Below are 144,179 nucleotides of genomic sequence, written 5' to 3'. Positions count from 1 at the left end.
ACAACTTGTTCATTGAAATATAGTCCAACAATAAAAAGAAAAAATAAACACAACAACAATATCATACAACAGTTTCTCCCTCTGGTTTGAATTACATTGGTGATATGTTTTTTTACCATCAGAGCAGAGCAGATGAATTGCAGACTTTATAAGACAAATATATAGCTGTACGCCTAACTCTACATGACTTTAAACCGATGTAATAGGTGACATCATATACTATAAACATATCATTGGGAAATATGCAGCTCTTTTTTCTTTCCCCAGTTGGCCAGCAGTTTTTCTTTGTTTCTCTTGTGCGGGGCTTGACACTTGGCAGTGTGAACTTCTAGAGACCACAGGGGGTGACTATATATTAACTATCAGATGTCATAAATTGTCAAGTTTCTCAGACAGTGGTGTAAGGGAGGGCTTTTAGCAAGTATGTGGATGATAAAGGTCACAGATTTAGTGATTCACAAAGAGATGCAGTCTTCAGTGTTACTGATCTGCTTTGTTCAGCAAAGGTGAAACTGTTTGAAAGGTGAATAATGTTTTACAAGCCATCTGTATATGTTTTGGTAACACTTTACAATACATGAAAAATGATGTATTAATATGTAAACTAAACATTACTTTATTATGAATTACTGATGAGTTAATGCGTGCGCTAATCATGAACATGTAAGTCACATGAGTTCATATGTGAAAAACTTCCACCTTGATGACTTGTTAGTTTGTTAATTAATGTATTAATTACCACATTTGTTTATTTAACCATTATGAACTTATGACATTTTAATGAATAATTATATCATGACTTTACTTGGAGGGGCACATCACCATTAACCCATTCTTAACTACTCATGAACTCTGTGTGCACGTCCATCTAGTACGTTTACACCGAATAACAATAGAAAAGTGTTCTGTTAACATCAACATGAACAGGAGTTGATGAGTAGTTAAGGATGAGTTAATGGTGATGTGCCCCTCCAAGTAAAGTCATGATATAATTATACATTAACAGCTCATGAGCTCACGTTGGTTACATTTAGCTTAATGTAAATGTTAATACATTAACAACGTGTACTAACAAGTAATTAAGGTAGCCTTTATTTACACATGAACTCATGTGACTCATGTTGTAGTTAAGGTTAGTTCATGATTAGCGCATACATTAACTCATCATTAGTAATGTTAAGTTTAAATATTAATACATCATAATTCATAGACTGTTATTGTACACTGAAAAAAGTGTTGCATGCAAAACTGTTGCAAACAATTTATTTGTGTTGAATTTAAACAAACAAATTAAATTGAGCAATGCTCAACTTAATTTGTTTGTTTAAATTCAGCCCAAATAAATTGTTTACAACCATTTAACGTAAAAAAATTGAGTAAATCCAAGGAATCATCTTTGAATAATTTTTTTCAGTGTGGTGTGGAAGAAAGTGATTGGATTTTTGGCCTAGATTTGTCAAAGTTCCTGTCTGTGCTTGTAAAAGTGTTAAAGCCTTCAGGAGGAAATTGCCTCTGCTCTCCATTATTGAATAGAACTCAATAATTACTGTAATTACAGATTCAGTGTCTGAACAAAAGATTGCAAGTATTACCTGTTCTACGAACACTGATGAATTAATGTATGCCAAACGCATGTCGATATAATACAGCAGAGGATTCAAGATGCACACTTGAAAGATAAATCTGCCGTTTGGGTCAAACGACGGACTACTGCTTGGGTATCTAAAAAGTAATATAGTGTACGTAATATCTAATACATTTGTGAATTGACTGTGAGAGATGTCACAGATATTTTTTCTGACCTGCAATCTCAGGAACATAATCACTTCATTACATTAGGGGACGCTTACAAGTTATATCAATAGCACAAATGGCCATTGTAGTGACAAACAAAACATACAATCCTAATAGCCCTCCTTTGAAATTTTAATTCTCGTTCAGTTACTTCCAAAAATGCTGTTTAACTGAGAGATTTTTTAACAGTCGCAGGACTGTTATAATAATGAGAATAATAAGAATAAAAATAACTTTTATTCCAGCTAAAAAAAAGGAAATTCTGTGAAAATGCACTTGCTCTGTTAAACATCCCTTTACACACATTTTTCTAATTTTTTAATTTAATTAAATGTATTTATTTGCTGCAACTGCATTCTCTGACATTTACTTTTCAAGTACTTTGTAATTAAAGATTTCAGATGCAAAAACCTCTATCTGGAAGTGCTATCTGGAATTTTCTTCTACAATGAGCATTTTTTCTCAGCCTCTTATATTTCTATTAAATTATTTCACATTAAAGTCAATAAAAGTAACATATTCTTTGCCATAAAAGAGAAATTACCCAGCAAACAATTTTGTGTTTAATAGACGTTTAATAGACATGTAAACAATGACAGCTTGGCTAAAACAAGGCTAAATTTGGCCTGTGAGTGAAAATCTAATAGACATCTAAGAATAGCCCAAAACTAGACTAGTCATCAAATGAACAGATTAGACAAACTTTATATGTGTAGTCATTCATTTCTGTTTATTTGATGACCTAGACTAGTTTTGACCTGTTCTTAGACGTCTATTAGATTTTCACTCACAGGCCAAATTTAGCCTTGTTTTAGCCAAGACGACTGTTTAGACATCTATTAGACATCCAATCTTTTCAAAACATAAAATGCTTGCTGGGGACTGAACCTACACGTGTAAAATGCTTCAAAATGGTAATTTTAGGAGAAAATTTTAGATGGCACTTAGAGGCTTGAAATTTGAACATTTGAATTCAGATTGAAATTAAAAATTTAAGTTTGATTTTGGTAAATGCTGATCATATAATCAAACATGCAAATGTTTGACTACATGAATGGTCACATTAACTTTTTTGTATTTTTCATTAACAATTTCGGATTTAAAAACTTGAAAGTAACGTAACGTAACGTTTGGTCATGCACTCCTGAGAATAAAAGTTGTTAGCATTAACATTAATGGTTCCATCAAGAAAATCCCATTCCACATAATTCTTTAGGTTAAAATGATTGTTCCACTATAAGAAATAAATGGGTTATATAAGGTTATAAAGGTTTATGTTAACTGAAATTTCTAAAATGCTTTTTTCATTGACTTTTGGGTCATTTACTTTTATGAGTTACAAGGCACCTGTCTAAAAGTGACAGTATTATCTGCCATAATTCATTTAAAAAGGACATTTATTTTTAAAGTTTTAGATTTTTTCCTTTAACAGATTACAGCGGAATAACATTTTAAGTGTGTAAAACGAATATCATTTTTGGTTAAAAACACTACTTGTGTCTAAAAACTGTATAACACTGAAACATTGTGCAAGCCATAAAGTTGTAGAGCAACATGGGGTGCATTTGTTTCACTCTCAGTACAGTATATGGTGCCTTTTGTTTTTATTTTCTATAAGTAGTTTCTTGATAAATGTTCTATAAATGTGCTTTAAAAGAACTGGTAGATGTGCATTGAATGTTTTAAATTCGAAACATGCTTTCATTAAGGCTTTTAAGGGCCATATGTGGGGCATGAAAATAAGGAATATACAGTACCACACTGTGAGGCTTGTGGGGCCTCTTAGAAATCTGAACTGGTAGTTTATTGTAAGGGAACACTAGCGAGACTCCAACTGTTGTAAAAGCTGGAGGAATAGTCATTTAACGTGATGAAGGAAGGAAGTTCATCGCTGCAGATTTCTGTTTAGGAGTTTTGTCAAAGAGAAAGAGCCATGCAAACGCAGCTATTAAGGTGTACGCAGTGCAGTTTTTCTCCATGTTATTTTAGAACACCTGGGTCCCCCGAGAGCCCATGGATTTGTGGAGCGTTGCTGTTGGAATTTTTTCAAGCTGTAATTGCATTTGCTTTATCCTTGGGGAGAACTTAAACACAAACAATAGGTGTGATTGGCGCCTGAAGGTGACCTGAGACGTCTTTCTGTTCAGAGAAACTGAGGAAAACCATAAAAACGAGTCTTTCTCTTAAAATGGTGTGGACAGCTGAAGGGACAATATATGTGAGACATCTGGACTCACCCAAGCGTATCTTTGTATTTTCTTGTGGCAGCAAATATGGTTTTGATGATAGTCCACAAAATGTGACAGTTTTAAGTTATTTGTGCTCGTGTTGTAACACCTGGAAGGAATCATTCTGTTGTGCTCAGTAACTTTCTGCTTTTAATTGCCTACAAGTGATTTTTTTTCCAGTTCTAAGCATAATAGCTAATGCAAACATTTAAATTCTATTATCATTTATTTTCTCACCCCCAAGTTTGGTCCAAATTGTAATTGTCTTTCACTGAACACAATAAGATATAAATTTACTTCCTTGCATCGCAGAGAATAGCAACTGGGGCTTTAAATGGAAGTAAAAGTATCACATATGCATCATAAAATCATATAAAAGTGGCCTATTAGACTTGTGTGCTAATGTCCAAGTCTTCTGTAGCTGTATGATAGATGTACAAACTTTCAGTAAAGCACAGACTGTGTAATCAGAGTACCTGGAACTGGATCGCTCTCATTTATGTGCTAAAAAATGATTGCTAAAGGTAGATTGTCCAACTCTTTCATGAGCAAAATTTAAATAATAAACAAGTGCATTATGAATTCATCATCCACACCATCTTTTGGCTTATTCTAAAAATACTAAATGGCTGAAATATATACGTGTCTACATTTTAAACTGTCTGGATGGGTTTCATTGGAAATTGTGTACATTCTTTATGAATATTAGGAAGCTAGAAGTCATAAGTGAGAAATATTGTAAAAACAAAGAAACCCCAAATACAACACAGCATTAAGGAAAGAGTCTGTAAAAACACTGAATCAGCATTGGCTCTGCCTGTGGTAGTGGTAAGAGGAATTTAAATCCAACATTTCTTCTTTCTTATTGGAGTGATGCAGTATATTATTCCACCAATGGATAGCATTAAGTGTAAGTTCATTATATAGCATTGGCTATTTTAGAGAGTCATTTCATTATGGGCTGTTGCTGTGCACAATTTTATTTTTTAAGATCCCAGAAGACACACAACATCATAAGATGTTAATATTAGGTTAGATTTAGGTGGCCAGCATCTAAGGACAACGTTATTTTGACATCCAATAACAACATCAAATGACGTTGATATTTGGTTGATTTTAGGTTATGTTGAAAAGTGACCAAAATTCAACATCAAGCCAACATCTTAACCAGCGTCATATTGGCGTAAAATACTGATAGACGTCCTAGTGGTAACGTCCACTCAATGTCAAGCTGTAACCTCATTAGATGTTGATATTTGGTTATTTTTAGGTTGTGTTAAAAAGTAACGAAAATGCAACATCTGCCTGACATTGGACATCGATGTTGGCCTGACGTTGGGTTCTGTCATCAAGTTGATTACCATTTCCAAACAAAATGTAACGTCCCACGACATTGGGGTACAATGTCAATCTGATGTCATATTGACATCCTGTGCCAGCTGGCATGAATCATTCAAATTATAAACAATGCTTTTGCTGAATAAACCGGTTATCTCCTGGCCCTTTGATTTGATTGCATTTCATTAACAGAAGTTCAGGGTTAACTTAATATAGGGTTAACTGACAATATCAAAATGTGTTTAATTTAAAAAACATCATTGTTTCCAGTACTCAAAACAACTACACAAAACAGTGTGTGATACCAAGAATACCAAGAACTGCAATCATGGTTGCATGGAGCCCAAGCACAACTAAAACAATGTCTTCCCGAGAATGTATGCAATTTGAGTTATTAACTACAAGAGGCATGATGTTGCAGAGTTTACCTAAACATATCAAATGGCACCAATTCTCCCATAAACTCACTGAAGAGCCAGGATGTGCACTGCCTGGCAAAATCGTGTCACCTATTCAAGTTTTAGGAACAACATTAAGCTTATTTTAGCAAAATAAAATATGATCAGGCCTTGATTTTTAATTACTTAATTAGCATAGTAAGGTCTGACTTTGCCTAGACAAAAGTCTTGTCATTTAACAGAAATAATGTACAGAATAGAATATAAAGTCATAGTGCAGTGGAAAAAGAGTTAATATTGTGTATGATTCCCATGAGCTTGGAGGACAGCATTCATACATCTCTTCAATGACTCAAATAACTTATTAATAAAGTCATCTGGAATGGCAAAGAAAACGTTCTTGCAGGAATCCCAGAGTTCATCAAGATTCTTTGGATTCATCTTCAATGCCTCCTCCTTCAAATGACCCCAGATATGCTTAATAATGTTCATCTCTGGTGATTGGGCTGGCCAATCCTGGAGCACCTTGATCTTCTTTGCCTTCAGGAACTTTGAAGTGGAGGCTGAAGTATGACAAGGACTGCTGTCCTGCTGAAGAATTTGCCCTCTCCTGTGGTTTGTAATGCAATGGGCAGCACAAATGTCTTGATACCTCAGGCTGTTGATGTTGCCATCCACTCTGAAGATCTCTTGCGCACCATGCCCCATGCTGAATCTTGATTCAATGTGGGTTGCAATAAGTCTTCAACAGATGATTCATCGGAAAGATCTACTGTACCTTCTGCCACTTATCCAAATGATCAACTAGTTATTATTTGTCGCTCTTACATAGTTGTATGTTGCAATTCAAAATTTTATGAGCAAAATATATAGTTTGATTTCATAAAACGCTACATATATAGACCTCTTTTATTGTGGCATTTTTAGACTTTTATATACCTAGAATATATAGAAAAAAACATATTCTCAGTGCTGTCTGAAATTTTCTGAATATGAAACACACAAGTGCCGTCTAAAATGTTCTTCTAAAATGAGGATTTTACTCAGCCTCTTATGTCCATGTTCAGTTATTTCTCTTTAAATGCAGTGAAAATGAAATATTTTTGCCATTAAAGTAAAATTACTGAACCTACACACAGGAGCCTGAAAAAAATATATCATTTTAGCTTTTGCGCCTCAACTCTTCGTATTACAGCATGTTTTTTTTCTTATTTACTTTTTAAATGCATGTATAAGTTATATGAAGCTCTTTTTTTTTCATTTCAGGATGAAGTTTTTTTAGGCATTATGTAAAACTCGGATGCCTGGAAAAACAAGGCGATTTCTAGGAAACATCCGTTTTGATATTTGGCTTAAACATGTCATGCACATTTACATCTGAACTCAAACTTGAAGTACATTTAAAATGTCATGTGCTGCTTTAGAAATCACATTACACCAGATCACTTCTGCCATTGATCTAATGGTGCAAGCTTTTCATGGAACGTGTCTCAATCCACAATCCTTTAAAAATCAGCTTTATCTGTGATTCTCAGATCTCGACATGAAAACTCAAGTTGTTTGCTCAAAGACTCAAAGCAATGAGCTACATGCTTGATCCCTGATTTATTATGGCTTGAGGACACTGTTCAATAACACATATAATGCTCTTGCCGATGCTTCCTAAGCTCCAAGTGTCCTTATGTTTGCTGCTGTGAATGTCAAAAAGAGCTCTCATTCCGGGTGAGAGACCACACACTGGGTGTCTTGTCGTGCTAACCCCAACAGCCTGATGACCTGTGAACACACAGCTGTTTTTTGCGACTCTTTAGAGTTATTTTTACTATTAAACCACTGAAGAAGAACATGACATGTATGATGAGATGAAAAGAAATTCTATACTGTTATTCTTTTAGCATTTTTCCACTGTATATAATGGTGTAATTATGCGTCTGAAAAATAACTTGAATCAACGCTCATGAGTGAATAAGAAAAATGTGTAAAGAACATGGCAGATTCAAAATGTTCAGTCACAGTTTAAAAGAGACTTGTATGATAGGAAGGTCATCTGTTTTCACATATTCTTCAGATCCTTTTATTTCTTCAACGTATCTAAACGTGAATGAAGTCATTTGTCTCCATGTAATGTAGTTTGTAATTTTAGCACTTTAGCATGATTTTCAGGGAATCTTTACAGTTTTGACTCTGTGCTTTAATGGGAAAGGAAAGGAAAAAAGGAATTATTTCATATGAGTTTGAAATGTCAGGATGACATGACAAAATTATTTGTAGGAAATAACTGATGACATGCTGTTGAATTTTTAAAAAATAATGCATGTCTGAGGTGGGGATTCTATGCATTATTTTGTGATAATTTAAGATCGAAGTCTGTTACTCCACTTATACTTTGGTTACCACACCTAAAGACATTGTTAGCCCAGGTTCATTGATAATACATGCCTCAGCCTACATTTCTTTGAAACATAAAATATGTTGCTTCTGGTACGTTTCGTTGCACGTTTCAAATGACATCCACTAGAAGAAAATGTTTTTGGGAATCTGAAATGCACTACTTAGGGTATGTTTTGTTGAACATTTCAGATACACATCCTTTTTGGACACGTTGATGACAAGGCGGGAATTGTTGTACAGATCACCTAGCAAACCATGGACCTAAACTCTTTCCTAAATCCAACCAATCGCGTTTTTCAAGGCAAATATAAGAGAAAAATGCACTGCAACCACATAAGACACACTCAACAGCATAGTGTATGTAAGTAGTGTCGTCTCAAATGGAACACTAATGTTATTTTACCAAGCGAAAATTCCAACCGTTTCCCTGATGATGTTTGTCGGTTGCCAAATTAGTAATTTAATGTCCAAACTACCAAATAATACCTGCCATTACTACAACCGCGTTCACCATCGGGAGGCGGTATAATCACTCCCGTAGGAGAGTTTCGCTTCCACAATCCAAAAAATAATGTTATAATAACAATAATAATAATAATAATAATAATAATAATAATAATAATTCCTTACATTTATATAAAACTTTTTTGGGCACTCAAAACTTTTTACACATTGGGGGAATCTCCTCATCCACCACCAGTGTGCAGCATCCACCTGGATGACATAACGGCAGCCATATTACGCCAGACTGCACTCCACACCCCAGCTTATTGGTGGAGAGGAGACCGAGTGATGAAGCCAATTATGATATGGGGATGGTTAGGAGGCCATGATGGACAGAGGCCAGTGGGCAAATTTGACCAGGATGCCGGGGTTAAGCTGCTACTCTTTTTCGACAAACATCCTAGAATTTTTTTGACGACCACAGAAAGTCAGGACCTCGGTTTAACATCTCATCCAAAAGATGGCGCCCTTTCGTGGTAGTGATGTATCACAGTGTAGTGATGTGAAACTGTAATGCAGAAAAGAAAAAAAAAATCTGCCTGGTAACTATTTAGCTATTTATCTTATTTAAACGTTATCTCAATTAAAATAATTGCAAACCTTAAAATGTTCATCAGCCTATCAAAATCAAGCTTTCAACAGCCTATAGTATAAATGATAATAAATAACGTTCCTATAGAATTCCTTATCTTTTTTTTTCCAATTAACCAACTAAATAATTGAATGAACCCTGGTTTTTTTAAGCATTTTGCAATGTGGAGATCAGTTGGAGATTACCGTTGAACGCATTTCAAACATAGTCAAACATGGATGTTTCAGAGGGATTATGCATAATGTTTTTTTTTATGTGCTGCATGTGCACTAATGTAAGTTCATGGATGTGTGAAAACGTATGGGTGTGAGAGAGAGAAGGAGAGAGTTTGTTTGACGTGCTGAGGCGTGACTTGTCCTCTATTTAGCACCCTGCAGGATTACTCACATGAGGGATGTGGATGTATAGATGAAAGAAAGAGATGATGGGAAAGAGAGAGAGAGAGAGTGAAGGACAGGGTGCAGTTAAAGGCGGACATCATTTAAAGGTTGGGATGCAGCAGTGACTGTGGCAGAGAACGATATTTCAGTGGTCTTGTGAGGAGAAAAAAAAACACTTTGTAAAAGCGGGAGTAGAAATGGCAGGCTATCACAGCAAGAATGTGACATTTTAAAAGCAGTCGAGATGACATGAAACTGCATACACCTTACTGAGATTTGTAGATATCACTAGCTCATCATACTTCCTCCTTAAACATAGTTTTGTTACAAGTGAACTACATCTCTGCTCCTATTGTGTTTTTAGAAGAGGTATTTAGCTCATTTACAAACCCAAATGTAATTTCCAAACATGTATTGATTTCTTTCTTTAAAATAATCCAGTCCAATGTTTAAAAGGAAAGCTGAATCAAGCGTTTCCTCATTTGTAAGCCACTTTGGACAATAGTGTTCGCTAAATGGCTAAATATAAATGTTTAGCTTCAAAATAGGTTCTTTTGTAATCCATTGAAAAAAATATATAGAGTTTTGGAAAAAAATGGTAAGGTAAAGAGTAATTTAATATTATTCTTTTAGTGACTGGTTTGAAACACTACTATCTTATTAGTGAACTCGAAACATCACATAAATCAAGATCATGATTGATTTCAATAAAGTTTGCCATTAAAATGTTGCTTATGGCTTAATACCTCAAAAAAGGCATGACACAGAGGAAAATCTCAATACTGAGAGATAAAATTATTTATATTTAAAGAAAGTACATTATTTTTTGCCAGTAACTTTCAATTCAGTTCAGTTTAAATGTTCACAATAATTATCGTTCCAAAGCAGTCTCACAAAAGACCATTACAGTCAATTGTTTTTAAAAAGTTAAGGAGTTGTGTAAAGGGTTAACAGTTTATAAACGCAGTTAACCTTCATTTATACAGTATATAGTGTCAGTATGTAATGAAATATGATACCTGTTATATTATTTCTTTCTGACCTAAATGTATTTTACTTGATGCTTAATCAAATCAAGCTTTCATTTGAAACCAATTTAAACTTTTTGGAACCTAATTGCACCAGGGAAGATTTCTGTGCTTAATTCTGATGTGACGCCTCTGTTGGCAGCACAAAATAGAAAATGGAGAAAGAAATTCGACATCATTTTCTAATAAGTAATCACATCATATCACTATTTGTAAATAATATTTTAAAGCATGTAAACAGCTAATCCTACTTGTAAACTTAATATTTTAAAAACACAAAATCTTCTCATCTCGTCACATTTAGTTTGTCAAGTTCCACAAGCCATCAAATTTTCAATTTAAAAGAGCATACTTTGAGGAAAATGGACTTGTAGTTTTTTGTGTTACGTAATAGTTTAACATTTCCTTTTTGAAGCAGTTGTCAAAAATGCATTCTTTGGACACTTCAATCTCACCTTGCTCTTTCAATGTTGAAATGTCAAATTTTTTTTATAAATTTTTTTTTTTGTCAATCATAAACCCCATCCATTTTAATTTGATTGGCCATCTTAATCTTCTAGACATGGGCTTGTCTTGTAGACATTAAGTGTTTTTAACAAAGTTAGAAGTGTTTTTAACAAAGTTAAAGCAAAGTTAGAGCAACATAATATTTTTTAGGGAGGAAATCTTGCCTGATTCTGATCTTAGTCATTAAGGTACACTAAGCAAATTTTGACACCTGATTTTGACAGTTGAAAGCACCAAAAACAAACACCCCCATTGATATCTCTACTATCATTACCAGACACACCCCTTACTGCTGATTGGCTGAAAGTGTGTACTGGTACTCGGTTAGACACTATGATCAAACTTGCTACTCAAAATTGGCTTAGTGTACCTTTAAAGTGTGTGTTTGTGAGCACATGTTTAGTTAAGACATGTAAAGAAAGACATACAAATGAGGTGTGTGTAACGACTGCACACACACTTTCCTGAGTCTGACACTGCCGTATATAGTGTGAAGTTAACTGTGCAGTGCTGACACATTCAGACTGATCTGAGATCTCTTCCTCTGTCTCTCTCATAATAGGTCTTGCATATGGTTTTATAGAATGGAGCTGCTCTGAGATCAGAATGAGAAAGAGCATTCCCAGCAGCTCTCCATAGAGATGCCATGCTATAACCTCAGCGCAGCTCATCTGCCCTGTAAAATAGCCCTTATCCTGCTCTTTGTTCATTCTCCGCCCTCTCATTCAACTGAACAGAGATGCATAGCGGAAAAGAGACAAAGAGCCAGTGAGAGTGAAGACGATCCACAGCTCAGACTGATCACAAAGCCCCCGAGTCCTAAAAGAGACTATCCAGGAAATCGCTTGTCATGCTCACACTGCTAGAAGTCCCACACCCTCACCCAGTCCATTCAGCAGCTCTCCATCTCATATGACTTTCAGAAATTCTAAAATATGAAAATAATAGTTATAATAAAAATATTTATATAAATATTCCATCCCCATACGTTCTAGTTTATATTTGACATTTTATATGTGTAGCATTTTATTAGATATATTAATTGCCTTTTATTATTCTACTAAATATATAATAGTTTTTTAATGTTCAGAAATATTAATACTACTACTACTACTACTAATACTACTACTACTACTACTACAGTTAATAAATAGTAATAATAATTATTATTATTATTAGTAGTAGTAGTAATAGTAGTAGTAAAAGTAGTTAGGGATGCTCTGATCAGGATTTTTGCAACCAATACCAAATACTGATTCTTCGTCATGGTGAATGGCCGATAGACCGAAGTACCCATTCTGATGCTTCAAGCTTTATAATGCATTAAGCACATTTTCCTTCTAAGTATGATACTTAAGTGGATATCTCTTCTTACCTAAGATAATAAATTAAGAATGTTGCGTATAATCGCTTAAACATGTCTCTTATAGTCATTAGTATTTTAGTCATTTTAGTCTTATAGTCATTACTATTATAGTCAATAGTCATTTAGGTGTGAACATGTCATGGCCAGAAGCATATTTACAGAAAATAATAGATAAAACATAAAAAAATGTAAGAACAATGACAAACAATGCAATTTGAAAACATTGCAAATGATGGAAGAAGAATTCAACATGTCTCAATGAAGGAAAAAGTTTGGAGCGCATATTTGATGCATAAGAAGTGCACAATGCACAATGTACTTCTTTACTAAAAGGAAATAGGCCTATTCACCTTATTTTTCATGTACAGTACGAGCAGTCGCAGCCATTTGAATCTTTTTGGCTTGAGACATCCAGTCTCATTCACTTCCATTCATTTTTAGATGTTAAAAACAGCTCGTTATCCTGCTAGATTTTGTTTGCCCTGTTTTCTGTCGTTAATTATTCCTAGTAATTTCTCCCATAGGCAACTGAATTGAAAGTTATAAAACAATCGAAAAACTAGTGCACTTCTGCATTGAAGAATAAGGTCTATATACACTACTTTTTATTGCAGTTAGTATATTACAACATGTTATATTATTAAATATTCATGTTAAAAAAGTTTTATTTATGTAATATTTCCAGCCAGGTTTTAGTGAACTTGCAATATTGTCAAAAACACAGAACATTCACTTTTTATGTTCATTCTAATATTTTGCTCGTTTCCAACTAACACAAACACTTGTGGTTGGTTCATGAGATCGGCCAGATCATCAAGTACCAGTCGAGTCAATAAAATGTGATTATCAGTCGAGACCAGATCTCTGGCCGATCAATCAGAGCATCCCTAGTAGTAGTAGTAGTAGTAGTAGTAATAATATTAACAACAACAACAACAACAATAATGATAATAATAATAACAATAAAAATAATGCTATTTTTGTTTTCTTAATTATAAAAATATTAAAAGTCTATAACCCTCTTTTAACAACATTATTTACATATACTGTAAGTGCATATACAGTATAAAATATGTAACCCTGAAAAACCTTGTTTTGTATGTCGCACAATTGCCAGATACATTGTATACTGTAGGTAAAAATGTTTTTTTTAATGCCAAAAATCATTAGAATATTATGTTAAGATCCTGTTACAAAGAGATATTTTGTCAATTTCCTACTTTGAATATATAAAAGTATAATTTTTGATTTAGTAAAATGCATTTATGGGCTGCATGGTGGCACAGTGGGTAGCACGTTCGCCTCACTGCAAGAAGGTCACTGGTTCGAGCCTCGGCTGGGTCAGTTGGTGTTTCTGTGTGGAGTTTGCATGTTCTCCCCATGTTCGTGTGTTGTACTGGTTTCCTCCAGGTGCTCTGGTTTCCCCACAAGTCCAAAGTCATGCGGTATAGGTGAATTGGGTAAGCTAAATTGAATGGGTGTGTATGGATGTTTCCCAGTGATGGGTTGCAGCTGGAAGGGCATCCGCTGCATAAAACATATGCTGGATAAGTTGGCGGTTCATTCCACTGTGGCAACCCCAGATTATTAACGGGACTAAGCTGATAAGAAAATGAATGAATGAAAATGCATTTAAGCATTTCATTTAGACAACTTTAAAGTCTATTTTCTTATTATTTACTTTTTTTGAACCCTCAGATACCAGATTTTCAAATAGCATTATTTCAACCCAATATTGTTGCATCATAGAAAAGTATACATCAATAAAAAATGTATTTACTCAGATTTCAGGTGATGTATACATCTCAATTTTGCTAAAAAAGAAAAAAGAAAAAACACTTGGCTGGTTTTGTGGTCCAGGGTCATATATAGGGTCAAATAAAAAATAAATAAAAGTACTGCACAAAATCGCAGGTGTAAACTACTTATTTTAGATTGTTATCAACTACAAATGAAACAAATGATTAGTTTCCTAAACTACAGGATTAGTGGAGCGGGTAGCATTCTTGCTTCACCGGATGTCCTAAAGCTTAGTCTTGTCTGTAGCGTGCAGTCAACATGTGTTATTGCGCTCCTAGCTCCGAGAACCAGGGACATAAACCTCTAGGACATCTTAATCTCTGCAGAAATATACCCTGACACACAGTTTTGTGCCTCTACCTGCTTGGTATGAATAAATCATTCTTCCAAACTGGCGGTCTGTCTCTCTCTACTCTTCATTCCCAGCGCTGCCGGAGATATGGCTTTATACTCGGCAGGCCCAGACAAACGCTCATATTGAGCTCAATATTTCCTGAGTCGATAGGGTGAAGAGAAGGACTGCACATCTGTGATAAAAGTGCCACGACATACCTTAACTGATGTATTACCCCATTTATTTGGGAAGGAGAGGCAGGGGACACTGGATAAGAGTGTTGTCTTTTGTCACAACTGGTGAAAGTCAGAGGACGCAGACAGTTTTTCCTCAGTGTTGTACGTGACATATGTTAGAGTGTATGAACATAAAAGCAGACGATGAAATGGAGCAGCAGCTTTCATTTTTTGCACTAATAGTCAGAAAAATACGGGAGTTTGTGTTAGAATCAGGACTGGTTAAAGAATCATGTTTAAAAAAAACAATTTCACATTTGTGTAATTGTTTTCATGGTAGAAATTGCATTGGTTTTAATGTAAACTGTAATGGTCCTTTGGATCTATACTACTATTTTTTGCCTTGTATTGGTGGCATGTTAAAACCAAGAAACAATAATGGAATAAGTCCCAAATTAAATTAGAAACCATTCAAATGTATTGATTATTTCTATTGCTTTGTTTTCAGCAGGGAACATTTGCTTTTAAGTATTTTTTCACCTTCAAACTAAATGTATGGTCTTCAGTTTATCTGTTTATCTAGTTTATAAATTATTATCAAGTTTTTCTTGTCAGTGCACTTTAGCATCATGTCCTGAAATGTTGAAAAATGAGAACAGTAGATAAATAATGGCAGACCTTTTGTGGATTTCAAGAGAGTCTACACAACAGCTGTAAAGGCCCCAATGTACTTTATCCTAGGTTAATTTTTATTTTCCGTTTGAGGGCAAAAAGAAGTTTGAAAAAGTGATGCTAATTTCCAACCTTCCAACAGCCTCGCGCTGCAGTAGGCAGTGTTGTAAATGTGTAATTCACACTGCTTGTGTCTACCTCTAAACATAGCAATGGTAGCGACTGTGAGAGAAAAACAGTTTTAAAAACATCTGGCAAACAGCCTTCTCCAACCTGTTGTATACAGGACCAGAAGTGCCGCTGGTGAGCGTACACTCATAGAAAACATTCATTCATTTTGACTTAGTCTCTTTATTAATCTGGGGTCGCCACAGCGGATTGAACCGCCAACCTATCCAGCATTTGTTTTACGCAACGGATGCCCTTCCAGCCACAACCCATCACTGGGAAACCCATACACACTCATTCGCACAAATACATACACGATGGAAAATTTAGCCTACCCAATTCACCTGTACCACATGGACTGTAGTCTTTGGACTGTGGGGGAAACCGGAGCACCTGGAGGAAACCCACGCAAATGCAAGGAGAACATGCAAACTCCACACAGAAACGCCAACTGACCCAGCCGAGGCTCGAACCAGCAACCTTCTTGCTGTGAGGCGACAGCACTACCTACTGCGCCACTGCATCGCCTCATAGAAAACACTGTTTAGAATTTTAAAAGACGTGTCACCTTTCAAAATAAAATCTAGCTACATTGTTGTGATGATGTAGAGCACACTATCTGTGATTGGCCGGCTTGGCAGTAGTGACAAGTGTAGGCAGGGCTGAGAACCATGTGTGCCAAGCGAGGCTAGTGCCGTATGTTTAATAGTAGTTGAGTTCTGCAAAGTAACTTCTGATAGGTACCTTTGTTTTTGAGGGATTTTAAATAACAAAGTTGTTACACAGTCGCCAGTTCCCGCCTAGTTTTTTTCTTGAATGCTAGTTTGAGATATTGCTACATTAGCATCACACATATTTCTGGCATAAACCCGAAACACTGGCTAAGAAAATGTTCACAATGTAACATAGAAACTACACTGCCTAGCATTGAAGTGTGATTACTTAAACAACACAACCAGAATGCAGAAGTATAAATGCTCAGAGCAGCTACATTGTTAAAAATATTCATTTTTTTATTTTCCCAGTTTATTTATGCTTTTGAGTGGCATTATTGGACCTCGGTCGTTCTTTCAACAACTTTTAACCTTGAAAAAAATTACATTTGTTTACATTTTTTAATACTTTAAAGTGATCTATTGTCTGGGTTGGTTTGTATTTTAAGGTACAAATATCTTATGAAAAACTGCCAGGACATTATCTGTTATTTAACAAATTTCTCTCTATATAATTTCTTATACGTTATATTATTTCAGTTCTAAAATGTCAATAAAAGTCACTTTGTTAATCTGAGTTTTCATGATTAAAAGTCAACAGAGCAGAGATCAAGGTTCAATAATGCAATTCACAACTGTACATAAACAGAAAACACTTTTGAATCACAAAATATGAAAACTTTTAATTACTTTTTTTATTTTTTTTACAGTGTAGATTTGCACTGTATGGTACAGTAATCGCCTAGTGCAGAATTTTAAATTAGGCTTCGCTCTGCAGCTACATATCACAGTCATTAGAGGATTAGTAAACTGTGCTTAACACACTAATAGAGGAAGTAAACAGTTTTTCCTCAAGAGTTGTACTTGTCGGTAGGTTGAGGATTACATGGTGTTTGTGAGCTGTTGTACAGTGTCATCAGAGCTGTTTGGAGAAAGGCAGGAGGACAGAGGGTGTCTTGAAAGAAAAGAAGGGGAGATGAAGAGAGGAGTGAAATATCAGACATGCGGGGAGAGTCGGACATCAATCACCAGAGCTTGTCAGAGAAGAGCTCTGAATCAGATTCATTATGTCTTCAAGCGGCTCCTCACTATCTTGTCTCTTGTAAAATTGTGCTGCGTGAAACCAAAGAACGTTTTCATGATGTACAGCATACAGAAAGAGAATAAGAGTGCGGGAGCAGTCTGAGTAAAGGAGACATTAAACCTTATCAGCCTTGCTCATGAATATTAATTAGGTGACATAGTGCTCACTTAGTAGTCATTATCTAGTTACTGAAAAGAATAAGTGCATAGTTTTACTTCTAGAAAGAAATAGTTACTTGGAACAAGCAAGAAAGGTGGACGAGAATGGAAATTTGACACACTGTGCAGTTTGCTATGTCCATTATTTTTCCATATTGTATAAAGTTACATAGTTACAGATATCTGTTACTTTGACATCTCTGACAACCGGCCACTGTAAACACACTGTAGGTAACGCTTGATGACTCCCTTTAGTCATGAAAAGTTAGATTGAGGTTGTTAAAACCATTAATTTTATTTCAAGAATCATGCAATCTATTGGCGATTGAAAGCACATCCCTTCATGTACACTCTCAGAAAATAAAGGTACAAAACCTGTGACTGGGGTTGTACCTTTTCAAAAGTTACATTTTTTACCATACATGTCCACATTTGTACCTTTAGGTAAATAATATTACCTAAAATGCACAAATCTGTACCTCATAGTACCATAAAGGAACAAAATTGTACCTTTTAAAGTAACAATGTGTACCTGTAAGATACAAAAGTGTACCTTTTGAAAAGGTACCACCCCAGTGACAGTTTCTGTACCTTTATTTCTGAGAGAGAAACAAAAACATTACTATAAAACATGTATATGTGTATACACACACTACCTGACAAAGTCTTGTCATTGAGGGAGTTGCATTCAGTATGGGGGCATGCGAGAGATCTGCAGAGTGGATGGCAACATCAACAGCCTGAGGTATCAGGATGTTTGTGCTGCCCATTACATTACAAACCACAGGAGAGGGCAAATTTGTCAGCAGGATAGCGCTCCTTCTTATACTTCAGCCTCCACATCAAAGTTCCTGAAAGCAAAGAAGGTCAAAGTGCTCCAGGATTTGTCAGCCCAGTCACCAGAGATGAACATTATTGAGCATGTCTGGGGTAAGGTGAAGGAGGAAGCATTGAAGATGAATCCAAAGAATCTTGATGAACTGGGAGTCCTGCAAGAACACTTTCTTTGCCATTACAGATGACTTTATTAATAAGTTATCTGAGTCATTGCAGAGATGTATGAATGCAGTCCTCCAAGCTCATAGGAATCATACACAATATTAATTATTTTCCACTGCACCATGACTTTCTATTCTATACTGTACAATACATAACATGTACAAGTGACAAGACTTTTGCCTAAGCAAAGTCAGACCTTACTGTCCTAATTAAATAATAAAAAACTAAGGCATGATCATAATTTATATTGGTAAAATAAGCTTAATCTAGAGGCCTTTGCCTTTCATATAAGCCATTTCTGATACCAAATGATTAACTAGAAGTCAAGTTATTTTTTGTTGTTCCTAAAACTTGGATAGGCGACAAGACTTTTGTCAGGTAGTGTCTATTAAATTTAAATATATATATATATATATATGTATATATATATATATATATATATATATATATATATATATATATATATATATATATATATATATATATATATATATATATATATATATATATATGAAATATGGATTTATTTTTGTTTACAAATGTGTGTCTTTAATTTAAAAACGTATTATTATAACTTTAATAATGTTACTTAAGTGATATTCTGAGATTTTGTGAAAGAAGCATATTGTTTGTTAATCTGGTATTTAAAAAGACACTGAATTATTTTTAGAGTGTGTGAACATTACAGCAGACAACAAAACCAACTAAACTATATATATATATATATATATATATATATATATATATATATATATATATATATATATATATATATATATATATATATATATATATATATATATTATTATTATTATTATTATTATTATTATTATTATTATGTATTTATTTATTTTTTTCACATTGAGACTGAATTTTATTCACGGCAAAGTTTAAATCACATCTACAACAAGCTACAAAATGTGCTACAACAACACTCCCTGCGATGTATAAAAATATATTCAATATGTAAAGAGTAGCTGGTCTTCTGTGACTGATGGAACACATGAACATTTACAACAGCAATCTAATTGCACGTGTTCTCATCTATTATAAAAGTGGTTAAAAATTCAAAACACTTTACACTCTATTTACACCTGTATTTAGCATCTTCTGCTTCTGATCGGATGGAAAATGCATTTTAAGAGGGCTTACGTACAATACATCTGCAACAAGCAGGTCTGCTTACATGTCTACCTATCCTATACCAACCATAACCTAACAGTCTACTGATACTAAATTAACACTATAATGAGAGTTAGGTCACATGTAGTTGCAAAGTTACTTACAATAAAAAGAATGTCTTAAATAAACTGTCAAAATAAAGTGTAAACTACACATATAGACAATTCAGCTCACTCAGCTCACCTAACAGGTCAATACTTTCTTGCATTAAATATAGCCGACATACCAATCCATCTCTGTGGTCCTCCATCTGTTGATAGGCTCCCTTAAATAAGAACTCCACACAGTCGTTATGTGCAGTGTCATCAGATTTTTAAAGCAATGGTTATAAGCAGATGATGGGAGCTAAAGCTTTTAGATATTTAAGCTGCCTGTTCTGCAGATTCCTACAGAATTGGAGTGACTATAATTCAGAATCCTACACATTCACTGCTGCTTGCAAGTAGCTCTTTTGGTAACACTTTAGTTTAAGTCACAATTCCCAGTATTAACTACTGGCATACTACCGGCCTATTATTAACTGTTCAATAATAGTTATAAAGTATGATCTTATTTTGCACCCCTAATCCCACCCCAAAACCTGAACCCAGCTTCTACCTTACTAAATATTAATAAACAGCTAATTAGTAGTTTATTAAGCTAGTAATGTTAACCACATGGCAAAATATCTCTGGCCCACACAACCAGATTTTGCTTGGATTACATGCCGTAGTGAATTACGGTACATGACTGGACAAAGTCTGACTTCCAGACAAGGGCCAAACATGGACCATATCTGGGCCAAGTCTCAGCCAATTTAATAACCCATAACTGGACCTGAACTGGGCCAGATAGTGTATGTTGGTGTGTCACGACTGCAATGAAATTGGTAAATCCATAAAGCATTGCCCTTTAGGTGCACTATAAGCGTGCTTTTTCTCTGATTGGTAGAATTTTTTTCCTTTATTCAAAAATAATAAAATTGATTTTAAATCTGGGTCAAGATTGGCCAAACTTACATGGTCCACATATCCATTATTAGCATTTGGGCCAAATACTACATTTGATATCTGGCCAAAATATTGTGTGCCGCCTTTAAGACGATGCCACCTCTGCCAAATCGGGGCCATGTTTGGCTCACATGCTGTATGCCATGGCCGAATGAATGCCTGCTGTGCCAGCTTTATGCCAAATCTGAGCCAGAATTCTTTACTACCTGGGTAGTTAATGGTATGCTAATACCATGAATTGTGACCTAAACTAAAGTGTTATCGTAGTTTTTTTCGTTTGTTTGTTTGTTTTTATATTTTTAGGAAATAGTTGACCTGATTCATTTATTAGCATTTATGACTTTATAATGTTTGAACAAAAAATTATCTTCGGGTGAATGTGAGTTTTCTCAACGATTCATTAATCATTCATTAATTTTTTTTCAGCTTAGTCCCTTTATTCATCAGGTGTCGCAACAGTGGAATGAACCGCTAACTTATCCAATATATATTTTTATACAGCAGATGCCCTTCCAGCTGCAACCCAGTATTGGGAAACCCTCATACACGCTCACATTCACACACATACAATACGGCCAATGTACTGTAGTTTACTCAATTCACCTTTACCCGCATGTCTTTGGACTGTGGGCGAAACCGAAGCACCTGAAGGAAACCCACGGGAACAGGGAGAGCATGCAAGGAGACCTTCTTGTTGTGAGGCGACAGTGCTAACCACAGAGCCACCATAACACCCCCCCCCCCCCCTCCCATGATACATCGTGGCAGGCTTTTTATAACATTAAAGCATAGTTCACCCAAATATGAAGAATTACTGGTAATTTACTCCCCCTCATGCCACCTGAGGGTGATTGATTGTTTCATAAGTAGAACATTAAAGAAGATTTCTAGCTGAATCCTTAGTGATTCATAAAATGTAAGTCAACAGCTACCGGTAGAAACACACAGGCAAAAGACAAATTAATACCCGTGGCTCCTGCCGATGTTTTTTATTAAGTCGAAGGATTGGTCTGCTCAAAAAACTGAATATTATTTGCAACATATTACCTTTAATCTACAGCCTCTGCAAAACAGTTATGTACAAGCAAGTACCATTTTAATGAGCAACACAACATATAAATCCCCAGTCTCTTTAGTAAACACACTTCACAAGTTCTCACATCATTGAGAGCGTTTCCTGTGCTGACTGATCATTCTGCTTTTAAAAACAAAATGGTAAAATAGGGAATCTGCTCAACCTCATTGCGATGCTGTTCTTTTATTTCAGCTATAGGAGGTCAAGGCCTGACTTATCCATCTTCTTTTGATAACACGTCTTAACGTGATACGAATTCGCAGGTCAAAGTTCACTAGACTTTGAGACAGGAAAATGTGGAGCAACTTTGCCCAAACTTGCGTTTCCGGTGTCTTGCATTTGCATGTGTATGAATGGAGGTTGGGCAGCATGATGGCTCAGTGGGTAGCGCTGTCGCCTTACAGCAAGAAGGTTGCTGGTTCGAGTTCCGGCTGGACCAATTGGCATTTCTACGTGGAGTTTGCATGTTCTCAACGTGTTGGCATGGGTTTTCTCCTGGTGCTCTGGTTTCAAATATGTGCACTGTAGGTGAATTGGGTAGTATTTGAGTTATGAAATTATTAAATTATATTAAGTTATTAAATTATCAGTAGTATTTGAGTGTGTGCGTGCGTGCGTGCGTGCATGCGTGCGTGCGTGTGTGAGTGTGTGTGAGTGAGTGAGTGAATGAGAGTGTGTATGGGTGTTTCCCAGTACCACTGGAAGGGCATCAACTGCGTAAAACATATGCTGGAATAGTTGCCGTTTTATTCCGCTGTGGCAACCTCTGAAATAGAGACTAAGCCAAAGGAAAATAAATGAATGAACGAATGAATAAATTAATGGAAGTCAAGGTAAGTTCACTTACTTTTCAGCCCTCCAAAATTGACCTCAAAATGAGTTCAGCCAATCTCAATATCCAATCAACAACCAGAGAACAGATCCATAACTCTGCTAAAATGTTTTGATTTCCAATTATAAGTTATGCTTTGATTTATGTCACAATATGGAGGCAAAATGTAGATCTACCGTTTCCACACAACTTAAAGTCCATTCGCCATAATTATGCAGATTTGCAATATCAGAGCAGAAAGTTGTCTTTTAAGTATTAAATATGTTTTCAATAATATCCTGTCTTCATTATTTAAATTTATCCGAGACAATCGTAGTTGATTATCTGTGAGAATGTATGCATGCAAATTAGCATGAAACCTGGATCACACAGACCGCGCATGCATGCAAACAAGCCTGCAAACTTAGCCTATATTTGCATAAATGTTAATGATGTATGAGTGTTTGAGCTGCCTGTGTCTCAGGAGCTGTGGGAAGCAAGCGTTCGTCCATCTCTTATTCACTCTATACAATCCTGTTTGAGCACAGACATCTCTGTCAACCCCCATCCCACCGCTTTCACAGCACTCACAATGTCGTGAGCTGCTCTGAAGGATACCATTTATTTGTTTTACTATAATTTGTTCTGCGCTGTTGGTGATAAAGGAATGTGTAGGCATTTCTATCGCCCTGCTGAATAAAAAAAAAAAAACACCATGTCTTTATAAAAACATACAGAACTGAGGAAGAATGAAAGATGCAGATTCTGCTCTCTAAATTACCCAGAACGATAGTCAATCGTTTAGAGCTGAGCCTCCTTTTTTCCATCGTATCATCAAAATTGGTGAAAAGACCTTCAGTAAATGTGGTAAAAACAATATAAGAGCAATGTAATGTGATCATGTGGTATTTGTCGTGCAGTTTCTCGGAGATTGTGCCAATCTTTCATTTTAATGGATCTTTACATACTTTGCTACCAGAGAGATGCTTGTCTAATTTGAGCTAACAAAAGCAAAAGCTTGGCGTAGCTTTGTTGGCTCCTGAAGTCTGAACCCCTCAGAGGTTGTCGGGTCACCAAGGTCATCTTGAAAAAAAGAATCTAATCTGCTGTCTTTGTCCTCTGAAATTTACAGGCTTTTTATGTTTACGTGCACTGCGATGGCGACCTGTGTGTGGTCTGAAACTTCCCTCACTCAAACTACATCACCAAATCACATGTGTCTGCAACAATTCTTTCATCCCTTCTCTTGTTTTGCTCTCTATATTATGTAAAAAGCTCCCCGTGAGAGCCGTAATGGCTGTTTTTCATTTCCCAAAGCCTAATGACCATAATTCACCACATGGCTGGATTAATGCATGAATGTGGAAGGGCAGAAAATAGCCTTTCACCTCTTCCTGTGCTGCTCTTTATTCACGCCAATCCCTATCTTTACTTTATAAATTATGAATCAAGCCCAATTATTGCCGTGGGCCCATTTCACTGATGGCCCGTTTCTCCTTCCACTTAATCTATGCTTTTTACGCTCACACAAGCCATTAGTGTTTAATTTCCCAACCCTGGTGGCAAAAGCAAGGCTTGCAACACTTGGAGAGTAACTTCTACAAGGTGTCCGAACGACCTTCCTTCAGTTAAGCCGTCCTGCACACACTCCCTCCTGCATAATAGATAACTGGAAGACTTGGGAGGAGACGGAGGGCATGGGACACACGCCAGTATTACCTGGGAATTCATTTTTAATGAGGTAAACAGGTCTGTCCGGGTCATGAGGTTGACTGTGAGTTGTGAGTCCTGTCTCATCATCTCTACCTTCTCCTCTGACACTTTACCCAGCCGCAGGCAGGGCTTCTCCGCTCATAATTAGATCTCACTTGCGCTGATAGAAAGTGCCCTGCTAGCCGTCAAGCCCTCCTCGCTCTTTCTTCGAATGGACTGCCACCAATTATGTGGGTAAATGAACTGAACGCGAGCTGTGCTCTCAGCAACCTTTTCTTTAATTTGTACAGCCGGTACCTCTGGGTAGATTCAGTTATATGCAGCAAATGTGAAGTAATGTGGAAAAATATGTACTGAGACACTGCGAGAGGAAATATATGTTTAGAATTATATGAAAGTGTACGTCTTGTCACTCTGAGTTTAAGATCTGTCTGAAAAAGGACTTTTTAAAGTGATTAGAGACAGCTACACTTTCTGCATTTTGGCAGAAGTTTTGCTGTATTTAAAATGCTCATTTATTCCAGTGACATGTTCTGTTTTGTTTTGTCGGTAAGTAGCTTTGCTGCATTGTTTGTTTTTTATTGTTTCTGTGCACAGGTTTACTTTAACATGAGCTGAGATAATAACCAAACACACAATAACAATGGAAAATATTCCTCTATTTGTGTTTGAGGCCTAAAAAATTAGAGGGAATCATTTTTTCTAGACAGTATGTTTGAATAAACAGATGATTCATGAGGCAAAAACAATGATTTACTCAAGTCACATCCTGTAAGGCTTTGGATATAGAAAAATATCTCATAAATGTTGCTGTTGATTACTATTTTTAGATCAGTTATATAAATTATCTAAAAAAAATTTTAGTTAAGAGTAAATGTATCTGAAGTGTGATGCCGTCTGTTCATTAATCCATAAGCACTTTGATTTGTGCCAGAAAAATATGGCTCTGATCAGTCTGTAAGTTATATAATCAGGAATTAATATATTTACATGTTTTAATTAAATAAATATTTCATTGAGCTGCATGTGACATAAATGCATGCATACAGCATGTCGCCTCACAGCAAGAAGGTCTCTGGTTCGAGTATCGGCTGGACCAGTTGGCATTTCTGTGTGTAGTTTGCATGTTCTCACTGTTTTTGCGTGGGTTTCCTCCAGGTGCTCCGGTTTCCCTCAGTCCAATTCATTTAAGTGTATGAGTTTGTGTCCATAGTAAATGATTGTGTGTGAATGAGAGAGTGTATGGGTGTGTCCCAGCACATTACTGAGTTGTGTAAAACAAATCCCATATGTGTAAAACATCCACTGTGTAAAATATATGCCAGTTGGCGGTTCATTCCTCTGTGGTGACCCCTGATAAATCAGGGACTAAGCCGAAGGATTATACATATACAGTTGAAGTCAGAACTATTAGCCGCCCTGAATTATTAGCCCCCTCTTTATTTTTTCCCCAACACACTTGTTATGTAGATAAACGAAAAATATATAGCTTAATATAGAACTCAATGCATTTAGTCATGTAGACATCAAGCAATCTGCTGCAGCATCAGAATGGGGAAGAAAGGTGATTTAAGTGGCTTTGAACGTAGTCAGAAACTGCTGATCTACTGGGATTTTCATGCACAACCATCTCTAGGGTTTACAGAGAATGGTCAGAAAAAGAGAAAATATCCAGTGAGCATCAGTTCTGTGGGTGCAAATGCCTGGTTGATGCCAGAGGTCAGAGGAGAATGGCTGGACTGGTTGCAGCTGATAGAAAAGCAACAGTAACTTAAATAACCACTCGTTACATCCGAGGTATGCAGAAGAGCATTTCTGAATGCACAACATGTTGAACCTTGAGGCAGATGGGCTACAGCAGCAGAAGACCACATCGGGTGCCACTCCTGTCAGCTAATAACAGGAAACTGAGGCTGCAATTCGCACAGGCTCAGCAAAATTGGACAATAGAAGATTGGAAAAATGTTGCCTGGTCTGATGAGTCTAAATTCTGCCGCGACATTCAGATGGTAGGATCAGAATTTGGTGTCAACAACATGAACGTGTATATATATATATATATATATATATATATATATGAAGTCAGAATTATTCGCCTTCTTAAATTTTTTTCTTTTTTAAACACTAAAAACTACACTGTTCCTATTTACTATGACCTTTTATGTGAAGCTGTCACAAATCTACATTGTAAAAGTGCTATACAAATAAAGGTGAATTGAATTGAATTGAATTGAATTGAATTGAACGTATGGATCCATCCCGGCTTGTATAATGGTTCAGGCTGCTGGTGGCGGTGGTTTAACGGTGTGGGGGATATTTTCTTGGCGCACTTTGCTTGGGCAAGTTGGCATTTCTGTGTGGAGTTTGCATGTTCTCCCCATGTTTGCGTGGGTTTCCTCCAGGTGCTTCGGTTTCACCCACAAGTCCAAAGACATGCTATAGGTGAATTGGGTAAGCTAAATTGTCTGTAACGTATGTGTGTGAATGAGTGTGGTGGGTTGCAGCTGCAAGGGTCTCCACTGCATAAAACACATGCTGGATAAGTTGGCAATTCATTCCGTTGTGGCGACCCCAGATTAATAAATGCACTAAGCTGAAAAGAAGATGAATGAATAAATGAATGAGAACTTCAGAACAAAGGATAATTGGATATGTTTTAGAGTAAAAAAATATTTGCACATATTCCTCAAAATTCCTGATGTAAGCGATTAATCAGTCGTTTCTGAGTGTTTTTGTTTAATCTCCATTGCTGCTTGAAACATCTAGACTTATCGGAAAGGAAACACTTTATTTTGATGGTCCATTTGATTATTAGTATACTGTCTGCTTAATATCTGTTGATACTGCTCCTTTAACATACATTTAACTGACTATAAGAAACTTTGTAATTACATGTCAACTTACACCAACCCTAACCCCAACCGTATTCCCAACCTAACAGTCTACTAATAATCTAATGAGAATTAGTTGGCATGTAGATGCAATGTAACTTACTTCAACAAACGAACCATCAAAATAAAGAGTGACCATTGGGGATTTTTGAATTCGAAAATTCTGCAAATCCTGAAATAAACTGTAATATATACCACAAAATAGGTACATTTCACTGCATTTTTCCAATGAAACTATTTTTTTCAACCATTGGTACCCATAAACCAAATTAATTGTTCTAACAAAACAAAAACACATTTGTTGAAGCCAGCATACCATTTTTCCTTGCCATTACTCAGCTTTGAGCTTTGTCAAATCATGTTTCGTACTTGGCATCACAGGTGCAATGTTGTACCAGCTGAGCTACCAAACCCTATTTACTTCTCTAACTCAGAGGATTTTCAGACCTCTTTAGAACACTCTTACAAGTCTCACAAATAAAGCTGGGTTTCGGCAGATAGTGTGTGGTTACGGCTGATGGAGAAAGATGCGCACACTGTTGTCATCTGGGAAATCAGCTGGTAGATGTATTTTCCTGTGGATGTCAACAGCACAGGGACGCCTGACGAACCCAGAGTGCTCCCGCTCCCACTGCTATTCCCTGAGAAGTGCTGTGATTCGGTGAAGGGAAGAGTGTGAGAGAAAGGTGAGAGTACGAACAGATGGAGAGGGTGATATGTGTTCTCAGGAAGATACAGACCCTGAGAAAGAGATGCATAGACACTCGCACACACACACACTCGCAATCACTCAGTGATGTACATGCACTTCAGCGGTATTATTTTCTGCGCATATCAGCAAACATAAATAGATAGACATACTGGCTGGGTGTATGGCATTATGGTGGGCGTTATATTAATGCACTTCCATATATCTCTTATAAAGGTTTGGCAGTTCACATCTCATTCTGGCTGCATTTCCCTTCACCACCCACCGCATGTATAGAAAAACACAAACACGCACCATTACCGAGAGCATCTCTCGGAGGACTTCACCTTGGGAAATATCCAGCAGGTATCATGTCATTGTACTTTTCCATTCAAGCCAAACCAGAAATTGATATCATTTTTGCTGTTAAAGTGGATGGGCCTGATAGGAATTGTAGCGATTCTTGCTCTGAAATGAGACCTAGATTAAAATCCCATGTCGACTGGGCATATCATCACAGATTCATGACTTATTGAGCACAAGCTGATGGGGGATGATTTTTCTCTCACTAGAAAAAAAAACACGTTCTTGATTCCTCTCTGGGGGTTCAACCACCCCGTCTCCACGGGTGCCTTCGTGTTGCCCCCCAAGAGGACTAAAGGTCAGTTTTTGACACGACAGCTCATCTTTAATGAAATATGTTTTGAAGAGCATCAGCGATCATTTAAATGTGAGGGAGTCTGGAGTTAAAAACCAATCTGCCAGCTCCGGTTCTGTGTTTATTTGTAGAAAAGCTCCTGTTTGCTCAAAACGCCGGATGCCGTAGAATCTGGTACAGTAATTGCAGCTGGCTTGGTTGGATGTTCATCTACCTGCAGTGCACATGGGGGAGGTGTTTGTGGGTTGTGCAGATGGAAAGGTGAATATCCTGACACTCTGAAAGGGATGAGTATTTACAGAAGCACAGGGGAGCACCGAAAAGCTGGAGGTTGCGGCGATGAGATGGTTCCACTTAGGAGAGATGTTGAAGGTTTGGAAAAAAGGGAGAACCAACCTTGACTAAAACGACTCTTTTAGGCTTCGTTTTTTTTTTTTCCACAGCAAGGTTGGATTTAAGGGATTAAAGGTTGATTATGCTGATCACCGTACATAATCCCATCATCCGCCGTGTCATGCTCGTCATCAAACACACAAGGTCCTTCCTCCTTTATCCTCGCTGTTAATTCTAATCTGAAATGTATGTTAATGCAGCTTGGGATATATCCCTTTCAACCAATCATTGGCTGCTCCAGTTTTATAGTAAATGGTCTCTCTCTTTCTCTCTGTCTCTTTCTCCTCCTCTCCTCCCAATGTGTGTGCGTGCATGAGTTTGCGACTCAGCCTTGAGGCATCCCGTTTCAGCTCCTCAGCTTCCAGTCAGAGGGAGAAAAGGGGAGGGGGGTGTATATAAGAGTGGTAGGTGGGAGTGGGGTCTGACCGCAAAGTGTCTACTGTTTAAAAGAAAGGGACTTCTCCCTCCCTCTCTCTTTCTCTCTCTCTCCCTCTCTCTCTCTCTCTTTCACTCATTCCCTCTCTCAGCATCAGCAGACAGACACAGGCTGGATGGAGCACTCTCACTGAGAGCAGAGAGAGACAGGAGGGAATGACAGGACTGTCATCTGTCTAAAGAAAATTAAAAAGCACTTGAAGAGTTCCTGATGTTTTCAGCCCTTCGTTTGCCGTCACATTGCAGGTCCTAGACAGAGGCACGTCTCTGAGCCTGTAGAGAAGGACTGCTCTCACTAAGGTAAGCGCTGATGCTTTAAGTCCATCTACCTGTTAGTGACAGACTTGTGTGCTAATCGTGAATGAGTGTCTGATGTGTTAGCAGTTCAGCTCATTCTTGTTTTAATGGTAACTATAAAGGATGATTTGTAAAAAAGCAGACTGTATCTTTAGGTGTAGAGCAGCTGACACTGAGGCAGTAGCCTTAAAGTAAGGGATCTTTGTACATAATTAGCACTAGAAATACCCTAATGGTTAATGTTACCGCTCTAAGATACTAATGTGCACCTTTCAAAGGTGGACAAAGTTGCCTTGTTAAGAATACAACCCAGTGACAAGCTGTTGGACACTTAAAGGTACAATATTGCACCTTTTCTCTGCAGAATAACCTATAGAATAAGTCCTTTTAGCCAAGTGCTGGAAGTCTAGTGCTAGTGGTGCATCAGTTTGCTTTAGGCTGCTCATTATGGTTTATAGGGGAAGTGGTCCACATTTGTTTTCAGCTCTGCAATTATTCCAGTTCAGCTTGAGGGGGGGGATACAGTAGCGTGCGCTCTGATAGTTTTGCCGTAACTCTACACGTGGTGGGCTTGTCTGCAGCTGTGGGTCAGCCGGTGTCCGTTACCTGGCAGACGGTGTCATCCCGCCCAGGATCTCTGTGCTCTGTCCAGCCAGCTGGTTTGTGTTAGCGCTTCTCTCTTTAGTCTGCTGCTCCTCGTGTAGATCCGCTGTCAGCTGCCAGCTCTTTTCTCTCGCCCTCGTCGTCGGCGAAGGGGGGTGTGTGCAGTTCTCGGATCAGTATGCTGTCCTAACTGATGGGTTGTATCCGTTTAGGAGAATGGAGAAACTGAGGTGATGAGAAGATTTGTGTGTGTGTGTGTGTGTGTGTGGTGGTAGGGGGAGGGGTTTAGGCTGGGAATCGCAGGAGATGAGAGACGCCTCATGAGTGCGCATACGGGAGGGGGGTCAATGACAGAGACCCCCTGGATCCAAGGGTCCTAAATAGGAGGGAGGTTCTTTTGGGAATGAGGAAAACTTTCTTGTTAGCATTCAGTGGCAAAGCATGTGACTGCATAGATGGTCTTTGACTAAGTTTTCTTCTCATTAAGTTGAAAAAGTGATTGTCAGACTATTTTCAAAATATTTCTATTTCATAATAATCCTGGTATAATAGTCTGTTTTGTTGTGTGATAATGTCAGTACATCATTGTACTACTGCATCAATGTCAGCTGTTAATACCTTTTCAACTCTTTGCCATCATTATCTTGAGGACATCAGAAGTGCCAACCACACATGATTGTTGCCTAGACAGTGTGTTTAAATGTTTTATGATGCTATGTGCAGTGTGTTCATTGACGATGCCAGTAAGAACAAAGCTGAGTGGGAAACTGGCCTTTGTTTGAACAGCTGTCAGCTCTGCTCCTGGCCTGGCAATGCACTTGGAGCAGATATTGGACCAACTGTGTTCTATCTATCTATCTATCTATCTATCTATCTATCTATCTATCTATCTATCTATCTATCTATCTATCTATCTATCTATCTATCTATCTATCTATCTATCTATCTGTCTGTCTGTCTGTCTGTCTGTCTGTCTGTCTGTCTGTCTGTCTGTCTGTCTGTCTGTCTGTCTGTCTGTCTGTCTGTCTGTCTGTCTGTCTGTCTGTCTTTCTGTCTATCCGTTTCTCTGTCTGTCCATCCATTTCTCTGTCTGTCTGTCTGTCTGTCTATCTGTCTATCCATTTATCTATATGTCTGTCTGTCTGCCTGTCTATCTGTCTGTCCGTCTATCCATCTTTCTATATGTCTGCCTATCTGTTTATCTAAATGTCCGTCTGTCTATCTGTTTATCTATCTGTTTATCTATCTGTTTATCTATCTGTTTATCTATCTATCTATCTATCTATCTATCTATCTATCTATCTATCTATCTATCTATCTATCTATCTATCTATCTATCTATCTATCTATCTATCTATCTATCTATCTATCTATCTATCTATCTATCTATCTATCTATCTATCTATCTATCTATCTATCTCTCTCTCTCTCTCTCTCTCTCTCTCTCTCTCATTCCATCCATCCATCCATCCATCCATCCATCCATCCATCCATCCATCCATCCATCCATCCATCCATCCATCCATCCATCCATCCATCCATCCATCTATCTATACCTGAGACTAAATCAGATAGATCTTTTTGCTAATGAAATGAATCAAAATGACTACCCATAAACCCACAATAATGTCCACAATCACCACAAAAAAAGAGGAGAGGAAAAAAATAAGACAATTAAAATTCTTATTTTGTCAGACACATAAAGCATTGAATAAACAAAAAGCAAGTATTTAAAGTTTAACTTTCAAAAAACTTTTCTTCTTCTTTGAATTGCTCCATCCATCTGTCTGTCCATCTGTCCGTCCATCCATTTCTCCACCTATTCGTCAGCCTATTCATCTCTGTCTGTCTCTTTGTACAACGTTCCGTGAAGAAGGGTTCTTCACTCAAAATTGGCCACAGAGGCATTCAGAATGATTTGTCGGCATCAGTGAACAAAGATTTCCTCAGTAGACTTTAATGTGTTAAAGTGTCGCAGCCCCAGATGGTTTTAATGGCTGTCTGATGCTAATGTTACATGGCTAGGAAAGCAATGGTCTCAGAGCACAGACAGTGTCTTTATGGGTGGCAGCCAAGAGAGGAGCACACGTGTCTTGGTCAGAAGATGTCTGTGACCCTGATTGCTAGAATGCATTCGTCACCATATACTCGGCTAGACATGGGACGATATCGCGTTTTGGAAAAGTTAAGGTTTTAAAACCACCAACATTTTCTGTTTTACTGTTGAATATGTAAGATATATGTAAGCTTTTATTTACAGTTTTTAGTTTTTTAGGACAACAGTATCTTCAGCAGAAAAGATATCCAAAGATTTGTAAAGAAATTGTAAACACATCTGTTTGTTTGAAAATAATGAAGAAGTCAATGATTCGTTTGAAATATTTAGACTTGTTTACTGCTCCAAAATACTTTAAATTTCTCTTAAAGTAAACTATATTGTGTTCACAGAGGAAAAAAGTTTAGTTTTTTACCCAGGCATTTAAAAAGAATATATTTTAGAGCAGTGAACACAATACCATGAAACTGTGATATTTTTATCCAAGGTTATTACACCATCAGAATCTTATACTGGCCCATGCTTAAACTTGGCATGAGTTTTAGCCTAACAGAGGCTTTAAATTTGGAAATAATGCCCATGACATTTCTTCCTCCAGTTTGAACAGGGAAAATAGATGGCTTAATCTCTCAGTCAATATTCCTGCATTTCAGTGTGGGAAAACTGAAGGAGGAAAAAGTTCAATAGGTTCAGTAAGTTAAAAGAGCTTAATGCTCAATCCTATAGGTCCTATAATTGCTATAGGTGTGTATGGTAAGCAATTGAATCTGAATGAGAATATTTTATGGGACTTTGTTTAGAAACAGCCCTAGTAAATCTACTATACACTCTTAACCCTGGCTTATCTTTCTTCGGTCAGCAAGAGGAAACACAATTTCTTGAAAAAGCAATTTTCGTCTTTCCTGTTATAAGCAAACAAGAAACATGCTAGCTTTTATTCTTTCTCGAATAGGAAGCAATGATCAATAGCTTGCCATTTGGCAAGGCAAGGATGCATTGTGCTTCTGATAAAAAGTGACCTCTGTGTTCAAATAAGTCTTTCTGCTCTGTAGTAAATTGACTTTTGGGTTAAAATATGGATTTCTATTCTTTGGGTTTTCTGCCAGGCCACAGTATGCTTAAAAAAAGTTAAACAAATTTATCTTTCCAACACCACGATGTAAAAGGGGCTGCCTGCGTGGTACAAGAATAGTGTTTGAACTTTGCTGTGACAAACGGAAGGCAGAAATAGCAGGAGTTTGTGCTTTTAAGGTCTGAACATATGAGGCTGCTTTTCTGGCTGTAACAGAGGTTAAGCTAATAAACACGGGGTCACCAGTGCTGGAAATGTAAAATGAGACAGCAAGTAACAAATGTTCCACCTTCATTCTTTCCATCTGGACTTTTAAGAGAACGCACACATAGAAGCTGAAGTCAGGAATAATTCAGCCTCATTCCCTGTAGACTTCTCCAGTGTCTTCAATAATCAGTGTTGACTGACGTCTCCTAAACTTTCCATTTTTCCTTAATCAGCATGATAGAGTTCACCTTTGGCAATGTCACCCTACAGTAGCTCCATCGTGTCCGGTTTGAATGCTTCTATGGTGAAAGTGCAGCAATGTCAGCGAACCGCAGCTCCATTCAGCGCAGTGCAAACACCTCTATCTCTGCGCATACACCAGTCTGGCTTATCATTTCTCTCACACACAAATACACACACACACACATGCACGCACACTCACGCGCACACACACACACACACACCTCCTATCGCTGCAATCAGATCTCCCAGCATCATTAAAGCTCTGTAAATGGGGCTCAACTGTCATGAAACCAAGCTTTTTCATCAAGAAAACAACCTGCATTGCCTTTCACTTATCAGCCCTTGTGTAATCTTACGCCTGTACTATATATAGAGAATGGAATGATTGCTAATAAAAACAAAAATTTATCTCTTTGTGTGTTGATTCAAAATAGAATTAACACTAGAACTGCCAGGGTTTTATTGTTGTTATCTAAAACCGCCATTGAGGACACATTTTTAAACCTTATGTTCTGTGGGGGATGTTTTCATCCTCTCTGGGGTGATTTTCATTCTTAATTTGGCCATAACTTTCTCTGTGTTTCAGCTAGCAGAATGATTTTTGGTCTTATTTGGTCAAAATCTTATTTTGACACATATTTGAGAAAATGCTTAGTTTTTTTTTTTAAAGAACTTGATACACTCTGGGCAAAATTACTACCCTTTTGTTATGTTCGGGATGAAAACATCCACTAAATTAAACTGCGGTAAAAATTCATTAGATGATTATTTATTTTATTTTATTTTATTTTATTTTATTTTATTTTATTTTATTTATTTTATTTTATTTTATTTTATTTTATTTTATTTTATTTTGCATAAATCTGTTAATCAACCTCAGTCCTGATCAAAACTACTAAATTGCTTAGAAAATGACAGGATTTTAACTCTTTAATTGCCAAGTTCATATATGATGTCACTGATTTGGTGGAAAAAAAACACAAAATGGTGGATTTTCAATATAAAAAGTATTGTGGACTGGGTTTCTTTTTACCTTTTATCAAAGTCCTGGACATGTGAAACAGCATTGCCTTTGATGCACTGTTTTTGATTGATTTTCATTTTTTTCTCCCTAATTTACAGTTGGTGGCTGTTTTTGCCTCATTGACTTCCATTATAGCCACATGTTTTTTATTGCAAAACCATGTCACCATATAATCATGCATTTAGATTGTTGGTGGTTTTCATTTTGGGAAGAGGTAAAATTTGTAATTTTTACTGTTGATCATCAGTTGGCACCATTAACCCCCCCCCCCCCCCCCCCCCCCCCCCCTTAGTCTTACTGAAATGTGTATAATCCATACAAGCTGAAGCTGATCAGTCAATTCTTGCCACGTGACTCGCGGTGCACTCATGGGATTCATTTAACTGGGTGCATCTGGTCTGAAAGGTGCAAGCGCGTCAAGCCTGGTTTATACTTCGGCGTCAAGTGATCGGCGTGACCCACGGCGCATGCAACGCGCGAAGCTGTGCAGTCATACTACTGCGCGCTGTGTTTCTGTTCATCTGCAATAACACTTCCGAAACACTAGTTGGTAGTGTGGTGTTTAAGTCCCTCTGTGTCGAGTTTCTTCGCTGGTGTTTTGTTTTTTCTGAACGCTTCCTTAATGTGCAAGTGGTTCAAACTCACTCAGTTTGAGGCAGGAACCGGCGGACATGCAACAACTTTAACCATGAGGTAAACACAAAACAAAATTTTCCATCTGGAGCTCCTTCACGGGACTCGACACTTGTAAACAATCGCTCCATCGAGCTCGCGCGGCTCTCGGTCCCGCCCACATTCGTTAGCGCTACCAAGCCGACCAATCACAGAGCTTGCGCTGTGCGTCGTTGCGACGTGTAGTTACATTTGTTGAGAGGTGCGCGTCCGCGACGACCACGGCGAGGGCTATTCGTCCACGCGTAGGCTGCGCCGTAGCATATGTGTGCGCTTAATGCAGAAGTATAAATCAGCCTTCACGCAGCACCACCATTGGAAACAACAAACTTGTGCGAACTTTAGATAAGACATGATATGCGAACGGTCCCTAAAGGCTGCCGTCATTTGGGATCTCCATCAGTTGATCTTCTTGCACAGACATTTACACAGAGGATTTATCTGACAAATGGGTTGTGGATCCATTCCTTGGCATTTTGTGAGTCCTTCAGTGGGTCCTTTTCCCCTTAGCAAAGAAACTTTCCAAAGACGTCTGTCTCTTACTCATTTTGCTGCTTGAAGGGTTAAATTTGGGTGCTCAAGTGACCGAGATGTAAGTGAGAGAATACAGTCATTTTTCAAAATAAAAGATTTTTCAAAAAAAAGGTTGTTCAGACTCAGATAATAAATAAAACGTAAATAATTACTGATCTCTTGTGCGGCCCGGTATCAACAACGGGCCTAATAATTCACTACACTGCATATGATGCAATGACAAGTGCACAGCTTCACCTAATTGACTATTCATTTGTTTAGTCTTATAATTGATATAGTTTAAATAAGAGAACAACACCAATAAAGGTTGAACTGCATGAGTTGGTTAAAACATCTCAATTTGATCATGCATTGTGTCTCTGAGTCTCTGGAACACTGTCAGATGAGGCATAGGATGCTGAGGTGACCCAGGACGCATCATCTATTTCCCCATACAAATATATATATATGTACAAATTACCTTCTTTTACTCATTGTGACTTTATTTATTAATAAAAACCACTAATTCATTGAGTGAAAAAGTCAATGCCTTGCAACGTACAAAGTTAAAACATAAACAGCACATGAATAATGACAATATATAGTGGGTCAATTTGACCCAGGCTTGGATTTGTATAGTGTAAATACTTAGTTTTTTTGACAGCAATTGTAAAAGCAATTGTAAAAGAGACAATTTTAGTAAAAGTCATTGACTGGTAGGCTTGTTTTATTAAAGATCTGTTGAAAATAGGTAAAATTTCCACCTTGGCAGTTTTAGTTTTAAAGAAGTACTAATTTTGAGCTCTGCCCATGAAATTAGATGCAAGATTAATAATTACTTAATCTCATTATAATGAGAATGAAGCAGTTGGAAATATAATATTCGGTGAGCGCCGTATGTGCTTAGGTTTTGGTTTCACACTTCGCCGTCAATCCAGCGATGGGAGAAATGCCAAGAGTCTGCGCTGGGCGAGAGATCACTTTGTGTGGCATTTGAGAGACCTTTAAGCTCACATTGCAGATCCAGCGGAGAGACGGCACGTCTGCATGTTTATGATTGCCAGATATATTCATTTGTTTGAATCTGAACTCGGTGCTAGACTTCCTTTTGAAGCACCGGCAAGCCAAGTAAAATAGAGACGCGCTCACATCAGCTCCTCTTATGCCAGTTCTCCGTTAACATCACAGCATAAAAAGTAACAGGATGTCAGAGAAAAGAAAAGTATTATTTAGAAAGAAGACAAATTGCAGGATGATTGAAAGAAAGAACCCAATGAAACTGTAATGGTCAACAGAGCTACTCACCTAAATGAGCATTGCTTGGGAAGGTGATGACTTACAAATCCATTTATGAAACAATAACAGTGGCTGTATGCTTTGCCATCGATCCGAAACACACCATTGAGCGGCGTTATGAGCTGCTCTGGAAATCCATCTCTGTGTTGGATGATTATGAGCTGCTTCATGGTGCTGCTTTCACTCGGATTATGACCTTGAAAACCATGCAATCGATAAGCATCCACTTCTCAGCGAGAGTTTCACAGCGTTAACATATTTGTAATGTTTTAATTATGATTTATCAGCATGTTTTTGGTCGTCAACCCAAACCAGACACATTTCAGGGAAGTTTACTGCTTCGCTGACTGGATTAAAGAAGCATTTCCTCAACTTCATAGTATTGATTTTTAATGAAGTTTGACCTGCGCTAGTGGAGGAATGATACGGTTAATCCGAAATACCTCTGGGAGAGATATTTCTTTATCATTGACTCCCTTCCAGGATTAAACAGACTGTCAGGGGCATTTTGATGGTGTCTATTAAGGTGAATCGAGTCTAGACAATACCAGTTCATTGAGCACTGCGGGCGACCCATATTAAGGCTGCGTCCCAGTGAAGGCGAACGCTTTCTGTTATGGGTGACCTACAAAACGAAGTGTGCTTGATGATTTCATTGGGATAGAGGGAGGAGATCCCCTCTGTTTAACAGACTGTGGATGAATGTCATTTCTAATCATTGAGTATGAAACTGAAAGATGAACTGTTTGAGCAACCACAGCACTTTTTACAGTTCAGTAATTTACCATGGCCAAGTCAGTCGTTGCTATTTAACAGATCATTTTCTATTAGACATTAACTTTAACACCACATTGGCTATTTGAAGATGGTCTCGAAGAAGTCTGGATTTCAGCTAATTTATTTTATTTTATTCTATTTTTATCAGTTGACTAATACAATCTAAATCAAATGTGTTAATAATGTGTTAATAGAATAAGTCTAGATTTCAGTTGAATCTTTTTTTTTTTTTTATCGGTTGTCTAATAAAATCTAAATAAAATGTGTTAATAATTTCCATCTTATAATTATTGTAATTTACCATTAAATTTACCACTCCATTAGCCCTCTAAAAACTGAAAGAAAAGCTTGAATTTAACCTGAATCTATTTAATGTAACTACTATTATTGGTAACACTTTATTTTGATGGTCCATTTGACTATTAGTAGACTGTCTGCTTAATATCTGTTGCTACTGCTGCTTCAACAGACATTTAACTGACTATAAGAAACTTTGCAAGTGCATGTCAATTTACACTAATCCTAACCCCGACCTAACAGTCTACTTATAATCTAATGGGAATTAGCTGGCATGTAGATGCAATGTAGCTTAAATTCAACAAACGGACCATTAAAATAAAGTGTGACCCTATAATTTAATTTTATTTATTTTCTTTTCAGCTTAGTCCCTTTATTAATTTGGGGTTGCCACAGCGGAATGAGCTGCCAACTTATCCAGCATATGTTTTACGCAGCGGATGCCCTTTCAGTTGTAACCCAGTACTGGGAAACATTCATATACACTCTCATTCACACACTATGGACAATTTAGCCTACCCGATTCACCTATACCACATGTCTTTGGACTTGTGGGGGGAAACCGAAGCACCCAGAGAAAACCCATGTGAACACGGAGAGAACATGCAATCTCCACACAGAAACGCTAACTGACCCAGCCGAGGCTCAAACCAGCGACCTTCTTGCTGAGGCGAACGTGCTACCCACTGCGCCACCGTGCAGCCCTTTATTTCATTTCTTTTTTACTAATAAAATAAAATAAAAAACATGTTAATAATGTAACTACTATTATTTTATTCTATTTAATTTTTATGTTATTCAGTTGACTGATAAAATAAAACATGTTAATAATTTCCAGCTTATAATTGTTTGTAATTTACCGTTAAACACATCAGCCCTCTGAAAACTTAAAGAAGAGCTTAAATTTTTCCTGAATCTGTTTAATGTAACTATTATTTAATTTAATTTAATTTAATTTAATTTAATTTAATTTTATTTAATTTTATTTTATTTTATTTTATTTTATTTTATTTTATTTTATTTTATTTTATTTTATTTTATTTTATTTTATTTTATTTTATTTTATTTTATTTTATTTTATTTTATTTTATTTTATTTTATTTTATTTTATTTTATTTTATTTTATTCTGCCACATCAACTGCTGTCATAATACATATTCCAGGGTCCAATAAAATATGTTTCTAATTTCCCATTCAGTTTACAGTAATAATGCGTTTTGTACTTTGTAATCTAGTTTTGGCATGACACTTTAATGTTTTACAACTGTATTTCTTCGGCTAAATATGCCTCATTCCCAAACCGCTAATTGCTCAATTATGTGAACAGCTACAAACTTCTAATTTAAAAAACACCACGTAAGCCAATTTGTTTGTATCTCATTGGTGGGGTGACAGAATTGTTTTAACTGTCGCTATATAATTTATGACTTACAAAACCATTCATCTGTCCTCTGTGTGGGGTATTCTGCTTTTCAAACGCACTAGTCAGCATTCAACACTTAGCACAACGCAGGACAGATTTAGATCAGTGGCGCTAAACATGTGTGCCAGCAGGTTCACCCCCCATTGAAATTCCTCTCACATTAGGCACACGAAAGCCAACTGGCCCAGCCGGAGTCTGAGAAAGTAACAATGTATAAAAACTAGACCTGGCATGAGAAAGAAGCAGTCACATTGTGTCTGGTTTATCTGAAAGTGCCAGTAAGCAGCAGCATTAGCATACTGTTCTGAGCTCAACACTGTAAAAGAGACCCGCTTTGTCCATTTCTCGCTATTCAAAATGCAAAAAATATATATTGTCTAATTTAATGATCATAACTGCTAATTTGTGCCCATAAGCATATCCATCATCACTGCTGTGAAGTCAAGCTGACCTTATTATATTTCATATTGATTTTTTTTCATTCATCGTACAGTCCACCCTTCACCAGGGGGTTAAGGGCACATTCTCATACAAAAGGCCAGCTTGGTCTTTCAAAGTCAAATCTTTCTTCAATTCTGAGTCATTTACTTCATCACCCAGTCAGCCCTCTAAAGGCAGAAAATAGCCTATTTTATTTTATTTTATTTTATTTTATTTTATTTTATTTTATTTTATTTTATTTTATTTTATTTTATTTTATTTTATTTTGTTTTGTTTTATTTTATTTTATTTTATTTTATTTTATTTTATTTTATTTTATTCAAATGCAAACTTAAAAAATAAAATAAAAATATTTACATTTTTAATGAAAAATTTTTTTATTTTATCAGATGAACGTTTAACTTATTTTACTAATTATTATTTTTATTATTATTGTTATTATAATTATTATTATTATTAGAAAATGTATTTTATCAAATGAACATTAAATTGATCTATTGTTATCTATTATTATTATTTTAAAAATTATTATTATTATTAATTTTATTTATTATATTTGTTATATATTTGTTTAATTTAATTTTAAACAGATGAACGTCTAACTTATTTTACTAATTATTATTGTTATTATTATTATTATTATTATTATTATTATTATTATTATTCATTCGTTCATTCATTCATTTTCTTTTCCGCTTAGTCCCTTTATTAATCAGGGGTCACCACAATAATAATAATACTAATATTAATATTAATATTAATATTAATATTAATATTAATAATAATATTAATTGTTAGAAATGTATTTTATTTTATCAAATGGACATTAGGATATGTATCTATTATTATTATTATTATTGTTATTGTTATTATTATTATTGTAATTATTATTTAAATAAAAGAATATATTCTGCCCCATCAACAACTGTCCTCTAAATAAAATGTGTTACTAATTCCCATGCAGTTTACAATAATATTTTGTACTGTTATCAGCTTGTCTTCTATTTAATGAATAGTTTTCCTTTGCCAACCTCATCAGCTCCTTGAAGAAAGTAAGAAAAATATAGATTTGAGTTGAATCTATTAGCAAACAGCTTTGAGGTCAGCACTTTAAAAGACTCGCTTTGTCTACAGCTCACTCTTAAAAACACACATGAATAAAGGTTGAATCTAATGATAACAACTTCTATTTCCTTCATCCTTAAGCATATCCATCAACACTGCAATGAATCCAATCTAACCTCATTATATTTCATATTGAATTTTTTTTCTGAATCATTCATCTACAGTCAAAGTTGAAGGGTGAATTCTCTTACAAAAGGCCAGTTTGGTCCTCTTTCTTCGATTCCTGTGGCAACAAGCCAGGCTTCAAAGTGAAAAAGCCAGCTACCCATCCAGAACTAAAACCGCAAAGCGACTCGAAGCAATTTTCTGCCTATTTTGCTGATTTAATCCCAGGGTTTAGATGTGAGGGTCTCTCCAGTCGCCCCCGAGGGTCCAGATCGGGAGTCTCCCATCATCACCGAGGCGTTCATCCCTGTCTGTCTAATCATGGATGGGCGGCAGACGTGGGATCGCCGTCGCTGGAGCTCATCTGTCAGTGTTGCTAATCACACGTCAACGCTCACGCTAACACTCCACTCACTAAACAGATCCTGATATTACCTGCTGTTGAGCTGGAGCACTGGGGCTTTGGGTTGCCCCCCTGCTGCCTGGACTAAATTATGATCTGTGTAACCACTTTGTATTGTTTCTGAAGGACTGTGCATTGAGGGTTTGCCTTAAAGAGACAGTTCACCCATTAATACAATTCTGACATCATTTATTTGCACTCTTGTTATTTTAAGCGTGTAGGCCTAACAACATCTGTTAATTGACAGTTGTGTGTAGCTCATGATTTATGACTGTTTTATTCAGTTTATTTTCATTTTCGAAGTGCTTTATGAGGTCTTGACAGCTGTTGATGTTGGAAAAATAACTAGTTATGTAGCAAAGGGACTTTCAGTGACATGTTTAGAAGTTTGAAAGTGTTTATTTTCTAGGTTGCTCATGTTACCTTTGGTATAGATGGTATTCATTTTTCTTTATTTTATATTAGTGGTGGGCCGTTATCGGCGTTAACGTGAGACTCTTATCGCGCGATAAATATCGCCCTTAAACTATTCTTAAAGTTGGGTTGGGTCTATTCTACGCAAGCTATGATGACTTTCACCTTGATATTTTAGCACGGATTACTTGACCGATGAGCTGTCTTACACAAAAAGTGCCGTTCTGAATCAAATCAGCAGGATGCCTGACTTTAACTGCAGTTCGGCAGTTTCACTTTAACTCATGAACATTTCATTCAAGACCCTGTGACAAACTGGGGTATTAGATGCAAATAAGGAGTAAGGACTAGTGAGAGTGTTATGGAATTTAATAAAGCACACCAAATGGAAAGAAAAAAAACTTCCGCATTTTGCGATGTTTATATACAGTGAACTCAGCGGGGTCCAGTGTTGCTTTAATCAATATAGTTATATTAATAGTTATATTTTATTATACAAGTATATAAATTACTGTGAAAATAAGAAAATTAATAAGCACTTATTATTATTAATATTCATTCATTCATTTTCCTTCGGCTTAGTCCCTTTATTTATCAGGGGTTACAGTGGAATGAGCTGCCAACTTATCCAGCATATGTTTTACACAGCGACCCAACACTGGAAAACACCCATACACTTTTGCATTCACACATACACTACGGTCAATTTAGTTTACTCAATTCACCTATAGGGCATGTCTTTGGACTTGTGGGGGAAACCAGAGCACCTGGAGGAAACCCACACCAACATGGGGAGAACATGCAAACTCCACACAGAAATGTCAACTGACCCAGCTGGGACTCGAACCAGCAACCTTCTTGCTGTGAGGTAACAGTGCTAACCACTGAGCCTTTGTGTCATCCCATTATTAACATTATTAATGCATTCATTCATTTTCTTTTCAGCTTAGTCCCTTTATTAATTTCGGGTCGCCACAGCGGAATGAAACCACCAACTTATCCAGCATATGTTTTACTCAGCGAATGCTCTTCCAGCTGCAACCTATCACTGGGAAACACCCATACGCTCTTATTCACACACATACACTACGGACAATTTAGCTTGCACGATTCACCTATACTGCATGTCTTTGGACTTGTGGGGGACCTTCTTGCTGTGAGGCGATTGTGCTACTTACTACGCCACCTTGATGCCCATTAACATTACTATTATTTATTAATTAATTAATTTATTTATTTTTGTATTTTTTTATTATATAGATGGATAGAAAAAATATTTTAAATTTGGATACTCCCTGATTTTGCTATGTTTTGTAATAGATGCAGTAGATAATTTTCTGCATTGCTGCCAGCGTTCTTCTGTTGATTTATATTTGCATATTCTTATTTACAGTATTATTAATGTTGATGTAATAAATCTGTATTTTAATATAAATTAATCTTATTTTAATCCCTATTAATTTTTAAATCTCAATTTATTTTTAATATTGGTTTAATTGTAACTGAATAAACATCAAATCAAATTATTCCTTTCAAGGAAGTTTTAATGTTGGATGTTGAGAATGCCTTGACGAGGTGCAAGTTAGAAAATGCACAGATAAACGTTCAGAATGTGGTATAAATATTGAGTATTTATGGTATTTGAATGTCAGCGTGTCAGCACTTTTAGAAGGCAGTAATTTCCATCTTCAATGGATTCTTTTGGCTTTCATAGCATTCAGTAAAACAGCTCTATGGAAAACTGGATCTGCAATCCTGTAATTGCCAAGTATGTGACCATATGACATGCACACCAGGACTAAACACAGCTAAGCTCAGTCTCACTATTGCACCTCATACTACAGCACAGAAACATGCCTGAAAAGGTTTTATAGCAAAATCCATTTAGTTTTAATTATATTTGAGCAGTCCAATGCACTAAGACAAGCCCCCAGAGCCCAGCAAACGCTATACTTCCAGCTTGTTTTAATGAGTGGAGTGTTGTGTTTTAATGCAGGACTCCGCAGTGTGGAGAATGGTCAAAGAAAGCTAAGTTTTTTGCGAAGTGTGAACTGAACACCCACGCGAGCGGAAGCGCTGCAGATGGAGTATTAATCTGTCAGCATGGGCTGCGCTCCTCAGATTCAGGTGTCGCCTGCTGTGTGTCATGGCAGTCTGTCATAGGAAGCACCGCCGGAGCCTTCGCTCTCTGAGATGACATTTGCCTTGCTTTTATTGGCCAGAGTCAGTTTTACTGGAAGCCAAGGCAATCAGAACCCGAGCTCTTATAGTGTTGCTGACTGGCATGTGGGAGTCACTGTTGTTGTTTTTTCTGGACATTTTGAGTGGGAACACTCCATGTGGTTTGATTTATTTTAATGTATTAATTTAGTCTGGCTGGGAAAGGCACAGGAGTGAAAAGCTAAACATTTAATTTTCATTTTTCCTAATATCTGTCTATTAGAATAATGTTCTCTGTGAAGTAATGCATTTGATTTGAATATTAATTAATTATTATTAATACTTATATTCTAATACAAAAATGTATGTGGTATTATTGTCTGTGGCTTTGAAATGCAATATATTTATATATATATATATATATATATATATATATATATATATATATATATATATATATATATATATTATATATATATATATATATATATATATATATATATATATATATATATATATATATATAAACAGCAGGAAAAGAACAGTATTGAATGCATCACCATTTTCTCAGAAATCATATTTCTAAAGGTGCTGTAGACGTTTCTAGATTAGTGAATTTTCACCAGATGTCAGTAACAGCCAAAGTAATCCATATATATTCAGTTTAGACACAAAGGAAAATTATTGAACACATGAAGAAAGGGAGGTGTAAAAAGACATGGAAAACTCTGAAAGTAGCTGAAGTCTCTCAGTAGTTATTTAGCAACTCTGCCCTTCGTCACTGTAAACTACTGTATATTAGTTGCTTCAGTTCAACACCAACCTTACCAGGATGATGAAGATGAAACCAGGTTAGACATTTAAGCAGGACCATGATCCCAAACACAGCCAATCAAACTCTCTGTTTTCAGAAAAAGAAAAAAAGCTGCTGGGATGGCACAGCTAATGACCTGATTTGAATAAGAACTAAAGATCATACTTCATAGACAAGGCCCACCGAACAATTAAGATTTTTAGATTGTATTTATAAAAAAATCACACCTGAGCAATGGATGCATCTCCATTCTTCATACAAGAGGCATTACAAAAAAAAGCTTTTTATACAAAGTACTAAACACATTTCAGTAATGTGTTAATACACACAACTACTTTTTCTTATGTTTTTTGTTTGGTTTTATTTATATGTTTGTGTTTTTACCAAAACATCAATCAATTTCATGTCAGCAGCTCCTTTAGAAAAACATTTACCAGTAAAAAATTTGACGTGTTCAATGCTTATTTTACTCGCTGTTTTCCTGTACAATTATGTTAAATTTGTAATGATACACTATTTTGTTAATATATTATTATTATTATTATTATTATTAGCAGTAGTTACTCTTAATATAATGTATTATAATTATAATACATACTTTTTTTTTGCATAACATAACTTCCTGCCTCCACGCGAACATGAAGAGAACATGCAAACTCCACACAGAAATGCCAACTGACCCAGCCGAGACTCGAACCAGTGACCTTCTTGCTGTGAGGCCATACCTATATACCTATATATATATATATATATATATATAGAGAGAGAGAGAGAGAGAGAGAGAGAGAGAGAGAGAGAGAGAGAGAGAGAGAGAGAGAGAGAGAGAGAAAGAGAGAAAGAGAAAGAGAGAGAGAGTTATGTTCGATAAGCCAGAGTAAATGAAATAGTAATAATGTTGCTGTTCTAGTGATTTGACTTCTAACATTCTCATTTGTCTCAAAAGTCGTTTTGGATACAAGTGCCTGCTAAATGAATCTATGTAATTATATGCATATTTTTTCCCCACAAAGTAGATGGAGGGGAAGAAAATATATGCATGCAAAATAAGTGACTGCTCTAATTTCATTTTTTCAGGATAAATCCTACATTCAGTATCTTATCCACACCGGTGAGGAGTGTCCTGTGAGATCCTCTCGTCATGGGGATGCGAGGCCTGCTGCTGGCCACTATGGCAGTGGCTGTTTTAGTTCATCTGTCTAATGCTGGCCTGGTGAAAAGAGTAATCAGACACAGAAGAGAATCCCTCTCACCAACCACTGAGAACTTGACCCTGCCAAGCCCTGATCAGCCTGTGGTCTTTAACCACGTGTACAACATCAACGTCCCCTCAGGGTCCCTGTGCTCTGTGGACATGGATTCACCTGGAACAACAGAAATTAAGCCCAAGTCGGAGCAATCTGACCAGCATATAGAACACACCACAGACGGGGAGAATCAGATTGTTTTTACTCATAGGATTAATATTCCCAAGCAAGCTTGCGGTTGTGATAACCACATGCCAGATATGAAGGAGCTTCTGAACAGGCTGGAAATGCTGGAGGCAGAGGTTTCCAGTTTGAGGGAGCAGTGCACCAGTGGGGCAGGCTGTTGTTCTGCTCAGGTTACAGGTGAGCCCATATACGGTATTAGAAATATAATGTTGTAAAGTGGAAGCACAGAAAGATTGAGAGATGTTAGGGAAGGCTGAAAGCATAAAGGCTCTGCTGATAACTAAATTGACCGATGAGAATCAGTGTTAATATCACACAATGACATTTGCTGCTGTTCAAAAGTCATGCAAAGGTGCAAGGTAAAAATTGGTCTCTATCTGCTGAATGAAGTAATTGGTATTTCAAGATCACATTAGTGCATCTTCAAGATTGCTCTGCTCTTGGATAACAGAATAAGAGAAAATTTGCTAAATTGTAGTTAAAATACAAACTAATGAAGGATCTCATTAACAAATGAGACTGAAAAACGTGTATGTGAACAGTATATTTATATATGTACAAATACAGATATTGATACCATATATTAAGTTGATGTAAAGAGTAAGGTTGGTGAAAATGTTATATGGAATGTCTTAACACTAGTTTATGAAAATATTATTATGGTCATAGTTTGTTTACACGTCTTGATTTTCTGCATTCAATTTACTTTTGGGGATCAGAGAATTATGATAACTCACTTTTAATTTTCAAGACAATGTTAAGACTCCAAGAGTGCATTTTTGTATACTTTGTATACCATTATTATCATTCAATCTACAAAACTCAAAGCTACTCCAGTTTTATTAGTACAAACGATACTAATCTACATATCAGCTGGTTAAGCATTGCATAGTTATATTTAGACTCATTTCATTGGTATAAATAGATTCCACCACTTCCATCATGACCTCAATTCAAATCTGCCAAAATTTATTTTTTGAAAAATGTCTAAACCAATTTTTGGAGCCACTCAAATACATGCAGATTATTAAAGCTGTCATGATTTTTTTTATTTAGTATTTAGCCCTCAAAATTTCTACAGGAATCCTTAACAAAACCTATGGTTTATCAGAAATCTGTATGAGTTACTTTCTTGTTCTGTACAATAAGTACAAATACGATAAAGTTTTTTTATTTTATTTATTTATCTATTTATTTACACATTTTGGTAACAAAACAGTTGTTTGTAACCATCGAGTCTCATAGTACTTTTTTTCCCTAAATTCATGCACTTTATTTTGTAAAGAAATTATTAAATTACTCTATTGCCATCCATTACTAGACCCATAACACTATTTCCTGGTTAAAAATTAAACTTATAATGACTAAAAATCTCTTTCTCAGGTGAAGTCACAACTAAACCCTACTGCAGTGGCCGCGGCAACTACAGCTCTGAGACCTGCAGCTGTGTGTGTGAACCCGGCTGGAAGGGAGTCAACTGCTCTGAGCCAGAGTGCCCGAACTACTGCCAGGATCAAGGGCGATGTGAGGATGGCAAGTGTATCTGCTTCGAGGGTTTCGGTGGTGAGGATTGTGGCATCGAGCTGTGCCCTGTGGACTGTGGTGAGAATGGAGAGTGTATTGACGGGGCTTGTATCTGCGCTGAAGGCTTCATTGGTGAGGATTGTAGTTTAAGCAACTGCCCAAGCAACTGCCTCGGCAGGGGGCGCTGTGTGGATGACGAATGTGTATGCGACGAGCCATGGACAGGGTTTGACTGCTCCGAGCTCATCTGTCCCAATGACTGCTTTGACCGAGGCCGTTGTGACAATGGAACCTGCTATTGCGATGAGGGTTTTACTGGGGAAGACTGCGGGGAGCTTACCTGCCCCCAAAACTGCAACCACCATGGAAGATGCGTCAATGGCCAGTGCGTCTGCAATATTGGCTACAGTGGGGAAGACTGCTCCAAGCTAACCTGTCTCAATGACTGCAGTCAAAGAGGTCACTGCTTTAATGGCAAGTGCATATGCGACCCTGGATTCGAGGGTGAGGACTGTAGCTTTCTCTCCTGCCCAGACAACTGCAATGACCGAGGACAGTGTGTCAACGGCGAGTGTATTTGTGATGCTGGATATGAAGGCGATGACTGCTCAGAGCTTTCCTGTCTAAATAACTGCCACGATCATGGCCGATGTGTCAACGGGAAGTGCATTTGCAAAACAGGTTTTGCTGGAGAAGATTGCAGTATCAAGACCTGTCCTCATGACTGCCATGGACGTGGAGAGTGTGTAGACGGCAAGTGTGTTTGCCATGATGGATTTGCTGGAGAACACTGTGGCATCAAGACCTGCCCCCATCACTGCCATGGACATGGACAATGTGTGGATGGCAAGTGCATTTGCCACAAAGGTTTTGCTGGAGAAGATTGCAGTATCAAAACCTGCCCCAATCACTGCCATGGACAGGGACAGTGTATCGATGGTAAATGCATTTGTCATGACGGCTTTACTGGAGAAGATTGCAGCATCAAAACCTGCCCCAATCACTGCCATGGACGTGGACGGTGCGTTGATGGCAAATGCATTTGCCACGATGGTTTTGCTGGAGAAGATTGCAACATCAAGACTTGTCCCAATGACTGCCATGATCATGGAGAGTGTGTTGATGGCAAGTGCATTTGCCATGCTGGCTTCACAGGCCATGACTGCAGTGAGTTGACTTGCCCCAATGACTGCCATAACCGAGGACGTTGTGTAAATGGACAATGTGTGTGTAACATCGGGTTCACAGGGGAGGACTGTGGTACAAAGACATGTCCCAACAACTGTCTGGACCGTGGCTTCTGCGAAGATGGAAAGTGTGTCTGCTTTGAGGGCTACACCGGTGAGGACTGCTCTGTACTGACCTGCCCTGCAGACTGCAATGACCAAGGCCAGTGTCTGAATGGAATGTGCATATGTGATCTGGGCTTCACTGGCGATGATTGCTCTGAGAGTAAGTGCCTATATTTACACCTACTCATTTTTCTGATTGAACCACTGTTGTTATGTCAGGAAATGTATTGATATCACTATAGAGTAAGAGTATTTAGCAAAACAATGTATAAACGTCTTACTTAGGCACTTTTTACAATTGTTAATAACATAACATCCAGGTGATCTTAAGTATACAAGGGTTTACATGGCTATTAAACAGTTGGTTTGAACTATTCCACAGTTTCTAGAGGTAGTCGAAAATCCATTCAACCTGATTACTCATGTAATCCTTAAACAGTCTCAAAAAATCTTGTCTCTGCCTGCTAACATAATTCTTAAACATTACAAGACATTCCATTGAATCATCATACTGAGGTATAAACCTTTCTATCTAAAACAATAAATTGGTTTGGTGGTGAAAAATTTAAAAGGAGACCATTTGAAAGCAAATCCACAGACTTTGGTGGAGTTTTGCAACTATCAGACCAGAAACAAAAGCTTCTGATCACTATATAATTTTCATTTAAATGTAATTTTATTACTTTATTACAGAATATTAGATAAACAGATGAGAAAAGTCTCATAAATACATAAGTCCATAGACTTTCCCCCAAAAATCAGGGAAGTAATTAAAATTAGGCAAAAGTGACAATTTACAGCAAAATAAGGTACCTTAACCAAATCGGGTGAAGGCAGTACTTTAGTTGCCCCTTGACAATAAGTTGTGACATAAAGTATTTCTCTCTTTCAAAAACTGATGTTCTATGTGTTCTTTTTGTGACTAATTTGTCTTGTTTTAATCCATAGTCACGCCACCCAGAGACCTTACTGTGACTGAGGTCGATCCAGAAACAGTGGACCTCGCCTGGGTTAATGAGATGCTTGTGACAGAGTATCTTATCACCTATGTACCCACGGCTCCTGGAGGTTTGGAGATGGAAATGAGAGTCTCTGGTGAAAAGAAGACAGCTACTATTAGGGAGCTGGAGCCTGGCATAGAGTACCTAATCAGTGTCTTTGCAGTCCTCAACAGCAAGATGAGCGTCCCTGTCAGTGCCAGAATAGCCACACGTAAGTCACCGATATCCTTCAATGCTTGTTATTTTGTCCTGAATATATTCTGATGAGCTGCCCCATATCTTACAATCAGATCTTCCTGAACCCGAGGGTCTGAAATTCAAATCCGTTAAAGAGACTTCAGTTGAGGTTGAGTGGGACCCCTTGAACATCCCGTTTGATGGCTGGAACCTAATCTTCAGAAACACAGTGAGTGTCCTGGCATCACCTGTGAGTCTCTAGAGTGGCTGCGATCCAGAAGTTTATCACTTGCCCTCATATTTTCTTCTAAAATATGTAATATAAAAGGACCGTTCTGTTTTTAAGTAATAGTATAAATTGAGAATCTCCCAAGGCGTCCAGTGGAAAATAGCTGAGTGGTGCCACTAAGCAAAAAGCCACTGTCGAAAAGTCTGCGGTTTTGCAAGACAAAACCCTCTGAGAAGCTCCTGGCAACAGTATGCGTGACCTTGTGCCACAGAAGTGTTATTGTCTCTGTAATGCTTTATTTTCTTTCTCAAGGGCTTATGCAAACTCCAGAAAACAGCACCATTAGAACATGCAAACCTCCCCTACATCGTTCTTTCAAAACACAGCTTGGCAACCTCATTCACGCATCAAGATCAGGGATGTCAATGCCAAAATAACCCTCACTGTGAAGTGAAACATTCATCCAAGCAGAATCATCTAAAAGACCAAAGCGTTGCCTCTCAGGACACACTCTTCCCCCTGTAGCTTGACTTTGTTTTTCCTGAGGTTGTTTCTTTGGTGTTCTTTTGTTAACCTAGAAAACCTCTGACCAGCAGTTTTTGAGATTTAATCTATTTAACAAATCAATTCACCGAAAAAAAAATCTGTTTTTGAATGGCAGAAAGAAGAAGATGGAGAGATTTTGAACTCTCTCGCCCCGCCTGAGACCACCTTTGAGCAGTCTGGACTTGGACCTGGACAAGAGTATGAAGTTAAGCTTGAAGTCGTAAAGAACAACACCCGTGGACCTCCAGCCAGCAAGAACGTCGTCACAAGTAAGCAGCTGTCGACAGTAATTAAAATAGTCTGCTGTTTTTCAAAAACTATTTTAGACATTTTAAAGAGACAGGATGTCTTGCCGGAAATGAGAAAGATCAGTCAGCGGTTTATGCAAATTGGCAGTTATTTTTTTATATTTTCAACCTGTGCTCAGTCCTGTCCCAGTTTATTTCCAACCTGCCCAAACATGTTTGCATGGAAGTTTCTAGTAAACCTGAAACCTTGGACGTTTCTAGTAAACCATAGCTGGTTCTGATGTGTATAAATGAGGCAGGAGCTGAATTTTGCAGGACGATTGCCTTCAAGGATTGGACACCACTAATTCAGAGTGACTAGCAATGTATTTTATAAGACTTTTAAATCTTTATCATGTGCCTTACTACACTTTATCAACTAAAACATATAGCCCTACACAAAATGTCCGACATTAGGAGTGTTTGATTGATTGATTGATTGATTGATTGATTGCAAATCTATGCAAATCCACAGACACAGACAACCAGGGAAGAATCAAAAGCTTCTGATCACTAAGTTTGATTCAAATTAAATAATACTATCTTATTACAGAATATTGGATAAACAGATGGGAAAAGTTCCATTAATACACAAGCCCATAGACTCTTCCCTCAAAGAAATCAGGAAAGTTGTCAAAAGTAAGCAAAAGGGACAAATTACAACACCAGATGTAAACATGAATGGGTCTCCCTCATCTAAAATCTGGCACCTTAACCAAATTAGGTGTAAGCTAAGCAGTGCCTTAGTTGCCCCCTGCCAATAAGCTGGAACATAAAGTATTTCTCTCTTCAAAATGTCAAGCATTAGGAGTGTTAGGTTGGTTGATTGGTTGATGGATTGATTGATTGATTGGTTGGTTGATTGGTTGATTGGTTGATTTATTGATTGATTGATTGATTGATTGGTTTATTGATTGATTGATTGATTGGTTGATTGATTGATTGGTTGATTGATTGATTGATTGATTGATTGATTGATTGATTGATTGATTGATTGATTGATTGATTGATTGATTGATTGATTGATTGATTGATTGATTGATTGATTGATTGATTGATTGATTGATTGATTGATTGATTGATTTTACAAAATGAAGGATACAACTAATGATTCATCATAAAGAGGTAAATAATCATGAAACATGCTAGAAGTACAAAGTTTAGAGAGCTAAAGTTAGAGTAAAAAATGGCCAGAAAAATGCATTTAAAAAGAATGAAAAATTTTACAATACTAAATGGTTAAAGTATGAAGTATATGTAAAAAATCGAAATATTAAACATTTAAAAATGAATGTTTTACTGTGTTCTAGCATATAGATGCAGCCTGCAGATGAGTAAACAATTCCAAAAACTCTTCTCTAACTTTTACGTCCTGTTTAATAGTAACTGAAATATCATCTTTAGAGTCTTACTGATTAAATTGATTAATATCTTTTTCATTTGATAATTGTATAGCTTTTGGAATACATCGAATTCCTATATAAATATCAACGTTTTTTATTTATTTATTAATTTTGACATGGACATCACAATTACACTGGACAACCAAATGCATCTGTTTAAGTGTTTTAGCTGCCTTGCTAATTCTCAACCCCTGTTCACAGGAAGCTTGACCTAAAATAAAAATAAAATAGATACATATACACTATTATAAACATTAAAGCACATTGTAAACATTATAACTCTTTACATACAGTTGCTATAAGTCAAAAGCAAAGGCGGCATGATCAACAAACGTATACACTGTAAAACCCAAAAAGTTAAGGTAACTCAAACCATTTGAGGAAACCGAATGCAACAAACCGTTTAAGTTCAAAAATGAATCCTGATGAGTACTGTGAGTGTAGTCCATTTGAGTATATTAGACAATATGAGCACAGTAAAACCTAGTAACTGAGTACTGTAAAAGCCAATAAGTTAAGGCAACTCAAACCATTTGAGAAAACCGATTGCTACAAGCCATTTGAGTAAAAAAAAACTAATGTATATGAGTACTGTGATTTTACTCCATTTAAGTTGAAGTAATGCGGTATTTAATTAACTCATTACCCTCAGCACTGAGTTCAAAACTTTATTTAAATGAGTAGAATTAACTTTCAGTAAATTTTGAGTTATCCACACTCATTTCATTTAATAAAGTTGGCTGTTGGGTTTTACAGTGTAGTAAACACTGCTGTTTTGTTTTTAACCACTTTTTAAGTACACTACTAAAAACATTTATATAACTATTTAATTTTAGGCTAACAGGTAAATCATTCCACTATTAGGTTCCCTCAAATGAGAAAACAAGACAGTCAGGATTAGCGGTTGCTCGTGTGACTCTGTGAGAGGTTTGATGCCTACTGACTACATCTGAAAACAGCATTGGAACATGATTATTTAAACATTTCAAAACCAATTTAAGATAAATAAATTTAATAAAACTATTACATTTACGTTTGCATAAAACCTCCCAATGATGCCATCGCACAGGCTTTAAGTGCATAATTTTAATTGCTTGTTTATATTGCTATAAATTTCCAAATAACAGCTGCAAAAAGAATCATTAAAAGCTTTTTCCTCATCTTATATGAAAGCAATTTACCCTTAAATGTTACACTTCAAAAATCCCCAATGGTTATCTGAAAAGCCTATTACTACTTTGACATTTCTCAAACATCCTTTTACTTTTATCGCCAGCTTCGTACAGAACACACTATAGATTATATAGGGAAAAAAGACAAGATTGGCCTCTTATGCTGTCAATTCAAGTAACCAGAGTTCCTTTTCACAACAAGCTGCTCTTGCTGTCTTACAAATGTCTAAAGAGAAATCTCCCAGCATGCCTCTAACGCTCCATCTCCTCCATTTCTTCGACTTGTGCCACATAGGATTTGCATTAAAGGGGGACTAATTGCTGAAAGTGAGTTCTCAGTGTGTGGGAGGCAGCACTCAGAAACATGAGAGATCACTGGTGTTTCCAGCATCTCACATGCACAGATCTGCTCTGAGCTGGAGTGTATTATCTTCAGCTCGCATAAGTCCACGCTCGCATCAGTTCTCAATGCTCTTCCAAATGTGACAAACTGATTGCACCATCAGAATGAAGACATAAATTGCTATTTGACTTAACTCATAAAGAAGCAGGTGTGATTGTAAAACAATACTCTAACGATTTTAATATTTAAATGTACATTTTAGAAAATGTAGATTATAAGTGGGTGGTCATCATATTTAGAGGTCTGTGACATCTAAAAGCCTATAACAGCTGTTCATTTATGATTGACCTTTTATGCTTACGTTTATTATTTGACTTAATTTACTTTACTATTTACCAACAAAGCAATATGCAATAAAAAAAAATTCTATTTAATAATAATATTAACAACAACGACATTATTATTATTATTATTATTATGATTAATATTATTATTAATTCATTCATTCATTTATTTTCCTTCGCCACAGCGGAATGAACCGCCAACATATTCAGCATATGTTTTACACAGCGGATGTCCTACAGCCGCAACCCAGCCCTGGGAAACACCCAAACACTCTTGCATACATTAGGGACAATTTAGCTTATTCAATTCACCTGTACCGCATGTCTTTGGACTGTGGGGGTAACCGAAGCACCCGGAGGAAATCCACGCCAACACAGGGAGAACATGCAAACACCACACAGAAACACAGAAGTAATATAACCTAATTTATTTAGAATTATAAGATGTAGTATAACTTAACTTAATAATAATAATAATAATAATAATAATAATAATAATAATAATTATTATTATTATTATTATTATTATTATTATTATTATTATTGTAATAATAACATAGTATATTGATCTTTTTAAACAAAAATTTGCATCATAATATTTTAATAATCATATTTAGAGGTTCTTAACCTCAAAAAGTGTATAAACGTTTTTGTTGGACATTATTATTTACAATATTTGCAATTACAATTTTATTTACGGGGTGTCACAGTGGCGCAGTGGGTAGCACAATCGCCTCACAGCAAGAAGGTCACTGGTTCAAGCCTCAGCTGGGTCAGTTGGCATTTCTGTGTTGAGTTTGCATGTTCTCCCCGTGTCCACGTGGGTTTCTTCCGGGTGCTCCGGTTTCCCTCACAAGGTATAGGTGAATTGGGTAGGCTAAATTGTCCGTACTGTATGTCTGTCAATGGGAGTGTATGGGTGTTTCCCAGTGATAGGTTGCAGCTGGGAGGGCATCTCCTGCTTAAAACATGTTCTGGATAAGTTGGCGGTTCATTCTGCTGTGGCGACCACAGACTAATAAAAGAACTAAGCCGAAAAAAAAATGAATGATATTTTATTTACATTTATTTAATCTTTTCCAGCATAATATGAAAAGTCATAATGAATAATATAAAATATTATAAAATAATGAAAATGAATGAATAATATTAACACTTATTTTAAATATATAATCAATATATAGAAACAAATACATATAAATTTGGTGCATTAATATTAATGTATTTATAATATAATATTTTATATTATATATAATATTATTTATGGGCGGCACAGTGGGTAGCAGTGGGTAGTGGGTCGCCTCACAGCAAGAAGGTCGCTGGTTTGCGCCTCACCTTAGTCAGTTGGCGTTTCTTTGTGGAGTTTGGGCATTCTGCCCATGTTTTCGAGGGTTTCCTCTGGGTGCTCCGGTTTCCCCCATAAGTCCAAAGACATGCGGTATAGGTGAATTGGGTAAGCTAAATTGTCCGTTGTGTATGTGTGCGAATGAGAATATATGGATGTTTTCCAATACTGGGTTGCAGCTGGAAGGGCATCCGCTGCGTAAAACATATGCTGGATAAGTTGGCGGTTCATTCCACTGTGGTAACCCCTGATTAATAAAGGAACTAAGCCGAAAAGAAAATGAATGAATGATAATTTTATTTATTTTACTATTTACCAGCTCAGGGACAATATAAAAAGAAAACTATTTAATAATTTAGGCATTTAAGTTCAAATTAAATGAATATTACTGCACTTCTTTTACTTTTTTTTTACTTTTCTTTTACTTCATTTACTTAAAAAAAAAAGCCTATAGTGTAAATGAAGGTGATTGGCATGCATGGAGCTTTTTCCATCAAAACGTATGCAGCAGCTGTTTTGAGCTCACCTGCTTTTCTATTTTGTGTAATTCTGTGTTTTCCCAGCTGTCTCACACACTTCTCTCCTCTCATCTGCAGTGATTGATGCTCCCAGCCAGGTGGATGTGCGTGACGTGACGGACACTACAGCCCTGGTCACGTGGCTTCAGCCTGTCGCTCAGGTGGATGGAATTTCCGTGTCCTACGGCCCGAACACAGACTCCTCCGACAGGAACACAATCGAGCTTTCCTCCATAGAAACCCAGTACCATCTGGCTGAGCTGTCTCCGGACACTGAGTATGAGGTCTCTCTCATGGCTCGCCGGGGAGAGATGAGCAGCTTCCCTATCTATGAGACCTTCACAACAGGTATGAGCACTTTTCAACAACTAGAAATGCTTCCAGGTCATCCAAAATGAACATTTATTCTGCTTAAGGCAATGCAATACAAGTGAATACAGTGAGTTTAAAGATCCTATGAAGCACTTTGAAATGTGCATTTGTTTCGATGTTGGACGAAATCTCAAACTGATATATGAAGAGAGGGTGGGACATAGAGTAGCTCCTCCCCCCCTTTAAAAAAAACAGCCATTAGTGTTTTGTTTTTATTACAGCTGAGAGGTTAAATTCAAGCACATCAAATGAACAGCGAATGAGAAGCGTTTTAAAGGTGGCGGGGCATGTCAGTTACAGAGAGCTTTTGATTGGTCAAGATTTGATAAGAAACTGAAGTGAGGTGATGTGAAAAAAAATGATCATCTATTTAGACGGAAGTGACAAACTGCAAGCTTTGAATATCATCTAAACATACTGCTAGTTAACAATTCCTTGCATTTATATTGCGCTTTTCTGGATACTGGGGATGGTTAGGAGGCCAGGATGCCGGGGTTAAACCCCTACTCTTTTTTTGAAGGAAATCCTAAGATTTTTACCTCGGTTTAACATCTCATCCAAAAGACAGCACTCACAGAGCAGTATAGAATCCCCATCATTATACTGGGGCATTAGGACCCACACAGACTGCAGACCGCCCTGTGCCGGCCTCATAAACACCACTTCCAGCAGCAACCTAGTTTCCCCATGTGGTCTCCTATCCAGGTACTGACCAGGCGCTACCCTACTTAGCTTCATTATTTCATTAAATAGGCACTAATTTGCACACATTTCTACCCCAAAAATATAAACAAAATTAAAACCTGATCCATGATTCAGAACATATTGTAAAAGCTAGAACAAACATGCATTTTCACAGCCTATTGCAGTGTATGTTATGTGGGAACATATTCCTATGTTAAACACAAAATAACAAAAAACATTGATATGAATAAAACTGTAAAGTCTGTTATTATGTAAGTGCTAAGTAGATATTTATGGCTCAGTGTTGAAGATACCCAAATGAATGAATATGTATTGTAATCAGTGGTGTAAAGTAACTAATACTCATTACTGTAATCGTGTAGTTTTTTTCTCAGGAATCGTACAATTGAACAATTTCTACATGGGCGCTTTATAAAATGCTGCAAACCGTTTACACGCAATAACCGAGAGACTGTTTAGACTGCATGTCACTGATCCCAGCAGATACACAACATCATAAGACTTATTGATATTATGTTAGATTTAGGTCTTCAGGACAATGTTATTTTGACATCCAATAACGACGTGAAATGACGTTGATATTTTGTTGATTTGTGTTGGAAAGTGATCAAAATTCAACGTCGGGTCAACATTTTAAACCAACATCATATTGATGTCAAATACTGACATTTATTCGTCAGGTGAGGCTACCAAAATCCAATGTCCGATAGACATCTTAGTGGTAACGTCCACGCAACGTCAAGCTGTAACATCATTAGACTTTGATATTTTGTTGTTTTTAGGTTATGTTGGAAAGTTACCAAAATGTAACGTCTGTCTGACGTTGAATATTGATGTCGGCCTAACGTTGGGTACCGACGTCAATCCGATTTTCATTTCCAAACAAAATGCAACGTCCCACAACATTGGGGTACAATGTCAATCTGACGTCATGTTGACATCCTGTGCCTGCTGGAATGAAATAGCCAAATAGTCTTAAACAATAACTAAATGCACTACAGAATGTTACGTTTACACACATGCTCAAATTGCATATAAACGCATCAGCGTTTCACAGCTAATAATCTCTTGAGTAGTTTTAAAAGGGCTACTTTTTACACATATTTTGAGTACGATTTACAACAGATACTTTTACTCTACTAACACTACATTTTTGCCCAAGTAATGGTACTTTTACTTGAGTATGATTTTCCAGTACTCTTTCCACCACTGGTTACAATTGATAAAGAGTGACAAACAAAACACTTAAAAATGCAATAAAAAAACACTGAAAAGCCATAAAGCTCAAAATCTCAACTGTGACAGGTGCACGAAAAACAGTTTTTGTCTGTAGTTTTTGGCCTTCAACAGGTGTGTTGTATACTTAGAGCCGCATTGAAGCAGTTTTGTTTGTCTTGCCTCTGAGGATAATTGTACGTTTACAGGAAGCACTTTCTTTCATCCGCATGTTGACGTGTTTTAGATCTGGATTCCCCAAAGCACCTCAAGGCAATTGAGCAGACAGATGAGAGCATAACTCTGGAGTGGAGAAACAGCAGAGCCAACGTCCTCAATTATCGTGTCAAATACGGCCCACTTTCTGGAGGGGAACATGGAGAGCTGGTCTTCCCCAGCGGCCTGCAAGACACCACTCAGGCTAAGATCACTGGTGAGAGGCCAATCTGAATTACACAATAATCCCTCCTTTGAGATTACAAACCATGTTCAGTACAAACAGTTCATAAAGATAAAAAAGAACTGAAAACTACATGGAGTAAAGCGAGGCTCTTCCGCAATGCGAACCAGACATTAAAGAAGTTTTCAGTTAAACCCGTTTTATTTTATTACCTGAAAACGACCCTTCTGCATGTTTAAGACATTGTATCCTCATCAAATTAGAAATGTGGTTCTCAGATTTGGCCTGAAATAATGGAAGTCATTCTAAAAAAGGATTTAAATCGATTGGAAACTCACTTAAGTTCTGAACAGAGATTTAAGCAAGCTAAAATAAAGGGATAATTCACACAAAAATTTTTATTCTGTCATCATTTAATCTCTTTTCATTTTTTCCAAAGCTTTTTACTTCTGTTAAACACAAAAGAAGATATTTTGAAGAAAGCTGGAAACCTGTAAAGGTTTGGAAACTTACCACTTTGGGGTGAACTATCTCTTTAAATTTGCCCGAACACGGCTAGTTAAAATTTAAGTTTTTTAAATTCGAATTTTACATAAATTATAGTTTTTTTTTATGCATGTGCTATTAAAAGGTTCTATTTATAAGACTTTTTACATATTAGAAGCGGTTTTGTTACCAGGATGTGAACTTGAAACAAAACCTTCCTCAACTTAGTTTGTACATGACAGATGGATCTGAAGGACTCATTTTTTTCAAAGACAAAAAATGTGATGATTCTGAGAGTCTCTGTTTCGTTGCTCTGTTCTGTGACTCGTGAAATTAAAGCTTATAAAATATTCTGTAGTTTACCATTAGAATAATTATATAAAAAGTCATATGAATGTGGGTTGTATGTATGTATGTATATATATATATATATATATATATATATATATATATATATATATATATATATATATATATATATATATATATATATATATATATATGTGTGTGTGTGTGTGTGTATGTATATATATATATATATATATATATATATATAGAATAAACATAAATTTTATTATTCTGTTTATCAATTTATTAAATGTAAAAAAAAAATATTAAGTTGTAATTTATTAAAACTTTAAATAACTACTTTCTTATTGTCTGTAGTTTCAAATGAAATTATTACTCTGGTCCTTGTTGCTTTTATTACTACTACTACTACTACTACTACTACTACTACTAATAATAATAATAATAATAATAATAATAATAACAATAAAATAATAACAATAATAAGGCGGTTCATTTTGCTGTGGCGACCCCTGATTAATAAAGGGACTAAGCCGAAAAGAAAATGAATAAATGAATGAACAATAATAATTATTAATTAGTAGTAATAATAGTGATTTCTGAAGGATCATGTGACTCTGAAGAACGGAGTAATGAAGCTGAAAATGTATCATTAAAATCACTAGAATAAATGATCAAATCACTTTTATTGTCACATCATCAGCAGCACATGTGCTATGGTGCTATGTCAATGAATAGGTGTACACATAGTCTGACTGTTGGTGATACATTATTGTAGACAATATTGTTTTAAGTATGGATTGGTTAAAGTGCAGTGCATGCTATATCTTGATGGTACATAGTGAGGGGTATGGAAAGAGTTTGTGTGAGTTGTGTTAAGTGTTCATCAGCCTGATAGTCTGTGGGAAGAAGCTTTCCACAGTGCAGGTGTAGAACAAGCGGGGGATGTGGGGGCTCATTCCAAACCTCCTGAGATGCCTGAGGAAGAAGAGGCTTTGTTGTGCCTTCCTCAGCACTGTGTCTGTGTGAGCAGTCCATATCAGATCCTCAGCGATGTGGCCAAGAAACTTGAAAGGGCTGACTCTCTCAACTGGTGTCCCGTTGATGATGGGAGTGTGTTCTCTTTTCTCTTTCCTGAAATCCACCACCAGCTCCTTCGTATGACTTTGTATATAATGATTCTAATGTTAAACTACAGAATATTTTATAAACTTACATCTCATGAGGCACTGAACGCAACAGAGACTCTTTGAATCAGCACTTTTTTTGACTTTGGAAAAAAATAAGTCCTTCAGATAGAAATCCATATGCCGTAATATCTTGATGTGTATATCAAGACAGTTAAATTAGAATTATTAGCCCCCCTTTTAAATTTTTTTTTTTTGTTTGTTTGTTTATTTCCCAAATTATGTTTAACAGAGCAAGGAAATTTTCACAGTATGTCTGATAATATTTTTTCTTCTGGAGAAAGTCTTATTTGTTTTATTTCGTCTAGAATAAAAGCAGTTTTTAATTCTTTAAAAAACATTTTAAGGTCAAAATTATTAGCCCCTTTAAACAATTTTTTTGATAGTCTACAGAACAAACCATCGTAATACAATAACTTGCCTAATTACCCAAAACTGCCTAGTTAACCTAATTAACCTAGTTAAGCCTTTAAATGTCACTTTAAGCTGTATAGAAGTGTCTTGAAAAATATCTAGTCAAATATTATTTACTGTCATCATGGTAAAGATAAAATAAATCAGTTATTACAAATTAGTTATTAAAACTATTTTGTTTAGAAATGTGTTTAAAAAAAATCTTCTCTCCGTTAAACAGGGGGGCTAATAATTCTGACTTCAACTGTGTGCACACACATATATATATATATATATATATATATATATATATATATATATATATATATATATATATATATATATATATATATATATATATATACAACTTAATTTGTAACAAAAAATGAAAAATGTTTAATTAAAACTTCACTGTGAGTAAAGCAAGGCCTTAAATGTAAAAAAAAAATAAAATGTTGCTGACTGCAGTTCACTTAATGACCACCGGTGTCACTAATAAAACGGTTTCTAAATATAGCACTTATTTCCAAATGAGAGCTTTTGTTTTAATGATGTTAAACATTTACACGACTTAGTGGGAATGAGATGCTACCCTTTTTTTGGTGACAATGCCTCATTCATCTCTTAAATGAAGTAACACTGGTGCTTTAATGTGAAAATCCCAGGAAAAGTGCTGGCTTTCGCCATAGCAGCAACACTCCTATTGTACACTTGTGCTTTGAGGCAATCTCCAGTGCTAATTCTTATTCTCTACAACCATGTGTTACCGCGAGTAGGGATTATCATGGCTGGGAGAAAAAAAATATATTCAAAATGGATAATAGATTCTTTGTCTGGTTTGCTCCTTTGTCCTTGGGAGGCCTGTTCGCTGTAAATAAGGCGGACGATCTGTTCAGCTAATAACGCTCTCTCACACACACATACACATCTCACTAGTTGTCTCTTTCACACAGTTATTATCTGTAATTGCCGTCACGCCTGTGATTTTATTGATAATGAGCTTCCTCTGCATTAGGCGTAATTTCATGCTGGAGGACTCCAGCACAGTGACCTCTGCAGGAGCCAATACAGGCATTAAGAGGGGTAAAGTGTGGGATTTGGGCTAAGGGCTCTTGTGAATGGGGGTGTGGGGATTTGGGAATCTCTTGTATGATGGTAAATATTGTTTCTGGCCTGTGGAGAAGCTCTTTGATGCTGCAACTGAAAGGCATTAGATTGATATGGCGCGCAGATGAAATTGAAACCTCACAGTGGCGAGTACGAAAAATAATTGCCTTCTGTGGAGGGTCCAAAAACAACTGAGAGAATAATGGTTTCGTTTTTGCCTAATGATTTAAGAGTAATGAATCTGTTGGGCTTTTTCTTAGGCCTCAGGCCCGGGACTGAATATGGAATGGGAGTGACTTCAATCAAGGAAGAGCGTGAGAGTTTGCCTGCGACGACTAATGCTGTGACTGGTAAGACTTAACAGAAGTGTCAGTAACTGTTTTATTTACATTTTGAAGTAAACGTGATTGTCTTCTTTTCTCTTCTTATGATGCTTGAGTGAATTCTGAGTAGAATAGTAATTTAGAACAAAGATTAATATAATGACTGTAATCAGGAGCGGATTTAACCAATAAGCGAGGTAAGCGACCGCTTAGGGCCCCAGAAAATCTGGAGGCCCTCAAAAAATATCTAGAAGTATAAATTATACCTATAAACTATATGTAACATAGTTTTCTACCATTTTTTTCTATGGTGAGAGTTATAAAAATAAAAATTTAACTTATTTATAATCAAATATAATGTTATTATAATAATGTAATGTTATGTAATAATAATAATATTACAAAATAAAATCTCCACCATGAAGCAGTTCAGCAGTCATTTAATCATTTAAAATGTTGAGATTGCATTCATTTAGAAGAAGATTGAGTGATATAAAAAAAGCAATATAAATAAAAATGTATTAAAAGTAGAAAGGGTGCATTTCAGGACTTGGGCCATATGGCTGGAATTGCTGAGTGCCCCAAAATCACAAAATCCGCCCCTGACTCTAATAGTGACATTGATGGGTTTGTCAGAAACGTAAAAGTCTGAAAAGCACTATATTAAACATCTGCTATGGTTTAATTCCAATCCTCAGAAGCCTTTGTGTGACACAGAACAATAATGAAAGTTGTTATAAATTGAAAATGTTTATATTCATTATAGTGGTTTGTTCATGTTTGGTTTAATTTGGAAACAATTAATTCTTTTCAGTTGGATCCAGATGTGCGGTACTGACAAAAATTACGTCTCTATATTTATTTATATTTTAAATAATGAAGTTTGATGATTCCCTTAGCAAACAAAAATGTGTCAGGGGTTCATGGGATCAGGGGTTGGGATTCTTCAAGAATGGACTTGAACCCATGGCTCATTTGACCCATTCAAAATTAATTGGTTGATTGATTGGTTGGTTGGTTGATTGATTGATTGATTGATTGATTGATTGATTGATTGATTGATTGATTGATTGATTGATTGATTGATTAATTGATTGATTGAATGATTCTGGAACACAAAAAAAAACACAATGTTGCTTTGAGAACTGGTGCGCTCAGGATTTGGTGGAACAATTTTCATTGGCAAAATGTAAATTAAAATGTATCTAAATTTGTCTAAAATGTAATTCACGCAATAGTATTACCTGTATCTGTTATACAGTTGTGTAAAATCAATAACACATTCGCATTCACACTCATTCATTGATATTCAGGAAAACAACACTCTTTGCTTGTGTGATATTACTTAACTATATCAAAATTTAATTATAGTAGGCATCTCTATTGTATTATAATAGGTCTCATTACACACTGAATGATTTGAAACTCTCTATGTTGTTTATTTGTAATATCATACACCCATAGTTGGATATTTTAAATGAATCATTTGGTATTCTGATTCAGCGATCTTATTGGAATGATTTGCAGTCCGCTAGATTATTAAATGTACTGTGTAGCTTTAACTGACATCAAATATAACAAACCGCCATTTTACAATATTGCATAATCCTTAGGGCATTCTTCTCAAAGTTTCTTCAAAAGTTCTTAGGTGGTATTCAAAAAAGAAACAGGGTGGTTAAATGATTACTGAATTGCCATTTTAACGAACTTATCTTTTATATCAATTCTCTTTTCTCTTAGATCTTGATCCTCCCAAAGACCTTCAAGTAAGTGAGACCACAGAGACCACACTGGCACTGGTTTGGAGGAGACCGGTTGCTAAAATCGATACCTATAGTCTCGTGTTTATACCTGCGGATGGGGATAGAACTGAACTGAAGATACCTGGTGCTGCAAATACCTACATCCTGACTGGCCTGAACCCTGGCATGCTGTACACCATTACCCTGACCGCTGAGAGAGGAAGAAAGCTGAGCGCGCCAGCCACCCTGTCAGCATCCACAGGTTAGCCCGCATCACTACATTTTCATTTATGTGTTTTATAAATTCATCTTCACATCCACTTTTTTCCTGCTTCTAGAGTGGAAAAAGCAATAGTGCTTTGGATTGTAAAATCAGCTTTAAAAAATAGGTTTTAAATCTGATGCTTTCAGCCATAAACATTGAGGATGTGAAGGCAACTCAGCAATATAATATAATATAATATAATATAACATCTTTATTTTCCCTCCAGATGTGTCAATATTTCTTTTGGAGTTTGAAGATACTGCAGTCTTTGTTCTATGAACTTGAATGAATCATTTTTAGCTTCTTATCTTGAGGAGCTCCAAAAAAAATCTGAAAGATATTCATATTGTCAGAATGCCACCATACACAGGAAATGGGTGGCTAATATCCTTATTCTCTGCCCTCAATTAGGGCATGTGGGTTTATTTTATAGCCAAATCTCTGTGGTTAGGATGCCACATACTGAACTTCCACAGTTACCAAATGTTCTTGCTTGGTAATCATTAACTAAAGCCAAAAAGCTATAAAAATATAGCATCAGTTGTTTGCTTTGGTCGCCAAGGCAAGACAACAGATATAGTGTTTCTCAAGATCCCAAACACACACACACACGCACAGAAAGCTCATTCATGTGATAATCGTCAGAGTGAGCCCACTCCCCTTTTGGATTTGCGTGATTTGACCACAATGAACTGTGGGGCGGACTGATAAATAGGACACATGCTGAGCCGCCTGTTAAAATGTTGTCTCTGAAATCACCAGCACTATAATCCCAATGCATTTATTTCAGCAACCATTATCGGCCTTAGACACGGCGCACAAACATGGGCATACACTTCCCTCAGACCCAATGGAAACGGGAAGGTGGGGGGCAGGGAGACCTTTAGGTTTGGGGTTTCTTCTGTTCTCTGAATGTCTCTCTGGCATCATTATAAGTGTTTCAGCTTGTAATATGTAGATGTGGAGACTAGAAGGCTGAGACCCTCTCAAAGAAAACCCATGAGGATACAACCATATGGAAAAGAGGAAAAGAAAAAAAAAGAATATATTTATTTATTTATTTATTTATTTATTTATTTATTTATTTATTTATTTATTTATGCACAAAGTTTCATTTTGTTGAGGTGTAGTCAAACATTTACAGAATTTGGGTGAATTTACTAATAAAAATGTATTGTAAACAGTCAAGCTAAACTGTTTTTTAGGTTATTTTTTAGGTATATTTTTTAGGTTATAAAAAAATCAACCAAGTTATTTTGGTAACACTTTAGATTAAAGAACATATATTCACTAATAGCATTGATTATGTAATTACATTCCAGAAATGTGTTGCTTGTTATTTGATTGTTATGTTTGAAAACGTTCATAATCAGACACCAGTTACTTTTTTCGGAATTATTACTGATTATTAACACAATGACAGTAAATTATTCACAATGTATTGATCCTCACTAAAGTCGCGGTCACACTAGAGTTTAAGCATGTAAGATTCTGTCGTATGGTGCTGCGAAAAGGGGCGACTTTTAAAAAGCGCGATAGGTCCATGTTTTAAATTTCTGCCCAGAGATGTCATGTTTTGAACTTTGATTGGTCTCACGCAGTCATGTGATGCGATTTCGCAGTCAGAGTTCACCAAGCTTGAACTTCCAGTCTGACACATTTACGTGTGTATGAATGGAAGTCTATGGAGCAAAAAGTCCAGTGTAACTGCAGCTTAATTCAAAATTTTTTCTCTCTCGTTTTTGCTTTCTGAACTTGCTATATGTGTCTTATCGCTTAGCTTTGAATATTGACAATACAGAATGACCATGTAAATATCATGTAAATTGACCTTTGACACTATAGTTTTCGATTCATGCTTCCAAACTTTGGGACAATTCAAAATAAAATAAAAATTTGTCTCGAAAGTAATCTAAAAGTAAGCCATACATAGTCAGAATGTGTAACCTAAAATAAGAAATCTGGGTTTTGTTACTGACTGCAACTTCCATAATGTAATTATTATCAGTAACAGACAACAATTTGTAAGTAATCTACTCAGCACAGCTGATAACAGCTAGAGAGGTTTCCCTCAAAAATAATATATGCAAATGAGCATTGAATTAATGGTTAAAGTGGGTTTTAAGTGTTACCATGTTATTATAGTCTTGCATTCTTTTTACTCTATTTCCAATTCATTGTCAGTTCACCTAACAGTAATTGCTTAGATTTCTATTGAAATGGATTCACCTATGACAACTGTAAATGTGACCAAACTTTTATGGTTAGAAGAACATGCATGTTTTTCAGCCCACATACAGTGGTACCTATAAAAAAAACACACACACAAATAGTTTGCATGCATCTAAAAAAGGCTTTATCCAAACACCCTTAAGATATTTGTGGCCTGAGGATCTCCAAACAATAAAGCCGTTCTTTTATTGTATTTTCTCGATTCCCATTTGCATGCAGTGAAGGCCACCCCTCAGACATACATGGAGCGCTTTCAGTAAAGGGAACACTATTGGATAAGTGTACAAAATGAATCAATTTGGCTAAATTTAAGTTCCCATGAATAGCGCGAGATGATCAATGAGTTGTTTTGCTGTTTGACAGCTCAGTATTGTTTCATCTCCAGGTTTCAAAAGCGACAAGCGGCCCTAATGCCTGGGAAGGTCATTCACTTCATCCGCATTGTCTCTCACCCTATTTGCACGCCACGTTTCTGCTCTCTTCAATGTGCATAGACAGGATAATGGTTAGCCCACCGTGCATCTCCAAGCTTTCTGCCCCCTCTTTCCCTGTGAATGCTGACAATGCACAATGATGTTCAATTATAGGTTGCACTGCGCCGCGCTGCATGGCTGCCTCCCATGTTTGAAGTGTTCAGCGTACCTCTGCTCAGGCAGGCTAGGCAGGACCTTCAAAAATTAATGGCTTTTCTCAGGGCCATTAATACCAAAGCTGTCTCAGCAAGCTGGTGCTTGGATGTTAATAGGTTGCATGAGACATGATTGCAAATTTGTTTATTTTCCATTACAACTTTCTAAAAGTTATTACTCATCCTTTTTTTCCTCCATTGCATGAACAGATGTTCTGTTTTAAACAGATGGAGATGAAATTGGTGGAATTAACCAATTGCTTTATTGTTAATTGTAAAACAGATTGTCTAATATTTATTTTTTTATTTTATTTTATTTTATTTTATTTTATTTTATTTTTTTATTTTTTATTTTATTTTATGAAGCTGTGAAGTGAAGATTACATAATTGTCTCTTTGTGCTTATGTCAATACATTTAACTGTAAGCAATGAACACAAACTTAAAGAGAGAATGCCAAAGAAACCAGCTAATGATGTCCTTCTTCTCAATGTATACCTGCCAAATTAATTCTCTTCTCATCTGTTTGTCATCCAGATGAGGAGAAGCCTCAGGTGGGCAACATCACCATCTCTGACGTGTCCTGGGACAGCTTCAGTATGTCCTGGGATCTGGACAGAGGAGAGGTTGAGGGATTTCTGATTGAAGTGTCTGACCCAGATGGCTTATCTGATGGCCAGAACCACACACTCTCCGGCCAGGAGTTCACCCTGGCTGTCACTGACCTCTCTCCTAGTACTTTCTACAGGGTCACACTGTACGGGCTGTACAAGGGAGAGCTCTTAGATCCTGTCTTTGCAGAAGCCATCACAGGTATCAATACTTGCCAAGTCTTGGGCCAGCTTGGCCATCTTTTTGGCATCTATTCTTTTCCAGTCTTCTTTGGATCAAATGCTTTGCCTCAAACGGCAGTACAGACTAACATCTTGTCTTTTTTGTGGAGTTCATCACATCACATGGTGAATTAATACTAACACTTTTTTGAATTTCAACCAGTTATTATAGTATTCATAATGAATTTATCTCTCCATCATCCATCACTGACACTTCATTTTATTTTCCACTATTAAAATGTGACCCTGGATCACAAACCCAGTCATAAGTAGGCATGGGACGATAACCGGTTTCAAGGTTTAACGTGGCTTGGAAAACTCAAGGTTTTAATACCTCTAAAATGTTCTGTTATATGGTTCCCAAGGTATATGTAAGGTTTTTAAATGTATTTTTTTGTGTTGTAAAGAAATCTGTTTACTTATTTAAATAACTTATTTTAAAAGCAGCAATCACAATACCGTGATACAGTGAAACCGTGGTAGTTTTATACAAGGTTATCATACCATCTGAAATTTATACCAGCCCATGCCCAGTCATAAGTACACATTTTTGAAAATCAGATTTATACTTCATCTGAAAGCTAATTAAATAAGCTTCCCATTGATGCATGCTTTGTTAGGTTAGGAAAATAGTTTGTCGAGATTGAATAACTACAATCTGAGGGTTAAAAAAAACTTACTACTGAGAAAATCACAGTCTAGAGTCTTACCAATGCATGTTACTAACCAGCAATTAAGTTTATATATATATATATATATATATACAAAAAGTAAATTTACAAAATGCATTCATAGAAGATGAGGGTTACTTCAAATAAAAATAGTTAAGTTTGACTCAATATAGTGTATGTTTGGCTATTTCCACAAATATACCCATGCAACACAAGACTGGTTTTGTGGTCCAGGGTCACATATAGAATGTACAGTAAATATTTGGTAATAATAAAAATTAAAAAGCCTTAGTCAGTATGACCTTTCCCTAATATATACATACATAAATATCAAAAATAAAAATAATTCTAGAATGTAGAATATATAAAAATCTGTAGAAAAACAAAAACATTAACAAATGGCCTTAAAATGGTTTGATATTAACTTGTCCCTATTTATGTTTTCCTTTCAATAAATTGATGATAAAGCTTTGAATAGCACAAGTTAATCATGTTTCAACTTTTACGTTATACATATATAGCCGTATGGTTTAGGTAAGATTAATATAATGTAAATTTGGTGAAGATAATTTAATGATTCAACTATAAAATGGAAGCAGTTCACTTATGTAGTGTAGAATAGCACAGCCTGATCCATCATGACATTTCAGAATAAAATTTCAGAATAAGTGTCAGAACAAGCCTACTTTCTCATATATATATATATATATATATATATATATATATATATATATATATATATATATATATATACACACAGTTCAGATCAGAATTATTAGCCCCCCTGTTTATTGTTTTCCCCAAATTTTGTTTAACAGAGAGATTTTTAAACACATTTTAACAAGGATTTTTTCACATTTCTAAACATAATAGTTTTAATAACTCATTTCTAATAGCTGATTTATTTTATCTTTGCCATGATGACAGTAAATAACATTTGACTAGATATTTTTCAAGACACTTCTATACAGCTTAAAGTGACATTTAAAGGCTTAACTAGGTTAATTAGGTAAACTAGGCCGGTTAGGGTAATTAGGCAAGTTATTGTATAACGATGGTTTGTTCTGTAGACTATCGAAAAAATATGTAGCTTAAAGGAGCTAATAATTTTGTCCTTAAAACGTTTTTAAAAAAAATGTAAAACAGCTTTTATTCTAGACGAAATAAAACAAATAAGACTTTCTCCAGAAGAGAAAATATTGCCAGACATTCTGTGACAATTTCTTTGCTCTGTTAAATATCATTTGGGAAATATTTAAAAAAGAAAAAAGAATTCAAAGTGGGGCTAATAATTCTGACTTCAACTGTATATATATATATATATATATATATATATATATATATATATATATATATATATATATATATATATATATATATATATATATATATATATATATATATATATATATATATATTAGAAGAAACAATATTCAAAAAACTTATGATCTGCTAGGTATCACACTGTATCTGTAGCAGTAGATGACAACACCAACATCCAATTCTTGATCCAATATGTATTTACTGTATCCATGCTACAACACACAGGCAAACTTGTAGAACATACAGTACTCTATTAACACTCAAGAAGTTAAGATAACCCAATGCAGTCCACGGAACATGATTTCAGAAATATGCAAAGCGCTGCAAACAAACCAACCCTCTTTCAAGTCAGCAGCTGTGAATATGTGAAATATCTGCACTCTTCCCGTCTGCTGAATTACACGTTGAAGTATGCTGACATTCAGAGCACACCTGCACTGCATCATAATGCTTCCCCACACATTCACGTCCACATAATCACCGGCTCAGCCTGCAGGTGCGCCAAATGACCTCTGCCTGTCATCGCCGCTACATTTGTGTTTAACAGGCAAAACCGAGTTAGACTAATGATCCCTTTTTCATTCTAATTGACTGCGGCATTCACTTCGCATTGCTGGCGAGTCCATTTAAATCACTCGGTTTGTGGCATTTATCGTCTATACCAGCAAACCAGACAAGTTGTATTGTAGCAGGCATACATTTATTAGCCGCATACCAGAGTTTCGCCCCCTCCTCCGAGCGTCGGCCCGGGGTTTACTGCCATGGAAGTGATCCTGAGGAGTTTTTGTGGCTTCTTGTGAAGGATCTTTTCAGTATGCACGCCCCGTTTTCTGACCCTGCGCTACTTCTCATTCTTGTGCCTCACTTTCACACATTTTCTTGGCGTTTATCAGCCAGTGGCTGCAGGGGCCACAGTTGTAGCAGTCTCTCAAGTCTGCATGCAAATAGGCAGAGGAGAAGGGGAACCGATTGGATTTCTGCTAACCTCCTCTTTATCCACGTTACATGACCCATGAACTCTCGCCTCGCTCTGTCCCGAGTGAAACAGGCTTTCAAAAATGTGCGATATTTACAAAAAACATGCTTTCTTTCCCCCTGCTGTATAGCTGTGTCAACACTGATATCCCCCTCAGAGGTTTTAGCTGCAGAATTACTGCTTCCAGACCTTGTTCCTGTAGGTTAGCTGGCGCCTTTTCCACCTCCACAAACAGATGCCTCTTTGTCGAAGCGGAGAGACTTAGAAGGCAGTCAGATGAAAGTGATCCTTGGAGAGCACATGTTAGTACTCTTGAAATGCCTCAAACACTGCTGACACTCTTAAACAAGTGAACGGCGCTAATGAAGAGGGACAGCTCCACAGGATTTGTCCTCGCTGGTTTTCATTTGCAACACTTTTCCACATTCAGCAAATGTCTTTTCTGTTTCACATCATCCAGAGCTCTGGAGGAAGAAGAGGTTCAAGCTGGTCGAGGAGCTTTTCTTCTTCTTTTCTTTTGAAAGTTTAGTTTAGGACAACGGGCCTCTGTTAAGGCATTGTTGGCTTGGATCAATGCAGCATTGTCTTTTAAACATTTAAGTGTGATCTCATTGTTTGGTGTGATATCTTTATTGAGTTTCCATAATTTGTTCACGTGCCCTCTGTGTAGTTAATCCCAACGCAGAGGCTGATCAAATTATAATCAATTACAATTATTGTCTTGTTTTTATTGAACAGGAAAATTCCCAAATTTAACTTGAAAGTGTAAACAACAGCATGTATTTCTTCAGAAATGTTGCATTCAGATGCTTGGATTTTTTTCTCGTAGTTTATTAAGTTTACATAGTATATTGTTAAATTACAGTTTTTCTCAATCGCTTTGGTACATTTCTCAGATCAGAATTGAAATTCTCAAAACTACTTGTTCAATCGTTACATTATTGTGACACATGTGCACATCAAAAAATCTTCGCGAAAAGATTTGTTCAAAGAAAATCTTTGTTTCTTTGAACGAGTTGCAAATGCTTTTGTACATCCATGCAAATCATTACATGCAATTCCCTGCTGTTTCCTACATTATCAATTGCTTATTTCATGTTGATCAAAATGGATTGTAATGGTCTCTGTCTGAATAGTCTCACTGCCACAACATTTAGGCATTAGTTCATAGCATAAGTCTTCACATGCAAAATGCTTGTCATAATATTGTGTCATAATGCATTTTTCTATACATTTCCATTAGACTTTTTATCTAAATCTGTCCTGAATTGGTAAATTTCTCCCGGGTGAATCTTGCCTTTTTCTAATGAAGGTGCATCTGAAAGGAGATTGTCCTTTGTTCACATTTCTACTTTTGTTTTGTTTTTCTTTGTGCTATGCAGTGCTGTCCTTTCCTTTCTGTATCACAGTGACATGATCTGGCAACAAATTACAGTACAAACAGCAACAAAAAAATTGTTTACACCAGAACAGCCCTCGAGAGTACACTGTTATACTGACAACACGACTAAGTCATTTGACTATCTTATCCACACACAATGGCACAAGCATTTGTCATTCTGATGGGACTGACACATTCATTGACACAGAGATTTTGAGAGATGAACTAAAGATTTTGAGCAAGGCTGGTATTTGCAGGTAATCCATGGTTTCGCTATTTGTACGCATTGTTTTGAGAAATGCACTTACTATTTTGCAAATTTTAATTTTGATCTGAGAACTGTACCAAAGTGACTGAGAAAAACTGTAATATACGATGATTAATAATAATGTATTATTTTTAATATATTCAATTAAATACATTAACAGTCTGGATTATTAGTTGTCACTGGTTCAGACTGTTCTGACCAGCCTTTAGAAATGAACAGTAACTATTTTAATTAGGTGTAGTTACTGTAGTAACGAAGCATGCTCATTCTGTGCCTGATAGATGGATGGATGGATGGATGGATGGATGGATGGACGGATGGACTTAAAAATGGATAGATAGATAGATAGATAGATAGGAAAATTCTTGCACAATATCCCAACTGGACAAAATGCACCAACATTAAAAGACAAAAAGGCTACATCACTTTTGTCAACTCTTTCAAGACCAAAACACAACCACAGCTTCAGAAATGAGCACAATATTATTTGATTATTCATCATCAAAATTATATATTATAAAATATGTATGAAATTATTAATTATCACTGAAACCATTGAATTTGATTAAATTGAAACCATTAACAAATAAAAAACAAAAAAACAATAGGATGCAATGTTTAACGCTACGGCACTTTTATATTCTACTGAATGGAAATTAGAGGTTAGCAGACAATGCCAATCAATGCACTGACAAAAAATAAAGCTAAATATAAGCCAATTCGAATGTTATCGCTTGATTGAATTGCCGTTATCAGTGGTTATTAACTGACATATTTGGGCCAGTAGTGGCCTTCTGCGCCTATAGTAGGCTCAGAGTGTTAACATGACTTTGAAAATACCTTTGACTTTGAGCTTCTTTTAATTTAAAGTTATGTTAAGAAATGTGTTGTAGGTTACTTTTTTGGACTTATTATTATTAGAATTATGGTTACTTGACAAAACATGACAAGCAAATTAGTTTCTTCATATTTACACCCGCTTTGAATGTTATCACAAGATTAAATGGCATCATCAGTGGTTATCAGCTGACAGATATGGGCAAGTAGAGGCCTTCTGCACCTGCTAATAGGCTCAGAAGGCTGTTATCATCAATCCACATGGTTAATCAGCAATAGATCACATTTGGCTGCCGCCGGAAGTTAATGAGAACTATTTATATTATTTATTAAATTTCCCATTAATTGTATTTTATTAACGTCTACCCCTAACCCAACCCTAAACGCAACCGTCACAGTAATGTAAAAACAGGATCTGGAGTCTTCTCTATTAGTATAGCTGATTAACCATGTTGATAGATGATAACAGCCTTCTGAGCCTACTAGTAGGCGCAGAAGGCCCCTAATGCCCCATATCTATCATTGATAATGTCCATTTAATTGAATGATAACATTCGAATGGGTGAAAATATGAAGAAACTAATTTGCTTGTCATATTTTGTCAAGTAACTATAATTTAATAAATAAGTCGAAATAATAATAATCTACAACATGATTCTCAACATAACTTTAAATTAAAAGAAATCAAAAGTTAAAGGTATTTTCAAAGTCATGTTAAGACAATTTTAACATTAAATAAAGAGCAAAACCTTGGTTAGAACAAGAACTTTTCACACTTTGAGGTGTTACGGACTAGGACACTCAATAAATTGAATTTATGTAATTATAATGTACTTTAAATTAATTAAAGTGTGTGTAAGGATAGAATCTTAACACGTAAGAGCGAACATGAAGAGCAAACCACAATGTATTCAAATTAGACCATATTCTGGCAGAAACAAGACTATTGTTAAAAATACAATGCAGCGCTTATGTGGTCAAGACATCCGAATCCTTTATTTTTTCCCCCCATTTTACATATCCATACCACAGCAATTGTTTCTCTAGAGATATCCCTCTCAGAATTCAAATCAGTCATTGTCACTGGTCTTCCTGCAAGTTCAGCAAAAAGAGATAAAAATGCATTTCCAGGATGAGCCCTTCTGTCAATGTGATTATAATGGATATGTCATTGTCCTGGAACGGCTCTGTCTTGAACTCTACATGACTGCTATTATATGGCGATACAATTATGATGGTGCAACCTAATATAATGGTGGAAAATTCATCAATGTCAATTTTTTTTTTCTACTAACCAACAGATCTCATTCCATATTCTAATCCAAGTATGTAAATTAAATTTCTTGGCTCACTGATTTCAGCATCGCCTGTCATAGATATAGAAACAACTGATAGATGACTGAACAATTGATTTGGCTATTTTCATGCATGAGTAATGCCATCGCTGATTTGCCTCAAACAAGGGAATCCACATTTAGTCGTTGAACCTCTTTTAAGTACATGTCACAGTTTACAGAGAAAAGCACAACTTTATTATTTTGTCAACCAGAAGCCGAACCTGAAGTGGAGCATATTACGGTGTCGGACATCACCCCGCACAGCTTTAAAGTGACTTGGACAGCGCCAGAGGCCATCTTTGATTCATTCGCTCTCAAAGTCTTTGATTCAAGCGGCCTGGGTCGACCTCACCAGATCAGTGTATCTGGAGACAAGCGAACAGAAGCGGTCTCAGGTCTCAATGAAGACACGGATTATGAAATCGAGCTCTTTGGGATCATTTTGGGACGGAAATTCCAGCCCATTTTCACTGTAGCTCGCACAGGTATTTGGATATTTAAAACAAGCTGGTGGAGGAACTCTTTCTTCTTCATTTTCAGTGTTTTAATGTCTGTCCATCAGTAGATTGGTTTCATCATCGCTGATTTCATGGAAAACTCATCCATTTATCCATTACCTGCTTAAATACAATCCGTTGCTCATTACGCATCAAGTTTCATCCAAGTCTTCTCTCATCATGCTTACTTTCTTTGTCTCCTTTTGCTGTGTGTTTGAAGGTTTTATTTACAGAGCGGGACCAACTATTTTGTGTATTTGTCCTGGTTGCGTGCCTGTCTCTGGCGATCTTCTCTTGTGCTAGTGAGCTCCACTTTCCACTTGTGTCTTATGTTGGCATGTCACACTATTGTGTCTCTGTACTGGGGGCAAGTTAATCTTCTTGCATCTGTCACGCGAGATTCTGAGGTCCAGCGTTGAGAAATAGCTTTAAGGCCAGGCTCTTTGTCTGTGTGTCCTTTATCTCTAGTCCTCATGTCCTGAATGTTTACTTTGATGCATCTGTTTGTTCAGCAGGATAAATGGGCTAGTTCAAGAAGTTTCTTCACACTTCCGCTGTATTTTTGTTTCTGGGAAAAGGCTTTGTTTTTAACTCCTATTTGGGAAATGTTTGAACACACAGTTTTTAACAGTATGTTGTGGTTGTTTGTTTTGTGTGTGTCATTTCTTCCAAGGGCTTGGTACACCGAAGGGAATACGCTTTTCTGATGTGACCGATACATCGGCTACTGTTCACTGGACTATGCCACATACCCGTGTAGACAACTACCGGGTCATCTATGTGCCCATTCAGGGTGGTAAGTAACATGTCGTCTTTATGGTTTAAGCACCATGCTGCAAAATGGCTTTAATTAAAAGTAGCTTTAAATTTCCTTTGTACAATTTTATAAAGTCATAAAGTCAAATGCTTCTATATCAACTTTTGCCTTTTCTGCTGTCAGACAATGTGGCCCATTAAGACAGATACAGTGCATCCGGAAAGTATTCATAACGCTTCACTTTTTCCACATATTTCATGTTACAGCCTTATTCCAAAATGGATTAAATTCATTAATTTCCTCAAAATTCTACACACAATACCCCATAATGACAATGTGATAAAAGAGTTTTTGAAATTGTTGCAAGTTTATTAAGAACCTCTAAATTGAGATCAGGTACATTCTGTTTCCACTGATCATTCTTGAGATGTTTCTGCAGCTTAACTGGAGTTCACCTGTTGTAATCTTAGTTGATTGGACATGATTTGAAAAGGCATACACCTGTCTATATAAGCTCTCAGGGTTGACATTGAATGTCAAAGCACAAACTAAGCATGAAGACAAAGGAATTGTCTGTAGACCTCCGAGACAGGATTGTCTCGAGGCACAAGGCTGGGGAAGGTTGAAAAATGTCTGCTCCTCTGAAAGTTCCAATGAGCACAGTGGCCTCCATGATCCGTAAGTAGAAGATGTTTGGAACCACCAGGACTCTTCCTAGAGCTGGTCGGCCTTCTAAGCTGAGTGATCGGGGGAGTAGGGCCTTAGTCAGTAAGGTGATCAATAACCCGATGGTCACCCTGTCTGGGCTCCAGCATTCTTTTTTGGAGAGAGGAGAACCTTACAGAAGGGCAATCATCTGTGCAGCAATCCACCAATCAGGCCTGTATGGTAGAGTGGCATCTGAAGGACTCTCAGAGCATAAGAAACAAAATTCTCTGGTCTGATGAGACAAAAATTGAACTCTTTGGAGTGAATGCCAGGCATTATGTTTGGAGAAAACCAGGCACCGCTCATCACCAGGCTAATACCATCCCTACAGTGAAGCATGGTGGTGGCAGCATCATGCTGTTGGAATGTTTTTAATCAGCAGAAACTGAAAGACTAGTCAGGATAGAGGGAAAGATGGATGCAGCAATGTACAGAGACATCCTGAATGAAAACCTGCTTCAGAGTGCTCTTGACCTCAGACTGGGGCAATGGTTCATCTTCCAGCAGGACCATGACTCAATGCACACTGCCAAAATATCAATGGAGTGGCTTCACAACAATTTGGTGAATGTCCTTGAGTGGCCCAGCCAGAGCCCAAAACTAAATCCTATTGAACATCTCTGGAGAGATCTGAAAATGGCTGTACACCGTCGCTTCCCATCCAACCCGATAGAGCTTGAGAGGTACTGCAAAGAGGAATGGGCAAAAAAAAGTGAAGCTCTATGAATACTTTCCGGATGCACTGTATGTAGTCATCCAGGTTTATAAACAAAACACTGGCTGACAAAATGACTACACCAAACAAGTTGATGCCAATGGCTGTGGAAAAAGGACCTAATATTAAAGTGAATAGCAAGAAGCATTAGGCTTTTTCTAAGAAATAAATAATAAATTTGTCCCACGCAACATGTGCTCAGCATTTATAAGTACACCCCTCACAAATCGTTTAAACTCATATTTTAATAGGATGCTATAAAATATTATATTTGTGCATATACATTAGATTAGTCAGTACTAAAGCCAAAGCTGGAGCTTATTTAACAAAATAGTTTAAGTTAACAGTCCAAAATCTACAATACATTTTTTTTTTAAAAAAGAGAAAAAATCAAGAGAAGCAAAAAAAGTACAAATTTAGTTACAAATTTGTAGGGTGTAATTTATTTTTGCAATATTTTGCTTGAATTTAATTGTATTATCTTTCAATTTCGAAATATGTTTGGTGACTAAAATATTATTTGAATAAATTCATCTGTTTAATAAATCAGTTTTGTTTAAATGCACCAAAATACATTGTTTATATTCACAGACACATGAATAAAAATATTCATGGTAACACTTTATTTTGATGGTACATTTGAGTATTAGTAGACTGTCTGCTTAATATCTGTTGCTACTGCTCCTTCAACAGACATTTAACTGACTATAAGAAACTTTGCAAGTACATGTCAACTTTATACTAACCCTAATCCTAACCGCAACCTAACAGTCTACTTATAATCTAATGCGAATTAGTTGGCATGTAGATGCAATGTAACTCAACAAATGCACCATCAAAATAAAGTGTGACCATATTCATTTTCAAAATGGGGTGCACTCAATTATGCTAAGCACTGTATAATAGGGTTTGGTGAAAAACAAACATCAATACAAATATCTGTGTTAATGAAACGCTGTTAGCACAGCGGTTCACTCTGATTGACACTGAAAATACACTATTTTGATTAGTCAAGATGAATAGAATAAAACAAACACACTTCCTTCACATAATATTCTTCGTAGAATATCTCCAGAGTGGAACTTTGGTTGTCAAATGAATGTCACTTGTTATTTGCGACAAACACTTCATGTATATTTATAGGACCTCAGGGAAGAAAATGCATGAAATATATTAAATTGTATTAGTTGTTTGTCTTGATTTCTTACAAATTATGTACTTTTCTCTGTATTCAATGCAACACAACTGAATCATGCATGAATACACAAGCCTAAACATTCAATGATAAGATTTTGGTTAAATAATACATTCAATTTTGGCTTGTTTTAGTCCAGACTTTTTTAAGACAGCCAAGTTTCTATTGTGTACCTTCAGAACACTTGAGACACATTACACATGCTGCATAGGATCATTCTATGTGTTTTTTGGCTTAATTCTAGTCTATATTCACTATATGGATATGCTCAAACTTGAATGAAAATGGCCTGTTTTATTAGTACTATTTATAGCACATTTAAATCTTTTGGTTGGCAAATAAACCTAAAGCGTTCTGCTTCACCATTTTGACACACAATTCATTCTCAGAAAGTGAGACTTTACTGTGTGGTTTTCTATGAATTTGGACAGCTGCCTGCTGGCAAATCAGAGTATTATTTGTACTTCCTCAGTTTATGATTTCTCATAAATTGTTTCTTATGTAATATATTGCATAAGTTGCGGCGGAAATTCTCCCAGACTGCTGTTTTGGCATCATAAATTGATCGATTCAAAAAGATGTCCCCCAAAGGTCTCATAGTGTCCTTTTGGCTTCTCAGTGACCTGTCCCGGTGTTTAGATTAGTCCCGTCTTCAGTAATGTGAAACTATCAGTGCATATCATCAATCAAACACTCTGTTTTATCCATTAGGACAGCATTCTTGTATTTCACCATTGTCAATCAATCACAGAGTGCTGCTCTCTAGCGTGTAAAGGGACGAGTAGCTGATTGCAGGTCTCTGTCTCCCCCTGCAGGCAGTCCTCTGACACTGAGAGTGGATGGAGGAGAGTCTCAAGCTATGCTCTCCAATCTGACCCCTGGTGTCACCTACCAGGTCACGGTCATCGCTGTCAAGGGCTTGGAGGAGAGTGAACCCGGATCTGAAAGGGTCACGACAGGTATAGTGCGACCTAATGTTATTATTATCTCATGAAAAGTATGCTAAGGAAAACTCTCACTTAGATAATTATCACAGAAAGTGAATAATTCTGACTATTTATTAAATAAGCAAAACTAATTAAGATAAAAATTATATCTCTTATATATTAATATATTATAATATTACAATATACTTTTCCCTTACATTATACATTTAGTCAGGCGAGTCCTATTACATACAGTACAGATATAGAACATATTTAGAGTATTAAACAGCTACAAATTAATCTTAAAACTATATAAAACACTTATTATTTTAAATGTAGGTTTCATTTTGTATTTTGGTTGTGTCCATTTATATAATATCAAAGAAAAATAGTTTTTAGTAGTTTAGTTTTTATTTAAACTAAATCCAAATGAAAAATAGTAGTTCACCGTTTAGGATCACATTTAAGTTCAAGTTTAAGATATATTTAGATTGTAATTATTTAGATTAAGATTACAAAATTAATTTATAGATATATTATTATTATTATACATTAGGGGTGTAACGAGATGCTTACTCCACGAGACGAGACAAGACACGAGATTGGAATCACGTGAACGAGACGAGATTTTTACACTTTTTAAAAAATCTTCAGTGATGAAACATATGGATGAAAAGGCTTTTATTCAACTGAAAAAATAAATCACAAATTGCAAAACTATTTAGGTGCTTTTTTAAATCAACTTGTAATAAATGTTTTTTAACTTCTATTTTAATGAATTCTATGCAGTAGAGGACATGCAAACACTAACAGCCTACGTTAAAGGAAAAAAATATATAATTCTTTTTATATAGAATTTAAATATTAGCAAAATATTTTACTAATATATGAATGGAAAATTTATTTTGATTCAACTGAAAAAAAAAATCAAACTGCAAAACAATTTAGGTGCTTTAAAAAATGTAATAAATGGTATTTTATTTTATTTCTATTTTTTCTATTCTATACTGAAATCTTTGCTGTAAAGGACATGCAAACACTGCAAAATATTTTGCTATAAACTCTACTGACTGGTTTCTCTCAGGTACAATTTCACATAAGGAATCAAACTCCTTTCCACAAATTGAACTTAAAATTCATGTAATTTGTGGTATTTCTTTTTTTTTTTTAGCAGTTTTACTTCCATTCAGCAAGATTTCATTCATGCCACCGTCACAAACTCTGAGCTACTGAATGCAAATATAAAGTAAGGACTGATATAAGAAAGTTTTTTTTATCTAATTTGATACTGCAGGCCGACAGTATAAACGTGTGTTCGGTGATGATGAAGGCGTGTGTCTCGAGTCTCCAGAAGTTCACTGTGTGTGTGTGTGTGTGTGTCTGTGTGTGTGAGCGCACGCTTAGAGATGTGTCTGTGGTCTTTTACTGACTCTGTAGGTGCACAGAATACTGTGTGTAGGTCTTATCCTGTCGCAAAATGCGGCTAAAAGTCCTACATGGTGGTAATAGTATGATTACGTTCTTTACTCTACACTTCAATAACTGAAATAGGAATACTCCATATGTGTTTACAACGACTATGACTTTAAGCATATCTGAAGTGCTGTTCTATCACATAGATATGAAACATGGTTAATGTGTGTGGCTGCAGTTGTAGCCTCGGTTGGACGTGGCAGCCGCTGAATTCTGGTAAAAAAAAAAAAATCTGTTACGTCACACTTGCCCAAGCAACCGAGTGACTCGCGCAACTCTCGAACCCAGCCTGGTGTGTGCAAAGCACTTGATTTGCAGTTCAAATCTAATCCTACCTCCAACCTTCAGTGCTAAATTCACCCTCATGCTCCATCATAACATCACAACTCACGTGACAACTTTTCACCTCGACGAGAAATCTCATCACGATTTAATCTCACGAGATCTCGTCATACAAGATCTTGTCACACCCCTATTATACATACAGTTGAAGTCAGAATTATTAGCATCAACACATTTCTAAACATAATAGTTTTAATAACTCATTTCTAATAACTGATTTATTTAATTTTTGTCATGATGACAGTGAATAATATTTGACTAGATATTTTTCAAGACACTTCTATACAGCTTAAAGTGACATTTAAAGGCTTAAGTAGGTTAATTAGGGTAACTAGGTTAGAGTAATTAGGCAAGTTATTGTATTTGTTCTGTAGACTATCGAAACAAAATATATAGCTTAAAGGGGCTAATCATTTTGACCCTAAAATGGTTCTTTAAAAAAATTAAAACTGCTTTTATTCTAGCCAAGATAAAACAAGTAGGACTTTTTCCAGAAGAAAAAACATTATCAGACATACTGTGAAGATTTTCTTGCTCTGCTAAACATAATTTGGGAAATATTTAAAAATTAAAAGAAAATTCAAAGGAGGGCTAATAATTCTGACTGCAACTGTACATAAAAATGACTGAAAACAAATATTAATGCAACTGCAAAGTCAATTTAAAAGCAGCTCTACAGAAGACAGTAATACGGAGTCATAAGTTGTACACATTTTACTTTCCAGTCTGGCAGAAGCTTATTAATGGCCTCCAGGCTGTCTGTGAGTGTTTTTTTTTTTTTTTTTTTTTTTTGCTTCTCTCATGTGTCTGTGTGTATCTGTTGGCCCTCAGCTCTGGATAAACCTCGAGGCCTGACAGCAGTAAACATCAGTGACACTGAAGCCCTGCTGTTGTGGCAGCCGTCCATCGCCACTGTAGACGGATATGTGATCACGTACAGCGCAGACAGTGGTAACTCAGACTATCAGTCATTGTTCTTGCGGGACAGAAGGAAGCAGTGAGTCTCAGTTGTGTGTTTTGTTGTTTGTCAGTGGCTCCAGTGATGGAAAGGGTGTCTGGGAACACGGTGGAGTTTGAGATGAGCTCACTCACTCCTGCTACTTTATACACTGTTAAAGTCTATGCATTCCGAGACACAGCCAAGAGCGCGGCAACCAGCACTGACTTCACTACAGGTGAGGTGATGGACAGACAAACACTACAACACACTTCTGGTAATATACTGTACATGTTTGGCCTGGTGACCACTTTTGAAGAAAGAAAATTATGAAATTATTTACTTTGCCCACTACTAGTGTCCAACTGTAGAACTAAATCCATTAAAGATTTATTACAATACAATATACATTAGTATTACATTAATACTTATAATATATATAGTATTACATAAAACAATTATGAAGATTTACCTCAGTGCCTATTCTATTACAACTTTTATTTTATTTTATTTTATTTTTTTATTTTATAAATTTTTTTTTTTTTACTGGCATAAAATCTCAGGTTTGGCAGTCTTGTAAATGCTAATTTGTGACCCTGGACCTTGGTCTTATATTGCATGGGTATATTTTTGCGAGTTGCAAAAAATACAGTGTATGTGTCAAAATGATACATTTTACTTTTATGCCAAAAATCATTACAATATTAAGTAAAGATTATGTTCTGAAGAGTATGCTGTATGTGTTCTACTGTTTAGATTAGTAATATGCATTACTAAGAATAATTTAGACAACTGTAAGGGCAATTTTGTCTATATTTAGATTTGTTCTGAACCCTCAGATTCCAGATTGTAGAATTGTTGTATGTCAGTCAATTTTTGTTCTGTCCTAACAAACCAAACATCAGTGGAAAGCTTATTTATTCATATTTCATGATGTATAAATCTCAATTAAAAAAAAAAAAAATTACATTTAGTTTTGTCCAGGGTCAAATTTTGCATTAAATCAGTAAAATATTCAATTATAAAATTTAAAATCATATAATAATATCTTTATACTTTTTTTCCGAATCATGATTGAGAATTTGTTTAAGTAATTAAAAAATATTATGTTAATGAGAGTATTTTACATACAGTATTTCAACCTTTTGAAATGTTACATCAATACGATTTTATATGAATCATTATTAAGGATAGAAACAATGGAAGGAAAAAAAACAAGTATTTTACATGTGCAAAAATACTGTAAACCATATGTAGAAACATGTTAGATGTACTTTACACATGGAAATCATGGTTTTGGAACATTGTGATGATGAAGAAATTTTAAGAAATGCTAGTGTCTATGAAAATTAATATCATGGTTAAAAAACATAGGAAATTCATGTGTACTTTCTCTTAAAATCTGCTATTTAATTAAAAAAATTACTTAAGATGTAATAGGGTTACAACGCGGCCTTAAAGTTAAAAAATGATAAATCAATTTAGATTTATGGCCCTTAAAAAGTACTAAAAAGTCTTAAATGCTATTTCACAAGGTATTAAATTTTGTATTGGTGTGTTAAAGTTTGTCTTTAGCAATATATTGGGATGCTGTGTATTTGAAATCAAACAAATCCTGCTAGATTGGACATCACGACACTGTTATTCCTGCTGTTGTAAAGGCGCCACCTGCTGTATTAACATTTTTATTCAGTATATAAATACAGCTTTAGTTTAGGATTCGTTTCTTGCAATCAGTATTTAGTAAATATACTGCAAGTTAAAATGTCGGCAATGTTACTGGTTGAAACCTGAAGTCGTGATGAGGTCTTAAAATCTATGCAAAGAGTCTTAAAAAAGGTCTTAAAATGTATTGAATCTCAATCTCTGATTCCTGTGTAAACTTTGTGAAAAAACAAGTTTTGGAATAAAATTCCGTATAATTTTAAATCTGTAAAATTTCTAGCTCATATAAAATACTTTGTCATATTTGTGCATTGTCAACTAAATGCTTATAATTTATATATCATTAATCATCCTCAATACCACTTTAACAACTAAATCCCCCCTTCCACAGATGTTGATGCTCCTCAGAATCTGGCTGCCAGTAACATTCAAACAGAGACCGCCATGTTGACGTGGAAGCCGCCAAGAGCAGACATCAGCGGGTACATCCTCAGCTTTGAGTCCGCTGATGGTGTAGTCAAGGTGAGAAGACACCATCAAATTAAAGACCAAGCATAATTTAGAGATGTTCATTTGTGCCTATAACACTGGAGTTTGCTAATTTCTCTATTTTTCATTGCTCAGGAGGTGGTCCTCAGCCCCACAGCAACATTTTACAGCATGTCCCAGCTCACCGCCTCCACAGAGTATACAGTCAAACTGCAGGCCATCGCTGGACCAAAGAGAAGCAGAGTCATCTCTACAGTCTTCCTCACCAGTGAGACAACATGACAAAATGACAGTTTTATTACACAATTAAAAAGTTATTTCATTCAGTTTTGGATGTGAAGATACTAAATTACATGAAGCGGCTGTTGGACAAACACTTTTTCTTTGTTTATCACAGTTGGAGTGCTGTATAAGCATCCTAAAGACTGCTCGCAGGCTCTGCTGAATGGGGACACCACCTCAGGATTGTACACCATTTACCTGCGTGGAGATGAGAGTCAACCCCTGCAGGTCTACTGTGATATGACCACCGATGGAGGCGGTTGGATCGTGAGTCATGCTTTCTTGAATTACCGCACACACAAGACATTTCTCATCACCTGTGATGTTGCAACAGTATTGAGTAACAATGTGTTTACTGTGTGATGCTATTGCTTTGTACTCTGTTGTTCAGCTGCTTTTGTATGTACTGAATATTTATATGCGTTTAACAGAAAAAAGGGCCATTTTAGTCAGGGCCGATTTTAAGATTATTTTAATAGCATTGCACAGCGGGGGACCAAGACCCAGCAGGGTTTAATCTTAAAATTCCAATAGCCAGAATGCTTACACTATTAAACCCCCAGATTTTAGTGTTTACCACATTACTGCAGACTGTTTGTAAAAGTGATTGTGCCTTCGGTGTTAATCTTTAAACCAGCAATAAAGGGAAAAAATGATAATGATTGTTTTAAACTGTGTATCATGGCTAATTAACTAGGAGCACAAACTTTAAGGAGATTTCAACATACATTAAAGGGGACCTATTATGCAGAAATCACAATTATAAGGGGTTTAAACATGGTTGTGTGACATCAATATGTGAATATAAGCAGCTTCTAATGCTAAAATTGATTCATTTTATTTTTAATAATCACACTTCAAAACAGTCAGCAGAAACACTTTGACATACTCCTATTGTTCATGTCATCAGGGTGGGGAAGCCCCGCCCATTAATGATGATCTCTCCTTGATTAGCATAGGACATTAGTCTTGTTTCTGAATCTGCCTCTATGCTGACACATATGCATGTGTAGCTCCGCCTCATCTCATTTGAGTTTAAAGGGACAGTCACCAAAATGGCGCAATTAGGATCAAAGTCTAAAAGAGGCCGTTTTAAAGAGTTATAAAACATTATTTGTGGGGTATTTTGAGCTGAAACATCATATACACAATCTAGGGACATCAAAGACTTATTTTAGGTATTGTAAAAAGGGTCAAAATAGGTCACCTTTGATGTTTGAATCTCCCAAGTTGCGTGTTTTTTCTTGTTTTTGGGCATGATAGTACAGTTTCCACACATGAATATACAGACTATTGATAAGCCAATCAGATAATCTATCATTATGTGTGAACGTGGCATAAATAAAAGGTGTATATTTTTCACTTTACTGTAAATAATATAATAATATAACGCCAGAATTTTATATTAATTTAATTTATGTATATGTATTTTGAAATGAAACGATTATTTATACTTTGTCAACTATAACTGTAAATGCAATCAGAATATGAGATGTTCTTGCCTCAAATATGAGCTTTATGTCCTACTTTTTTACTATAAAAGCCTCTTGTATCAGAACACAGATGCTAATACACAAGTTAATACTATATTGTTGCACCTCCACGCAGGTGTTTGTGAGGCGGCAGAGTGGTAAAGTGGAGTTTTTCAGAAACTGGAAGAACTACACGGCAGGCTTTGGTGACCTGAATGATGAATTCTGGCTTGGTATGTTTATATTTCTGCACACATAAAAATTGCTACTATTGCTTTAGGAAGCACAGAAGCCTAGAGGTATAGTTGATACGGTGTGATTTTCGCAAATGTTGGTCTACAAATCTCATTGTGTGTGTCTGCAGGTCTATCTAACCTCCATAAGATCACCTCCTTTGGGCAGTATGAGCTGCGTGTGGACCTCAGAGATAAGGGAGAGTCTGCATACGCGCAATATGACAAGTTTTCAATCTCTGAACCACGTGCTCGCTACAAAGTCCATGTTGGAGGATACAGTGGCACAGCAGGTGAAGTCTTCTCTTTACCTCTGTTTATAATTATTTTTAAAGGGATAGTTCACCCAAATATTTAACTGTGCTATTATTTACTCACCATCCACTCTTTTCAAACCTGTTTGCCTTTCTTTCATCTATTGAACACAAAATAACATATTTTGAAGAATATTGGAAGCCAGTTGCCACTGGTTCTAAAGTATTTTTTCTACCATGGAAGCCAATGATTACAGGTTTTCAGCTTTCTTCAAAATATCATAATTTATGTTCAGTAGAACTTATAGGGTTGGAAGCACTTGAAATAGAGTAGATTTTCATGTTTGCTTGAATTATGCTTCTAAATAATTAATTTAGTTAAATAATTAATTAATTTAATTTAATTAATTTACTACACAATTTATATGCATATATTAAAAAAGTGATGTTTAGTTTGTATTTGATATGTACAGTACGTGGAAAACAAAATTAGTATTTTTCATTAGTTTAAAGAACTAATTGTGGCTCTGTCCTTAAATTTAGTTATAATGGCATTTTTTTCACGAGGATAAGAAAATTCTTTCTCTGCTGAGGCTGTAAACTTGCATATTACATATTATTATCAAATGAAAGGATGCAATTAACAATAGAGCCCTGACACTTTATTTTACATGTTACATCTAATTGACATGAATAGTAAGTTATGCATAATTATACACGATAACCATAAACCGCTGATAATCCTAACTTATTGTAAGTGTTGTTCATTTTTATTACAAAGTGTTTGACTGTATGATTAATGTAAAATACTGTGCAACTTTCTAAAAAACCTACTAAGTATTTTTAGACATAACACTCATATTTATAATTGTATGCGACTATGTTAATTGCACAAAGATCTAATTATAAAATGTTTTTTTATTCCCGTTTGTTTGTTGAAAATAAACTCAAACAGCAGCTTTCATTACATGTTGTCATGACAGATTTATGTAAACAAATTAAATAATTAGTACATCACTATTGGCTGATGTAGTGCAAATTATTAGAGAAATGCTCCTTTCTAGAGTTCATTTCGCCAGCGAACTACTTAAATTTATATATGCTAAAACTATTTTGAAGTTCCCTTTTAGGTTCCCTTTCACACTGGAGGAACTTTTGCAGTTCCTAGTATTATTAGCAGATGTATTCGCGTAATCTGTTCTTATCACTGAGTTTATAGTAATAATTGAGTTCATGACTAGACCCACACGAAATCTGCGTGCGCAGAAATCTGCAGATTTTTAGTCCATCAGTGACTCTATTTATTTACTTGTGTAAATGTGTGTGAATTTATATTTATTCAGTTTATAAATTAATTTCAGTAATGTTATTGATTAATATGAAAGTGTTCATTTGATTTATTTACACTACAGTTTGTAAAGTCATATTTTCTGTCTTTTAGTAGATATATTTTATGATATACTTGCTTATGTTTACCAAATAAGTGGATCTAGATGAATTTGCATTGCAAACATTAAATAAAAGTTAAAAAGCTGTTACTTTTATTTCATATATTAAGTTTTTAGTTAAGATACTCCCAATATCATTCCAAATAACTCTTTACAAAGTTCTCAGCAAAAATAGCAAAAAAATGTCTGCAGATTCTGTCTGGCCCTAATAATGACATGATAAAGTTAAGTAACTTTGGAATTACAAGTCAACTGTTAGTTGCCATGTAGAACTCTAAGTAAGTCTACAATACGTTAGCAATCAATGATAGCCGTATTCAGCTCTGACTTATTCCATGATTCTTTTTGTTTTTTAAAGGTGATTCAATGACGTATCATCACGGCCGTCCATTCTCAACTTACGATAATGACAACGATATAGCGGTCACCAACTGTGCTCTGTCATATAAGGGAGCTTTCTGGTATAAAAACTGTCATCGAGTGAATATAATGGGCAGATATGGAGACAACAGCCACAGCAAGGTACACATTTCATACATGCTTTCTACAGACAGATTCCCTTTAATAGACTATTGATGAGGTTACGAAACGTATACATAATTTAAATGATTTCATCCCCAGGGTGTAAACTGGTTCCACTGGAAGGGTCACGAGCACTCGGTGGAGTTTGCAGAGATGAAGATCAGGCCTGCCAACTTCAGAAACTTTGAGGGAAGAAAAAAGCGATCATAAACCACTAAGCTTCAGCTGGAATCAACCAACCCATTTGGCCCCAGTTCCTCCTGCATCATCTCATCCCCTTCATCTACCAAAGCCACTGCCAGGAGCCCGGCCTGCTCTCTACACTCTCCTGTTCATGGAGAACAAATACAACAACAAAAGTTTTCACCCCACCCCCCATTCAAAGCTAAAGTCCTAACACGGTCGTGTATGTGTATACACTTCTGTCCACATCAATCTGACAGTAAACCAATAGACTCATAGTGAAGTGGTAAACATTACACACTGTGCCTGTTCATCATAAGCACACCAAAGACAGACCCTCCGATAACATAAAACACAATGCAGACAGAGAGGAGATTTTGAGTTTGGCTTGGTGCTTTCAAGTTTTAAAAAAATACTGATATTATTCTTTCTATCCATACAGTTACTGTGGAGAGAGTTGAATTGTTTGTGTGTGGTGTTTTTTTGCATTAGAGCCTCTTCCTTAATATGTTATTTTCTCAGTTAGGTTGAGAAGTTTAAAAGCACATGATAAAAACTTTGGATTAAGAAAAAAATATCTAGTGGGGAGGCTCTGAGATTTTTACTTTTTTTTAATCTCTTTCTTTGCTGTATGTGATAAATCTAAGTATCCATGCGCTCTGTCTTCTCTCTCCCACAAAGTCCTGCATTCTGCTGATCAGTTTCCAGAAACGGTACCTTTACAGTACTGCTAAGTGTTCATTTATATGCACCTTTCGTCGTGTTTCCTGTACCCTATACCTCTATTGGCATTCAGTCACAGAGCATAAGAACATTTGTTGCTTGTTATTAAAAGAAAGATTTTAAAAAAGCAAAAGTTAAGGCAGGACCTATGTTCAGTTTTTTGGTTTTAAGCGATGCTGTGTTCGCTAGTTATGAGCTTGTGTAATGTTCAAGATTCAGAAAGAAAAAGTAACAGCTGGGTTTTTGGAATTGTTGTAAACATAGCCTTATATGAAAGTTCTGTTTGCAAAAAAAAAGAATTAATATACAGAATAAGTCTTCGTGTTTGCCCCTACCCTGCTATCGACTAAACCACTGACCCTATACAAAACCTGTGTAAATTATGTCTCGTTTTGGTATTTGAATATTTTTGTTTGTTTGTTTGTTTGTTTATTAAATGGGTGTACAACAGGTGTTTCTTTGTAACCCCTCTTACAATAAAACAGATTTTGTTTAATAATTATTGTTTACAATTTTTTGACAGCAGAATAATGAACCTTTTTCATATAGACTTATATGGGCAGCGCGGGGGCCTCACAGCAAGAAGGTCGCTGGTTCGAGCCTCAGCTGGGTTGGTTGGGATTTCTGTGAGGAGTTTGCATGTTCTTTCCAGAGGTTTCCTCCGGGTGCTCCGGTTTCCCCCACAGTCCAAAAACATGCTATATATAGGTGAATTGGGTAAGCTAAATTGTCCAATAGTGTATTTGTGTGAATGAGAGTGTATGGGTGTATTCCAGTGATGGGTTGAAGCTGGAAGGGCATCCGCTGCGTAAAACATATGCTACATAAGTTGGCGGTTCATTCCGCGGTGGTGACCCCAGATTAGAAAAGCCGAAAAGAAAATGAATGAATGAATGAATGAATATAGCCTATATCTTGAAACTACACTGTAAGAAAATCCTGGTTGCCTTATGAGTCCATTTAACTTATTTTATGTTAAACTGACTTAAAACAGCTTGCGTAGCTTATAAAATTAAGTTAGAACATGCGTAACTTAGTTATATAAGTTACTATGAACTAAAAACATATTCTGTCATCACTAATTTATCATATAATGTTTACAGTGTATTAGTTAATAAAACAGACTGTAAATTTCTTGCTCAAAAACACTATAGTAGCAGCTATCCTCTATGGATTAGTCATGCTAAACATTATTGATCTGAATATAAACACTTTGCCTCACCCAGTGATTCAAGACAAGACAAACTTTGGTACAATGTATCATAAAATCTGTTACACTTTAACAAAAGCTGTTTCATAGCTATTGCTATTTTTAAGCTGCTGCAATTTTTATTTTATTCAAGTATAAGTGTGACTATGCAATCTGATTGTCTGATTAAATTATATTAGAACCATTTATCACTAATCAATTAATTCGCAGTTACCTGGTTGCCAGGTAAAGGCGAAAAATAAGAACAACTTTTTTGTCGGATGACATCGTAAATGTTTAAACCTTGTGATTGAAATTGTCAATATCAGACTGCGCTCTTCATCCTCCTTTTTGAATATGCTTGCTCATGTAGGCTACTACATAAACATTCTTGCTCGACGTCACGTCTGTGTCTATTAGCAACTAAACCTCAGCAGTGATGTTTTCCTCGTAACATCGTGCGTTGCCAGATTGTGCGCGAAAAATGCGTTTAAACAAGTACAGACATTTTTACCTGAGTTTCTAATAATTGTGCAGGTTTCGTGAACATCTATATTATTAATAATACTAATAAAACAATTTTCTTAATCTTGGCACTGCAAATAGAGAAAATGAATGTCCTTATTAAATCACACTTTCGCTTCTGTATACAGTATCCCAATGTAATCTGGCAACTCTGGATAAAACACTCCCCCGAGATACTGTAAATATTTCAAATAATCTATAGCTTAGCTTAGCTAGTTCATTGTGATGAAGTTAACAGGTAGAAAATACAAAATGAAACTACTTTAGAAGTGGGTTAGCGGTTGATTTACTATTTAGTCGATCACTTTTACAAAGGTTACGAGTCAAAACAAGTGTCGGGGGGGTTGGGCGTTTCCACCAAGCATACGACCGAGGTTGGTTTAACCTGACGCACAACTCTACTAACTTCCCCCAACCTTGTATCTCGCCATGCGAAAACGATCGCGATTCAAACTTTTAACGTACCTTGCTGTAGCAGGGTTAATAACACTTGTTTTCGTCGCTTTTAACAATTCAGTTTTTGATCCGTCTGTTCCGAGAAATAGTCCTATCTCTAAAGAGCTCCATAAAGTAATCTCACCTTCAACATACAGGTTTATACTGAACCAGCCAGAAGTGTGTGAGAAGAAGACTCCTTTCCTAATTCTGATGATCCCAGTTACTCTCAAAGACGCAGAGGCGAGGACTGCTATCAGGAGAACGTGGGGTCAAGATGGCTTGGTTCCTGGTGTGAGTATTTTGCATTTGTTTGTCGTTGGTCAGCCTGCAAGAAGTGACCCAGTACTACAGGAACACCTTCAGAAGGAGAGCAAGGAACATGGAGATATTATTCAGATGGATTTTGTGGACAGTTACCAAAATCTTACAGTCAAAACAATGATGATTATGAATTGGGTAGCCACCTACTGCCAGAGTGCTTGGTATGCCATGAAGATTGATGCTGATATCTTTCTTAATGTGTATTACCTGGTGGATTACCTGCATGGCCGGGGTGAATCAAGGAAAGACTACATCACTGGATCGGTCATTTCAGATGCAATTCCACACAGGGACAGCATCAACAAATGGTACATCTCTAAGGATCTTTATGCAAAATCCTGGTATCCACCATACGTTTCGGGAGCTGCCTATCTTTTTTCCACTGACTTGGCTGGAAAAATATCATGGGCCTCAAGATTTGTGCAACCAATTCCACTTGAAGATGTCTATGTGGGGTTGTGTCTGGACGTGCTGGGTGTAAAACCAGTTTATGCAACAAAGTTTCTTGGACTTAGAAATCTTTTTGAGGTGCGCAGACTTAAATATGAAAGATGCACTTTTGCCACGCGCATTATAGTCAATGGTTTTAAGCCAAAGTATCTTCTTCGCATCTGGCATGACTTTCAGAAGTCTCGTTTTACATGTTGAAAACAAATAAAATATAATAATTACCAGTGTTGAGGAAATTACTATTGAAAGTAATGCATTACAGTATTGAGTTACTCCCCAAAAAAGTAACTAGTTGTGTAGTTACTTTTTAGGATAAGTAATGAGTTACATTACTTTTATTACTTTTTATTACCTGGCTGAGGCTTGATCTTTCGCAGAACTTTTTTTTCTTCTTTTTTTAATAGAGGAGCTCTGCACTTTAACACACTGTATAACATACACCTACATTTACCTTTAAAAACACATAAAAAAAATTAGGATAATGTTAACTGAGAACTTCCTGACCCCAGAGCTATACATGCTGTATGTACAAATAATAGAAAATTTAAAGCAATGTGTTTGCTACTTTTGGCCTATTTGTCTTAAGTAAAATCACTGTCCATTGAGACAATCTCCTTTTCCTTTTCTTCGATGCGTTGAAAATAATGAACACATTCTCTCATGGACTGCGTGATTCATTGTGACTACTTTAATTTTAATTCAGCAATTTATTTTTTAAAAGCGAATGAATTAAGTTAAAAAAGTAACTCAAATATTATTGCATATTTTTTAAAAGTAATGCATTACTTTACTCGTTACTTAAAAAAAGTAATATTATTATGTAACTCACATTACTTGTAATGTGTTACCCTCAACACTGATAATAACACATAATAAACATAAATAGTCATTGTTATACAGATAAAATAGAACATGGACTTGGTTGAAGTGGAGATTAGAAACACTTTAGATAACAGAAACATTAACAAAGACTTTTTTTCCAAAATCCATCGTCCTCCAGAAGGATGTAAAATTATGAAATTATGTTATTTACAGGATTTGGCTTAAAGGGCGAAATTTACTAATATGAATGACAATCTCTTTTTATTGGCAGATTATTGGCTAAATTATGTGCCCTTCTAAAGCTGTATTTGTTTAAACTAGATGCTTGTGCTCCTGTTTTTTCTCTCTGTGTGTATTAGAATATTAGGTAAAGGTCATGTTCCATGAAATATTTTGTAAATGTCCTACTGTAAACATATAAAAAAACTTTTTGATTACTTATATTCCTTGCAATGCAATTTTCTCAGTATTTAGATTCCAGATTTTCAAATACTTGTGTCTCTGCCAAATATTGTCATATCTCACCAAGTATACATGAGTAAAAAGTTTATTTATTTGACTTTAATGTGATTTATAGTCACATATACAGTAGTCAACATTCAAAGTGAATCAAAAATGGTTTTCAAAAATTGTCCTAGGACAAGAATGGGTGCTGTTCAATAGTTTTAGGACAACTTTGATGAAAGGTGATGATCCACTTCAAATGTTGACAACTGTACAATGATTATATTGTATAAAATAGTATTGGCCATATATTTACAATTTAAAAACATAAATTCCTACTTATTTAGCTAAAGACTGGATATTTGTGATTATGGTCACAGTTGCACTGTGTATAACATTTGATCATTTAGCGGATCACAAAAAATCAGGTGCAAAATGTAAACGAATGGGGGCGCTCTTTCCACAATAATGTCAAGGGGAAAAGCTAAGTATTTCAGGGTGCACTTTAGCGATACATTATTCACTGAAAGATTGAAGGCTTAATATTTGGTGTATATTTATAATCAATTCAGCCCTGTGCTGCATAATGATATCTAGTAAATGTACCAGCCTGAGAGCCTGTATAATATAGCAGATATGATTAGTATTGCATTACAGCGTGGTGTGTTAGCGTCTGGAAATCTGTTGTTCAGACATAAAGCATTTCGCTTTTATATACACAACATAAAGTTGGCATTTTTTGGCCTGTGTTTGTTGCTTTTGTACATTTTTAAATTGTCAGTTTATCTACAAACCAGATGTAATCTTAATAGTCCGCATGTGTACGTATCATACTGCATGTGTGTTCCCAAGCCGGAGTTGCGTTTAAAGCTGTATTTTGTAAACTAATCTTTAGGGTGAACGAACTGCCACTGATTCATATTCAACTCTGAAAGAATCACAGACGAAATAGCGGCTCGGACTGGAGCGAGTCATCTTCTTCTTAAAGGGATAGTCAGTCAAATGTCATCTAAAAATGCTTTTAATACTAAGCCTCAGTTGATCTGAGGTGACTTGAGAACAATGGAAGATGTTACACTGTTTACTCATTCATTTTCTTTTTGGCTTAGTCCCTTTTTTAATCAGGGGTCGCCACAGCGGAATGAACCAGCATATCCAGCATGTTTTACCCATACACTTATTTACACACATACACTACGGACAATTTTAGCGCATGTCTGTGGACTTGTGGGTGAAGCACTCGGACAAAACCCATGCAAATACAGGGAGAACATGCAAACTTCACACAGAAATGGCAACTGATCCAGCGGGCCAGTTCCAGGCTCGAACCAGCGACCTTCTTTCTGTGAGGTGACAGCGCTACCCACTGCAACACCACACCGCCACTCTAATTACTTTTACAGTAAATATAATTAAGTAGTACTTTTGTAATATTTCTCTTACCACACGCATTATGATAAATCTATTTTAAAAAATATTTGACTGTTTTTCTTTTCTTAAAATGGCTTAACTTGAAGTGCTGTAAAAAAATTTGGAATTTTTTTTTTTTAAGGTACTTTATGAAATGTTGCCATATGGCAACAACGTCCAACAGTGGATAGAAATTTCAAATTTAAATATTTCCTTATAATTAATAATTTTGTTGTTTGAAATTATTTAATTGGTGTTGCAGTATTATAAGCTTTAACACAGAACTTATAAATGACACCTTATACATACTTTCCAACAACTCATATTCCTACAGCTTTCATTTATTCCATTCTTTTTTGCTGAATATTATTAAAAACAAACCTAATATTGATTATCATGTATAAAACATACAGTGAATATAAATATTATCTCCAGTAAATATTATAACAAATAAATAACAAGTCTAGTATATCCATATGCATCAGAATAATGTAGCTACTAGCTAACGATGTTCATGTATATTATACTATATACTATACTACGCCTGTCTTATCCGCCTCTGAGCTAATTTACTATCTCTATCAAATGTCCAGCATCATTCTCATGGTCACCAAAACCCATCTCATCCTCACTTTCATCTGCAGAAAGAGCCAGTTCTGTCCTTTTCTTGTCTCACTTACCATAGAACATGGTGGTGCTCGCTAATACACTGTTCCCTGTATTCATATCTATTCAAATTTTATCCATAATGCAAATTTCATTACCATACAACTAATCAACATTATATTACTAGCATTCATGTTGTTAAAAGTTCACAGCAGACTTACAAGTTCACAGCAGACCTTCTAGCTAGCTAACCCATTTGGTAACACATACATTTGATCAATTGCAAGAAACTAATTTGATTAAATAAAAAAAATTTTGTGAATATGTCATTATAACTTACTGGAGGTGATGTTTCAGATTTTTTTGTGGATCTGACATAATTTGATCCTTTGTTTTTATTGACATTTACATTTGCATTCAGCAACTACTCACAATAAACTCCATTCTGTCAGAAATTGCGCTACAGAAAAACACTGGACGTCATGTGACTTAACCAAAGCACATCATTAGCTACTCTAAGGTCTTCTCTTTCCAACAAAAAAAATGCATGTTGTTCTTTAAGAAACAGTGGCAGGGAAATGAACATAAGTATCATGTTGCCACATGGTGACACTGCAGTAGAGAGATATTTATGATTATTTTATTGTGAAATTGGCCTTTGCCAATGTAGATGTCTTCATACATAAGTTAAGTGAATTGAATGAAATAAATTCTACACAATTTGTTTTTCATGCAGGTTCAGTTTGTCGACTGTCATTAGTAATTGTTAATCATCAGTCCAAGGACAGCACTGAGTTGTCATTGTGCAGAGATAATCATGTTGTCATATCAGAACTAATTACAACATGGCATATACAGAGCATAATTTACAACAGCTAACACAGCTCAATTAGAATAAAGAACCAGAACAATTTATAACAGATTTTTAATAATGTATATCAGCTCTTTTTACACCGCATGTTTCCAAAACTAATGCTTTTTAAATATGTAATCCTAACATACAGTACATGAACTTTGTTTTAAAAAAAATAGCTATATAGTTTGTAGCACTGTCACTGCTTGTTATAAACAGAGTCAGTTCATGTGTGAGCTCCTGTGTCATGGCCATATTTTGCCTGCATGGGTTGTTGTTTTGTTTTACTCAGAAGCAGTTGTTGCATTTTATGAATCACAAATTTTCTTGATTATTATGTCAGAATGTGAGTAGTTTCTAGCCATAGCAGCCAAAAATTAGCACCTTTATATTTTCCGTCAGTCTCACATGGTGTATAAAAATCAAGCTTTAAATAGGAAAATTACTGAAACTTTTTTTTCGAGTGAGATGCTAATGACTAATCCGATTCACTGATTTATGCTAAGCTAAGCTAAACATGTTCAGTCAGATCGACTGAATGGATTAAAAAATGGTAAAAAAAAAAAAAAACTTCAGATGCAGAAGAGTTCAGATGCAAAAACCTCTAAATGCCATCTGAAAATTCCCTCAAAACTTAGCATTTTTATCATGCTCATGTGTGTAGGTTTAATAATTTCACTTTCATGGCAAAGAATATGGCCTTTTCATGGTCGTTAAAATGAAATAACTCAACATAAATATAGGAGTTTCAAAAATGCTTATTTCCAGTGGAAATTTCAGATGGCACTTAGAGGTTTTTTCATCTAAACTCTTCAAATAATATATTTTCATTGCATTTTAACTAATCATATTCTAAGTTCTACTGAGTGGGTGTCAGGGTGGCGCAGTAGCATGATCGCCTCACAGCAAGAAGGTCGCTGGTTCGAGCCTCGGCTGGGTTAGTTGGCATTTCTGTGTGGAGTTTGCATGTTCTTCCTGTGTTTGCGTGTACAATTACTGTAACTTTTATTTTGGAATTTTTTGTAGATGTTAATGGTCTAATCCAATTCAATGATATATGCTAAGCTAAGCTAAAAGTGCTCTGGTAAGTCAGATTGATTAAAAAATGCTAAAACTATTTAACACAACTGTCTAAAATAAATAAAGAAAAAGTGGAGTATTTGTTTAATTTTCCATGCATTGTTTCACTTAATTATATTATTATGTTCTAGTGAAGAAAAGTAAGCTTCATCTTGGATGGCTGGGGGCTGAGTAAATAAACAGTATGTGATCCATTTAACTACATGGCTTTTTAAATGAACAAACTACATTTAAAAAGTAAGAATTATTTATGGAAGTGTAAACATTATGGATGTGTACTCAATTAAAATACATATTGTAATTTCTTATTCTATTAAATAAACGTTCAGAAGCGGACAAAAATAAATAAATAAATGTGACCACTGAAGAGGGAAACGCTATACACACACATTTACAGTGAAGAGATTCGGAAGAGTCGAGTCACTGAATCAAAACAATGCCCAGTTCTAAGCAACTCTCTGGTTTGAAGCAGAGCTGTGGTCCAACAGGTGGGTGGAGCAAAACGCAACTATTATGACGTCATGGCAACTGGCTCCCACTACACACGCACACACACACACGGTCCATTAAACATGTATTTCTCATCCAGGCTGAACCGCGTTAAACCCTGTCGAGCAGCTGAAGGAGGGCGTTTCGGTGAGTGTTTGAGGACAGTCAGCTTGAGTGACTGACGGTAAATGGAGTCCATCCAAGAAGTGCAGTAGAAGCGATGCCACCGGTTTGTCTCCGACTAGAACTTGTTTATGGTTTGTAGTCGATTTTATTTGATCGGTCAGCAATCAATCAACAGCAGCAGCGGAGGTGAAAACGCCGGGGTGCTTTCTGCTGTAAGTAACCCATTGATTTATATTTTTTCCCCCAGTGTGGGAGAGTGCTGTGGTGTTGTGCTTTTTTGGCTGTTTTCTTGTTATGTGTGTATGTGTTTGTTAGTCTGAAATGATTCTTTGGACAAACGCACGTGCATATTAAAAATGTAAACCATTTCTGGGTTGTTAACAGCATCTTGCTCAGCCATCCACCCACTCACCCGTCTGTCATTTTCATGTTCTTAATTAGCATATGAACAGTTTGCAACAAAAATATAACTGAAATATAATAACTCTTTCAAGTCTTTCTGTCTCGCATAATGCAATGTGATTTTAGACTTTATCAGAGTTCATGTTGCATTTAAGATGTCTTGTCAGAGAAATGTGTTAAATGTTTGTAAGTTCTTCCTGTGTTTTGTGTGTTTCTGTTCATGGTTGCTTCTGTGTGTCCCTTTTCTCAGCATCTGTCATATAGGCACTTCCCAGTTTGTCTGTGTTTTGAGTTCAGACGGACCTCCCCTCCACCCACACCAAGATGCACATGAATAGCTTATTAAACCAGTGCAGTAAGTAACAATGCTTGGAAATTAATCAGTGTTTTGTCAACAGATGAAACAGTTAGTTATGCTGCTACTGTATACACCTGCATGTGTCATAAAGAACCGGTTTTCAGTATTACTTTGCTCCGCTGGCGAGGCCAGAAATTTGGATTTTTGAGAGAAAGGCTTAAATGTTTTTTTTTTTTTCAACAGCTAAAATGGCATCAACATGTTTTGGCTGCAAGTGTTTTTAAAAGTTATTAAGATTGACATTAATTTGTCATTTATTATAAAATAGAATTGCACAATTGGATGAGTCATGCTCATCCATCAAGAACATATTTTATAATGCAAAATATTCTGGTGGGATAGTTTCACAGTTTGCTTTTAATGTTATCACATCTGTTGGATTATTTCCTCACTTCATGTGGCAGTGGCACACTTTTACCGGTTTACTTCATTCTGCAGTTAAGATTTTTACATATAAAATCAGTTGTCCACTCCACTGTATTTGCTATTTTTATATGGATTTATGTATAGAAGACCACATGAGCAACCTAGGTTGCTGCCGGAAGTGGTGTTAAGGAGAGCTTAACCTGCGGTCTGTGTGCCAGGGTCCTAACGCCCCATTATATTGATGGGGACTCTATACTGTCAGTGAGCGCCATATTTCAGATGAGACATTAAACAGAAGTCCTGACTCTCTGTGGTCGTTAAAAATCCCAGGATGTCCTTTGAAAAAGAGTAGGGATTTAACCTTGGCATCCTGGCCAAATTTGCCCTCTGCCATCTTTGCCTCCTAACCGTCCCCATATCATAATTGTCTCCTCTTCACCAAGAGAGTGTATATCCTCTCCATCAGCTGTTGTGTGGTGTGCAGTCTGGTGCAATATGGCTGCCATCGTGTCATCCATAAGAATGCTGCACAATGGTGTTGAATAAGGAGATTCCCCCCCAGTGTTTAAAAAGCCTTGAGCGTCCAGAAAGCTCTATATAAATACAAGGAATTATTATCATTCAAATTAAAGGGGTTGTCTACCCCAAAATAATATTCTGTCATGGTTTACCCTTTACTTGTTTCAAGCCTTTATGAGTTTTTTTTAACATAAACGAGAATAACATAAAAGAAAATATTTTGAAGAAAGCTAGAAGCCACTGACTTCTATATTATTTGATTTTCCTACTATTGAAATCAATGGTTAAAGGTTTTGCTAGTGCAACCCTGAACATTATGTAGCCTTGCCATTGCTTTGCTCTGCCTAATGCGTTTGGTGATGCTGGAACTCAATCAGAGATGTCTGGCTCATTAGAGAGGTTTGATAATCTGTGCTTGACCTCTCTCTCATATCCATATTGCTGGGAATGAGTTGGCAGATTCACGCTGAGCACGTGATGAAGAGAATCTTGCAGAATAGATGTTCATGCATCTTCTCTAGAGCCGATGCCTTGATATTGTTGCCTTGATTAGACTCATTACTCAGTGTTTCAGCCAAGGCTGCTATGTGTATCTGGTTGAAAAACATACCCTCAGTTCTCATCCTAGATTATTTGATGAATGTAAAATGCATGTCTCCCATATGATGTGAAGTGACATTTTTCCATTAGAAATATACACTCTCAGAAATAAAGATATGCAAGCTGTCACTGGGGTGGTACCTTTTCAAAAAGTACAAATTTGTACCTACAAGGTATATTAATACCTCAAGGGTACATATTAGTACCTAAAACGTACCAAAATATTCCTCTTGATTTTTAGGTACTAATATATACTTTTGAGGTACCAATAAGGACCCTTTAAGTACAAATGTGTACCTTTTGAAAGGCTACCTCCCCAGTGACAGCCTTTATTTCTGAGAGTGTATGATTGTCTCTGGTACTTTGTTGTCTTTCCCTTTTATGGACAGCACAATTTTTCGTTCACAAGAGTGTATATCTTTCAGTCTGTGCCCTCGTTTTGACATGACTGAGATCCTCCCTGCCCTTTGGTGTGAGACAGGAAAACAGCTTTCCTCCCTCCATCTCCTTCCAAAAGTACACAGCCCTGTCCTGTCCCGCCCCTCTCATATGAGACAGCATAGGTTTTTAGGAAACTCTATAGGAATAATTCTCTTAAAAGTGCTTTCATTGTGCACACATAAGTACAGCATAGATGTTGTTACAGACTTGAATGTAATGTTGTTGTAATGGGTCAAAGCTGAGGGTAGATGAGCCTAAAAGAATCAAACTTGTGAAGATAAGATGATGTGAGGAAGTGCGTAATGTTTATGTTGATGAAGCCTTGAGATGTGCTTGGCGTTGAGTTGCGCACATGACATAAGAGGTATCTAATCAGTGACTCAATCCATCTGATAACATGTGTCGCTACACACTTAATATAAACCAATACTGTACATGATGATGACTTGTGAAACGTAAACATAGCACCAATTCCAGATATAAGGTAATTGGGCTGGTTAATTGATATTCATTTATTTTAAAAATATATATTTTTATATATATATAAAAAAATCTTCTATTCTGTTCTTCTATACTTCTATTCTGCAAGGATACTTAAAAAAAATCAGAACTGACAGTTAAAACATTTACACTTTTACTATAAAAAATATTTTGAATACATCTTCATCAAATAATCTTTAAAAAGTATCATTGTTTCCTCATTCCTCAAGCAGCACAACTTTTTTTCAGGATATATATTGACTTTGTCTATGCACCGAATTTGTTATGGTGCAGTGTGTGTATGTGTGTTTATATATAAGAAAGTTTACATACAAAATCATCTAAGAGCCATCTGAAATTTTCTTCTAAAATATCAATTTTCTCAACCTTCCATGTTTATGTTTAACCTATTCTTCTCCATAAAAGTGAATTCGCTTAAGGAGCCTTAGAAAAATGCGTATTTTAGAGGTAAATTTCAGACGGCACTTTTCATATATAAACACACACATACACACACTGCACTGTATAACAAATTAGCATATTCTATTGATTTCAGAAAGATTGCATGACTTGCAAAATAAAATTCACCTTTTTTCAATACAGAAATAAAGTGATTTTTTTAAAATATACATTTTAATAGAAAACATTTATTTTAAAACGCTTTTTGTTTGATCAAATTGCTGTCAATTACATTGTTTAATAAGCATAATAAATGTATGCTAAATAAATATAAATAGCCATATATGAATAGTCCTACAGTGCTAAATGAAATGCTGTACGTGATTATCAGGATTTAAAAACATCTGATCTAATAACATCTAGTTAATTAGGCCTAGATTTAATACATATATAAATTTTAACTTTAACAAAACATGAAGCTTTCATGCTATAAATTTGATGTGTTAATAGAGCTATTATTAGGGTCAATATTGCAATGTGCTCATCTGCTATAGTCACATTATAGGGTTTGCAGTGTCAAGTGAGGAGTAATTGTATAGTGAATTGATAGTTAAACTTAAACATAATAGAATCTTTCCTTTGCATGCATTTTTAGGGCCTGGGACTGTGTGAGCATTTCAAGCAAGTATGTATCTTTAACAAAGATAAGTTGTAGGGCTGCACAATATATCATTTTAGCATTGATTTCACAATGTGTGAATGCTCAATAGTTGCATTGCAGGATCTGCAATGTGGAGTTGGGATTATAGTGGACCAGGAGCCACAGTTCAGAACACATGACAATTTAGGTGTCATTTCAGTTTAATTCTAGTCAATTTTAAGTTTATCAATTGCATGTGTTTTAAGGCCTGTAGCTGAGTAAACCGTTTAAAGCATTTGTGCACAAGTAATCTTTTTTCAAATATTGTGCAGCCCTAATAAGTTGTTTATTTATTTACACAACGAAGATTATACAGTGTTATTGTACATTTTAATTATTCAATTTATTAACCTGAAAGCTTTAAGACTACCCTTAAATCCACAAAGCACTATATATTTATCTTCACACAATTGTATTGTTCTGTGCATGAGATTTGTTTATTATATATTTTATGCAGTTGTGCTCTCTTACAAAATTATCCTAATCAGTTGAAATTTTACATTTTTAATTTTTTTTGCAAATAGAGCTATTTATGTTATCTGGTGAAATTGTATTCATATAAAATATATACAGTTGAAGTCAGAATTATTATCCCCCCTGTATTATTAGCCCCCCCCTGTTTATTTTTTCCCCAATTTCTGTTTAACAGAGAGAAGATTTTTTTTCAACACATTTGTAAACATAATAGTTTTAATAACTCATTTCTAATAACTGATTTATTTTATTTTATTCATGATGACAGTAAATAATATTTGACTAGATATTTTTCAAGACACTTCTATACAGCTTAAAGTGACATTTAAAGGCTTAACTAGGTTAATTAGGTTAACTAGGCAAGTTATTGTTTAACAATGGTTTGTTCTATAGACTAATGAAAAAATATAGCTTAAAGGGGCTAATAATTTTGACCTTAAAATGATTTAAAAAAATAATAAAAACTGCTTATATTCTAGCTGAAATAAGACAAATAAGACTTTCTCCAGAAGAAAAAATATTATCAGACATACTGTGAAAATTTCCTTGCTCTGTTAAACATCATTTGTGAAATATTTAAAAAAAGAAAAAAAAATTCAAAGGGGGGCTAATAATTCTGACTTTAACTGTATATTGCAGAAAGTCAAAATATCACAATGACAGTTTTTTTCAATATCATACAGGCCTACTTAATATATCACTGATATATAAATTTGGCAGATGGATTGCGCTGATCGGCACTGGATTGCAGTTACATTGTCACTGTTTGTGATTGCAGCCTTATGTAGAGACAAAGCAGTCTCTGTTCAAGACCGTTATAGTTAGAAAACTAGATTTCGCTTTCTGTTCCTTTGATTGATTTTTCCCAGACAGGTGGGCTCCAGTCCTAACAAACTCATTACAAATAGACATCACACCTAAATTGCTTAAATAATTGAGTTTGTGCATGCACGCATGTGAGCTTGATCAATTCAGCATGCTGCGTTTGGACGTGCTGAAACCAGAGCTCCAAGACAAGACAGATAGAGATGGAAAAGAGAAAGACATTTGGCATTTTTTTGATGTTTGGTTGGTATGCCACTGTGCTGAATGTTGTTTTGTAAAGAGAAAGAGAGTGGGAGAGAATGTGAGGGGGAGATTTCTGGAGCGATGCCAACAGATCCAGTCTGGAATAGACTACAGCTACTGCCTCTGCAGTTCACACCAATCCCAGAAACCCTGTGTGGAGAGGGAGAACTTGTCATAATGTGGATGAAAAGAATGCACAAATACAAATGCACGGCATGCTATGTGTTGATGCTTATGGTGTGAGTGGAATCTGATTTACTTTGGTGTGAATTTCATGACTTAAGCAGCATGTGACATCACTGCGAGTTCTTATCGTCGTCTGTATCATCTTAGTTCTGGCTTTCATTTGAATACGTTCAAGACTGTCTCATGCTTCATGTCACTGGCTCTGTAAGATCAATTAATATCGCAATATTCATCTTAATTTGCATGTCAGGTAATATGTTTTGTTTCACCACATCACATTCATTAAACAGTATTTTGCAAAGTGACTTGGATGGTTTAGGCTTGACCTACAGTATTTTACTAAAAATGTCACTAAAAGAGATTAATTCAGGACAGAAACATTGCAGTGTTGCTCTAAGACACACAAATGGTTCGTTCTGGTTTGTTTGGCAAAACAGAAAAAGTGTTGTCTAAAATATAAATCAATTGGTATTAGTTTGTTTCTTTATTGAATGGTTGTTTAACATCAGTGTCAGGTTTGTGATCACCCCCACATGCACTCTTGCTTGTGTATTGTTTTTTCAGTGTTGTTATTAAGTAAAAATTGACCTTCTGCACACATTTTGATAAGCTGTACCCCTTATTACACAATGTTGCCCTGAGGCCTTACAAAGAAGTACCCTTAACACACACACACACACACACACACACACACACACACACACACACACACACACACACACACAGACAGACAGACAGACAGACAGACAGACAGACAGACAGACAGATAGATAGATAGATAGATAATTTAGATAGATTTACCGGCCACTTTATTAGGTACACTTGACTAACTGCTCAGGCAATCACATGGCAGCAACTCTACTGTGGCAGCACCTCTACTGCTACAGTTCAAAAGGAGCATCAGAATGGGGAAAAAAAGTAATTTAAGTGACTTTGAACGTGGCATGGTTGATGCCAGACAGGCTGATGTATTTCAGAAACTTGATTCACAGGGATTTTGACGCACAACCATCTCTAGGATTTACAGACAATGGTCTGAAAAAGAGAAAATATCCAGTGAGCGGCAGTTCTGTGGGCGCAAATGACTTGTTGATGCCAAGAGGAGAATGGCCAGACTGGTTCGAGTGGATAGAAAGGCAACAGTAACTCAAATAACCACTCGTTACAACCGAGGTATGCAGAAGAGCATCTCTGAACACATCGAGCCTTGAGGTGGATGGGCTACAGCAGAAGATTGGAAAAACGTTGCTTGGTCTGATGAGTCTCGATTTCTGCTGCGACATTCAGATGGTAGGGTCAGAGTTTGGCATCAACAACATGAACGTATGGATCCATGAATCTATGACGCAAAGGATTAAGGCAGTCCTAAAGGCTAAAGGGAGTTCAACCAGGTACTAGTAAGGTGTACCTAATTAAGTGGCCGGTGAGGATAAATGCTAAAATAAATGTACATGTAAAAAAGGAACATTTGGCAACTATCAGCTAAAGCATAATAGAAATGAAAAAAAGAGCAATTGAACCAGTCACAATTTAAAAAAATAAAACCACACTTGTGTGCAAAAAGGGGAAATCTAAAATCAGATATTTCTTAAGGTTTAGACGTCTGTCTAGGCTGTCGACACCACTTGTTTCCTGTTCTGGTGTTAAGTAGTGAGCACTTCAACTTTGTGTTGTTTACCTGGTGCAAACAGATCTGTGAGTCAAAGCAGTCTTTAGATTATAAGCTGTGAATGAAAGTCTGCATTGTCATTTAGAGTCCAAATAGCAACAAAAATCATTCTCAAAAAATTAGTTCTTACATAGGATTTAGAGCAGTTATTTTTATTTTTGTATTTATTTATTTTTTGTAACTATTCGCTTGGTCCAAAAATAAAAGGAAAAATTCAGTTTGCAGAATGTGTTATTTGTGCATGCTAGTTGTGTCTTCTTGTAAAAGTTGAGGGGGAATTTCCTCTCATGTGCGTGTCAAGTCCGTTTGCGGGCCTTGTGACGGCATCCTCTGACGTGCTGCGTGCTGTGTAAACTTGGAGTCAATGTCTCCCTTTGACCCGCATATTTCACAAACCCCGAGTCTCCTCTCCAGTGCTAGACATCAGCTCCACTTAGATAGTGTCTGCTTCCTCTGACAGTAAGTGGGAGTTTGACTTCATTTCCACTGCTAACATTTATCAATGCAGTGTTAACTTGTGTGGTTTTTGTCTGTAAATAAGTTTGCATGATTGATTTCCAGCTGAGATGTCAGATGTTGTAAATCAGCCTCTCATAGGAGGAAGCTTCGGCTTACAGCTTGGTGCAAAAACATCAAAAAGACGTTTTGTTTATTGGTTTACAATCATTATTTTCAGTATGAACATTGTACTCTGCACTGTAAAACCCAACAGTCAACTTTATCTTTTTTTAGTTAAATACCTCATTAGTTCAACTTAAATAATGTTCACGGTACTCATATAGATCAGTTTTTTAACTCAAATGGTTTGTAGCAATCTGTTCCCTCAAACGGTTTAAGTTGCCTTTACTTATTGGGTTTTACAGTACTCCGTTGGTTTGAGTTCTCACCATTTACTGGGTTTTACTGTGCTCAAATTACTTTGTTTACTCAAATGGATTAAGTTCACAGTACTCATTAGGATTAGTTTTTGAACTTAAATGTTTTTTTGCAATCAGTTTCCTCAAATGGTTTGTTACCTTAATTTTTTGGCTTTTACAGTGTGGTGGGCTTATGACGTTATAAATTTTTATGTTGCAAAGCTTTTTATCTTGCCATACAGTAATCTCTCCATTACAGATTACTTTAACTTATAATAACAAAAACATACGTTGCTTTATATATGTTCAGCGTAAATACGTTTCAACTAAATTTAATTGCAAAATGATTATGAAGTACAATAAGTACCACTTTACTATAAAGTCTGATTAGTAATTGTTAGTTAAACGGATTTCATTCATTCATTCATTTTCTTTTCGGCTCAGTCCCTTTAGTAATCTGGGGTCGCCACAGCGGAATAAACCGCCAATTTATCCAGCACACGTTTTACGCAGCGGATGTCCTTCCAGCTGCAACCCATCTCTGGAAAACAGTATGATTATGTTAGTTAGATTACGACTACGATATTAACGTGTTCTTAGGCATTAACAAAAAGAAAATGACATCAGCTGAGATTAATAAAAACGTTTACATTGTGAGTTTTGTTAAATGAACAAATGTTAACCATTGCGGTCTAAATGGGCAGTGCTAACATACAAAAGCCCTATAAATAGTCAGAATTTTAACACAATTTTTCAATCAATATCTCTAGTGAAGCTAACCCATTAAGTCTCGAAGCATTAGGCACTTTTATAAATACCATTGCTATACACTGTGAATTTTTTTAGAAAGATCTTTAAAAGTCCAAATAATTATTATTTACTGTATTTTGAAGTGTCCACGTTATCAATATTGTACATGTTCATAATAACTATATGTTGGTTTATCGAATATCAGCATATGTCTTTTCTCCAGCTTCAAAAAAAAAATTTCTTTCATTTTTCAAAAAAGAACCTGCAGAAGTCACTCTTGTAGTCTTTTGTTTTTCATTCTGAGATTGAAATACAGAAGAGAATGCATTGGACCAAAGATTTTGAGTGAAACAGACAGACAAAGGGTTGCAATCTAAGCGTTTTGCTTTTTAGTGAGGTTGTAAAAGCAAAAGGGCTGTGATTGTGCATCTGCTGCTGGAAAGACAAAGACTGCATGTGTGTGCTTTACTCATCATGAATACTACTGGATAATTCCCGCTTGAGTAACAAAGCTCTGCGGGTTGGGTAAAGCGTGCCACTCCGTGCTGTTCCCCAACAGCATCATTGGGCTGTCATGACAGTCACCATTGACTTCAGTGGCCCACATTACAGGCAGTGTCGCCACACCATGGAAATACTGACTCATGTAATTATAATCAGTGTTGGGGGTAACGCATTACAAGTAACGCGAGTTACATAATAATATTTTCTAAGTAATGAGTATACTTAGAATGAATAATGAGAATATTCTTAAAGTTCTTAGAAGGTAACATTATTATATTTTTTTTAATTAGTGTTTTTACAGATGTACGTTATACAGTGCATCATTAAATGCAGAGCTTCTCTATTTAAAAAAGAAGAAGACAAAAACCTTGCAAGTTCTGAAAGAGATCAAGCCTCAGGCAGGTATGAAAAAGTTACTCAAAAGTAATGTTGCGCATTTCTTTCCATCTAAAGATACTAAGTAATGCAACTAGTTACTTTTTGGGGAGTAACTCAATATAGTAATGAATTACTTAGTAACTTTTCCCAACACTGGTTATAAGCACAAGTTCTACCTGTTTATAATTTTAAGTATTAAAAGCATTAGTTAGAGTAAGACATGTTGAATGGTCTGTTTTTCATTGAATTGGTGGAGTTTTCTGTATTCGTGACTCAACTTCACAAGAAAACCACATTTAATGTCTGACATCACACATTTCCTCTTGCAAATATCCTGTGTGAGTTTAGAGAGACCCACCATACAGGTACTGTGAAAGTTACTTGTCTTCTGTCAAAAATGCAGCACCAAACACTAAGATTGCTTTTTTTTTGTAATGTAAAGTAATTTTCTTTCGTAATGTCATTGTTTCTTTATTTTATCCTTGTGATGGCAGAGATGAATTTTCAGTAAGCATTGCTGTAATCTGCAGTGTCACATAATTTTCAGATTTGATACTCAGCAAGCAAAATGTATACATTATTTATATTATATTATATTATTTTTATATTATATTATATTATTTTTATATTATTATATTATATTATTTTTATATTATATTATTATCAATGTTAGGGCTGGGTGATATGATGGTAGATATTGTTACCAATTACCATCAATGACATGGTAAATCATCGTGAATTGCCAATCATAACAGATTTATTTATTACGTGTATACAATGACATGTAAATAAATGAGCATGGCTATTTCACATGCCCAGTGCATTAGCCTGAGCAAGACAGTGCACATATGGGAGGGAAATGCTGGGAATTTGTTAAAAAAATTTGTTTACATATTTATATTTTCATTTTATAGATTTAGATAAGTGGTATTATTTGTGAAAAACTTATTAAGGGACAGTTTATAATACAGTTTGTCGACAGAGTGTCTAAACTTTGACCTACAGTGGGATTTTACTGTTTTCTGTAGTGTTTAAGTTAACATATTATATAAAGCACTTTTTATTGATTTTCCTACCTGTTTAAGTAATTGTATTAGGAAATAAATGGTTACCGTGAAATAACATTACTCACACCGTGAAATCAAATTTTGGTTTTACTGCCCACCCCTGATCAATAGTGAAAAAGTTGTGTTTGGACCTGTCTTGGTCATGAGTCATTGAGAGAATTTTCAGATGATTCTGGCATAAAGATTTAGTTTATTTGTACTTTTTAAAAAGTATTTCTTAATAATGAAAAATTATCTTTTTATTTTATCACTGAAATGTGATTGGACAAAAAAAAAATCAGGTTTATCAACATTCTCATTAATTGCAATTTGATCAAATAATCATAATCAGGTGGTTAATCAATAATCATAACAGGCTTTGTGATGGTTAATATTATGTTGAAACCACTGTAAAAAATAATTTAAATCCTCTTTAAATGTCTTTCTTTTACTTTTTGTCCACAAATCATATTTGTGCTAAATAAACGTTTTAATAGTAGTAGTAATAATAATAAAAATATTAATGATAATAATTATATAAAAAAATTACTGACCCCAAATTTGCAAGCAATAGTAGAAATTACATTGTTTAAAGGGCACCTATTTTGCGCCTTTTACAAGATGTAAGATAAGCCTTTGGTATCTCCAGAATGTGTCTGTAAAGTTTCAGCTCAAAATACCCATCAGATAATTTATTATAGCCTCCAGAATCTGCCCATTTTGGTGTCTGAGTGTAGTGTAGTTGTTTATGTAACCTGTGGCTTTAAATGCAAATGAGTTGCTTCTATCCGCCCACTGTTCCCACTTGCGTATCTGCTTCTTCTGCAATACATCAGATAAACAGAAGTCAGTGACAGAGACAGAATAAGATGAAGCTGAAATTCAGCTCATTAGTCAAAAATACCAAGTAAGTTTATTTGATGTATTTGTGGTGGAGTTTATTCAATCCTTTCTGAAATGATGAGTCACACACAAATGCCATTTGCAGTACACACACACACAAAGACACATATTAGCGTTTACTGAGACCATGCGATCGTGGTGATTATAGCGGTTAAGAATTACATATCGATTTTACTGTCTTTATTACAAACATGGCCTGTTTTAAACATTTTGAACTTACAAAACTTATAAACATCACAGAGAGTTGTAACAAATATTTTAATCCCAGTTAATTTGCCAAAAAAGTGTTCTGTGGACATGTGTATACATGTTGTTATTGTTATTGAAACATGGCACCGGTGGGGAAAACCGCACTCCTTTGTCAAGTTGTAGTGGGCCTCAAAATCACTGGGATTTGGATCTTATTTTAGTGTCAGAAAATTTTTAAAAAGAGACTTATGTTTATATCACTCCAATATGACAGTGGATACACTATACCTATACACAGATATACCTATCATCATAGGTGCCCTTTAATAGCTACCATTTACAATAGGCTTTTAAAGTCAAAATTACAATGATCGTTTACTTATCTTCAAGTTGTTCAAAACCCCAGTGACAGTTTGGCTCCGTTTAATACTAGCTCGTTTGTACAAAAAATAGCATTCAGTGTCAGTGAGATATCATACTCCGTCATATTACAAACACCTTATAAAGATTCCTATTTTGTCCACTGTCACTTAGGCATAACCGCTTTCAAGGTATACCACGGTTTTATTTATATGTTTTTATTAGTTTTTTAGGACAACAGTATCTCCAGCAGAAAAGATATCCAAAGATGTTGTTTTAAATTGTAAAGAAATCTGTGTTTTTGAAACAAATGAAGACAGCAGAAGTCAATGATTCATTTTAATTATATAGCCTGACATGTTTACTGCTCCAAAATTTAAAAAAATCTTTCAAAAAATAGAATATATTGTTTTCTAAGGGGGAAAAAAAGTTTTTTGTTTTTTTACCAAGACATTTAAAAAGAATATATTTTAGAGCAGCGAGCACAATACCGCGATACTGTGAAACCGTGATATTGTTATCCAAGGTTATCATACCATCAGAATCTTATACCGGCCCATGCCTAGTCACTGTAAACATTTGTTCTATGGAAAGGATCACACTTGACATTATTCAAAATATCTCAATTAATAAACTTCTTGAATAATAGTGAAGTCTGGAATGGCATGAAGGAAGCATTATTATAGACTTTTCATTTTGCTTCTGACTTAATTTCTCAAATGTCTCTTAGATTTTAATTGTATTCTCAAGTTGTTACGGTCTCATTTATGTTTCGATCTGGAACAGTCAGTCTTTCACCTGCATGCATCTCCCTCTGCATGTTGTCCGCTGCTATTTTAAGAGACTGTTATTCTGCCACTTTTATACCCGCTGCAGCAAACGACAGAGAGCCTGCCTACTCATTGAGCTGATCCTATTCTTACTGTATGAGCATCAAACAGGAGCTTTACAAAAACGGCTTTCTTCAGGCTTAATATTTTATGAGGCTGTTTAAAAAGACCTCTTTGATTTGAAGTACTTGTTATTAAACTTTTATTTAACATTGCATTTTACACTGTTTTTCTTGTTAGCACTCTTCATGGAAAACTTTTTTTCCTATACTGTTTATAAGTGTGTGTGTTTGGTTTTCAGCGGAGATCACCAGGATGTGTGAAGTGGACGTTTCATCTGAGCCCACGAGCCCGACGCTCTGCAGTGAGTCTTCTGACACGTACTGCCATGTGGACCGCTGGCAGAAACTGCGCACCGCCGTCCGCAAGCTGGAGTTCTGGGAGAACTTCACACATGAGCTGATTGGCAGCGGATTCTTCTCGAAGGTCTACAAGGTAACACTTGAAATCTCTGAAATCTGTTGACATGGTTGTTATAATAGTGATTATGAAAGTGAGTGCTAAAATATTTTAACAGATATGATTGTCTCACATTTGTTTGTTGAGATTTTTTTTCTGTTGCTACAAATTTAGAAGAATTGTTAACTTTTAGTAATGGTGATTTTGTTTTTGGCAGTTACTGTTACTTTCTTTACATTAAAAAAATTTATGAAGTTATAGAAGCTGGTTTCAGCCAAAAATAAAGTAAATTTGACATTTATATTTTATCATAGTTCTGATTTTGTTTTTCTTTTTTGTTTGAGAGTCTCGCAAATTTTATATACAGTGCTCACCATATATGAGTATATGACCCCTCACAATTTTTTCTTTCAAATTTATATTTTTAATAGGAAGCTATACAATATTATATCTGTGCATTTAGATTAATCAGTACTGAAGCCAAATCTGGAGCTTATCTAACAAAATAACTTATGATAACGGTCCAAAAACTAGTACGCCCAAATTTATATGTTATAGAAAATTATTAAATACAAATTTTAAAAAGAGGAAAAATCAAGAGAAGCAACAAAATATAATTTTTTATTTTTTATTTTGTACGTTGTAATTTTTATTTAGCTTGATTTTAATTGTATTAACTTTCAATTTCTAAGTATGTTTGGTGACTAAAATATTATTTTAATAAATATATCTGTTTAATAAATCTGTTTTGTTTAAATGTACCATAATACATTGCCTATATTCACTGAGAAATAGATAATTTTCAAAATGTGGTGTACTCAGTTATGCTGAGCACTGTTGCAATCGAATTTTCTCCCAGATTTTATTTTACATCTGATAACATCTTATGATCTGATTACATCTGATATCTGATCATTTTAAGTTATAAACAATAGTTTAAAATAATTGCTAGAAATTATCCAAAATGCTAGAACGACTATAAATTGAAATAGTGAAAAAAAGTAATAATTGCACAAAATAAACTGTAGTTTTATAACCTATAATTCTGGGGGAAAACATTAATTTTCCCAGAATTATTAAGAAAAAAAAATCAGATTGTCAAATTTTTTTCCTATGGTGAAATCAAGTTCGACTACTTTGTGTGTATAATGTGTTTCCAATAACAAGCCTTTAGTGAAGTCTGTCATTGGACATGCATTATGCAGACTGATAAATACATTGTAAAAGGAAGTTACATATTGTTGTACTTCAGAAGGTCCTCCAGTGTGTATTCACACAGTGCAGTATTGTAGTCCTGCTCATTAGGACACGTTTGCCCTCTAAGTCCCGTTGAGGAGGCCTTCGTGCCATGATGGCCATTAATGGGTTCCTCATGAGTCCCTGTTATGTAAATTATATAAGCGATGATTGCACAGCTCAACTGTCATTAGTTCTGGGCCATTCCTGTGTATTAGCATGAAAGAGTTTCTCTGTGATTGTAGAAAAGGGATTGCTTCAATGCCTCTTTAGGATTTATTACCTTATTTTCAGTTCAGCTTTTTTATTTATTGTCATTTAATTGAATTAAATTCCAGGTCATCCACAACACCACACGGAAGGTGATGGTAGTAAAGATATATAAGAATGATGTTGATCAGGACAGCATTGTACGAGAAATCAGCCTGTTGCAGAAACTCTCACACCCCAACATTGTGAGGTAATTCTGTTTAACTACTGTATTCGTGCGTCCATCCATCCATCCAGTCATCCATCCCTTTGTCTGTCTGTCAGTTTATCTTTTTGTTTTTGTATCTCCATCCATCCATCATTCCATCCTTCCTTCCTTCTTTCTTTCCTTCCTTCCTTCCTTCCTTCCGTCCTTCCTACCTAATACTCTTATTTTATCCTGCTTATTTTGAAATTCAATTCAATTCAATTCACCTTTATTTGTATAGCGTTTATACAATGTAGATTGTGTCAAAGCAGCTTCACATAAAAGGTCATAGTAAATTGGAACAGTGTAGTTCAGTTTGTAGTGTTTCAGTTCAGTTCACTTCAGTTTAGCTCAGTTCAGTGTGGTTTAAAATCACTACTGAGAGTCCAAATATTGAAGAGCAAATCCAACGATGCGCAGCTCTATAGATCCCGAACCATGCAAGCCAGTGGCGACAGCGGAGAGGGAAAAAAACTTCACTAAATGGCGGAAGTGAAGAAAAAAAACTTGAGAGAAACCAGGCTCAGTTGGGCACGATCATTTTAATTTCTCCGCTGGCCAAACGTCTTGTGCAGAGCTGCAGTCTCAGTGGCGGAGGCTGGAAGCTGGCCTCAGCGAAGACTCGTCTGTCTCTGGAGCGTCACAGGAATCAGTCTCATGTTCTCCACTCTTCCATGACCACCACAGTAGCTGCTCAGGATACGGCCTGGTCCAGGATATGGAAACTTTGGGATCATCTCGTCGTTGGTCTTGGATCGAATCAGTGACTCTGAAAGAACATGATGTTTGATTGCTCGCTCATCTGTCCATCCCTCCATCTGTTCATCCATCCGTCTGTATATTTGTGTTCCTGAATTTGGAAATTTAATGTTGTCCTAAAAGCTTTTAAATATAAAGAATTTTGCTTTATGGCTTGCATTTTTGACAAATCTTGAGCTTATGTTTCCTCCACCGAAATCTTTTTGAAAAAGTAGCTTTTGTATCACAGTTCAGGCTTTTTTTTTTTTCTCAGATTAGAAAGTTTATCTAAAGTAGCAAAATAGATTATTAATTGTGAGTTAACATCTCACAATTCTCTGACAATTTCCTTAGTAATTTTGTATCTTGCAAACTCTTCACATGAATATAATTGAGCCTATTACAAGTGAAGTCATGTTTACTTTTATAGCATTTACACAATGTAGATTTGTGTGAAAGCTGCTCTATGCAGATTAGCTGAAAAGGCATGTAAATTTGACCCTACTTCATCCTGTTCTACTATATAACTTCACTTTATGGTTTGCTTTTTGAAGAAAATTTTGAAAGCAACTTGGATCCAAAAAATCTGCTTTATGATTGGTCAGCTCACCTGTCAATCAGACTTTTTGGAATTGGTCAGTTCAAATGGAAAATCAGAAACAGTCACAATTTTAAAGGGGGGAAAATGTCAGAATTGATAGATGAAGAGCTACAGTTGTATTTTTATTTATCTCATACTGGAAACAGACTTGAATCTGATGTTGATCCCAGAATTGTCTGGTAGTGTTTAAAGCGTGTCACTTTATGAACAGCTACAGTGTGCAGTGTTGTAACAGATATATTGTAGTCTACTATGAAGATAAAATTGCTTCTTGTGGCCATTTCCATGCTTCAGTTTGTTAGTTTTTGCATTAGTGATGAAGATTGAGTGATGTAGGCATTTCTAAACTTTAACTGGCAATGAATATATACACATAGTATCTTACACTTTGATGACAGACTCATCTGTACAAGGTTGTGATGATCAATCCTAACAGGACTGCTAGAGTCAGACCAAGCCCTGTCTAGCTTAGCACTCTTAAATCTTCTGTTAATCTTAAACGTTGATGACGTAGGTTTGTCTAAGCAATCTCACAATGGATTTTTCCAGTGAGTTTTATGGAAGGACAAATCCATATTCATTCCTGCCTGTGCAGTGTTCATTTATCACCACTTTCCACTCGCTGCCAGCTGTCATCTCCCCATGAGCGATCACAGTCATTTTCAACCATGAACAAAATGGCAGAATGTGACAGAAACCATATGAGGTCACCATGACACAGTGAAATATAGCTTTATTTACACATTCACTGATTCATGGCTCTAATAGATCTAAAAGGTGATTACAGTTAAAACTTGAATATCACTTTTTAACTTGATGTTCAATTTCTGCATATTTGACAAATTTGGACTGTCTAAACTACCTCAACATTGCAGATTTAGGGCAGATTTAATCTGAGTGTTTGTTACGTCCTCTTATTTCTCTTTTTTCCCCCAGGTATCTGGGTATTTGTGTCAAAGAAGACAAGCTGTACCCAATTCTGGAGGTGAGTTTGTTCTTAGTTTCTTTTAATGCATTAGATTTTTCTTTGAAATAATTACATTCACAGGCCGCTTTATTAGGTACACCTGTCCAACTGCTCTTTTAACACAAATGTCTAATCACATGGCGGCAATGCATTTAGACATGTAGACAAGGTCAAAACGATCTGCTGCAGTTCGAACAGAGCATCAGAATGGGGAAGAAAGGTGATTTAAGTGACTTTGTACGTGACATGGTTGTTGGTGCCAGACGGGCTGGTCTGAGTATTTCAGAAACTGTTGATCTACTACTATTCTATACTGGGACTAGTGGTAACAGAGGATGGTCCAAAAAAGGGAAAATATCCAGTGAACAGTGGTTCTGTGGGCACAAATGCCTTGTTGAGGTCAGAGGAGAATGGCCAGACTGGTTTGTGATGATAGAAAGGAAACAGTAACTGAAATAACCACTCATTACAACCGAGGTCTGCAGAAGAGCTTCTCTGAATGCACAACACGTCAAAACTTCAGGCGGATGGGCTACAGCAGCAGAAGACCACACCGGGTGCCATTTACGTCAGCTAAGAACAGGAAACTGAGGCTACAATTTGCACAGGCTCACTAAACTTGACAATAAAAGGCTGGAAAAACGTTACCTGGTCTGATGAGTCTCGATTTTTCATACGACATTCAGAGGGTAGGGTCAGAATTTGGCATCAACAACAAAACATGAATCCATCCTGCCTTGTATCAACGGTTCAAGCTGGTGGTGGTGGTGTAATAGTGTGGGGGATATTTTTTTGGCACACTTTGAGCCCAATTGAACTACTGAGCATCATGTCAATTCCACAGCCTACCTGAGTATTGTTGCTAACCATGTCCATCCCATTAAACCCATCTTCTGAACTCATCTTCTTCCAGCAGGATAACGCACCATATCATACAGTGCGTATCATCTCAGACTGGTTTCTTGAACATGAAAATGAGTTCACTGTACTCAAATGGCCTCCACAGTGACCAGAACTCAATCCAATAAAGCACCTTTGGGATGTGGTGGAACAGGAGATTCACCAAAACGATGGACCAAAGACGGGATGGGAGATAGACGGGAGATGGACCAAAATCTCTGAGGAATATTTTCAATAACTTGTTGAATCTATGCCACGAAGGATTAAGGCAGTTCTGAAGGCAAAAGAGGGTCCAACCTGGTACTAGTAAGGTGTACCTAATAAAGTGGCCAGTGAGTGTACAAACTGCACTTTTATTAGACTCAACAATACATTTATTTCTCCTAAGCTGTTCTCTTTACAGACAGCAGTACAACTTATCAATTCAGTAGCTCATTTTTGGTGTGCATGCTGGATTTATTTGGTAAATGTGTTTATATCTTATTTTTTTTCTCAGAGGATAAAATGTTTATCCTGCTTATTAGCGCATGTACTATATAATCCAATATTAGCATAAAACTGGGTGGGTGGAATCATAGCTAGAACCGAAGTGCATGTTTGAGTGTGTTTCTCTTCACAGTATGTGAGTGGAGGATGTCTAGAGGAGCTGTTAGCCAGGCAGGATGTGCCTTTGTGCTGGAGAGAGAAAGTAGATCTGGCCTCCGACATCACCAGAGGGATGATTTACCTCCACTACAAGAACATTTACCACAGGGATCTCAACTCTAAGGTACAGCATGGCTCTCAGTCACGCTCATCTACAGTCACAATAGTAGATCAGCTATCTAGTGTTACAGGGAGTTGTTCTCCCCTGAGAAATGCAGACAGAGATGTTTGCGCTTGAGAGTTTCACTGGTTGCCAGGATTCACACGAGTGCTCACCAAACCTGGGCCGATGGCGGCACAACAAGGCCAGTCTATTGTGATGGTAATAAACTCTCCCATTCTGTGTCTCTCTCTCTACCCTTCCCATCTCATTTGAGAGTGCAGAAATGCACAAAGTATAGGCTTGCAGATCCCCCACCCTTTGGTTTTCAGCCTGGCCTTGTCTCTCAGCCGCTGTCTATTTGTCAGCCTTTCAGATCGGAACAATGAGCCGACAAAAATGCCAGCCACACCATTTGCAATACCGTGACATCTAGCATGCTGGTTAGCGGGACCAGCGTTTGCTTGGCATTTGACATGGAAGTTAGCGCAATTGTGGGAAGCTTTCAGAAAATTTAAGCTGTTACTTGTTTGTGAGACGTTCATTTAGAAAAGGTTCATTAGGCTGATTAGAACAATGTGTTGGGAGAAATGATTGAGGAGAAACTGAACGAGAAGTTTCATATGCCTAATTTTTAATTGTATAAAGTACTTCATAGTTTAGGCAACACGATGGCTCAGTGGTTAGCACTTTCACCTCACAGCAAGAAGGTCGCTGGTTCAAGTCTTGACTGGGTCAGTTGGCATTTCTGTGTGAGTTTGCATGTTCTCCCCATGTTCGCATGGGTTTCCTCCAGGTGCTCCAGTTTCCCCCACAGTCTAAAGACATGCACCATTGGTGAATTGAGTAAACTATATTAACTGTAGTGTATGTGTGTGAATCAGAGTGTGCATGGGTGTTTCCCAGTACTGGGTTGCAGCTGGAAGGGCATCCACTGTCTAAAACATATGCTGGATATGTTGGTGTTTCATTCCGCTGTAGTGACCCCTGATGAATAAAGGGACTAAGCTGAAAGAAAATGAATGAATGAATGAACATCACCATCGTTTAATCTTCATACCTTTTTTTTATTATGGCTGTAAACCAGTATTTTCTAAGATGGTAACTTTTTAATTGCAGGTATTTTGTAATTTTTATGTAAAAAAAAACAATGTAAAGAACATATTTACAACATATTTAGTTGACGACAAAAAATTTTGACCTCTTGTGACATTTAAAATCTATTTAAAATATTTCCCAAGTGGGCATCACGGTGGTGCAGTGGGTAGCACGATCGCCTCAAAGCAAGAAGGTCGCTGGTTCGAGCCCCCGCATTTCTGTGTGGAGTTTGCTTGTTCTCCCTATGTTTACATGGGTTTCCTCTGGGTGTTTCGGTTTCCCCCACAGTCCAAAGACATGTGGTATTGGTACTAAATAGGTTATATGCAGTATAGGTAATAAGCTATATTAACCATAGTGTATGTGTGTGAGTGTGTATGGGTGTTTCCCAGTACTAGGTTGCAGCTTTAAGGGCATTCACTGTGTAAAACATATGCTGGATAAGTTGGTGGTTCCTTCCACTGTGGCAACTCGTGATGAATAAAGGGACTAAGCTGAAAGAAAATGAATCATCGTTTAATCTTCATACTTTTTTTAAGTGCAAAATTATGGCCGTAAACCAGTATTTTCTAATACGGTAACTTTTTACTTGCAGATATTTTGTTATTTTATGCCAAAAAACACTGTAAAGCAGTGTTTCTCAACCACGTTCCTAGAGGGACCACCAGCTCTGCACATTTTCCATGTCTCCTTAAACACACCTGATTCAGATCATCAGCTCATTAGCCGAGACTGAAAGAGCTGTAATGGGTGTGACAGACAAAGGAAACATATAAGACATGCAGTGTTGGTGGGCCTCCAGCAATGTGGTTGAGAAACACTGTTGTAAAGGACATATTTACTATATATACAGTTGACGACAACAGTTTTAGACCTCCTGTGAAATTTTAAATCTTTGTCAAATATTTCCCAAGTGCTGTTTAACAGAAAGTTCAACATTTCAAAACATAATAGTTTTAATTACTAATTTATATAGTCTTTGCCATGATGACAGCACATAAAATTTTAATAGTTATTCAACAAGGTAGATTAGAATAACTAGACAGGTTTGATTAGTTTCCTAATTATTGGATAAGGAAAGGCAAGTTTATTTATATAGCACATTTCATACACAGTGGTAATTCAAAGTGCTTTCCACAAACAGGAATATAAGAGACCCGTATAAAAACATAATATAAAAAGAGAGAAAAACAGATTAAAATGTGTTAAAACAGGTTATAAAAGAATCAAAAAGAAAAGAAAGCACATTGCTCATTCAGTAAAGGCACAGCTAAACAGATGTGTTTTCAGTCTTGATTTGAATGTGCCTAATGTTGGAGCACATCTGATCATTTCTGGAAGATGATTCCAGCAGTGGGGGACATAGTAGCTGAAGGCTGATTCACTCTCATTTGACTGAACCTTTCTGGATAACAGTGGTTTGTTCTGTAACCAATCGAAAAAGTCATTGTGTAACCAATCGAAAAGTGTCTTAATAATATACAGGGAGGGTAGTATGAAGTAACTAGCAGCCCAAGGTCACTTTGTGTAACATTGGACTGCTTGTTACCTCATACTACCACCCTGTATATTATTAAGATATTGTCAATTTATTATATTTACAAGCTTTTTACACTATATACTGTTTTGCAGTATACTCTACTTTTTGCACTTTATACTGTTTTGCGTCTGCACAACTCTGGTTTGCAGTCCTTGCCATGTGCCCTTAACTCATAGGTCTCAAACTGGATTCCTGGTGGGCCGCAGCTCTGCACAGTTTTGCTCATAACATAATCAAACACAGCTGATCCAACTAATCAAGGCATTTAAGACTACTAGAGACTATTAAGCAGGTGTGAATTGGAGGTGTTTGAAGCTAAAATGTGCAGAGCTGCGGCCCTCCAGGAACTGAGTTTGAGTTTGAGACCATTGCCATAAGTGTAATTGTATTGTTACTTAGATTTTTAGATTATATTATATGTGTAATTGTATTTATTGTAATTTCTTTTTAAAATTCTACTTTTTGTGTTAATATTATCTGCTTGGCACCTAGGGTCTGAGAGTAACGCAGTTTCGATTCTCTGTATGTCTTGCACATGTGGTTGAATTGACAATAAAGCTGACATTGACGTTGAAAAAGGGGCCTAATAATATTGATCTTAGCAGTTTTTACATTTTTAAAAACAAATATTTATTTTTTTATTCCTGACAAACGAAAATAAAAGTACTTTCTTTTGGGGAAAATATAACTGGAGATACTACGATAAATGTCCTTGCTCTGTTAAACATCACTTGAGAAATATTTCAACAATTAAAAAAAAATTCACAGGAGTGCTAATCATTTTATATGCAACTATATAGAAGAAGAGAGTGATGCCATCAGATATATTTTTGTATTGAATCAAGCAACCTCAGTGCCCTTATTTCAAACCCAGCCATTATCAGCAGAGCCGGAGGGTGCTGCAACACTCTCCCTATGCATGAGTTACTCTTTCTAAATTTGGAGATTTCTAGGCTCAAGGGCTGCACTTGGAGTTTTCTTAGCCCTGTAATCATAGGTCAGTTTTTGGGATTGAGCCTCAGCTGAGGTTTCTAATTCAACCCAGATGCAGAAAGTACTGTTTTCTCCATCAGCACTTTCTGCTCCAAGAGTCTCTGTGCTTAGTTATGTCTGGCTGATACCTGGAGTCCCTTTACTCTGGTCAGCCTCACCGGCTCCTCATTGCTCTTTTCACTAAAATAGCAGGTTGTTTTATTACACCCACAGTCATTTAGCTTTAAAAGAACACTCCATGTTTTTTTTTTGTTTTTTTTTTATTTAAATAAGCTCATTTTACAAGTCACCTAGCGTTAAACTGTTGAGTTTTACCATTTATAAATCCCATCAGCTGATTTCCATGTCTGGCAGGAGCACTTTTAGCTTAGCTTAGCATAGATCATTGAATTGAATTAGACCATTAGCAAAAAAAGAGTTTTGTTAATTTTCCTATTTCTAATCCTATTTCTTTAGATCAGCTGAGTGGTTTTACTCTAGGTGACTTGTAACAGTCTATTAAAAAAAACATAGAGTTTTCCTTTAGAGTTAAATAGTTCAGCTGATCTTAGCTTGGCATGAATCATTGAATCAGAAAAGACCATTAGCATCTCACTCAATTTATTAAAAACTTCTGTAGTTACATTGTATAATGATGGCCATGAGGTGCATAGAAATAGGATTGGAAATAGGAAAATTAACGAAACTCTTTTTTTAAATGTTAATAGTCTTATTCAATTCAATGATCTATGCTAAGCTAAGCTAAAAGTGTTCCTGCCAGACACCGAATCAGCTGATGGGATTCAAGAATGGTAAGACTTAACAGTTTAACTCTATAAGACTTGTAAAACAAACCTATTTCCCTCAAAAAAATTTCCTTTCAACAGATTTCCAGCCTAAATGTTGTGTTTGTAGCCATGACACATCATCACTCCAAACCATTCAATCTGAAAGTGAGGTATAACATTTCATAGCTGTACCTCAGGGGTTTGACAGACGGAAGAGGGGAATTGTAGGCGGTCGAGACCCTTTGGCGAGATGCGAGGTCTGCTGAATAATTCATTACACCAAGAAACAGCCTTGGTTTAAGTTCTGCATCAGCCGCCGGGCTCATTGTCTCCAAAGGCCATTCATAGACATGCTACACAAACACTAAAGCACACAACGACAGTCCTGCATTTTACTGTTTTTATGCGTCTATCATCTGTATTGTGTTTAGATGACATTTAGATTATTTATATGTAACTCCACACTCATGTCAGTAAGCACAGGGTCAAGCTTTCGGTTTGTTTTTGTTTGCTTGATTGTAAAGTGAAATGCCTGCCATATGGAAGTGTTATTTTAATTGGTGCAAGTCTAGACCAGTGTATTAGTGTTTTACATTTCTCAAGCTAGGGTCTGGGGACTCAAAGGTGGCCGCACAGAAATTACCCTAGATCAGGGGTGTCCAAACTTGGTCCTGGAGTGCCGGTGTCTTACATATTTTAGTTTCAATCCCAATTAAATACACCTGTACCAGCTAATCAAGCTCTTTCTACCTACATACACTAGAAACTTCCAGCAGATGTGTTGAAGGAAGTTGGAGCTAAACTATGCAGGACACCGGCCCTCTCAAAATGTACTAGAATGAGAAATATTAAAAACGCATGATTAAAAAAATATTTAATTCATAAAAGAAGTTAGTAAGATGAATAAACAATATAAACACAAAGAAAATCTGATTTAAAATAATCAAATAAAAACAAAAATAGGATTAAATACTGATTAATCATTAAAGGTTTTCATTAAATAACTTGACATTTTGTTTTATTTGTGATGAAAAATATTTTCTTTTTTAAGATAAATATTTGTTAGTAAAAAAAAAAGATTAAACTAATTATAATACAAAAATAAGAAATATGGTTCTAATAAATACTTGATTAAATAAATAATTAAATATGAATACAGATTAGATTAAAAAGCAAACTAAAATTGTTAAATATTTAAATTAAACAAAAAAAAGAAGCAAGTAAATGTTTAAATTAAGTTCTAAAATAAGTGTAAAAAATTATGTCAAATTAATTTAGGCTTTTATAAAATAAACTATATAGATGACTTTTAGATTTCAAGATAGAAGAACACAAGATGATCATATATGGAGAGTTATGCCTTCAGATTGTATACTCTGCAAGAGCTTTGTTGGACATTGAAACGACTAACTTTGTTAGTTTTTGCCGCCCCCTTTTGGTAGCAAAGAAAAGTGCATTCCTTTAATGCTAAACGCATATGTCTATTTTTTCAGTCTATGGTATACGCACGTTTTGCCTTGTGTTGCTTGGAATATATGGAGTATTTTATAAATTTATGGCCTTGATAATTATGACTTGTGTATAACAAGCTATTTATAGGATATATAATGGCAAATACTGTTCAAAGATTTGAAGTAGAAATCATTCTGCGAAAATGCAATACTAAGCAGCACAGCATTTGTGATATAGGTATATATAAGTATATTATAGAGTAATAATATCATCATATTAGAATGATTCCTAAGGAGTAAATGAAGTAATGCTGCTGAAAGTGTACAGAAATAAACAGGAACAGTTATAAAATAATTAATCATTATCAACATCTATGTTTTATAATATTATAGATTTACAGTATGTTTTACAGTCCTAAAAGGGGAACTAAATTAATATTAGTGGAAAGAGAATGAAAATGTCAAATAGGTGTTGTGTGAACTCCTCTCTCCTACAGAACTGTCTAATAAGGGTGACAGCGAGAGGCAGAGAGGCGCTGGTCACAGATTTTGGTTTGGCACGAGAGGTTGTTGAACTTCCAGCAAAGGACCGGAAGCTGTCTCTTGTAGGCTCTGCATTCTGGATGGCCCCTGAGATGCTGCGTGGAGAACCATATGACCGCAAGGTGGGGACCAAAAAAATGTCAGAGCAAGACATGAAGCTGTGAGATATCAAGGCTTCATTCTAAAGCTGATTTTGCTTTATGTACTGCTAGGTGGACGTGTTCTCTTTCGGAATCGTTTTGTGTGAAATTCTGGCCAGGATCCCAGCAGACCCAGAAATCCTTCCAAGAACACAGGTGAATATAAATAGCACGATCAGCACTGTCAGAATTCAGTGTGCACATGTAATTTTTATTTATTAAAAATTCTATGTCATTTTATGATTGTGTGTGTTGCAGGACTACGGTCTGGATGTATCAGCGTTCAGGCAAATGGTCAGCGGGTGTCCTCAGCGTCTTTTGGAGCTGGCAGCCAGCTGCTGTCTAGTAAGTGACCCTGTTAACTTTCACATGTATAAAAATGGATGCTAGTGATGCACCAATCATGATGTTTGAAGGTTGTGTACAATTACAGATTTTTTTTAAATTGTATTTTATCTTACATGGATCTAAAATAAAATAGCACACACAGAAGATGTTTCAAGAGTTCACAGCTGATGATTGATTATAAAGCTTGTTTGGCATGCTGTCCTGAGAGAGAGCCCTGAGCTCATAAGATCCTCGAGCCCGGGGCTCACTCCCATTTGCAAGGCACGAGGGGAGATTGAGCTCAGGAAGATCTCGAGAACTCCCCTGCTGTAGTAGCTAATGAACAGATAGGGATTCCTCTTAAGAGATAACTACTTACTAGGAGCATGTCTATAGTGCCGATTTGGATTAGTCAATTAACTTAAGTTGCATGTTTTTGGACGGTGGGAGGAAACCGGAGAACCCAGGGGTAACCCACGTGAGCACGGTAAACTGCACACAGAAACGTTGGCTGGCTTGCTAAGGACTAGAACCAGTGACGTTCTTGCTGTAAGGCAACAGTGCTAACCACTGGGCCACCGTGCCACCCATCTATGAAAGGAGGAGGCGAAGATGGCTGTTATATGGAACTTAGGGCATTTATAGTGGCTTAGGAATCGTCTGATTGGTGGATCATAAATTGAATAATGCAGGGCCGGCTGCAAGCAATCATAAGCACGTGATCCTCTCGAAATTAGTTTATAAATAAACTTCACTTAGTTGGCTGAAAATTTTTATTAAAGGCTGATCTATCTGCAGCCATTTAAAATTAGAAACAGCCAATGCTGTAATCCTGTGGTGGCCGAGAAAGCTTAAACATGCTGCAAGTAAAATAAATAAATATAACACATGCAAATAAAGACAACACTAACAAACTGTGCAAACATCTTCATCAGTTTTGACAACACACCTTCACACAAATTCTCTCAACACTTGAAAATGCAGAAACATGCTGCAAGTTAGGACAACACATGCATATATGAAAGCACTAATGAATTGAGAAAATATGGAGATCAATTTGAAAACAGACATGTGCAAATTCTCACAACACATGCAAATAAAGAAACACACTGCTAATAGCACAGACTACAATGCAAATAAGATATGGACCCACAAAGTGATGAACCCGGCTACTTCCTGTTTAGTTGTTTGCATAATTTTAGTTCTCAGAGTAATTTTCACATGCTAACATGGCATTCAAATAATGGTTCATTTAAACGGTAATTGTGCAATTTGTCAGATTATTAAGGCCAAAAATACACAAACAAGAAACTCTATGACCAGGATTTTAAAATAAAGAGAAAAATCTCAAATCTCAGACAACATCACTTGCTCTAAACAGGAAGCAGCTTGTCTCGTTGTGGGGTCGTCTGACACATTTCCGTTGTGGTCTGCGCTAGTGGATTTTTATCTTATCTGTGGATTATATTGGTTGTATTAAATACCGGTGTAACTGCTTTTTTTACAGCACTAAGTGAAGTTTCATAAACTAATTTCGAGAGAAGCACGTGATATGATTGAGCACGTCTGGCCACTCATCTGTAATCAGTAATAATCCAATCAGAGTGATCCTAGTCTACTATAAATGGATCATTTTCTCCCTACTGTTTCTATCTTCGTTTGGAAGAATCCCCCCTTCCACCCCATCTCCTCCTTTTCCTCCCTTTTCTAAAGGGGGAGCTCTCGAGACCTACCTGATCTCGGATCTCCTGATATGCTTATCGACCGGGTGGGAGCCCTGGGCTCAAATATCTCCGAGCTCAGGGTTCTCTCCCGGGACAGCATGCCAAACCTGCTTTATACGCCAAGCATATCTAAGTGGGAACTCTTGAAGTTTAATGATGTTTTTATATTTGTATAAGACTGAAGGGCTTTAGTCTGAAAACACAACTGCCTGGGTGGATTTGCACGGATACTTGCCACAAAACATATAAAATAGGCTAAACATTCTTCTAAGCCATAAGAGTTTATCAATTCTTTAATTAAAGGCAAAGCTTATGGAAATAAAATCAGATGAATGGAGTATACTCTAATCTTTACACAGATTTTCACTTATGAAGTTACCAAAAGTGTTTTAAAAACATAAAAACTTCAAGTGATTTCTTAAACATTAGCTTAAAATAGAAAGTGCCTAAACACAAAAGCCTTATTCATCCAGTTTATATTATTTTATTTCATGTTGAATCATAAAATAGCTGTAGTATACATTTAAATCAATAGTTGACCCCAAATTACAAATGTACTTACTCAAGTGGTTCCAGAAAAAAGGTTGGAAACCAGTACCTGTTGACTTTTTTTTATTATAGGAAAAACCAATATAATGGGTACCAATTTTTACAATATTTTGTAATGTTTTTTTATGTATTTTTTTATTGTTTTTTTATGTATTTTTTTATTCTTATGTTGGATATACATTAGCAAATGAAAATCTATTACGATCAATGGTGTACGTCTAATTTTATTAACAACTAACAGATTTGCTGCATTGAAAATATATAAAGTTTTACCAGTGCCTTGTTTCTGAACGTCTGCTCTCTGATGCAGCTCGACGCTTTCAGAAGACCCTCGTTCACAGAGCTTCAAGATGAGTTGGGGGAGATTGCTGAGAGTTTGGAAGCTCCTCACTCAGAGCTCACCACAGGCTGAACACCCTCTGCTATTTCATCAGCCCCTGCAGATAGACACACACACACATACATACACACACAGATGAAGTTCTGTACATAGACATTAGTGCAATGACAAAAGCAGCAGAACTTTCTGACTGGACTGTCTGGTCACTATTTATTATGGACATTCTGAAAGTGACTAGATGGGCCTACTGTTCAGCACAGCTGTACATAGCATATACTGTGCAATAAATAGTGATCTTATATCAAGAGAAATGTTGTATCAGGTTCCAGCTAAAATGTTTAGCTGTTTGCAGTGTCATTTACAATGTTACAGATTTTTTAATGTGTAATGTATGTTTTGTATAGGAATCATTTTATATTTAAAAACCCAGAATTCAGTTTTGAGGATAAAGATAACCATTGATTAAAGGACTAACTTAAGATGCAAGTTTTAAATAACCAAATAATATTTTCATAAGCTTCAGTGAATGATCAATTAAGAAAGTGATTTATACATATTTTGGTACCAACGGCCTGCTTAGGAAAAAAACAGCACTTGCATTGTTGATTTCGATTTTTGCAAAGTGATGAGCGCACTTTAACCTTTTTTTAAAGCAATATAAGCAAGCACTCATCTCTTGTGGTTTTGCCTTCACTGTAAGCTAAATCGCTTATTCCTGTAAATTCTCCATAAGAGTCATCAGGATGAAGCCTTTTACCTGCCTGCAGGAGCCTCCGTGATGCTGGATTGTAGTGCCAATTGTTTTGTTAACTTTAACTATTATTATCCATTCAAAGCTTTAGTATTTCATATTTGCACGCAGGTTTTATGTTCATTTTAGTTTCCTTTTTTGCCGTTTGTTGTGAATCGTCAGTGCACATATATGAATTCAAGCTTAAGATGGCACTCCAATAAACCGTGACGACAAATTTCTCTTTAAACCAAGTGTCTCACATAATTTGCTCAGTTGAGTTGTAACTGAATAGGATATGTGATTGAATCTTTCTAAAACCATTCAGGTTTGTGCACAAATCAGAAAACCTGACAAGCATAGAGGGAAAAATCACTTGGTAATCCTAAAGTCAGTATCCCTAACCACAACAAATGCATAATTTGGCATTGTTTTTATTTTAAGTGATGGTAAAATAAACATATATTCACCATTTACTCACCCTCAAGTTGTTCTAAACTTCAATTTATTTTTTCTACTCAACTCAAAATATACTTTTAAATGTTTGTCAGCAGATCCGTAACAATAGCCATTTAATTCCAAAGTAGGCAAAAATAATAAATACCATTTTCTAGTTTGCTCAACTTATTTTTTTTTCTTGTTTCCAGTAGTTCTCTCAATTTTTTTTGTTTTATTTATCTCTGCTTATGTTCTTTTAATCTAATTTTTCCAATCGTCGAACTTAATTTATTTTTTTTAAATATTTTTAACTAAATCTTTCTAGTTCTCACTTTTTTTTTTGTTTGATTATTTTTTGTTATTGCCGCTTAATTTTTAAAATATAATCAGTAATAATAAAAGTCAGTATTTATAACTACAGCACTGTATTTGTTTTTATCTTGGCGTTTTAAGTATTCTTAAGTTCTGGCTAGCTGTTTTATCATTAATCATCTTTTTTTAAATCTGTGTAATGACTCTTGAACATCATTCAAATGGACTTTCAAGCAAATATATTTACCATTTACTCACCCTTAAGTTTGCTTTATTCTGTTGTTAAAATTATATAAAAAAATTTTACCCAGACAGTTGACAATACCATTGACGGAGTCTATTGCATATTATTTTGTGTTCAACAGAAGATTAAAAACAAATGCAACAAGTGGAAGGTTAGCAAATGGTTTTAATTTTTAATGATTTAATCACTTTAACAAGCTCTAAATTCTCAAAGACAATGCTTGAGAATCATGTCATGCTACTCTCATTTCTTTGAATCACAAGCCTCCAACTTGTAGTCTGAATCTTTTTGCGTGTTTTTGTTAATATTAAGAGGTGGCGTATGTGAATGCTGTGTATTTTTTAAATAAATCCATTAAAAATGTTTCACTCCTGTCTTTTTATATACACACTATTACCTTCAAGATGTGTTGAAATAAAATATTTTTCCATAACCAAGGACTGTATAACCAAGGCTGAACGCTTCCTTTCTCTGCTTGACAGAAGTTGATGTATGATAAGAAACATTTGTGTGATTACCATTTTCAGACAAAAACTAGCTTTACTTTCATGTTTGGTTGCCAGGCAACTTTGTCTGATGTTGTCTCTTAAGATCGCCAAGGATCAATGGGCTTCTTTGTGGCGCCTGTTATCAAACCACTCAATGCAAATGATTTGAATAATAATAAATGACAATTAGTTTATCATGAGATTAATCTCTGATTCTGGGCTGCTGAATTAATAACTCAGATGAAAGGAGCCAGCCTTAAAACCATAGGCAGATTTTCACATTTTTGCCTAGAGGACAAACCAAAGCTCAAATAATGAAAAAAAAAAATTATTATTAAATAAATAAATAAAAAAACATATATGCCATATTTTCTACATTTAGGTTAATTATTGCCTCACATAATCAACATTTAAAATGTATATTTTAATCTCCAAACAACTTAAGGTTTCTAGGTTTTCATTCTGTTGACATTTTATTTTGTTTCCGTTTCTATTTTATTTCCCTCAACTCAATTTTTCTATTTTTTAAAGTTTCTTCATTTTTTAGATCTCCAACCTATTTTTTTTTAAATCCCCCAACTTAATTTTGCTAGATTTGTTCTAGAAGTTCAAAATTTAAAAAAATAAGTTGGGAATTAAAAAAATTAAGTGGCCCAAATTAATTTTTTCAGTTTTCCCCCAAATTTATTTTCTAATTTTAAGTTGGCCCAACTCAATTTTTTAGGTTCCCCGAATTATTCGAATTTTAAGTTGGTCCAACTTATATTAAGTTCTCCAAATTAAATTCTGATTTTAGGTTGGCCCAATTTATTTAAGTTCCCCAACTTGATTTCTAAAATTGAGTTAGCCCAACTCATTTTTTGAGGTTTTCCAACTTGATTTCTAAAATTAAGTTGGCCCAACTCAATTTTCGTGGTTCCCCAATACTAATCCTCAATATTGAGTTGGCCTAACTCAATTTTTGGGGTTCCACCAACTTTATTTCAAAAATTAATTTGGCCCAACTCAATTTTTGGGGTTCCATCAACTTTATTTCAAAAATTAAGTTGGCCCAACTCAATTTTTTGGGGTTCCCCAATACTAATCCTCAATATTAAGTTGGCTCAACTCAATTTTTGGGGTTCCACCAACTTTATTTCAAAAATTAAGTTGGCCCAACTCAATTTTTGGGGTTCCCCAATACTAATCCTCAATATTGAGTCGGCCCAACTCAATTTTTGGGGTTCCACCAACTTTATTTAAAAAATTAAGTTGGCCCGACTCAATTTTTGGGGTTCCCCCAACTTGATTTCAAAAATTAAGTTGGCCCAACTCAATTTTTGGGGTTCCCCAACTTTATTTTTAAATTTAAGTTGGCCCAACTTAATTTTTGAGGTTCCCCAACTTTATTTCTAAAATTAAGTTGGCCCAACTCAATTTTTGGGGTTCCCCCAACTTGATTTCAAAAATTATGTTAACCCAACTCAATTTTTGAGGTTCCCCAACTTGATTTCAAAAATTAAGTTGGCCCAACTCAATTTTTGGGGTTCCCCAACTTGATTTCAAAAATTATGTTAACCCAACTCAATTTTTGAGGTTCCCCAACTTTTTCTAAAATTAAGTTGGCTCAACTCAATTTTTGGGGTTCCCCCAACTTGATTTCAAAAATTAAGTTGGCCCAACTCAATTTTTGAGGTTCCCCAACTTTATTTTTAAATTTAAGTTGGCCCAACTTAATTTTTGAGGTTCCCCAACTTTATTTCTAAAATTAAGTTGGCCCAACTCAATTTTTGGGGTTCCACCAACTTTATTTCTAAAATTAAGTTGGCCCAACTCAATTTTTGGGGTTCCCCCAACTTGATTTCAAAAATTAAGTTGGCCCAACTCAATTTTTGGGGTTCCCCAACTTTATTTTTAAATTTAAGTTGGCCCAACTTAATTTTTGAGGTTCCCCAACTTTATTTCTAAAATTAAGTTGGCCCAACTCAATTTTTGGGGTTCCCCCAACTTGATTTCAAAAATTATGTTAACCCAACTCAATTTTTGAGGTTCCCCAACTTTTTCTAAAATTAAGTTGGCTCAACTCAATTTTTGGGGTTCCCCCAACTTGATTTCAAAAATTAAGTTGGCCCAACTCAATTTTTGAGGTTCCCCAACTTTATTTTTAAATTTAAGTTGGCCCAACTTAATTTTTGAGGTTCCCCAACTTTATTTCTAAAATTAAGTTGGCCCAACTCAATTTTTGGGGTTCCCCCAACTTGATTTCAAAAATTAAGTTAACCCAACTCAATTTTTGAGGTTCCCCAACTCTTTCTAAAATTAAGTTGGCCCAACTCAATTTTTGGGGTTCCACCAACTTTATTTCTAAAATTAAGTTGGCCCAACTCAATTTTTGGGGTTCCCCCAACTTGATTTCAAAAATTAAGTTAACCCAACTCAATTTTTGAGGTTCCCCAACTTTTTCTAAAATTAAGTTGGCTCAACTCAATTTTTGGGGTTCCCCCAACTTGATTTCAAAAATTAAGTTAACCCAACTCAATTTTTGGGGTTCCCCCAACTTGATTTCAAAAATTAAGTTAACCCAACTCAATTTTTGAGGTTCCCCAACTCTTTCTAAAATTAAGTTGGCCCAACTCAATTTTTGGGGTTCCACCAACTTGATTTCTAAAATTAAGTTGGCCCAACTCAATTTTTGGGGTTCCCCCAACTTGATTTCAAAAATTAAGTTAACCCAACTCAATTTTTGAGGTTCCCCAACTTTTTCTAAAATTAAGTTGGCTCAACTCAATTTTTGGGGTTCCCCCAACTTGATTTCAAAAATTAAGTTAACCCAACTCAATTTTTGAGGTTCCCCAACTCTTTCTAAAATTAAGTTGGCTCAACTCAATTTTTGGGGTTCCATCAACTTTATTTCAAAAATTAAGTTGGCCCAACTCAATTTTTGGGGTTCCATCAACTTTATTTCAAAAATTAAGTTGGCCCAACTCAATTTTTGAGGTTCCCCAACTTTATTTTTAAATTTAAGTTGGCCCAACTTAATTTTTGAGGTTCCCCAACTTTATTTCTAAAATTAAGTTGGCCCAACTCAATTTTTGGGGTTCCCCCAACTTGATTTCAAAAATTAAGTTAACCCAACTCAATTTTTGAGGTTCCCCCAACTTTTCCTAAAATTAAGTTGGCTCAACTCAATTTTTGGGGTTCCCCCAACTTGATTTCAAAAATTAAGTTAACCCAACTCAATTTTTGAGGTTCCCCAACTTTTTCTAAAATTAAGTTGGCTCAACTCAATTTTTGGGGTTCCATCAACTTTATTTCAAAAATTAAGTTGGCCCAACTCAATTTTTGGCAGTTACGCAATACAGCTTCCAACGTGAAATTTCTTACAAAAATTGTAGGGAAAAAAAAATAAAATGACACATGGATATTTATTTATACAATAAATTAACATAAAAAGTTTAGTTTGAAATGAGCATCAACTTTAATTACACCCTGCAAAATCACAAAACATCATTTGCTTTGTGAGGACTCACCAATTCTGTAACATTCTGCTACATTATACTTAAAGCACAAATCAAAAATCAGCCCATTTCATATGCTTAAGTTAGTTCACAAACAATATATTTACAAAAAATAATACTTATTACAATAAATAAACAACATGCAAACAATTATGTACAAATTACTGCACACAAACACATTTTACACAAGTTACAGTTCAAACAATATACTTTACACAAAATATTACCAATTACATTAAATAAACAACATGCAAACGTACAAATTACAGCACACAAACACATTTTACACAAGTTACAGTTCACAAACAATATACTTTACACAAAATAATACCAATTACAATAAACAAAATGCAAACAATTGTGTACAAATTACAACATACAAACACATTTTACACAAGTTACAATTCACAAACAATATACTTTACACAAAATAATACCAATTACAATAAACAAAATGCAAACAATTGTATACAAATTACAGCACACAAACACATTTTACACAAGTTACAATTCACAAACAATATACTTTACACAAAATAATACCAATTACAATAAATAAACATGCAAACAATTGTGTACAAATTACAGCATACAAACACATTTTACACAAGTTACAGTACACAAACAATACACTTTACACAAAATAATACCAATTACAATAAATAAACAACATGCAAATGTAAAAATTACAGCACAGACACATTTTACACAAGTTACAGTTCACAAACAATATACTTTACACAAAATATTACCAATTACATTAAATAAACAACATGCAAACGTACAAATTACAGCACACAAACACATTTTACACAAGTTACAGTTCACAAACAATATACTTTACACAAAATAATACCAATTACAATAAACAAAATGCAAAGAATTGTGTACAAATTACAGCATACAAACACATTTTACACAAGTTACAATTCACAAACAATATACTTTACACAAAATAATACCAATTACAATAAATAAACAACATGCAAATGTACAAATTACAGCATACAAACACATTTTACACAAGTTACAGTTCACAAACAATATACTTTACACAAAATAATACCAATTACAATAAATAAACAACATGCAAATGTACAAATTACAGCACACAAACACATTTTACACAAGTTACAGTTCACAAACAATATACTTTACACAAAATAATACCAATTACAATAAACAAAATGCAAACAATTGTGTACAAATTACAGCACACAAACACATTTTACACAAGTTACAGTACACAAACAATATACTTTACACAAAATAATACCAATTACAATAAATAAACATGCAAATGTACAAATTACAGCACACAAACACATTTTACACAAGTTACAGTATACACAAACAATATACTTTACACAAAATAATACCAATTACAATAAACAAAATGCAAACAATTGTGTACAAATTACAGCATTCAAACACATTTTACACAAGTTACAATTCACAAACAATATACTTTACACAAAATAATACCAATTACAATAAATAAACATGCAAACAATTGTGTACAAATTACAGCATGAACACATTTTACACAAGTTACAGTACACAAACAATATACTTTACACAAAATAATACCAATTACAATAAATAAACAACATGCAAATGTACAAATTACAGCACAGATACATTTTACACAAGTTACAGTACACAAACAATATACTTTACACAAAATAATACCAATTACATTAAATAAACATGCAAACAATTGTGTACAAATTACAGCATACAAACACATTTTACACAAGTTACAGTTCACAAACAATATACTTTACACAAAATAATACCAATTACAATAAATAAACATGCAAATGTACAAATTACAGCATACAAACACATTTTACACAAGTTACAGTACACAAACAATATACTTTACACAAAATAATACCAATTACAATAAATAAACAACATGCAAATGTACAAATTACAGCACAGATACATTTTACACAAGTTACAGTATACACAAACAATATACTTTACACAAAATAATACCAATTACAATAAATAAACATGCAAACAATTGTGTACAAATTACAGCATACAAACACATTTTACACAAGTTACAGTACACAAACAATATACTTTACACAAAATAATACCAATTACAATAAATAAACATGCAAACAATTGTGTACAAATTACAGCATACAAACACATTTTACACAAGTTACAGTACACAAACAATATATTTTACACAAAATAATACCAATTACAATAAATAAACAACATGCAAATGTACAAATTACAGCATACAAACACATTTTACACAAGTTACAGTATACACAAACAATATACTTTACACAAAATAATACCAATTACAATAAATAGAAAACATGCAAACAATTATGTACAAATTACAGCATACAAACACATTTTACACAAGTTACAGTTCACAAACAATATACTTTACACAAAATAATACCAATTACAATAAATAGAAAACATGCAAACAATTATGTACAAATTACAGCACACAAACACATTTTACACAAGTTACAGTTCACAAACAATATACTTTACACAAAATAATACCAATTACAATAAATAAACATGCAAACAATTGTGTACAAATTACAGCATACAAACACATTTTACACAAGTTACAGTTCACAAACAATATACTTTACACAAAATAATACCAATTACAATAAACAAAATGCAAACAATTGTGTACAAATTACAGCATACAAACACATTTTACACAAGTTACAGTACACAAACAATATATTTTACACAAAATAATACCAATTACAATAAATAAACATGCAAATGTACAAATTACAGCATACAAACACATTTTACACAAGTTACAGTACACAAACAATATACTTTACACAAAATAATACCAATTACAATAAATAAACATGCAAATGTACAAATTACAGCACACAAACATTTTACACAAGCTACAATTCACAAACAATACACTTTACACAAAATAATACCAATTACAATAAACAAAATGCAAACAATTGTGTACAAATTACAACATAAACACATTTTACACAAGTTACAATTCACAAACAATACACTTTACACAAAATAATACCAATTACAATAAATAAACATGCAAATGTAAAAATTACAGCATAAAAACACATTTTACACAAGTTACAGTTCACAAACAATATATTTTACACAAAATAATACCAATTACAATAAATAAACATGCAAATGTACAAATTACAGCATACAAACACATTTTACACAAGTTACAATTCACAAACAATATACTTTACACAAAATAATACCAATTACAATAAATAAACATGCAAACAATTGTGTACAAATTACAGCATGAACACATTTTACACAAGTTACAGTACACAAACAATTTACTTTACACAAAATAATACCAATTACAATAAATAAACATGCAAATGTACAAATTACAGCACACAAACATTTTACACAAGCTACAATTCACAAACAATACACTTTACACAAAATAATACCAATTACAATAAATAAACAACATGCAAATGTACAAATTACAGCACACAAACATTTTACACAAGTTACAATTCACAAACAATACACTTTACACAAAATAATACCAATTACAATAAATAAACAACATGCAAATGTACAAGTTACAGCATACAAACACATTTTACACAAGTTACAGTATACACAAACAATATACTTTACACAAAATAATACCAATTACAATAAATAAAAAACATGCAAACAATTATGTACAAATTACAGCATACAAACACATTTTACACAAGTTACAGTACACAAACAATACACTTTACACAAAATAATACCAATTACAATAAATAAAAAACATGCAAACAATTGTGTACAAATTACAGCACACAAACACATTTTACACAAGTTACAGTTCACAAACAATATACTTTACACAAAATAATACCAATTACAATAAATAAACAACATGCAAATGTACAAATTACAGCACACAAACACATTTTACACAAGTTACAGTTCACAAACAATATACTTTACACAAAATAATACCAATTACAATAAATAAACATGCAAACAATTGTGTACAAATTACAGCATAAAAACACATTTTACACAAGTTACAGTTCACAAACAATATACTTTACACAAAATAATACCAATTACAATAAATAAACATGCAAACAATTGTGTACAAATTACAGCATACAAACACATTTTACACAAGTTACAGTACACAAACAATATACTTTACACAAAATAATACCAATTACAATAAATAAACATGCAAATGTACAAATTACAGCATACAAACACAATTTACACAAGTTACAGTACACAAACAATATACTTTACACAAAATAATACCAATTACATTAAATAAACATGCAAACAATTGTGTACAAATTACAGCATACAAACACATTTTACACAAGTTACAGTTCACAAACAATATACTTTACACAAAATAATACCAATTACAATAAATAAACAACATGCAAATGTACAAATTACAGCACACAAACATTTTACACAAGCTACAATTCACAAACAATACACTTTACACAAAATAATACCAATTACAATAAATAAACATGCAAATGTACAAATTACAGCACACAAACATTTTACACAAGCTACAATTCACAAACAATACACTTTACACAAAATAATACCAATTACAATAAATAAACAACATGCAAATGTACAAATTACAGCACAGATACATTTTACACAAGTTACAGTACACAAACAATATACTTTACACAAAATAATACCAATTACAATAAATAAACATGCAAACAATTGTGTACAAATTACAGCATACAAACACATTTTACACAAGTTACAGTACACAAACAATACACTTTACACAAAATAATACCAATTACAATAAATAAACATGCAAATGTACAAATTACAGCATACAAACACATTTTACACAAGTTACAGTACACAAACAATATATTTTACACAAAATAATACCAATTACATTAAATAAACATGCAAATGTACAAATTACAGCACACAAACATTTTACACAAGCTACAATTCACAAACAATACACTTTACACAAAATAATACCAATTACAATAAATAAACAACATGCAAATGTACAAATTACAGCACACAAACACATTTTACACAAGTTACAGTTCACAAACAATATACTTTACACAAAATAATACCAATTACAATAAATAAACATGCAAATGTACAAATTACAGCACACAAACATTTTACACAAGCTACAATTCACAAACAATACACTTTACACAAAATAATACCAATTACAATAAATAAACAACATGCAAATGTACAAATTACAGCACACAAACATTTTACACAAGCTACAATTCACAAACAATACACTTTACACAAAATAATACCAATTACAATAAATAAACAACATGCAAATGTACAAGTTACAGCATACAAACACATTTTACACAAGTTACAGTTCACAAACAATACACTTTACACAAAATAATACCAATTACAATAAATAAAAAACATGCAAACAATTATGTACAAATTACAGCATACAAACACATTTTACACAAGTTACAGTACACAAACAATACACTTTACACAAAATAATACCAATTACAATAAATAAAAAACATGCAAACAATTGTGTACAAATTACAGCATACAAACACATTTTACACAAGTTACAGTTCACAAACAATATACTTTACACAAAATAATACCAATTACAATAAATAAACAACATGCAAATGTACAAATTACAGCACAGACACATTTTACACAAGTTACAGTACACAAACAATATACTTTACACAAAATAATACCAATTACAATAAATAAACATGCAAACAATTGTGTACAAATTACAGCATACAAACACATTTTACACAAGTTACAGTTCACAAACAATATACTTTACACAAAATAATACCAATTACAATAAATAAACATGCAAATGTACAAATTACAGCATACAAACACAATTTACACAAGTTACAGTACACAAACAATATACTTTACACAAAATAATACCAATTACATTAAATAAACAACATGCAAATGTACAAATTACAGCACACAAACATTTTACACAAGCTACAATTCACAAACAATACACTTTACACAAAATAATACCAATTACAATAAACAAAATGCAAACAATTGTGTACAAATTACAGCATACAAACACATTTTACACAAGTTACAATTCACAAACAATATACTTTACACAAAATAATACCAATTACAATAAATAAACATGCAAACAATTGTGTCCAAATTACAGCACACACATACACATTTTACACAAGTTACAGTTCACAAACAATATATTTTACACAAAATAATACCAATTACAATAAATAAACATGCAAATGTACAAATTACAGCACACAAACACATTTTACACAAGTTACAGTTCACAAACAATATACTTTACACAAAATAATACCAATTACATTAAATAAACATGCAAACAATTGTGTACAAATTACAGCACAGACACATTTTACACAGGTTACAGTACACAAACAATATACTTTACACAAAATACCAATTACATTAAATAAACATGCAAATGTACAAATTACAGCACACAAACACATTTTACACAAGTTACAATTCACAAACAATATACATTATACAAAATAATATTACTATGAATAAACAAAATGCAAATAATTATGTACAAATTTCAGCACACACAAACACATTTCACACAAGTTACAATTCACAAACAATATACTTTACACAAAATAATACCAATTACATTGAATAAACAAAACTGTACCGTATAAAAAATTAACTTTTTAAAAAAATAAAAAATTTACAACAATCATTAAAGGTAAGGCATCCACAGAAAAGAAATGAGAACTCTTACACAAGGTACAAGACAAGCAGCAAAATTCACCCTGCAACACAAAAACATTAACAAAAGAAAACATACAAAAAAACATGAACGCAAACACTTAAACATCAACCAAGAAAAGCCACAAATGCTAACCTGCAAAGGCGGGAAGCTTATTCCAACCCTATCCTTATGGAGCAAATGAAATGAGAAAATAAAAACCTAAAATATGAAAATATTCTCATTTATAGACTTCACTGAAATCAGCTGGTGAGATTGTATAGACTTTATAATGGAAAATGAGCTCTGAACAATAATTCTTCTTCAGTGGGTTAAAAAAAAAAAAAAAAAAAAAAAAGTGTTTTCAAAGTTTCAATTTTATGCACTCCCGATTTTGTCCTCACTTGACCTGAAAACAAAATAGAACAATTTAGCTGGTGCTTTAACTGTTCATACAATGGCCTGTGTTTGTTTCCAGCTGAACCAAAACACTGAATAGATGTGAATGAATAATTAAACACCGGCTTCTCTTCAGGTTTCTGGCGGTGGGCTTTGTTAAAGTGCAGATCAAAGGCACCTGTTGAGCAGATGTTGTTTTTTTTTTTCATCTTTAAACAAGCTTTATAAACAGCAGGACTAGAATGTGGTTGTTCACTGATTTCAATAAAGTGTGCTTGGAATATAAACAATTTAAAATTATGTTGTCTGGATGTCTATTCAGATGACGTGCCTTAGCCTGTTTTTCTGGCAAGCTAATGCTGAATTGAGTTAGTTTCTCTTGGCTGAATGTACTTTGTGACCAGTACACACAGAACCATCCTGAACAAAGACAACATCATCCAGAAAATAGAGATACATGCTGTTCCTTCTGTACAAAGAACAAATCCCTTCATGCACTGCAACTAGCTAATTGAGGGCAAAAAACAAACAAAACAAAGCTATTTAAAACAGCTTAAATAGTGAATTAATTTACTGCAGAATGTTCCAAATCAGATACTACTGAGCTTAATCTCTGAAAATAAATGAAGTCACTTCAAAGATGTTTGTCAAAAAGAGAAGCCAAATCTACATCACATTTTCCAAAACCAGTAGTGACATAGTCTCTCCAATAGATGGCAGTGTCTTTTATGATTCACATTTTCATGTATTTTTTTTTTTTGTTGTGACAAAAACTGTTTTACTCTCAAAGAATCAAATTGCACACTTCAATGAAATCATTTGTCCATGTATTAATTTGGTAACATTTTACAATAAGACTTTGTTAATATTAGCCAATAACATTAAACTAACAATAAACAATAGAATTGTACAGATTTTATTAATTTATTTTAATCTCAGCATTTACTGATACATATTTGAGACTGTTAACATGAAAGCTAAACTAATATGAACGTTTAACTAACATTAACGGTGCACATTAAAACTGTCAAATAAAATAAAAATTAGCTTTTTGTTGCGTCTCGCAGAACCTTTAATGTTAGTCACTTTTGATTGGTTTAATATTTTATTCAATTATGTACAAAGCTGTAGGATTTCAAACATGTTCAAAGATGAAAGACCTTTAAAAACTCACCAAAAACTAAACTTTGCTGTTTTTTTACTCTATTTTTCCCCTTGGTTTTTCTTGCACACCTGGTCTAGCAAATGCTTTTCATCCAAAAGTACAGTACATGAGCTTCAGGAAGTGTCTCTATGGGCTGGACATTTTACTTGAAGCAGTTCTGTGATCAGTGCAATGCTCTGGTTACTGGGTCACCTTTACCTGACACAGAAAAACCAAACAGTACTGCATTAACCCAGATAACGCACCAACCCACTGTTAGTAACATCAATAGCCTGCAGACTGTTATCTTTTTGAGGCATGCTTTTATCTTTATTATAAATCTAATTTTTGATCTGTTCTGTTACACATCAGGATGTCAATTTCCAAAAACGATTATTGTTAAACTTAATGCCAGATGTGTCTACTTCAGTGGCACACTGTCGCCTGGGCCCATACTCCCAAAACATCTTAAAGCTAAACTGTTTGGAGAAAATAAAAAACAGTGTTTCAGTCCTACATTTACAAAAGTGTTTAAGTGATAAGACTAGCTCCTACAGGAAGTGAGAAGCAGACCCCTAAGTCACTAAGACCAAGCCACAAAATATCCCAAATATCCACAAAATTTCCTAAAACTGCTAAATATCCTAAAATTGGCCAACAATCTAGGTTGAAAAGGAGGCATTTTAAAAACATTTGACCACAGTGAGCTTTTAATAAGTGAGTGCCGTATTTACGGAGGTATTCTTTATAGTAATATATTTGAAATTTTTCAATGTCAATATTTATAAGCATTTTGAAATACAAACACACATATATGTGTGTTATATATATATATATATATATATATATATATATATATATATATATATATATATATATATATATATATATATACACATACATACATATATATGTGCGTCTTCTACAAATGCGTTCTTGCAGGACTCCCACATTCATCAAAATTTTTTGGATTCATCTTCAATGCCTCCATCTTACCCCAAACATGCTCAATAATGTTCATCTCTGGTGACTGGGCTGGCCAATCCTGGAGCAGCTTGATCTTGTTTGCTTTCTGGAACTTTGATGTGGAGGCTGAAGTATGAGGAGCGCCATCCTGCTAAAGAATTTGCCATCTCCTGTGGATTGTAATGTAATGGGCAGCACAAATGTCTTGATACCTCAGGCTGTTGATGTTGCCATCCACCCTGCAGATCTCTCACACACCCCATACTGAATGTAACCCCAAACCATGATTTTTCTTTTACCAAACATGACTGATTTGTCTGAGAATCTTGGGTCCATGCGGGTTCCAATAGGTCTTCTGCAGTTTTCAGTTCAACAGACGCTCTACCTCAACCTTCTGTTCTAAATCTTCCTTCTGCCACTTTTCCAAATGATCAACTAGAAGTCAAGTTACTACTTGTTGCTCATACAACTGGGATTGACAGGTAGTGTCAGGTAGGGTAATACCTAATGCTAATGAGGGAGAGATTGTCCTTAATGGGCGG

General features: G+C 35.4%; 3 protein-coding genes across 6 annotated transcripts; all 3 read left to right on the top strand.

Moving 5' to 3' along the window:
* Positions 1-29,461: 29,461 nt before the first annotated feature.
* On the top strand, positions 29,462-91,327 carry tncb (tenascin Cb). Of its 3 annotated transcripts, XM_056457864.1 has the most exons (23): positions 29,462-29,765; positions 46,482-47,014; positions 48,221-49,813; positions 50,602-50,865; positions 50,945-51,060; positions 51,722-51,875; positions 57,097-57,366; positions 59,558-59,743; positions 63,453-63,542; positions 65,256-65,519; positions 68,919-69,194; positions 76,220-76,492; positions 77,178-77,300; positions 80,695-80,838; positions 83,452-83,571; positions 83,652-83,795; positions 85,614-85,744; positions 85,847-85,979; positions 86,109-86,260; positions 87,602-87,698; positions 87,830-87,991; positions 89,759-89,922; positions 90,022-91,327. In XM_056457864.1, the coding sequence occupies exons 2-23, from the start codon at positions 46,546-46,548 to the stop codon at positions 90,130-90,132; spliced, it is 5,436 nt and encodes a 1,811-aa protein (XP_056313839.1). In that variant the 5' UTR covers positions 29,462-29,765; positions 46,482-46,545; the 3' UTR covers positions 90,133-91,327. The 3 variants fall into 3 exon arrangements, with proteins under 3 accessions (XP_056313839.1, XP_056313840.1, XP_056313841.1); XM_056457865.1 differs by lacking the exon at positions 76,220-76,492 and having other exon boundaries at positions 29,463-29,765; XM_056457866.1 differs by lacking the exons at positions 68,919-69,194; positions 76,220-76,492 and having other exon boundaries at positions 29,464-29,765.
* A 1,393-nt stretch (positions 91,328-92,720) lies between these two features.
* On the top strand, positions 92,721-95,014 carry b3galt8 (beta-1,3-galactosyltransferase 8). The gene has a single exon (XM_056456923.1). It carries the CDS (start codon positions 92,972-92,974, stop codon positions 93,947-93,949), a length of 978 nt encoding a protein of 325 aa, XP_056312898.1. The 5' UTR covers positions 92,721-92,971; the 3' UTR covers positions 93,950-95,014.
* Positions 95,015-99,497: 4,483 nt separating this feature from the next.
* Positions 99,498-130,086, top strand: zgc:162952 (PKc_LIMK_like_unk domain-containing protein). 2 transcript variants are annotated; one of them, XM_056457862.1, is made up of 10 exons: positions 99,498-99,793; positions 100,234-100,338; positions 113,362-113,555; positions 115,094-115,215; positions 117,488-117,536; positions 119,038-119,187; positions 125,510-125,677; positions 125,768-125,851; positions 125,954-126,040; positions 128,606-130,086. In XM_056457862.1, exons 2-10 carry the CDS (start codon positions 100,308-100,310, stop codon positions 128,705-128,707), a joined length of 987 nt encoding a protein of 328 aa, XP_056313837.1. In that variant the 5' UTR covers positions 99,498-99,793; positions 100,234-100,307; the 3' UTR covers positions 128,708-130,086. The 2 variants fall into 2 exon arrangements, with proteins under 2 accessions (XP_056313837.1, XP_056313838.1); XM_056457863.1 differs by lacking the exon at positions 100,234-100,338.
* Positions 130,087-144,179: the final 14,093 nt, after the last annotated feature.

This window comes from Danio aesculapii, chromosome 5, assembly GCF_903798145.1.
Source record: "Danio aesculapii chromosome 5, fDanAes4.1, whole genome shotgun sequence".
Lineage (NCBI taxonomy): Eukaryota > Metazoa > Chordata > Actinopteri > Cypriniformes > Danionidae > Danio > Danio aesculapii.
This window is presented reverse-complemented; position numbering and strand designations above follow the sequence as displayed.

Bases quoted from the DNA above. Each gene is read 5' to 3' on its own strand.
- tncb (XM_056457864.1), top strand. From the start codon at position 46,546: ATGGGGATGCGAGGCCTGCTGCTGGCCACTATGGCAGTGGCTGTTTTA. The intron at 50,866-50,944 runs GTAAGTCACCGA...TCTTACAATCAG, and splicing joins CAGTGCCAGAATAGCCACAC to ATCTTCCTGAACCCGAGGGT. The intron at 85,745-85,846 runs GTGAGAAGACAC...TTCATTGCTCAG, and splicing joins CCGCTGATGGTGTAGTCAAG to GAGGTGGTCCTCAGCCCCAC.
- b3galt8 (XM_056456923.1), top strand. From the start codon at position 92,972: ATGCGAAAACGATCGCGATTCAAACTTTTAACGTACCTTGCTGTAGCA.
- zgc:162952 (XM_056457862.1), top strand. From the start codon at position 100,308: ATGCACATGAATAGCTTATTAAACCAGTGCA. The intron at 119,188-125,509 runs GTACAGCATGGC...TCTCTCCTACAG, and splicing joins ACAGGGATCTCAACTCTAAG to AACTGTCTAATAAGGGTGAC. The intron at 125,678-125,767 runs GTGGGGACCAAA...ATGTACTGCTAG, and splicing joins GAGAACCATATGACCGCAAG to GTGGACGTGTTCTCTTTCGG.